This window comes from Theobroma cacao, chromosome 9 (genome assembly GCF_053813885.1).
Source record: "Theobroma cacao isolate CCN51 chromosome 9, ASM5381388v1, whole genome shotgun sequence".
NCBI lineage: Eukaryota > Viridiplantae > Streptophyta > Magnoliopsida > Malvales > Malvaceae > Theobroma > Theobroma cacao.
Window position 1 is genome coordinate 6,857,509 of NC_142647.1, and position 119,693 is coordinate 6,977,201.

A 119,693-nucleotide genomic window follows, 5' to 3' on the forward strand; every position below is an offset into this window, starting at 1 on the left:
TCACTCACATATAAATTAAATTTTTTATATTTTATAAATAAGATGTAAAAAATAAACAAAAAGATCAAATAAATCAAACTAAATACGTAGTAAATAGGATATATATAATTTTTATATATAAATATAATATATAATATAAAAAATATTAATTTGACTTTTTAGTCGATTCAATCTAAAAATTTTAAGATAAAAAACTAATCAAATAAATCGATTGGATCAAACTTTTTAGAACGATGAACCAAATGTACTAATAGAACAAAATTGTTTTCCTCAAATTGTATTCGATACAATTAAATCATTGATTCAATCAAATTTCACTCTCCTTTAATCTAGTCGTCTTAATGCTTAAACACAGCCCTATGAATACAGTGTTTGGCCTCTTGCCAAAGATACCAATGGATACAAGTTGTCAAACGCCAATTTCACTCCATTGGTAAACATTATTGTTTTGTTTTTTGACATGTCTTGTCTATAACCACATGATAAACCATCACAACCCAAATCAGAGAGCCATGACTGGCACGAACGAACCTAATTGGCAAGTTAGCGAGACCCGAGGAAGCCTCCATATATTAGTCCTAATTTAACACATTTCATTCATAACAAGACACATCATACTCATTATGCTTAAAACTTAAAATTTCATAAATCCAAATACAACCTTGTGGCTTATAATTACATAAGTCTTAACATCACTATTTACATAGCCATACGTGGGCTAACTCATTAAATCATCTAACCATTCCATTACATAAACATAGGGAAATGTAGTGCCCACATAATTCTTTAAGGACATAACCTAACAACACAGTGCAAAAGCGTAAAACTCGACTATGACTTAGCGAAGTGGACTCATAAGAGGAAAACCTACCAGATGCTACAATGTGTTTGTCTAGATGACAACTTATGCCACTCGAACCTAAGTGTTTATTTATCTGCATAATAAAATTGAATGGGTGAGTCATACAAATACTTAGTAAGTGAGAGCATAAAATCAAAAGTAAAGTGCAGTGATATTTGCTACACATGTTCTCTAAAATGCATACATTACAATAAGCTATACATGTACATAGTGGGACAGACCAGTCATCACCTGTCATATGTACTTAATAATTATCATGTTAGCCGTACTACGCTGCTCACACATAAACATTGAACATACAAGGGTAGGATAATTGTTGTTCAATTTTCTACTCACGCAAGTGCACATATCGCAAAGATAATATAGAGATGATTAGAGTGTCGATCCAATAGAGAATTGAATTAATCTTTATTGCTAACTACTGAAATTAACACACCTTAATTTTATCTAGACAATTAAAATTAAAAAGAAAGATTTGAAACTATTAAACTAATAACTAAAACTAAAACTAATCTAAAATCTATTAGCAAATTTACTTTATTAACTTCTAGTGATTACCAGACCTAAGATTATGATATCTCTCAATACTTCATTTGATTATAATCTCTCTTTCTTAACTTAGTTTAATAGATTAAGTTGCTAACCTAAAGTCTTAAATTATTTATAAGTCTTTGTCGAATTTCTCATAAAAATACCTCTCCCAATTAATTTACTATATGTTTATGCAAATTATATTGAACAAAGATTCATTAAATTTGTGCTCTAATTTTGGCTACTTATGGCTTATAGGTGTATGTAGACCCTATATGCAAATCAAACCACCTAATCAACTAAGTGTATTCGATCATACGCTATTCTATTCAAGGTTTATCTAAATCTCCTTCGTCAATGTTTAACCTAGGTTTCCAATTCAATCTAATTGGTGGCCAGTCAACTAGAAGCATTAAGAATAGAATAAAATAAACAATTTAAATCTATCAAATATAAGTAAAAGAGAAATAAATAATTCAGACTATATATTGAGTTTAATCATAATCTTATATTAAAAACTTAGGTCCCCATCAAGTCACACATTATCATCGAATAAAATCTAAACATTAAAAACAAAACCAACAAAATAAGAAAATAAAAGAAAATATAAAAAAAACTCAAGAATTGTATTCTTGATCCCCAAATCTCCTCGAATCCTGCAAATTCTTTTTAGTTTCAATGACTCCGTGGCTTGACTCTTAGCTGTTAATCTGGTGTTTTTTCGTTTTTTCTTTTTAAGTTCTCCGAAAGGTTATTTTTATAAGCTTTAAAGTTAGGCCAAGTTGGGTGAAGAAAGAATTCAATTCCAACTGGAATTTCCTCATCAAACTATGTGAGTCGCAGCCTTACCCAATTAATTAATAGAAATCGTAATTGCTCTACGACTGTTGTAGTGTTTTAACTTCGACAAGATTTTTGACCATCTTTCAAGCCGAACTAGGTGAAGTAGTAAAACATAAAAATTGTAGCTTTTTCTCTTATCTTTCCAATGGTTTAAGAATTGCTTCATTTGAAGCTCTATAGAGAAAGTTACGATTGAAATACCAAAACATATGCAATAAAAGTCTGTATCTTAAAATTGCTCTCCTTCTTAGATTAAAATTTTTCTTTCATCAAATACCTACAAAAGTACAAATAAACCCGTAACAACCTATCTTAATCACATCAACACCAATTTAAGCATAAAATTAACTAAAATTAGATTGACTCACTTAAAATAACTAATTTAAAATAATTAAATAAAATTTACTAATTTTTTTGTATTACTACAAGAACTAAGCTAAATTACTATCAAAATTAAGCTCAAATAACTCTATATCATAGAGTTATCAGTAATCTATCCTCATTGTACCTACCAAACTCATTATCATTGTCATTTATTGGCTTCATCTATTGTATGGACTGGCCCACCATATGGACATCTGCATATGTGATTAACATACTTACCTCATAAGCGTTTACATCGACATTAATCCTTAGACTCTATAAGCTTGCATTGCGTCATTTGGCATTTAACATACAAGTACGGCTCTTACCTCAAGCCTCTTTGTCATCATATATCATAAGCATAACATAGCATAATTCACATTTTCACATCTTAAGGCATGCCACTATGTAATCACAACATTATATCATAAAATGGTCCTCCTTGGACGTAACATAGTTACGTGCGGTGGCCAACTGGTGGATAATATATCATATCATCACCTAATATCATAGTCACCAATAGAAATCATATCATGCCCAGTGCCGAAGCAACTGACGAAGTATCACAATCATCATTCGAAACATCTCAACGGATGACATCATAACACTACAGGCGAGAATCACGAGCAAGACAAAAACCACCATCCCTATAAGCGAAACATAACATCAATGCATAGTAAATGGGAATTACAGACAAGACAGTACCACCATTCCTGCTTAACACCATCCTTGCCGGCAACATACATAGTCACAAGGATACGAACTCTCTCAACCTCGTATCATTTTATCATCCAGAATAATCCACGGACGGATTACACTTTACTCATATCATAACGAACATAACTCCTCATAATTTTATATAATACATACATATATTTGGTTTTCTCCATAACCATATACAATTCATAGTAACTCATTTATTCAATTGCAAATAAGGCATCAACAAATCTCAAGTACGAGGATCCATCATAATTCACATTGACATCATACTATCATACGTTCATTTCCTAAAGTCATCATAAGTCACACATCATTTCTTATAACATAAGTTCATGTACACATAAACAACATCTAGCCTAGGCACGGTACCTCTAGGCAATGTACACAGATCATAGTCATTTACTAGTTTAGACACAATGTTTCTAAACACACATAGCACATGTAGATCACACATAGCATCATAATTGTCATAGGGAGCATACATGCACACGTAGTCATTATGCTCCTAATTCATAGGAATTCTCAATCACCTTGACAATCCAAGTGGTTCTCTATCAACACTTGCACATACAATTCACTAATGCCTTGGCTTTAATCCATACAATCTTAGCATTTGGGTAGCATTCTTACTCCAATAGAGATCTAATATTCAATAAATGCATAATCATCATTATTTATACAATTATTTTCTACTTCATAGCTAAACTTTAGCTTTCAAATTATTTCTAACTTTCAAAAATAGCTTAATCTCTAGCTAATCAACATTTGAGCTCAAATTTCTTTAAATTCTTCAACAATGGGCTACCTCATTATCTTAGTTGCTAATTTTGGCTCACTTAAACTCCAAATCTCCAGTAACACTCAAACACCCTTAATCACCATAATTGAAACATAAGATTTTCAACTAATAACTGTTCAAATTGAAAATGAATAGGTCAAAGGTTTTAATCTTACCTCTAAATTGATTTTCTAGCCTCAAAATGCCTTCTCCCAGCTTCAAATTTCCACTTGTGGGGTGTGGCTTCAAAGGGCAGCAAAAGGGTTATTTTCTTCCTTTTGTTTTTTAAATGGGTGGACTGCCCAAAGCCTTTTATTTTTACAAATTTACATGCATGTATTGATAGATCCTTCACGGATGGTAACTTTTTGCCTTTCATCTATCCATAGATTTCTTGAATCTATTGATAGATAGTATTCTGCGCACTTCACCTCATTCTTGTAATGCAATCTATCAATAGTTTCCATGCATCTATTGATAGATTGTGCCTTAGCGTCTTCATCATCATTCATGAGCATTCATCTATCGATAGTTTCCACGAATTTATCGATAGATCATGTCTTTGTTACCTTCAAGTCATTCTCGAGCAGCTATTTATTAATAGTTATTGTGAATTTATCTATAGATATCCTTTAACTACCTCCCTTTTATTCCCGTATAGACATCTATCGATAGTTACCATCAATCTATCGATAGATGTTCTTCGTTTGTTGCTATCTTTTGCTTTTAACTTTCATCTATCAATAAACCATGAACATTTATCGATAAATTATACTTACATTTTTTTTCTTTACGAGTTTAACCTTTCAAATTCATTCTTCTAAGTTCTCAATGCCTTCATTTTCTAGTAATCATTTTAATCTATCTCACTTACTTATCATCAAAGAATGTATTCAACATATAACTTCAAATTCTCATTCATGCTCTATGTCACATAGTACATCCATCATACTTAGCATAATTTACTCACATGTTATACTCATCTAAGTGCCAAACATTGCATTATATCATTTATGTGTCAAATATATGCATAATATTATTTTAGGCCTTTACATACCCCGTATATTTCATAGTCATTTCTGTATAGACATAGGCACATCTTTAAGCTCATATGCATAAACATCAAAATTTAATTTAGCTCATCCAAATGGTTTAGCTTACATTAAATATGTTCAACATAAAAAAATGGGGTGTTTATGTGTTACATAAACGTTTATTTCAAAGTTGTGCATTGAAATCATTTGGCCAAAGCAAAATAAAATACGTAATTGTATTCACAACCATGCGAGTGCTGTGGCTCATTTAATGAGGTCTACTAGGCTACTAGCATACCATTTTACCCTTGTCCACTTGCTCAATTAATTAGGTCTTAGATGGAGTTATTAACTTCACTAAAAAGCTGGTTCTACTTCTTTTATTTCTTTGGCAAGTTTATCGCAGAAAAAAAAAATAAAAGTTAAAATATTTGGCTTCAAATCTGTCTAAATAAAGTTGTACTGTTTTTTTTAATTAGATAGTTGGAATCATAGTCATTCCAAATTTATGGGTTAATTTTGTTTAAAACAAATATAAATGTATATATGGAGTTGATGGGCCAAGGTATGTTTTACAGGTACTGTGGACTGTGGGTGAATAACATGGCCTTTAACTGAGATAAATGGAGTATTAATAATCCAACCCATTCACACAGAGCCCAGACCCACATATACCCACTTTCTGTGCTTCTCTTTTCTTACTTCTTGTTCCTTCTTGTTTGAATTCGCTACCACATAAAACAGCCATTATCTTCAAAATCCTAATACGGGAACATTTCATTGTTACTAAACATAAAACAGCCATTATCTTCAAAATCCTAATGAATTATAATTTTATAATTAGAAATCTCGTAAAGATTTTACTTTTTATTTGAATTTATGTCTCAAAATCTTAATCACTACTAGTATTTGTAAAAGGAATTATCTAATTATCTTTACGTTAAACCTTAGTCTATATCATCTCCAATTTCATAACAACTTTGCTAATTTTAATCTGGGAATGTCGTTGCTAAATATAGATAATTGATTTTCACTACAAACTTATTATTTTTTTAAGAATTGTTTTACAACAATGTAATACTATATAAAAAATACTAAAAACAAATTGAACAAATAAAATACTATTTCACGTAGAATAATTAGCGTAAGCAAAACACTACTTCACGTGAACCTAAAAAAAATAGTAAAGTTTATAGGTTATTGTCACTTTAGGATGTTCTGAAGAATTTGATTAACTTAGTTATAGAGATAATTAAGAAACTCACTTAATTGTTACTCATTGTGTATATTAAAGACCTTTTTAATAATATTATTAATGTCTATTCTTGATTAACAATCTTTTGTGGCATTATATGTAGCTTTCACAATTCATTTTAGGGAGAGATTTTCAAAGCTACTACAAATACATTTTCCGTTATAGTTTATACTCACTAATTCTCTATTTACTCTTTTCCACATGTTATAACATTCGATACTTCAATAATTGTTTTAATATTCCTCTTTCCCACCTTTGATATATCTTTTTATTTATTTGTAATACTTTTTTTCTTCCTATCACAAAGAACCCTTCTACATCACCAATTATGCATTGTTAATTGAAGATCATTTAACAAATACAAGCATATATTATTAACCGTAACTTAAAATGTCAAAGTAAATTATATCAAAGTATTTTATTCAATTATTGGTACATGATTTTTTATTTAAATAATAAAATTTAAATTATTTTTTCTCAAATAAAAAAATCAAACTAAGCTCCTAATTCTTAAACTTAAATTGTACAATATATAGCTTATGTATAATTAATTAAATTCATTCAATCTACACCTTCTAATTTTTTTTAATGTTGATTTTACCTTTAACTAGTGGATTTCATCTTCTAAATTTTTGTTACGATAGTACTTAGATGGGATAATATATGCGGAACATATTGAAATTGTGTTATGCTGATATTAACACGAGATATAAAGTTGAACAATTTGATGATTTGAAAATAAAAAAAACATAACAACTTAATTGAAAGAAATTTTCTTGGGGAAAAAATCATACTCTAATTAAAGAAAATATCATCAAATAACGAGTAAAATGTGAAAGTGTATATTATAAAAGTTTAGACTTTGCAAATTTCTTTTTGGGATAATTGATTTTTATTACCCAAGAAAAAAGGGGTAAGCGAACCTGTTACAAAGTCAACATCTACCTTGATAGCACACTAAGGAAACCCATAACATCAACAAAGTAATTACATAGCAAAAATTTTATCACTTAAAGGTTTGGAGGAAAATAAATTGATATTTGACCGTTGATGTATGCTTTTAAGAATAAGAAGAGAAAATAAAACGACGCGTCGTTTCATCGCCGTTCCCTCTTTACTAATTTTGTAAACTTTCTTTCTCGCTCCTTTTGATTAAACCGACTGAAAATATAAAATTTGACCCGTTGTAATTTTTAGGGCTTAGAGAGGGTTTTTTAAGTTTAACACTCTCTTCCTCTGCTTCTTCTTCTCTTCTGTCGTACTATTTCTCCTTGGTCTCCTACATCCATTTCCGGCCTAGTTTTTTTTTTTTTTTTGTTTCCTTTCATTTTTTTGGCTCTTTATGCTACTCATTTCCAAGATCTCCCTCTCTCTCTCCTAGGGTTTCACTAGAAAGTATGGTATCGCCAAAGCAACTTCTTTCCACCATCGAATCCTCCCTCCTCGGCCCTTCCCCTCCGACGCCGGCGCAGCGAGTCGAGCTCCTTCACGCCATTCGCAGCTCTCTTTCCTCTCTCCAATCTCTCCTCTCCTATCCGGTATCTCTCTCTCTCCCCTTCGCTTCTTCAACAGTTTATGCAAATGCTTTTTGTTGCTACTATTGTTTATTGATGTATGAACTTTTTACCATTTTGCGGTTTTGTAGCCACCGAAACCCTCTGACAGGGCGCAGGTTCAGTCTAGAGAAGTTCGGCTTCCTGATTCTCCACCAATTTCGCTTGACGATCAAGATGTCCAGATTGTGAGTTGAATTTCGCTTTGATAATTTGCCTTTTGTTTTGTGCAAATGTTTTGATTGCTTTTTCTTTTTTTCTTTTTCCTTTTTTTTTTTGGCTAAGAAAATGAGGTGTTGATTTAGTGTTTTATTGACATTTTATTAGAAATTGACTCTAAAAGTAGGTGAAATACTTCTAAGTCATTATGGTTTAACCTGGATGGAGAGGGACTTAGGATGTGCAGCGTTCGTGTTTGTTTGTTTTTATGAGTCTGTTTATCAACCTTGATATGGTCCCATTTGGTTCAGTTTTACTAATTGCTTCACTACTGAATAATTTTGGCCACAATTTGACGCCATTGTTAGAACTTAGAACCAAGAACCAATTTGATTATGCTATTTTGTCTTTATCATTTGCAATGTTAGTCTTCTTTGGTCATATATGTATGACTTTAGTCCTAACTTTATTGATTCACTTTCTCGTGGACATATTTGTTCTTTCTTTTTTGACATTTTGTGCTATGTTGGATTATAGGCATTAAAATTGAGTGACGACCTCCATCTAAATGAAATCGATTGTGTTCGTTTGCTGGTTTCTGCCAACCAAGAGGTAAATTTCTGTCCGGTTTGCTTGTGTCAATTTTTAATTTCTGTTTTTTCCATGTTTATACACAAATGTTTTTTTCTGGTATTTATGTTTTCTTATGATTTTCCTTTTCCAGTGGGGTTTAATGGGACGGGGACCACTAGAGATTTTACGCCTTGCTGCAGGACTTTGGTATACTGAGAGACGAGATCTAATAATGGCTCTCTATACACTTTTGAGGGTAGTTCCCTCTCTAATGCACATTCAGCATCTTGCATCATTTGGTTGCAGCTTTATTCTTACAGTTTTTTTTTGTTCTAAAGAACTGTTAATTGCTTTTTTTAGGCTGTTGTGCTTGATCAGGGACTGGAAGCTGATCTTGTCGCTGATATTCAGAAGTATCTGGAAGATCTAATCAGTGCTGGACTTAGACAGCGATTGATTTCTCTAATAAAGGTGTGAAACTGTGTAAAATGTTTAGTTTCATGTTATGCGTTTATAGAGGGGGTCAATCGTTTTGCAATAATCTTGTACTTGTTCTTCTATGAGTCATGGGCACATTCAAACTCTTTTTGATTGTTAAATTTTGTTTACTTGTGGGAGAACTGATGAATCATTAGAATGCAAATGTTTAGATGTCAACTAAAAATCACTATTTTTCTGAATCGTTCAACTTTTGATCTGATCTTCATTTGAGTAGTTCATCGCAATATTTTTTTTATAAGATTGGAACAACTGACAAAATATCTATGTCTAGCAAATACATGGTTTATTTGTGAATTATATAGCTTTATAGGCAATCTGTAATATGTGTTTTTTTCTTTCGTTTTAACTGCTAAACCCCAATTGTTAACTATTTGAGGTAGAGCAGTGAAACTGTATGGAGCATGCACATTGATGGATATAAGCATGAATATGATTAGTTTGTTAGTGGACTTGATGGACTGATCTCTTTTCTACCCTGAATCTAATGTACTTTTTTCAGTGAGCATTTAAATGGTAGTGCACCAATTGCATTATATTGGAATGTTTCCTAAGTGGAGTCCTTTGTAAACAAGTTGTGGAGAAACATGAAGTGACCTACTGGTTTGGTTTAATGTACTTTAAATACATTGTTTTGAATGGATTAGCCTTTATTGTTGAAGTTAATCTTATTAAGAATTAGTAGCCTGATTGTTGATCTATCAACTTTAATTTTAATTTCAGGAAGAGAATTGAACTTGAATCCAACCTTTACTTTCTATTTCTTGTTACATTTTGATTTATTTGTGAAGTAGTAGCAAGTAGTATCAACTTTTGTGTTATGAAATTGGATTTTCGAGAACATCAGTGATTTCTTCAAGATGCATTAGTTTTTGCTTTAGGGAGGATCCTGTGCAATTGATTTTTAGGATGAGAATTTGCCTTTCCTTTTGGCCTTATGTGTTAGCTTTCTTCTAATCTTTTCTGTATGTTCTTTTGAATGCAATTGATGTCTTTTCCACTTTAGGAACTCAATCGGGAAGAATCAGCTGGTTTAGGTGGGCCTCTCTCTGAACGCTATCTTCTTGATTCTAGAGGTGCTCTTGTTGAGCGGCGAGCTGTGGTCTGTAGGGAACGTCTTATAATTGGACATTGCCTGGTCCTTTCTGTTCTAGTTGTGCGGACAAGTAAGCAGACAATATGTTGTGCTTTTCTTTCCTTTATGATGAAAAGCTATCATGTAGTTCTTTTTAATGAAAGAGGTGGACAATTCTGCATTTGAAAATGTGAAAGATGGCAATAACCCATATTTGATTGAAAGGTAGAATGTGCATTTGGTATTTTTTTTTTCTGATTTCTGAATTTCAGCATCATAGCTCATATTTGATTAAATTTTAGCATATTTCTCAGTTTTTAATGCAATATTATTCCAGTTTGTTGGCTAAAAAACTAATATTATCAAATAGTGTTTCGGCATGTAATGAGGGGACCTCTAAATGCCATCAGGAGAAGATATGATTGGATATAGCATTCACATCAAGGGGAGTGGAGGAGCAAAGATGTAGAAAGGATCTTATGTTTATTGATCTTACAGAGCATATGGTTTTGAATAGAGCATGCAATGGTGCAACATGATCCATAAAATCTCCTACAGTGGGAAATGTTGGTTTATTGTGGTTGATTTATCTACCTTATAGAGGTTTATTGCTTTGATGATTAAATTTAGCCTGGTTCAATTATCAAAAACTGAGAAAAAACTAGTAAGAAGGTTAAGCTATCTAGACTTAACAAGTTTTGTATCCAATTCTTGTTGAAGTTGATTTCCTCATATATTACTATTTTATGCAAACAGCAGTTTATTGTCTAGGGTTTACACTATCTTGCAATATTTGTTGTCAAAATGGGTAATGCACAATATAGGAGGAATTGGGCAACACTTCCAAGATGGAAGTAGGTATCAATCAAGATATATGAGGTTCTTTTTGAAGGATTTGAAGTCTGCTGATCTTGAATAGAAAACTTTTTTGTTAGAAACTTTTCATATGAGATGTTTTTTTTGAGGGTATCTGTTGGCCTTTTCCACATGCAATTGTTCTTGGGTTGAAGATTTGAAACTTTAAATCGCGAAGGGTCTAGGTTATTTAGATATATGTGCTGTTTTTTCAAGGGATTTGAATGTTGTGGTTGAAGCATTCTCTGAAAAGATCCGAAAGTCATATATATTGACTCTTGAGAGTTCTGACATTAATATTCTCTTGTATAGGAAACCGAACTTCAGGATCTTTTAACTTCAATTCTCAAATGTTATGATACTTTGAGCTATGAAGTAATGCAATGGTGGTTGCTAAACATGGTGTTTGTGAGATTAAATACATTTACTATGATGATGTATTTACCAAAATTGGACATGAATCATGTCTGCTAGGCTTATGTTTTTTTTTTTTTCAGTGGAACTGTGATGGGCAACCTAAACCAAAAGTAAAAGTTCTCTATGAACCTATTTGCTATGCTTGACGTGCTATTAATGACATAGAGAATAGAGATAATGAACTAATTATTAGAAAATGCTATGCCCCATCCACCATATTCTCATTTTGACTCAGGTTTCTTTAAGTTCAGTCTTCTGATTCACTTACTATTGTGGGCTTCCGTTCAGGCTTCAGTTGTATCTCCAAAATCTTTGATTCTTCAATACATTTTTCTTTTTGGGTGGTTATTTAAAGTTTTTCGAAATGGGAAGATTGACAACATAAGCTATCTCTTACTTACGAATATTCTTGCATGGTATAATGTAGAAGTAACATTGAGATTCGCTTTGATCTCATTGTAGAAGACTATACCTATCTCTTCTGCTGTTAAGCATCCTTTCTTGTCACAAAGTTCTTGCTTAAAGTTTGAAGCCTTAATTTGTAACTGTGATGGTAGAAAAAACTAAGCTATGTTGAATAGAAATGTTGTAGGTTTCTGAACACTCGTAATTCATGTAGAGGTTGAGTTGCCACTTTTAAAACTACACTGCATGAAGTAAGAAAAGTTTCCCATGGTTGCATGAGGTTCTATGTTTCATTGAGTGACCTCTTTCCTGTCATAGTTCAGATTATGGAGCTGATTTGAGTTTGTTTGATAAACTTTTGGCCGTTTATGGGGTCATCTATATCGCTTGTTTTTGATAGAAAAGGAGTAAGATTAATTATAGTCATACTTTAACAATGTTTTATGCAGGTCCAAAAGATGTTAAAGATGTTTTTTCTGCTTTAAAAGATAGTGCTGCTGAACTTAGTGAGAGCAATGACACCTTAAAACATCAGGCATGTCTTTTTGTTGTAATTCTGTGCAAAAGATTTTCCTTTTATGTGTCTTGGCATGTCACAGCAACATGCAGACAGATGATACATGTATAAGCTTTTGTGTATGCTCCCTGCACTTATTATTTTTTTTTGTTTTTCATCCCTGTGTGCAGATTACATATAGTCTTCTTTTTTCTCTCATCATTGCTTTCCTATCAGATGCTCTAAGTGCAGTATCTGATAACTCATCCATCCTCTCTCATGATGCTTCTTTTAGAAAGGAATTCCATGAAATTGTAAGATGAACAACAATCTCTCTCTCTCGTTTTTTACCTAGTTTACTTTTCTTGAAATTCTGGTGATAGTCTTTGAATTACTGAACAGTTCTGAAACACTTGGAACACTTTAGGTGATGGCTGTGGCAAATGATCCAATTGTTGAGGGCTTTGTTGGTGGTGTAAGGCTTGCTTGGGTTGTACATTTGATGTTAATACATGATGAGATTGGCCTTAGTGAGACAGTTTCAACTGCTTCTTCAAATGAATTGGGTTACATGAATTTGTGCTTGGAATCAGTTTTTGCACACAATGTGTTCCACTTTTTGCTGGATAAAGTTCTTCGAGGTGCAGCATACCAGGTGGATAATGCTCTTTCAGAAAGATGTTTCTCTATATCTTGGTTCTTGCATTTATTGTTTCGGAGTAGCCCTCCCCCCCTCCCCCATTTACTTGGTGGAATGTCATATTGATTTTCCTTTTTTTCATTGTTCTGATCTTTCTGAAAGATGTTTTGACATTACTCGCAATTGATTTTTCTTTTTATTGATGTTGAGATATGCTTTTATGTTTTGTTGCTTATAGCATATTCTTAAGGCAGTTGGCCTTGTTGTTTGTAACTTTTTGCAGAATGATGATGAGGATATGGTGTATATGTATAATGCTTATCTGCACAAGTTAATTACTTGCCTTCTATCTCACCCAGTTGCCAGAGACAAGGTTGGTTGAGTTCTTCAATGTCCTAATTTTGTTAACAATTTACATGTTGAAAGAAACTTGTACAGAGCACAATGCACATTTGATAGATTCTGTTGTCAGTCCTTTTTGATATTAAATTAAGCTAATTTAAATATTTGTGTCAGCATGACATCTTTATTCCTTTCTTTTCCTTGTACTTCCTCTTTAGGGCAGGGGTGGGGGGGCTTATGACTCTGTTTTTACTTACATGCAATTGTTTTGCACCCATTTTTTTTTATCAAGGTTTGTGTTTAGTAGCCCGAGGTTTATTTTCTTCATTGGCATGCAACATGTTGCTTTGCTGTTAGCTGTGTGTATGCAAAATGTCATATCTATAAGAAACATTTGCCTGTCTTATGTCATGTGTTCTAGGCCAGATGTGATGATCCTTAACTCATTTAATGATGTTGACTTTTATGCATGCATGATAAATCGTCAGTACACTTTTTATATGAGTATCCTTGGACCTAATTTATATAACACCAATCCTTGGGTTTTGTCATCTGCCTCATTCTTATCTGCCCATTCGTACAGCTCCATCACTCTGTGACGTTTGTGATATATTTGAGGAGATACTTTGGGAAATTCAAAGTGGAGAAAATTGTGTAATACTTAGCATCTCATATAATTAATTGCTGTAGAGCATTTAGGAAACAGCCCATTTGTTTCAAGCCATCTTTGGCTTTTACAATATATTTGTCTTAGATGTATTCTCATTTTACATTGAAAAGTTCATATTATTCTCAGTGGTGTCACCTTGAACTTTGAATTGAAACACTTTGACGTAGGTGAAAGAATCGAAGGAGAAGACTATGATCACCCTTAATACATATCGCACTGCAGGAGATTTTGTGCATGATAGCAGCTTGCAAGGTGAACAAGCTGCTGAAGGTGTCCCTTTACCTTTTGTGTCTCTCTTGGAGTTTGTGAGTGAAATTTATCAGGTTGGTTCATCAGTTTATGAATGACCTAGTGAATTCAAATACAAAAAACTTTGTATGTATACTAGGTGAGGCATTAACAGTCCAGTGTAATGTTTAGAAACCTGAAAGTTAAAGAATTTTGTTCTTTATTGAAAAACTAACCAATTGAGAGTTATTTCTTTTGGTAAATCTGATTTTAAAATTATTAATCAGATTAAGCTATTACTTTCTTTTGCTTGTATAAGAAAAGCCATTTCCATTTAATGAATGGATATACTTTGTCTTTCCTTTGTACCGCTGTTCTGCACCTCCCTATAATGAGAATGAGTCATTCTGTTGATGTGCAAAATATAAAATACGCTCTCTTTTTTTTTTTTAACAAAAAGATCTGTTGTTGTTAGTTGAGACATTCATCGTATCAGAATCTGAAAATGTTGCCTAACATCTCATTTATTGTGGAACAGATTCTGCACATGCAATAGTCTTTCTCCTTTAACATGTTGCTTCACGTGTTTGTTTTATTTTGTGGATTATTTTAGCCCACAATGACATTTGCTATATCTTTCAGAAGGAACCAGAGCTCTTGTCTGGCAATGATGTCTTGTGGACATTTGTGAATTTTGCTGGAGAGGACCACACTAATTTTCAAACTCTTGTGGCTTTCTTAAACATGCTGAGTACCCTGGTATGCAAGTGTATTATTTGCTTTATAAAGCAAGCTTTGTTATATTATTGCGGTTTATGACACTATGGTTTTTCTTGATTCGATGTTCTTTGCAGGCTTCTAGTCCAGAAGGTGCTTCAAAGGTTTATGAGTTACTCCAGGGTCAAGCATTCCGCTCTATCGGGTGGAGTACATTGTTTGATTGCCTTTCAATTTATGATGAGAAGTTTAAACAGTCTCTTCAAACTGCTGGGGCCATTTTACCTGAGTTTCAGGAGGGGGATGCAAAAGCGCTTGTTGCATATTTGAATGTTCTTCAGAAGGTTTTGACCTTTTCTTGTTTTAGCAATATTTATGACTATAAATCCCTTTTTTCCCTGGACATTTGATGTTTTCACAGAATGCTTTATTCTAGTTGTTTACAAAGAATGTGGTGATCTTTCCTGTTTCTTGTGATTTTCCAAAATTGTAAACTACTTTAGGCATCACATCATGGTGCTCATGATTTTGAGACCTTAGTTATTGAATGTAGCATGTCTCCTTTTTCATGTGTCTTTGTCATCATTGTTAACTGCCTTAGATGTCATATGGTGATAAGTATGTTGATTAATGATTGTTGGTTCCTTTTTTGTGGTGAAATTTCAGATTTGGTTGGCAGTTGCTCCCTCTATTATATGCTTCTAGTTGCTGCCATTCTTTTCATCTTCTTTCTTTTGTAACATTTCTTCTCCTAGCCTCCTTCCCTCTGCCCTCTTCTCTCCGACTTATCTCAAGGACCTTCTTTAGGATATTTTTGCAAACACTTGAGCATCGAGAAATAAAAGCATCTGATCTCAATAAGATTCCATCCACACATGATTTTCCAATAGCAGAGTTGCTCTTGGGGTAAAGTTTTCTACATGACCTATGGTTTCTTCCTCTCTCTCTCTCTCTATATGTATGTATATATATATATATATATATATATATATATATATATATATATATAAGTATATGTATATACTTTTTTTCATGAAAATTCATTAAATTGCATGTCTTGGAAATTTGCACTTGTTTGTCTCTTTTAAGATTTTGCAAATGATCAATGTTCATGGAGAAAATGTCAAAACAAATACAATCCAAATTCTTGGGGTTGGCTGCATGAATTCTCTTTAGACATCATTCAGTCCTATGTGCAACTTTGTTGGATTTTATTTCTTTGGTTACTGGCAGGCGAAAAGTATACAATTCAAATTTTGTTTTAGCAGCTTCAAATGTATGAGAAATGGTTTCTCCCTTGATTTGATTTCGAGACCTTCTCTATGGAAGATGTATGGAAAAGGAGGTGCAGAGCTCATGTTACACATATTTATTTATTTTTTATAATCTCCATCTTCCTTCATCAAACTATGAAACAAGGAGAATCAATATATCTGGAAGCAAAAGCTGCTTATGTCAGTTACAAACTTTTTTCATGTTAATATTGGTGAATTTGGATTATAAATATCTAATCCCTATGTTTGTTGTGTATTTTCCATTTTCAGTTGTTTGTAGCCTACAATCACAAAGTTTTGAGGTTTATATTTTATTTTTCTATGTATATCCCTGTTTGTGTATGCATGTCTATAAATCTATGTATGTTTATAATTGTAAAAGCATATGCATGTTTGTGGTTACTTATTCTAGGTTGGATATCTATGTCTTTTTATTTACTAAATTGTACATTCTCTTTTTCTTTGTCCTTCCTGTTGATGAAATCGTGGTTTTCAGTCTTTACTTGCCATCTGCTACAGGTTGTGCAAAATGGAAATCCTATTGAAAGAAAGAACTGGTTTCCAGATATTGAACCATTATTTAAGCTCCTTAGTTATGAGAATGTGCCACCATATCTCAAGGTTGATTGTTCTCTCTCTCACTCTATTCCTTGTCTTTTCTTCTCCCAATTTAACTCTTTTATAATGTCTCACTCTGAAGTGATTGATGGCATTATGTCTTCTAGATGAAAATCTTCTGATGAGCTTAACGTCTTCAAGAATTTCTTTTAAATATTTAGTTTTATGCTTTCACAGGGTGCTTTGCGGAACACAATTGCTACTTTTGTGCGTGTCTCTCCAGTCCTAAAAGATACTATTTGGACTTATCTTGAGCAATATGATCTACCAGTAGTTGTTGGCTCACATATTGGGATTGGTGGCCAGCCAATGGCAGCCCAGGTTAATTTTTCTATTCAGTATCAAATCTATTAATGGTTGATGTCAAGGTGTAAGTTTTGGGTACCTCTTGCCATATGGTTTTCAAGCTTTGTTTTTATTGGTTAGGTTATTGATGAATTGCATCAGATATGGATATCTACGACTTATTTACTATATTACAGACAAAATCAATATTAGAAGGGAAACTTGCTGATTTAAACCAGACTTTTAGGAGGAAGAGGCTGATTCAGAGGAGTCTAAGTTTGAGAATTGGGAGCTTATCAACCTGAAGGATTCTTTAAGCAAATATCTGTTAATGATTTTCTTGTTATTATTATTTTAGAGTGTTTCAGGTGATATATAAGACTATATTGGGGAAATCGTTAGATGTTGAATCTGAAATGGAGAAAATTAGCTGTGTTAAATAAACTGGATGGACTTGATAAATGAGCTCCAACTGAGATTGTACTGTGCAATCTCATTTTGGTGAAGGAGATAAAAAATTTGTTGAGACTGTTAATGGATTATGTGTAAAATGAGGGTGAACCAAGCAAAGAATTTCCAGAAGCAACTTGCTTGTTATACACGGGGATTGATTGCATTTTCTTTTACAGGAAGGCAGGCAAATAAATTTGATAATGACCATTAGTTTTTGGAAAGAAAAGTGTGTTGTGCTTATTCAAAAATATAGTGTTCATGTTGGCTTTTGTGTTGACAGGTTTATGATATGCAATTTGAGTTGAATGAGATTGAAGCAAGAAGAGAACAATATCCTTCGACTATATCTTTCCTTAATCTGCTAAATGCTCTTATTGCTGAAGAAAAAGATGTAAGCGATAGAGGGCGTAGGTACGGATTGATCCTTTGCAATTTCAGTTTCATTTTTCCTTCTGTGGTTATTCTGAGTAGAGTGTCTTTCTTGCAGATTTTTTGGCATCTTCAGGTTTGTATATGATCATGTGTTTGGGCCATTCCCTCAAAGAGCCTATGCTGATCCTTGTGAGAAATGGCAATTGGTTGTTGCTTGTCTTCAACATTTTCATATGTAAGTATATATTATAGTTTTAATCTGGAAATCTTTTATAGTGATTTTGGTACTTTTATGCAGGGTGAATTATACCAGTTATTGTTTTGTTCAAATTTATGATTATTTAATTGACACTTGCTCTCCTTTTTTTCTTTCTTTTACAAGCTGCATTACGTTGTTATTTATGATTACACTGAAGCTTGATATATATTTTTTTGTGTAGACTGTTATTTATGTGTAATTTATGTTTGATTAACCTTATAACCATACTATACCATTAACAATTGCATTACCTATAATCTATCTTGCAGGATTCTGAGCATGTATGATATTCAACAGGAGGATATTGATAGTGTTGTTGATCAATCACAACTTTCAGCAGCAACACAACCACCTTCACTTCAGACGCAGATGCCTGTCTTAGAGTTGCTGAAAGTATGTTGTATGGTTTTGCTTGTTTTTTACTTCCTATACGGTGGACAATCATTTTTGAAGCAAGTTGAAGCATGTTAAATATGCACAGTTTTTGATCCATTGGCATAAATTTCTTGCATTCTTATTACCTAATGCAACCGTTAATTACTTTGTGGTCAAGCAATAATTTTCTGCATGGAAATTATGCTTTAGAACTAGATTATTCTAATTATTCATTATTGCTTTGACTCTGTTCTGTTGTAATTTTGTTTCTCCCTAAGACACCATCCTTTGGGTAGTACTTGTAACATCAATGTTGGAAACAAACTGCATTTAAAGTAGTGGTTCAACAATTTGAGCTTTTTCTGAGTTTGATGTCAAAATGTTTTTTCCTATGCCTTTTTGAGACTTGGTTAGAACTTTCATGAGTAAATAAGTTTTGTTTCCGGCTGAACGTTGTGCCTCTCGGAATCTTGAACAAATACGAAGATAAATGCTATGGGCGTGAATATTAATGTAGATTTTTTGTTCCAAGTTTTTAACAATATAAGTTGCACTGAACTTTAAGAAATATTTTCCTTACATTAAAATATTGCAACATTTCCCCTCCTTTTTCTTAATATGAAAAAACAGATTTTTTACACCTGCTTAATGTTAAATAATTTATAGCTCACTCAGAATTGCATCATCAATCTTGCTTTCTTATTAATGACTGTTTCTCTTGGCAGGATTTTATGAGTGGTAAAACTGTTTTCCGGAATGTTATGAGTATCCTTCTGCCAGGGGTGAATTCAATCATTACTGCAAGGAATAGTCAAGTATATGGACCACTTTTAGAGAAGGTTGTGCAGCTCTCATTGGAGATTATAATCCTTGTTTTGGAAAAGGATATGCTTTTAGCTGATTTCTGGCGTCCTCTATACCAGGTAATTGTTTCAACTGTGCAGCATCTTTTTATATTTTTTCTCTATAGACTATGATAAACTTCGAAGCAACCTTGGTGATTGCCAAAAGAATAAGTTGGGATCTGAAATTTCTTTTCTTACTTTTTAAGTGAAGTTTGGATGCGAAGCAAGTTTTCTGATGATAATCAAGTTAGTCTGAAATGAATATCTGAATCGGGCTTTTTAATCCGTATATTTGTTGATGAGCCATAGTCATGTTCACAGTTTGTTTGGGAAACAATGAGGTGCTTTGCTGCATGCAAGGGTGCCTGTGTGCTAAAGGAAATTTTTAACAAGACTGATTACCACATTTGATACTGGTGTTTTAAGTAATTTTTTTTTTATATTTTTCTATGAGGATTGGCTTTTAACATATCTTGGGCTATTGGTTCATGAGCTTCAGTTGTCTTTGTACTCTCTCTCTCTCTCACGTGCGCTTGCCTGTAGTAAACATTTGCATAGACATTCAAACATGTGCTAGCCTGTAGAAAACATGCATGGAGAAGTTTTTGAAGAGTATAATTATGAAATGATGTGACTATTTTTTCTTGTGCGAATATCTAGGTCCATGTAAATGTAAACTCCGTCTTGCATATATTTCAATTTGGCTGATGAACTTATATTTCATCCCTGATCATGTTGCATGCAGCTAATTCTCAGCCAAGTTATGTTCCATGACTTGTATGGTAACATCGAACCCTAAGTAGTATATTTTTTGTTGCATGTACTGGATTTATGATGTCAACAGATAATTCCTGATAAAAGCTTCCATGTTTTAATTTTTATGTGCATGACTAGATCGAGGAGAGGAAAAGAATCTTAGTTTTTGCTTGTTTTCCTTGCAGCCTCTGGATGTTATACTCTCCCAAGATCATAATCAAATTGTTGCTTTATTGGAGTATGTTAGATATGATTTTCTACCACAAATTCAGCAATGCTCTATCAAAATCATGAGCATTCTAAGGTTGCCTCTTTTGGACTACTTTGGTTTTATATTTCTTTCTGTTTATCTGGAATCTGATTTGGTTTCTAATATTACCTTGGATGAAGTTCTCGAATGGTTGGGCTGGTGCAGCTGCTGCTGAAATCCAATGCTGCAACTTCATTGGTCGAGGACTATGCAGCCTGCCTTGAGTTGCGATCACAAGAATGTCAGGTTATAGAGAACAGTGGTGATGATCCAGGGGTTCTAATAATGCAGGTTAATCTGAGTTTGTTGTGTGCGTGTGTGTGTGTGTTTTGGCCTCCAAATAATTCAAATGCTTTGAGCAGTGTCTAGAACTTTGCAGTAATTTCTCTCTACTTTCAGCTTCTGGTCGATAATGTTGGTCGGCCTGCACCAAATATTACACATCTACTGCTTAAGTTTGACCTTGACACCTCTATTGAGCAGACGCTTTTACAGCCAAAATTCCATTACAGGTTTTGTTGCTAGTTATTCAAATATATTCATGTTTATTTGTGCCAATGTTTGCTTCGACCCTCTTACAGTACACATGATTATTATACAGCTGTTTGAAGGTTATTCTTGAAATTTTGGAGAACCTTTCAAAGCCAGATGTAAATGCATTGCTTCATGAATTTGGGTTTCAGGTTAGAACTACTCTATCTTGCTTATTGGATTTCTTAAAAAGAAAGCTACTAGCATTTAAATCCGTTTCTTTTCTCTTTCATAGTTTCCCAAGTTTCTATTGGAGTGGGACTATTTCTTAGAAAAATTTCAATTGTTCCCTGTATGCAGCTTCTTTACGAGTTGTGTCTGGATCCATTAACATGTGGACCTACCATGGATCTTTTGAGTAGCAAAAAGTATCATTTCTTTGTAAAGGTATAGCATGATTTAAGGATTTAAGGATTTAATGATCTTAATTGGTCTCTTTCTTTTGTTATGTGGTTTGCTTTGTTTGAAGGAACAAAATCTTATGATACTGTTTTGTGGCAGCATCTTGATACTATTGGTGTTGCTCCACTTCCTAAACGTAACAACAACCAGGCACTTCGCATCAGTTCTCTGCATCAGGTTTTTTTCTTAATAATTTTTTCCTTTTTTATTTAGTTCTAAGTTTTTGCTGTTGCATCATTTAACCAAGTTGGTTGCTTCACATAGTTCTTTACTTAACAGTGTCCATTTCTTTTTAGTTGTGAGACACATCAGAGGCAAATTTGAAGGTGCTTTGTTTCTGGATTACAATTGGGTTGGCAACTTCCCTCAAATTTGGCTATCTTCTCATTTGCATTTCTAGTTATACTGAGCTTGACACTTCATTGATAGTTGATTCTACTCATTTCAGTAAAAACCATGTTATGTTTTACTCCAAACGAGTCTGGATAAGTTTTCTCCATTTATCTATTTTGCTTAAAGCACCCTACTCTTACGCCAGAACTTTTTGATTCAGTATTTAATCAATTTTTTATTGTCTTGTTTGTGAAGTCTTGATACCTCAGTGATGGATCTCTGCACAGAAATGTAGTCTAAAACCAATTGCATGGTTTAGTTTACTTAAATTAATTGTCATCATGGTGCATGCTTCCTGCCTAAGGAATTCAGAATTAAGTTCTATTCTTTGAGAACGTCTTGTAAGTTGTAAAGTTCTATCTTGTGGAACTTTCACTCATGCTGATTTCTTGCTCCTTGTCTTCTGCAGAGAGCATGGCTATTGAAACTTTTAGCTATTGAGTTACATGCGGCTTATGTGAGTAGTCCCCATCATAGAGAGGCTTGTCAGAGGATCCTAGCTCATCTTTTTGGCCAGGGTGTTGTTGAAACTGGCACTGACATTATTTCGCAGTCCTTAATTCTTCAAATTAGCAAGGAACATGCTGCCACCAGAACCATCAGTAAGACCAAGGTATTATGAATTAGTTACATCTATTATAATTTGAAATAACAATTTTATCACATGGTTGCTGATTTGCAAATAATAAGTATGTGGATGGTTATTGGAAAGTGAATTTAATTTCAATTTCTAAATTTTCTTTCCACTGCTGTTGCTACCGAGGTATTTTTTCCTCTTTGCCAATTTTTTTCTGAGGTACAAGTTTCTGTATTGAGGCAAAGTGGTGGTTCCCTGTTATTTCTGCTTTTGTTTTTAGGTTGTATTGACAGTTGTAAGCCACTTGGACAAGAATATTGAAAACTTTTTGAAAGTTTGAGATATGTTTTATGCTTACTTGCTGAGGCATGTTGCATTGTTCCTTTTCTTCTTTCATTAGTGGTGGGGTCCTTAGTTCTCTTTAGTGCATCAAATCCTTTTGACAATTGTTTCCATGCTATATAGTCCTAATGTTATAATTTGCATTGAATGTATTTTCTGGTGTGTATTAAGAGTGCTGTTTGCCTTTATGAAGATAATGAAGTGGATCTGCTGTCTCATTTGTGGCTCTTTGTATTTGATCAATTTCAGGTGTTAGAGTTGCTTGAAGTTGTCCAATTTAGATCACCAGACACCACTACGAAGCTTTCTCAAATTATTTCTAATGTGAAATATGATTTGATGGTAAGGTTCTAGCTACAGACAGTAGCTCTCATACTGTTACCTGTCATCTGGACTTGCTCATTTCTGCTTTACAGGCAGAGGACATACTAGGAAATCCAACAACTACTGGAAAGGGTGGCATCTATTACTACTCTGAACGTGGAGATCGTCTAATTGATCTTGCTTCACTTCGTGATAAACTTTGGCAGGTCATTTCCATTTTCTTTAAAAAACATTGCCTGAGAATGATAGTTTTTGTTTCTGTAGTGTTGTATATACAAGGCTGATGTTGATCTGGCTTTTCTTTTCAGAAGTTCAACTCTGTTTATCCTCAGTTGAGTAACTTTGGCAGTGAAGCTGAGCTGAATGAGGTTAGAGAGACAATTCAGCAGTTGTTGAGATGGGGATGGAGGTACAACAAAAACCTTGAGGAACAGGCTGCCCAACTTCATATGTTAACTGGCTGGTCACATATTGTTGAGGTCTAACCACTTTTTAATTGGGCTTGTCCGAACTTGATTTTTTTTCTTTAAAAAAAATTTTCAATTTTCTTATGCCCTTTACCTGTGCTACATGCTCTGGCAGGTTTCTGTATCGAGAAGAATCTCATCGCTTGAAAATCGATCTGAAATTTTATATCAGTAGGCTTCCCTATTATCACTAGCATGTTTCTTTCTTGTTCTTGGGTTGCTTTATCACTTATATCTCTGGTAATTGTCAGGATTCTTGATGCCTCTCTTAGTGCTTCTGCCTCTCCAGACTGCTCATTGAAAATGGCATTTATATTGAGCCAGGTAACCTGGCTGCACTCGTCAACTTACTGCTTATCTTTCCATTTCATGGCATTGGTTTTTGATAACTTGCCTTTTGCATGAAATGTTGCTAGGTGGCTCTTACATGCATGGCGAAACTACGAGATGATATATTCTTATGCCCTGTTGGTTTAAGTTCAGATAGTATTACATGTCTTGATATTATCATGGTGAAACAATTATCAAATGGTGCTTGTCACTCAATACTGTTTAAGCTTATCATGGCAATTTTGAGAAATGAATCATCAGAGGCTTTGAGGAGGCGGTATGGTCCTAACTAGAATGCTTTTCTTTGCTTGTTAAACTTTTTCACTTGTTATCTGACCTTTTTATATGTACCAATCTTCAGTCAGTATGCGTTGCTTCTGAGCTATTTCCAGTATTGTCAGCATATGCTTGCTCCTAATGTGCCAACAACAGTTCTTCAGCAGTTGCTGCTTGATGAGCAAGATGGCGAAGAGTTAGATCTCCGAAAGGCATGTAACTCTCTGAAACCTTTTCGAGTTATTTTTTGACTATGTTGCAATTTTTATATGTTAATTGAAGAAAAGCTTCATTACCACTGATCCATTGCAGATTGACAAAGAACAGGCAGAACTAGCTCGTGCCAACTTTTCCATCTTAAGGAAAGAGGCTCAAGCCATCTTGGATTTGGTGGGTGCACTCTCCACTCAGCCCCTTTCGACCTCCTTTTTTCTTCAGTTGGTATCGTGTATAAAGATTGGTGTTAACTTTGAAGTTTTTGACTATATTTTCTTCAATATGGAACTGGAATTGAGATTGTTTTTCTTATCTAGCATTTTCAGTCAAATAGATGTTTTCTTCCAGAGTTTGGACATGTAAGGTTTGACTGGATTGGACTACTATAGATGCTTGTATGTATCTATGTGCAATCCTGTGAATTCATATAGACATACAACTAAATCTTGTCCACAAATCTCTCCAGTTTTTGAACTGCAATGAACCTGAAAAATTGGTGATGTATTTTTCAATGTATTGCATAGACTATGCTTCTTTTATGGGGCAATCAGAATTCCTTTTTTCTGGTCAATCTTCTTATTTTGAAAAGTTTGCTTGACTGTCTAAATTTATTTTGTGCAAGATATTCTAACTGCTGTATAGATTGTTGTTCCATTGTGGTTGATGTACGTCATAAGATAGACTTTTTGTAGTTTTGATGCTGCTTTCTTTCTCATTCTGTTCAATTTCAATCTGCAGGTAATAAAGGATGCTACTCAAGGCAGTGAGCCTGGCAAGACAATATCTCTTTATGTTCTGGATGCAGTAGTTTGTATTGATCATGAGAGATATTTTTTAAATCAACTTCAAAGTAGAGGGTTTTTAAGGTCTTGCTTAATGAGCATCCGTAACTTTTCGTGTCAGGTTTGTCTATCTTTCCTCCATATATTAGCTGCTGAATCAAGGAAAATTTGTACTATATCATGTTTAATAGCAAGCAAAATGTTATTGTTCTAGAATTATGTATACTAATTTGGGAAATCTGGTTATATAGATGATGAAGTTGGAAATAAAGATGCATTTTGTAATAGCTGGCTAAAATGCACTGGACATGCTGCCATGCTGCTTTTCATCCATAATTAATATAATCAATCGTTGAAACCTCCAAAACCTCTTTATCTTTTTCTTCAGCACGGGCTGTTTACTCAGTTATGTTCCCTGGAGCTAGGGTCATTAATATTTTCAAACTTTTGTAATGCCTTCCATCCCATTTTCTTCTGGTATTGTTTGACTTGCACGTGTAAAACTTTTTGTATGTGATATAGATTTATCCCTACCTCCTCAAACTGTCTTCCAACTGCTTAATGCTTCCCCTTCCTGAACCCTCCCCACCAACCCAATAAAAATGAAAAAAAGGAAGAAAAACCTAAGAGAAAGTATTATAGGAGATTTAATACCTCTAGAACCCCTCTTTTGTTTATGGAATCTGGCACATATCATTGCTTATAGAACTGTATAATTGATTCAGGATGGTGGCCATTCACTTGACTCATTGCAACGTGCTTGTACTCTTGAAGCTGAACTTGCTTTGCTTCTGAGAATTAGTCACAAATATGGGAAATCTGGGGCTCAGGTTTTATTTTCCATGGGTGCTTTGGACCATATTGCTTCATGCAGGGCAGTTAACTTGCAGGTGATATTGCAATCTTTGTGCCCATTATCCTATTTGTATTGCCATGTTTCTGATTTGATTGAAATTAAACTATCCACCAGGGAAGTTTGAGAAGGGTTGACACAAAGCTAAGAAAAGATGTGGCTGTGGACATTGACAAACAGCGGATGATCGTGACTCCTATGTTGAGATTGGTGTTTTCTTTGACATTGTTGGTTGATACATCTGAGTTTTTTGAGGTCAGTTGTTTCTTTTACTTTTTTCCTATGATAGTCTGGTCATTTCATGCTTGTAATGGAAGGAAGAGAGAGAAATTAATTCCTATCTATGCTTTGAGTCAGGTTTAGCTGCAGAACTCAAGAAAATGTTCCACCTCTTCCTAACCTATCTTACTTGGACTCGTTATTTTTTCTCCCTTACATACCCATGTTTGACTCATGTCAGAGACTTTTAAGTAGATATGAGTATGAGGCTATGCCTCTGTAAATATAAGCTGAAACTCGCAAAGTTGAACATGCTAATGTTTGGCAGTGCAACCCAAGTTTGAGCAACATAGCTACAAACCATAACCAATAGCATCTTCCCACTAATTACTTAACAATTTTGAGATGGTTCAAATTGAAAAATGAACTGAGCTCAAGCTTGGTATTCTATTTATTGGGGGCTCCATTTGGTTGTTACTTTTGATATTCACATTTTGCTTTCAAAAACCTAAAGTTAGAGAAGTGCATTTGGTTACAGATGTAACAAATAGTTTTTAAGGATTGAAAGTTAATAGTTTGACTAAAATGGATGGCAAGAACCATAATTTTGCTTCTATATTGAATCGTGATGATGGAATTGGTGCCAAACTAATTAAACATGTTGAGCTCATTTAATGTTCTTTCCATTGTTTTCATCATCATTATTGTATTAAGTTGTTATTTTTAGTTTTATTAAAGTCATATTGCATGCTCAAGTTGATTTCAAAGCTTGAGCTTAAGAGATGAGATCAAGCTTCAACTTTTCTCTTTTGCTGAGCCATGCTGGTTGCTGCTGTTTTTTTTATGATTACCATTTGTAATAATAGGTGTTATTGTTGTTGTTCTCAAGCTTGAGTTGGTTGCAAACTAAGAGCTCAAGTTGAACTTGAAACTTGAGCTCAAGCTTCTTTAATGTTTGGATTGAGTTGGACTGATAGCTTCTCTGTGACTTACCCTTGTTGGACTTCTGGAATGATTTATATTCACCAGAACATAAAGCAAATAGTTGAGACATATGGCAGACCAGAACATATTCTGCTGCTAAGTATTTATCTGGTTATCCTTGTGTTTTAATTTGAGTCTCGTTGCCATCTTTTAATTCTTTAGGTCATGTTAGCTTTTATCTAGCTGACATAGGCATATTGCAAGCCGTTACAGTGGGTATCCTTACCTGAAAGTCCTGATTCTGTTTGGAACCTACTGACTAATGTCTAATCAGAGGGACAATGGGTTCAGCCAACCAGTTCTTGATGAGAAGACTCAGTTGGGCTTTACAAGTAGAAGTATCAAATACTTTTATTTTTTTTTTCAATATTGGAGAAACTACATTCTTTTATATACTTCTCAATCTTCTTCTCTTTCAACCATACTCGAGCAAGCTTGTTTTGACGTGATTCATAATAAGCCACCATTTTTTTTAATTTGAAGTAGTGGGCATTGTTTCTTAGGTTCTATGTCAGTCCTTTTCCTGCCTTTCCTCAACTCATTTCATCTTCTTTGATTTTTGTGCCTGATGCAAATTTCCTCCTTTTCCATGTATTTTATTTTATAGGTTAAGAATAAAATTGTCCGTGAAGTCATAGATTTTGTGAAAGGACATCAATTGCTCTTTGATCAAGTTCTTCGGGAAGATGTTTCTGGAGCTGATGAATTGATGATGGAGCAGATCAATCTTGTTGTTGGTATACTTAGCAAGGTGAGAACCTTTTAAGATGTGTTCTGGCTTAATACTATCTGACTCCAAATTGACTTGATACTTGCAATCAGGCAGTGGCATCATCTACTTGATTGGTGCTTTGACACTTTGAGAAATAGAATATGGTTGTAAAAGATTAAAAACTTGACTATTTTCTTTTTAAGGGGTTTTCCCGTGGTTCTCTTCTTAATGTTGTAGATTATCTTTTTTATCTTTATTGTTAGGTAGTCTTCTTTTTTCGTATAAATTAAACGAAGTTTGATTTGATTACATGGAGACGCTTATTTCTTTTTTTTTTTTTTTTTCTAATTTATAGGTTTGGCCTTATGAAGAAAGTGACGAGTATGGTTTTGTTCAAGGGCTTTTTAGTATGATGCATATTCTTTTCTCTAGTGATTCAGAGACAGCTACTTTTTCACACTCAGTGCGATCTCCCAAGGTGTGGCAATGTTTCTTCTGAATGTTGCTGCAGAAGCTATCGGCTTTTTCACACTCATTTATTGTTCATCTGTTTTTTTTTTTTTTGAATGATCAGAATTTGAGTTAGTCAGAACTGAATGCTTTTCAATTATGCTATCACACTCATGTATTGTTCTTCTTTCTTTTTACTTTTTTCTTTCCAATGAATGGTCAGAATCAGAGGAGGTCAGAACTCAATGCTTTTCGATTATGTTTTAGTCTGAGTTCTTATCTATACTTTTTGGTCACAAAGAAATCCCTTAGGCTGCAGGTATGTGTTCAAACATCAAAGGTTGAGGCTTGCACATTCTTCCATTTATTTATATCGTTTGGTTTGGTGATAGACAAAGAAATGGGTATCATCTATCAACTTGTCACAGGTGTCAGACGACTCTCCTGACTATCATTCTCCTGCTGGCCCGCAGCAGCCAACACTTAATTTACTTTGTTCTCTTTTGAATGCTGTGACAAATTCTCTTGAAAGAGCATCTGAGGAAAAATCAATACTGCTTAATAAGGTATTATGGGATTGTATAAACATTGTGAAAGATCATAATGTTTTATGATTTTGCATTTCTGGTGTCATTTGTTCTTTGTGTTTGCGTTGCCTTTTATCTGTCCTTTCTTCATTTGTATTGCTTTTTTTTTTCCTTGGAGGTAAAAGTTTGTGTGTGGCATGTGCACTAATTACATTTTTGAGTTTGCAGATTCAAGACATAAATGAACTATCAAGACAGGAGGTGGATGAAGTTATCAATTTATGTGTTAGGCAAGATTTGGTTTCAGCCTCGGATGACATTCAGAAAAGGTATGTTTCAGTGTTGCATTGCTTTTCTGTTTGGTTTAATTTGAAAGTACACATGCAAGAAGTTTTTCTTGTAGCCATACTTTATTAATATAATGTTTGAAATTAAAGAAACTTCTCTCAATTGAAGATAAAATATCTATTATGGTTTTGAAAAATTTTTCCCAGTTTGCACTCTTCATGTATTTGTGGTATTGATGGATTGTTGGTGCATTCTTGTATATTTAACACTATGGCTTTCCTGTTTTACAGGCGGTATATAGCAATGGTTGAAATGTGCCAAGTAGCTGGTAATAGGGATCAGCTAATATCTTTATTACTTCCTCTTGCGGAGCACATGTTGAATGTCATCCTAATCCATTTTCAGGATAGGTGCTTCATTTTTTGCCCTATGGTTTTGAAATAATTCTTAACTTGTTGCATTGCTCATGGGTGAAATTAGTTACTATGATACTCCTTGATTCTTGGTGTGTGTACATGTTTCTGGTCCTTCAGGGATTAATGAACCCATGTAGATTAGTTCTCTAGTTCTGAATTTATCTTTTTTTTGTTTGATGGTTTGGGCATTGAAAATTAATGAGCAGAAAATTTATTTGGGCTATTTCTTTTGATGCTTAGTTTGATAAGCCATAAGAAATGAGACGTTTAAGACTATTGGATATAAGAGGAGCAGATTGGATAGGGTGGAGACTTTAAGGTCTAAGCGGTTCTAGGAAATACTATTATATTTTTAAATGAATGTGATCTAGATTGGAATGTATTAAGGTTTAGCTGTAAATCATTTGCCCCGTGCCCCCCACATATTCCCCCTCTTTTTATTTTAATTGGATTTTAGGGTGATTTGTCCTCATTGGCCAGCTGATATTAGAATGTGAAACATAAAGTAGATTGAATTTTATGCTTTTTCTGTTTTAAAATCCTTGTCCAATATTTGTGTTGTATGTATATGAAGTTACCTTATTCTTAATTCCTGGCTTTTATGGCAGCTCTGGTGTATTTGATACCAGCAGAAGTATGAAAACCATTACATATGGTGCCAAACCTGACTCAGGGCAAGAAATTTCTTTGTTGTCTGGAAAGTTAATTCCACTTTTAGAGCGACTTGAGCTATTAAGTGAGGTATGCTGCTTCCCTGATCTCTGTTTAGACCTTTTGGGATATGATCATTCCAACTCTATCATGCCCAATTGTCCTCCTGGGAGCTCAAGCTCTGTTTTTTATCAGAAAATATCAACAAGTCATGGGAGAATTAGAGTATCAGACATGGTACAATGTGTTTTTAGTTTATCTACTCTAGTGGTGGTTGAAATTCTGAAAAAACAGCATCACAAATGAAAGATCACTTTTATTCGATACCAAGTATGCTACTGACAAACTGTCAATTCTTTGCATACAAAATATTCATTAAAGAAGTTATGACTTGTGTCATAGATTTATTCCCTTATTCAGCCCTTGTGCAGAGTAGGCTTGTTGCTTTAGTTGTTTGGAATGATGATGGTGTTTTTTAATTCTCTCAATTTTGGGTTTGGTATAAGCTTTTAACAAACTCGAAAATTGTGCTGGGTTTAGCTTATCTGGAAATCAGAAATAAATTGAAAATACACTTGGTCTTGACATTTGTGGCCTTGAAATTCTCCAAGGCAAGGATGTCTTGGTTCCATGGTCAACTGCTTTGAGTCTGCCCTTAGTTTTCTTTGTTGGAATATATATTGATATTTTTTTTGTTGGTACTTGTCTTCCCAGGATAAAGTAGGCCACAACCTTAAAGTCTTCCGCAGATTAGTGACTTCGCTTAAAGAAATGGTAATCCAAAAATTGGCTTTATGATGTTGGTTTAAGGAGTGAGAATTTTTTTTATATTGATGTTAAAAAATATTTGCGCATTAATGTGTTTTTTTTTTTTTTTGGGGTTTCTGAAATCCTGTAATTGCTGTCATGTCTGTAATCTAGAATGTATTAAATGTAATGTAATTATCCATAGATTTTGTTCAATGAATAAAAATTTAGTTGCTTAATATTGTTAGAAAATTTATTATTTTCTAATTTTTTGCGTCGACTTCTCTTTTTATTAGGGTTCTATGAGCAATACAATTTGAATATGAGACCTCTACTCAAATCCTGTTTTACCTAAGCCCAAGTTGCCATTTAGTTTGCTTGGTTTTTTTTGGAATTTTGATGGGATTTACTTTGTGGAGTTTGCGTAAATTTATAAGGGCGTGCAGTAACCCTTGAACTTCCTGCAAACACAAGATGCATCCCTCTGCTTATGTTGCCCATCCAGATGAATTGGCATAATTCAATTTGTGAATGTAGCCTATAATAAATATATATATATATATATTTAAGCAGAAGTGTTGGATGAGGTACTCTAGTGTTGGAACATAACAATCTTCTTACTCGCTGGCATAAATGCTTTAATGTTTGGTAGGGTGGAAAGGAAAGTGAGGTTCTTGGAAAATTTGTCCCATCCATTACTAGCCTACGATGTACCAAATCTGTAGTTGTAACTTCATCAGATCAAATGTATTTCAATTCCAATCTAATGCAATGCTGATGATTGGTTTATATTTGTCTTGTGATTTCATTTGTCGTCATCCCGATAAATGTTTGAAGGAGCATTGGGCTCATGCACCTTTTCACTTAAAAACTAAGATTCGAATCTCAATTCTTCCATTTAAAAAAACAAAAAAAAACTTTCTACGTCATTTGCAGACAAGTTGAAACACTCCCTAATACTAAGATGTGTATTTAATTTAAAATTCATTTGTACGATTAGAATCACGTGAATGTAATGAGAGGAAAGATAAGCCATTAAGATTACGTAAGGTGTACAACATCCTGAAACCAGAATGTACAACAAAAAAAAAAATAGCTTCTCAAGTTTCTTTGAATGGAAAAACTGGCTTCAATAATCAATCTTGGAAACAGGGAGCAGGTTGAACAACTCCGATAGCTGCACCATGAGCATTAATGCAACTAGAAATAACCCTCTTCCCAGCCATGGCAGACTTAAGCCATATGGATTGCAATAATAATCCAGTGCATGAAACTGACTGGCTGCAGTTCATAGTAATGCCCACATGGGTGCTTGATGTTCCCCATAGATTTCTGTAAGTCACGTCCCTTATGTGAACTCCTGTTGGCTATACCCAACAAAGTAACAAAAAATGTTCTTTTTGGTTAGTTTTCCACTTTTAATTATTCAACACAATGCAATTCTAAAAACCAAGGGCTTGTTCGGATTACCAATTCCTTGCAAGCACCCCTGACATTGCAGTAATTTTGATCTATGATTATTGGGTTTTTCACCGAATTGAAGAATAGATTCTCAAATGTTACTCCTCGAACATAACCTCTCCCTACCTTCATTTAGTCAGGAAAAGAAAAAAGGACAAAATGAGAAAAGAAGAGGCAACATTGCAGTCAAATATGAACTTTGGAAGGATAGCAAGACATGTTAAGCAACTTTCACCTGCCAAGTCTTGATTCGAGCTCCATTGGCAGTTCCCTTGAAGGCAACTCTACTTACACGAATGTTCTGCACTTGTACAAAGTTTCCTGCCCTCCCTAAGCTTCCAATGCTGTCTCGAACCAAGAGATAGAGACAAGTGTATATCAGTAGACAGTACTCACAAGTGCTTTAAAACTACATTGCCTGCATAAGTCCCCGTGACCACAGGAAAAGCTGCAAAGATTGATCATAAGCTTTAGAAAGAGAGGACGAGCTAAAGCCAGTAGATAGCTAGGCACGTGGCTTGGAAGTTGGAACCAGGACAAACACTCATATCGCAAGAAGAAAAACAAGAAAGCTTAGCCTAGCATTGAAAGGCATTGATTAAAGACTGTCATGTTCTTCCATAGAAATAACCATGAAAGCAAGTCATTCGGGAATCTTTTACAGGGTGAATTTGGAGGAACTTGTCAATCTACCTTTTCTTTTAATAGTAAAAAGCCTTTATTTGCATAGGTGAGCAGAAAAGCAGATGTTTTTTCATGTCTTTTCTAGTAGTAGAATAAAAAAGAAGTGAAAAAAAGAAAAAGCCTAACCTTATTCCATGACCAGGTCCACACTTAACACGAGAGATGTCTATATTAGTAGTGTGATCTCCAATGGAAACACAATCATCACCTGTTTCATTCACAAGCTCAGAAAGGGTATTCAACTTTATCTAACATAAATTACTGAAAGGAAATGGAAAGAAAAACTATACCAGTTCCAATTCTACTGTTTCTAATAACTATATTGCTAGCTGAACTGATATGAATTCCATCTGTATTTGGGCTGGTTTCAGGAGCTGTTATTATCACATCCTTAACGATGAAATGGTCACTCCCCTCTATTAGCACATGTGTCTGGGAGCTGTTTATTATTCGAAGCTCGCTGAGACTGCTGGTTTTACAGGATTGGAAAGTGATAGCCTGCAGTTCACGCAATCACCAGACGCATTAAAATAAGAATTTCAGGAACAAATCCGGGAGGGTAATCATTTCATTGCTTCAATGATATCAAGCGGCGCATGGAAATTGAAAATACTTAACTGTTGGTGCCAATGAAGTGCAACCTTCCTAGCGAAGTTGAAGGTCAAAAAGATATATAGATAATGTAAGAAAATTAAAATTATAAAGCTCTTTGAGGAGAGCAGACAATTTTAAGTAGTTGCTAATACTACCAGGCCTGGATGATTCCTGCATGATTGGTTCCACCAACCCCAGCCCCGTCCATTAATTTCGCCGGTACCTTTGACTTTGAGCCCCGAAACTCCGTAAAACGTCAGCCATTTGCCCTGGTCGAGTCCCTCCCATGCTTTAGGTGAAACCGGTGACACTATTGTCCCATGTATCTGTTGAATATCGAAAGAACAACCATGATAAGAAACAGGTTGCCTTGTACCGGAAAAAAAAAAGGAAATTCCCATACCAGAAATTCTTCCAGGGTTCCCTGGTTTTCCTCATACCAGAAATTTGATCTCTCTGGCCTTGCATTGGCCGCTAAAAGTGACTGGATGCAACAAAAACGTATGCTTTCCTGGAACAATCAATCTAACACTTTCGGTTTCTCTGCTACATACGAAATTCCAAGCCTTCAAAAAGGCCTGCAAGATTGAATATGTTGTTGGGCTTTCACTTGAAGGAAAAGGATAAAAAAGAACACAAAAAATTGAATTAGAATGAATTAAATGTACCTCAGAACTATCTGCTTTGCCATTACCAACAGCACCAAAATCTAAGACATCAACAAGCTCTGATTTCATGCCGACGGCATTGCAAAATATATTAGAACAAAATAGCCACAATACTAAAATAATGCAGGCAAAGATATCCTGCACAGAGAGAAGAACATCAGAGCATTTTATTGCAGCACCAAACATATATGCAGAATAAATAAATGAATGTAAACTATACTTCATTACGGTTATGCTAATTAGAAAGCTGATGTTCTCTGCTCTCGGCGTTATATTTTAAGTTACTAAAGATGAAAAACAAAAACCGACCATGGCATTAAATGACCTTGGAATGATCTAAATACACTGTAAAGTGAAGTTTAATCACATGAAGACGAGAAACAGAATTTAAGCAAGTTGATTCCAGGTTGCTTTAAGGAAGTCTTAAAGGCAGGGGACCTCGCCCTCTATTTGCTGCTAAACATAATCAAAGAATTACTCGTCTGCTCCTTAATATAAGCAACAAATCATGAGAGAAATAGAGCTTTTCGGCATCAAATCAAGGGATAATAGAATGTCTAGTGTATTATAATGCAGAGAGGCAAGTAACGTTCAACTGTCTCCCTCTCTTCCTCCCTTATCTTTTGAGCATAAACACCTACTCTTTGCCTTCCAATGTACCAGATGTCAGTGCGAATTGGTCCAGTCACTATACCGACGCATCAATTAACAAGTTTCTTTGTTCGGCCGATACTCATTACGTTTTACTTTAATTTGATTTCATTGTCCTTATTTTGTATTTATGAGTCTATCCGTATGATTTTAAATTTTAATTTAATAAAAAAAAATATCTCAAATTCGTTTAACTCGAACTCAAATTATTATATTTGAATTGACTCTAATTTATATCAATTTAAATTTGAAATGATTTAAACATAAAATCATTTAAATACAAATTCATCTTAATTTCAAATGATTTAAACTTAAAATTAGTATAACTATATTTTTTGTTTTTAAACTAGTTATTACTCTGTTAGTAACTTAAGAGAAACTATAAAAATTTCTTTCATATTTAGCTTTATAAATGTTAATTTAATTAAAAATAGTAAATATAACATTAGATTGAGTGCTTTTTATAAATGGACTTAAGGCACAAGGCGTTTTATGAATGGTTCTCCCAATAATTTTATCTATTTTTAGTCAAGAGAAAAAAAAAATTAGACAAAATTGTCATTAATGAAACCGACCCATTCGTTAGGCTCCGCGCCTCAACCCAAAACCTATTAACGGATCAAGTATGTTTAGGTTTACGCCTCAAACTGACTCATATTTTTTAAGCTTTCCTCATCAGTCTATTCATCTCTGGAGTATTCCTTATCAAAAAGAAAAACGTTTAAGCATTTTGAGCATTTTAAAGTAGTTTTTAGTATACGAAGAAAACCTGTGAACGTTTTGAGTATTTTTAAACATTTTAGAGTGATTTTTGATATATGAAGAAAAACTTTTGAACATTTTGAGCATTCATATTTGTTAATTATGTTGTTAAATGAAATATGGTGTATCGTTTGAAATTGTTGATCTTGTTATATGGAATTCAGTAGTTTTGGTAATTTTTGGGAATTATGTGGCTAGTTTTTAAGCATTGCGTGACTGACTTTAGGTATTACGTGACTGATTTTTAATAAAACATTGCGTGACTAGTTTCTGATAAGGTATTGTGTGACTAGTTAATAGGCATTGGGTGACTGACTTTGGGCATTGCGTAACTAGTTTTTTATAAGGCATTACTTGACTAGTTTCTGATAAAGTATTGTGTGACTAACTTTGGGCATTGCGTGACTAGTTTCTGATAAGGCATTGCATGACTAGTTGATAGGCATTGCATGACTTGTTAGTAAGGCATTGCGTGACTAGTTCATAAGGCATTGTGTGACTTAGGCATTGCTTAAAAATCAATCATGCAATGTATAAAAACTAGTCACGTAATGCGTAAAACCAATCACGTAATGACTAAAAATTAATCACACGGTGATTAAGTCATGCAATACTTAAAAACTAATAAACTCAATTTTGGGGTTTTATGAATAAACTAATAAACTCAAGAACCTAAAATACATATTTTTTTTTGCTAAGCCATGAAATTGTGTATTTCATAAAAGATAGGTTACAAAACTCCATAACCCTCCAAAGCAAGAGAAAATATATCCCTATCGGGAGGTCTTGCTCACTTCCCTTATACAAAAACAAAATATATCCTCTTTACAAAATATTTTCTGAACAATTTCAACTCAAAATCTTATAAAAAAAATCAAAATCCCTAGCAAACATGCTTAACAATCATCGTAATCCCAGACACAATAAAAACGTGAACCACCATAAAACCCATCAAACATGCTTTAGCTGTTCTTTCTCCCTAAGCAAAATCGTTGCCTACAAAGAGCAAAATTGCTGTTCATCGTCCTTAAGAACCCCAAGATCCACCATCCAAAAAAATAAAATAAAATAAGAAAGAGCTTGGTGTCATATCTGCGAATTGGGCGACGAAATAGACATATTTGAGTAGAGAAAGAAATCGAGATTTAATTTTAAAATTTTTATCTGGATGGCAGGAGAGAGAAAACTGAAACCATTTTAATTTGTCTGAAATTGTTTAAAGGGTATTATTGTCAAGTCATACAAAAAACTAACTAAAAACAGTTAAAATTATAGAGATGGTCATTTTTGAAGTCACCTTTCTATGAATGTCATTTCCCACAATTTCCTCAATTAGATTCATATCAGTTTACTAGTAAGTTAAATAGGTAATAGACAATATAAAATCTTTTCTTCTTTTTTTCACTCTTGTATATTAATTTTTATATAATTTAATTTATTTTGATATCTTAGTTATGATTACAAAAGATTAAAAAAATAAATATATTGTGTACATTTATACATCAAACATAAAATATTTTACTTGTATTTATTCTTTATTTTTCATTATTACTAAATGATAGAAAGATAATTGAAACATATTTTAAAAAAGAAAATCCATAAATTAGAAAATTAAGTAACCCAAAGCCTAATTAAATACTTACATATTATTTTATTTTATCATCGTGGATTTTCATATACGACTTTGTAAACTATAATCGTAATTCATGATAAATCACTAATAATTTTTAATATAAAAAAATAAAAATTAAATATCAATTAATCATGTCCTTAAAAGTTTCTTAAAATTAGTAAATAATTGTTATTTAACTTATTTTTGTCTTTTTTTTGTTAGATATTTTTGTATTTTTATATCAATTGGTTTTTTAAGGCATCATTTTTATGATATTAAAAATCAAAATTGATAATATATCACAATGTGAATATATAACCTTAAATAATTTAGGTCAAAAGACCCTTCCAGTCCCTGTACTCTTCAAATTTGTTCAATTTAGTCCCTATTCTCAAAATCGAACCAATTTAGCCTTTTAATTTTGAGAATTGCGTCAATTTAGTCCTTCCTCCTAACAGCATTCAATTTTACCGTTAAAAATGACGTCAGTGCTAACTTCAATGATGATGTGACGTTGAGATGATGAAGTGGCATGCCACGTGATACCGAGTTGATGGCGTGGCATGCCATGTGGTACTATACGATGATGTGGCAGTGTTGACATGACACTGACATGTTGACATGTTAGTACCACATGGCAAATAAAAAAAATTTTAAAAAAAAATTCTACCACGTCATAGGGATTAAATTGAACAAAAATATATAATACAGGAACTAAATTGAACAAAATTGAGATGTTGAGAGACTAAATTAAAAAAAATATTTGAAAAGTATAAATTTTTAAGTAGATTATTAATATGCTTATCAATAAGTCAAATATTTAAGTGTAAAAGATTTATACTGTTAAAAAATATATATAAATATTTTCTTACTTGATTGTTTGATTATAGAATATGTAAATTAATTGCTCTTTTTTTAAAAAATTAAGTTTAAATTCTCCTTCTATAAAAAAATTTTAGAAAAAATTTCATATCTAAAGTCAAATTTAGATGAATAACTTACATTACGTTAAAATAAAATAATATAAAAAGACTAAATATGTTGATTTATTTACAACTTTTACAATTTAAAAATACACATTCTTTTGAAATTAATTATTCAAGTCTTACCCAATTAACTTTTTATTTAAATTTACTCAAATTAGCAAAATATGTTGATTTAGTTATAACTTTCACAATTTACAAATACACATTCTTTTACAATTATTCAACTCTTACTTAATTTACCTTTTATTTAAATTTACTCAAAATTTCTTATAAAACGATTTTATTTAAATTCAAATACCACAATCAAATTCTGTTAAATTTAAATTATTAATTTGGATCTACAAAAAAATTTTTAATAAAATAAAATGGTACAAATATTTACATTTATATTTAACTTTATCAACCATAAATGCAGTCTTTAATCTAAAAACTTTAACTTAAAAAATATAAATTGAAATATTAAACAAAATAAAAACATAAAAAATAAATAAAAAATTAAAAGGGTGGAACTCAGATTCTATAGTTGTGATAAGAGGTTTGTCATATCTAAATTAAGTAAGTCAAAACGAAAAATTATTTTTATAATCATCGCTAACTCCATATCTCCATTCTTTATTTTTTAAAAAGAAAAAACTAAATCAACATATTTTGCTAATTTAACTTTAGTTCAAGTTAAAAACTAAGTTAAATAAATTTTAAATTTTTATACTATTATAAATAGAAGAAAAAAATTTTATTTAGTCATTTTATATTATTTTATGTTAATATAATATAAGTTATTCATATAAATTTGACTTCAAGTACGAAATTTTTTTCAAAATTTTTTTAATAGAAAGAGTATTCAAACTTAATTTTTGTAAAAAATATAAATTAATTTACATATTTTAAAATAAAATAATTAAGTAAGAAAAATATATATATATTTTAACATTATAAATCTTTTACACTTAAATATTTAGCTTATTAATAAGTATACTAATAATCTACTTAAAGATTTGTATTTTTTAAATATTTTTTTAATTTAGTTTCTTAATATATCAATTTTATTCAATTTAGTCCTTATATTATAAATTTTTGTTCAATTTAATTCCTATGACGTGACAAAACTTTTTTTTTTTTTAAATTTTTTATCTGTCATGTGATACTGCCATGTTGGCATGTCAATGCCACCTCAAACTGTCACATGGCATTACCATGTCATCACTCTTGTGTCATTTGACATGTCACGTCATTAAAATATAACACGTCAGTGCTAACGTTATAACGGTAAAATTAAATGTTGTTAGAAAGAGGGATTAAATTGACATAATTTTTAAAATTAAGATACTAAATTACTTTAATTTTGAGTATAGAGATTAAATTAAATAAAATTGAAGAGTATAAACACGAGAGGATTCTTTTAACCAATAATTTAATAATCGAATCCATGGAACTCAACACGACATAAATCATAGCATAAAACGACGCGATCCAACCCGCCCATAATTGGCAACAACCAAAATACACTGTCCCAGAGCACTCCAAGACACCAACTCATTCCACACAAAAAACTCCAAACGCTTACCGAGAGATCCAGTCTATCGAGCTCCACATCTTTCCCGGAAAACCTCTGTTCTTCCCAAAAATCCATTTCAAAAGGAAAAAAAAAAGCCTCTCATTTCCATGGCAAATGCATGGAAAAGAGATAACAGCAAAACCCAAAAGCTCCTCTCACCCAAATCCCTCCTTTACCTCCTCCTCCTCTCCCTCCTCCTATACCTCTCCGTCTCTTTTCTTTCCCCTAAAAACCCCACCTTTATTCCCACAACTCCCTCTTATAAGACCCAAAGAACAGTCCAAAATTTCCCACTTCCTCCTTATAACTGCCACAACTCCCCACAATCCCACCCCATTGTTGCAAACAAAGTAGAACATCTCAAATACCCTTTCATTTACTCCCTAGCTGACTTAGGTTCCCTCCCAGACAAGCCTCACAAGAACATTGTGAGACTTCTTAAAGGTAAGCCCTTTCGTCGACCTGACATCTCGGCTACCATTCAGGATGTCCTAGAAGGCAAAAACAGAGATGGGTTTGTCGTGGATGTCGGTGCCAATGTCGGGATGGCGAGTTTCGCGGCGGCGGTTATGGGGTTCAAGGTGTTGGCTTTTGAGCCGGTTTTGGAGAATTTGCAAAGGATTTGTGATGGGGTTTGGTTTAATAGGATTGAGGAGTTGATCACTGTTTTTGAAGCCGCTGCATCTGATCGGAATGGAAATATTACATTCCATAAGGTATGGCTCTTTTAATTTATGGTTATTTTGGCTGATTTTGATTTGTTATAATCTTAGTAGTCTTAACATTTTGTGAAGTTAGGGAGTTAATTTTTAGTGTTAGTTGTATTTGCTAAATTTATGTTTGATAACTAAGGCCAGATTTAGCTTAAAATAGAAGCATATAGGCTTAGCATGTATGCGGTTTATGAGATGTTAAAAATTTTGATGGAACTGTGGATTTTGCACCCTTTGTCTTGTACGTTCATGCATCAGCGGTTGAGTGACTTTTTGAAAGGTTGATAACTGTGGAAACATTTTTATTTACTGCTGTTTTTGGGTTCTGAAGGCTCTGTGAGTATGGAGGCAGCTCTATTTTGTTCCTTGTGATATTTGGGATGGAGAACAGGTCCATTTTGGTTATTTAATAATGCAGTCATCAGATTCAGTTATAAAATAGCCCTCCCCTCCTTTGTCTTAGGTGTATCAGTTGCATCAAGGAATCCAGTCTGACCGATAAAACTTGTATGTGTTTAATTAATGGCAAATTTAATGTCAACTAGATCCAATAGGAGCACCAGTAACTATATACATGATCAGAAGGCCTGTTAGGACCTGTTGAACTCTCTTGTGTTGGCTGTCAATAACCAATGTTCATGAATTTAATTTAGAATGGAGTTTTGGGAAGCTCGAAGCTGGATTTTTCTTGGAGTAGAGGGCCCTGACTTTCATTTATGTAGATGTTACTCTGCTCTCTGCTTGAACCAGTTTGAGAATGTGATACTAATTTTGCAAGTCCACATGACAAGAGATCTTGGTTTATGCTACTTGGAAGAAGGAGAGAGCTGGTAACTTTTGTGAATCACATGATAGGTTGTGGGGAGTTTGGGTTGCAGAGAATTATGTAACTATTATGATTTTGCTGTATATACTATCTGTGGTCTTCTATTTTTGGCATTCACATTTCTATCTTGTGCGTTTTTCCTATTGAGGTCTTACTAGCTTATGTTATTAGTTGATGTACAATAGTTCTCATTAAGAGAAGCCCGCAGTTTTGTTTATCCATTCTTATAGATTCCTTTCCATCCATTACAATATTATTCCATTTTGTGCTTCTCATGTAAAATCCTTCTATGTTTTCACCAGTTGGTTGGCCGGCTGGACAACAGTGCTGTTTCTGTCATTGGTGCAAAGTTGGCATTCAAATCCAATGAAGAAATAGCTGTTCAAGTGAGGTCTATCCCTCTTGATGAAGTTATCCCAGAGTTGGAGCCAGTGCTTCTGCTTAAAATAGACGTTCAGGGATGGGAATATCATGTATTGAAGGGAGCCAAAAAGTTATTATCCAGGAAGAAAGGTGAAGCCCCATATCTAATCTACGAGGAAGATGAACGACTGTTGCAAGCAAGTAACAGTACTGCCAAAGAGATACGGGACTTTCTAAGTAGTCTGGGTTATACTCATTGCACCCAGCATGGTACAGATGCCCACTGCACCAAGAATTAGTGCAAGTACCATGAATGTGCCACAGATGAGAACCTAACTGCAACTCTGTTGTTTACATACAATTTCTCTCAGCCCTCAGGCAGTGCACGCAGTTATCCCAATACAAATTTCTTAATTTTTTTGATAGAGAAGATACCACAATCCTTTGAGTTGGTAATTTGATGGTTAAGGTTAATGGAAGCTTTTTAATGCTCAACGCAGTAAGTGGTGACGGGTTGGATGAAACTGTCACTGAGCTCTCATCTCGTGCTGGTAGATATTTACTTTCTGGTTTTGTCAGATGGATGAAACTGTTGTTGAGCTCTCATCTCATGCTGATAGATTTTTGCTTTCTGGTTATTGTCAGATGTGTACTCACTGGCTTTTAAATGTATAATTCTTCTTTTCCCAATTTCCCTTTACAAATCTATTTTTTTATTAAATTTGTAGAGAACAAATTAAGGCAAAAGTTACAATATTTGAGCTAGCAAAGGACTGTTTTACTTGTTTCTGACTTTCCTGAAGTTTTTAGATTCAAACCAAGTTGGCTCTCGGCCTCCCGGCAAAACTGTTTCAGACTGATCAGAATAATGTATTACAATTGGCCAAATATAGACCACTGAAAAAACCTAAAGCTACAACATATAAAGTGTTAACCCTTGAGTCTTACATCTTGCATGGTTGAATGTCTGCAATTGCAGGACAGTTGAGTCTTACATCTTGCATAGTTGAATGTCTGCCATTGCAGGACAGTACAAATTTTGAACCAGAGATGATTGGTCTGATGACGATAGGTTGCAGTCTAGAGTAAAATATGTACTTCATGAAGCTTCAAATAAAATGATAGGCAACAAGTCTTCACCTGTACAGCAGGAGTTTAAGACATGACAAAAGTTCAAAGATCATTTATAAATTTCGTGTACGAGTTGGAGCTATTTCATACCTTATGCTTTTAAAGTTTGATATTGAGAATATGTCATCGTGAAAGTCCAAGTCTTCAGGATTATTTTGGACCACTAGTTTTTGAAGGACCAGCTCTTTCTACCATAACATCGTAGAGTTGCTTTCCATTCTATTTGTAAAAAAAAAAAAAGAAATCATAAATCAGGGATTCAATTGGCACTGAGGTATTTCATTCCTGAAGTTTAAATATGAACCAAGGGCCAAGTAGGATAGATAGCTATAATATTCAATTATGTGAGGGGTTTTCCTAGAACCTCCAATATTTGTCAAAACCAAATACGCTAATCCAGTAAACCTGGTTAAGCCAGGTAAGATGCCAGAAGCATTCCAAGAGATTATCTGATTAATAACCAGAAAAGGAGCCAGAGAAGCAATTACAAAAGTAGAAAACACAAAACAGTCTGTTTTTGCTCCTAACGTAAACTTACAAAAATTACTGGGAAGAAGTGAACTTGTCCTTCAGGCTTTGTTTGTGTTTCCTTAAAATACACCAGAACGGGGAAACTTGGCCACCAAAGTTCCCAATTCACAAATGTTGAGTATCTGTTGTTAAGTACCTAGGTCAGCTGCTTACTCTTTTGAAATTTGGATAGAAGTTCAAAAGAACACTTACTTCCAACGGTTTTTTCCACCCACAAAGACATTTTCACCTGAATCATCAAGCTGGTCTCCTACTTTCACCTCCTAAAACCACAAATGTCACATATGTATCAGTGAAGAATTCAAGTGCCGTATCTGTAATAATTGAAAAAATATAAAATACTCCAAAATTATTATTCTCCAATGCTCTTGAAGTTCAGAATTAAATTTTATGAGGACCCCTTGCGGAAACTAACTCAAAATGATGTTTTGGCACCAATAATTGTTAGCCAAGAAAGAAATTAGAAAGCATATTGTAGAGGGTTCTTTTGGTTAAGGAGAGAGGACGTGTTGCAATGAGTGAATCGAAATGCGCTAGAGACAGTAGAGAGGAAGACTGAAGCAGTCCTTGAAGCGTAAGTGCTTTGGATGATAGGTGGTGAGGGATAAGAAAAGGTGGAAGAGTGAATTGGGATGCGCTAGAGGCAGCAGAGAGGAAGACTGGAGCAGTCCATGAAGCGTAAGTGTTTTGGGTGGCAGGTGGTGAGGGATGAGAAAAGGTGGAAAAGGTGACGGATAACGGCAAATGAGAAAGGCTGAAGAGAAAGAATGCTTGGAGGAATCTAGAGAGAACTTTTAGAGTAATCTTAGCTGGGTGTCCAATGATCTCCCCCTCTCCTTACCTTCCAACCTGCTATTTACACTTAATAAGAGCACTTTCTTAGGAGTAATTAGGAAAACACATTTAATCATGGGAGAACATGCTTATCATGGAAGAGCAGTTTAATAACGTTTTATGAGATATTAAAAGAATAACAATGTAGTTGAGTATTGGGCATAAGTTTTGAGTAAATGAAATAGTGGTATTTGATAGTACGTCACATGTATTTTTAAGGAGTAAGGAAAGAAAAAGGAGTAAAGCACATGTACTTCAAGGAAAGGTTAAAAAGAAGTCCTCTTAATTATTTTCATATCTGAACCACCAAGCCAAACTCTCTAAAACATCCCAATTGTAAAGGTAACCTATGAACTCTGCCACTTGTTCTGAGTTACTTTCACTTCCTCGCACAAATAGCTGTTCTATGCTTGTTCCTGGATGTTTTTGTGCCTGGAATGCCCCTGGACGCTTCCACGCTTGGAACACCCCTGGACGTTTATGCCCTTAGAACGTCCCTGATGTAATTTTTCTGTATAACTAGAATTGAGCATCTACATTTTACCCCCTACATAAAACTTCTTATAAAAAGTTTTATGCATAAGAAGATGTTGATACTAATAAGAAAGACAATGCTTATATATTGAGTTGGTAATTATTGAGCAGTGTCGTTATTATTATTATTTTTATTTATTATATATATTTTTAACAGTCAAACAAAAACTTTAAAAGAGCAAAAGAGTATTACTCTCAAACCATCCTAACATATCCCAAAGTTGGTGAAGCTTGAATTTCTTTGGCTATTCCAGCCATGTTCATACACTAGTTCCTTATAAAAAGATATGCTGCTCTTAGCGTTATCAATTCTATGCCCCACAATTTCATGAAGCAAATTGTACACGTATTGGATAAATGCAAGTTTTTTTTTTTTTTTTTTGCTTTTACACTTGATAAGGAACATAGGAACTTTGCTTCCTACGGTGGATTGTTGTCTCAATTTCTAATATATGTTAATAGCTTATAGATTAACACAATTATTTACCAAGCACACTGAATATATATATATATATATATTACAATTTATGTGTTATATCTATATACCTCCACCAATTTTCTTCAAACTTTCTTTTTGTTTTTCAAATGTATTTGAAAACAGCTAATTAAATCTTTCTTATAATTAATTATGAAATAAATTGGTATATATAAGGAAAAGCAATTAAAGATAGAAAAGGATTTGATAAGAAAATTTAAAGAGTTAGATTCCTACTTGGAAAATAATTTCTGAAATCTATAAATACAAGAGAATAGTTCTGTAGAAATTCACAATCAATTCTCAAAGGCTCTCTTTAATTCTCAAAGATTCTTCCTTAAAATTTTGAACAAGTAAGTTTTCTTTACATCAATATTGTACTTGTTTCTCTCTTCTTCTTCTTTTTATTTATATGTTTTTTTTTGTTTAATATATACATATATATTTATTCGTTTTGTTTGGCATAAAGGAATAATAAAAAAAATGATGCACAAATAATAACAAATAAATAAACACGAAATATTAATGCATAAGTAGGAATGGTAATGCATGAGTACTTATCTGGTTGTTTTTGTATCGTTTGTATTTGTAGAAATTTTGTTGCCTCTTCTTATGGCCAGAACTCGTTTTACCCCAAAAGTTCACTATAGAAAGCCTGGTAAGGCTGTTCTGGGGAAGAAAAGGAAGAATACTGTTGCAATCCTTCTTTCTAAGAAAATGCGAGTAGGGGGAACTGGTGAAGTACCTCTTATGCAAAAAAATTGAGATGATAGTATCATCAGGGAAGGAGAACAAGATTGCTTTTGGGAAGCAGTGCGTGCAAACAGGTAGATAGGCATTCATGTGCATCTGCTGGCTATCATTGGGATCGTATTTGTAACGAAGCCGCTCCAGATAGAAGGTGTTCCATCTCAGGAACGTTAGTACTGAAGTTCAGATTTGAACGTGGTGAATTCCCTCTTTCAGTCACTAAATTTGGATCTAATTCATTATGGGTATAAGGTTGAGATGAATGGATAGAGAAAGTCTTGAAGAATTTCACTTATGTGACTGCTCTCAACAATGCTGGAGTCTTTGACGTTGTAAGAGTCATCACAAAACTCCACATTCGCAGGGAATCCAAAATTGAAGTATGTCGCGCTATTTTTACACAGTGGAGTATCTTTTCACATACCATGGTTACTGCTTGGGGAGAGTTTACTTTCACTTTTAAAGATATGCGTATTCTTTTGGAACTTCCTTGTGTTGGTAGAGACGACCTTTGTTCCATTATACTTTTTAAAGAGGAAGAAAAAGTTAAGGAGTTCTTTATCGACTTGTTTAAAAGCCAAGTTAAGGGTTTCAAAGTGGCACACTTCTCCAAATGAGTAGGACTCTTTTATAAGAAGTTTAACATTAAAGGTGAAAAGTAGTTCTCCTAAGTATCCAGATCACATTCATGAGTTCATAGTTTTGTTGATTATGTGGTTGGCTCGATATGTCTCAATCATCTGGACAACCTAGAAAGACATACCGAGCCAACCACATAATCAACAAAGCTATTAACTCATGAATGTGATCTGGATATTTAGGAAGACTACTTTCATCTTTAATGTTGAACTTCTTATAAAAGAGTCATACCCATTTGGAGAAACGTGCCACTTTAAAAGCCTTAACTTGGTTTTAGAAAGTATAATGGAATGAAGGTCGTCTCTACCAACACAAGGAAGTTCCAAAAGAATGCGTACATCTTCAAGAATGAAAGTAAACTCTCCCCAAGCAGTAACCATGGTATATGAAAAAGTACTCCACCGTGCAAGAATAGCATGCCATACTTCAATTCTGGATTCCCTGCGAATGCGGAGTTTGTGGTGACTCTTACAGCGTCAATGACTCTAGCATTGTTGAGAACAATCACATAAGTGGAATTCTTCAAAACTTTCTCTACCCATTCATCTCAACCTTGGACCTATAATGAATTAGATCCAAATTTAATGATTGAAAGAAGGAATTCACCACGTTCAAATCTAAACTTCAGTATTTATGTTCTTGGGATGGAACACCTTCTATTTAAAGCAGCTTCGTTACAAAAACGATTCCAATGATAGCCGGCAGATGCACATGGATGCCTATCTACTTGTTTTAGACATACTGCTTCTCAAAAGCAATCTTCTCCTCTTTCCCTGATGATACTATCATCTCAATTTTCTGATACAAGAGGTATTTCACCAGGTCTCCCTACTCACATTCTCTTAAAAAGAGAATTTGCAACAATATTCTTCTTTTTTTTTCCAAGAGCAGCCCTACCAAGCTCACCATAGCGAACTTTTGGGGTAAAACGAGTTCTGACCATAAAAAGAGGCAACAAAATTCCTACAAGCACAAATGACACAAAGACAACCAGATAAGTACTCACATATTACTATTCCTACTAATGCATTAATATCTCGTGTTTATTTATTTGTTCTTATTTGTGCATCATATTTGTTTGATTACTCCTTTATGCTAAACAAAACAAATAAAGATATATGTATATCAATTACTAAACAAAAAAAAAACCTTAAAGAGAACAAGCAATAATAAATAAATAATCCTTCTACGATAAAATAAAATAAAATAACAAGTTAGTATTCATTCTAACTTTCAAGTCTTTCTTAACATTGAAGGTGTTCATTTTTTGTGCAATTTTTCTTTATATATAAGTATCTTTATAGTCTATAATCCATAAATATATATAAATATATACCCAAAAAAATTTTTAAGGAAAAGCCTTATAAGTTCATTGTGAGTTTCTACACAATCAATCTCCCTAGAGAAATTTATAAAATCCTTAATCTCAAGGTTTGTCACTCATTTAAATATTTTCACTATGCATGAAATTTTTAATAATAAAATTTTCCTGCAATGGGTAAACTATTCTAAGTGGTTTAGGTGTTCCAAGTAGGAAAGCGTCCAGAGTTATTATAAATGCAAAAGCATGCCTAAACATATACATAAAAAAAAAAAGAGAAATAAACACAATATTGATGTAAAGAAAACTTACTTGTTTAAAATTTTAAAAAAGAACCTTTGAGAATTAAAGAGAGCCTTCGAGAATTTATTGTGAATTTCTACAGAGTTATTCTCTCGTATTTATAGATTTCAAAAATTATTTTCCTAGTAGGAATCTAACTCTTTAAATTTTTTTATCAAATCCTTTTCTTCCTCTAATTGCTTTTCCTCATATGTCTCTACTTATTTCATAATTAAGTATAAGAAAGATTTAATTAGCGAGCTTCAAATACAATTGAAAAACGAAAAGAAAGTTTGAACAAATTTAATGGAGGCAGATAGACATGATACAGAAATTGTAAAAAAAATATATACATATATATATATATCCAATGTGCTTGGCAAACAATTGTGTTAATCTACAAGCTATTAATATATATTAGAAATCGAGACAATAATCTATCATATGAAATAAAGTTCCTATGTTCTTTATCAAGTGTAAAAGTAATAAAAAAAACACTTGCATTTATCCAGTACATGCACAATTTGCTTCATGAAATTGTGGGGCATGAAATTGATAATGCTAGGAGCAGCACATCTTTCTATAAGAAACTAGCGTATGAACATGACTGAAATAGCCAAAAATATTCAAACTTCACCAACTTTGGGATTTGCTATGATGGTTTGAAAGTAACACTCTCCTTTCCCTTAAAGTCTTTCTTTGATTGTAAAAAACATATATATATATATATATATATATATATATATATAACAAATAAGAAAAATAATAATAACGATACTATGCTCAATAATTACCAGCTAAAAAAAAAGAGAATATATATATATATATATATAAGCATTGTCTTTCTTATTAGTGTGTGCATCTCCTTATGCATAAAATTTCTTATAAGAATTTTATGTAAGAGGCAAAATGTAGATGCCTAATTCTGGTTAACTATTATTTTTAAAATACTGTTTACAGGAAAATTACATCAAGGATGTTCCAAGCGTAGAAGAGCCCAGGGGCATTCCCACTTGGGGTATTCAAAGCATGAAAGTGCTCGACGTATTCCAAGCTAGAAGCACCTAGGGTGTTCCAAGCGTAGCAGCGCCCAGGGGCATTCCAAGAGCAGAGGCGCCTAAGGGCGTTCCAAGCGCAGAAGTGCCCAAAAAAAGTTACGCGCTCAGGGTGTTCCAAACGCAGAAGTGCCCAAAGAACGTTACAAGCACAGAAACACGCAGAAACAAGCATAGAACAATTATTTGTATGGGAAAGTGAAAGTAACTCATAACAAGTGGCAGAGTTCATGAGTTATCTGTACATTTAGAATGTTCTAGAGAGTTTGACCTGGTGGCTCAGATATGGAGATAGTTAAGAGGACTTCCTCTTAACCTTTCCTTGAAGTACATGTACTTTACCCCTTTTTCTTTCCTTACTCCTTAAAAATACACGTGACGCACTATCAAATGCCACTATTTCATTTACTCAAAACTTATGCCACTATTTCAATTGTTATTCCATGATAAGCACGTTCTCCCATGATTAAACGTGCTCTCCTAACTACTCTTAAGAAAGTGCTCCTATTCAATATAAATAAGAGGTTGGGAGGTCAAGAGAGGAGGAGATCATTGGACACCCAGCAAAGATTACTCTAAAAGCTCTCTCTAGATTCCTCCAAGTATTCTTTCTCTTCAGCCTTTCCCATTTGCCATTATCCGTCACCTCTTCCACCTTTTCTCATCCCTCACCACCTACCACCCAAAGCACTTATGCTTCAAAGACTGCTCCAATCTTTCTCTCTGCCGCCTTTGGCGCATCCCGATTCACTCTTCCACCCTTTCTCGTCCCTCACCATCTGCCACCTAAAGTACTTACGGTTCAATGACTGCTCCAGTTTTCCTCTCTACCACCCCTAGTGCATCCCGATTCACTCATTGCAACACGTCCTCTCTCCCTAATTAAAAAAACCCTCTACACATATCTAAGGAATGGAACTAGGTATCATCTTAGCAACATGAATTTCATAAGATGTCACTATATTATGTTTGCAAGCACCTCACTTAAGAAATAGCATAGTCACGAGAAAAATTGACTAACCAATGCATCCCCATCAAACACAAATCTCACTCTGGTTGTCTGGAAGAAGAACAAACTGTCAGCTGATTTCAGTTGAAAAAGTGAAATATAAAAAACAAACCACATGATAGGAAATAGAAACTAAAAATAAGGTCAGTCTTGACAAAGGAGGAGGGGATTCGTATCGAAGATCTCATCATAATGGTATCTTATGAACTGTTTCACATTTAATAAAGGGAACAAAGCTCTTTAGATGGTGACAATTTGGATTCTTCTCTATTTCTACTTATTGGTACCTGGAACAATAGGAGCAATCCAAGTAGACCAACAGGTGCAGCTGGTAATAGGTTATTTGAATAAGCCAATCCACCAGCTAGACCTGTTTCAATTTACAATTTACAAAACATATATTATGAAATGCAATCTTGTTTAAAAAGAAAGGAAGAGAATTGACTGATAACAGTAAGACAATGGTGCCCATTCAGTTTTATAAAGATCAAAATCAATCAAAAGATTATTATAAGGCTAGTCATCACAAGATTAATACACTAAATATGCATGTTCTAAAGAACCAAACACAGATATAGGTAGCAATAAGAGATTGCTCACAGACCGGTGCAAAACCATATCTAAGCTGATGCAGCTCAAAACCCAACCTTGTTCACACCGGAATGCAGCTTGGATCTAGATATTTGGAAAGGGCCTAGCCTCAGACCATCAACACTAACAGGTAGACATAAACTACCGATTATCGAAGAACTATTATGGTCCTAGTTTTGACAATAAATTCATCCTTTAGACAAAATAGGCAAATTTGCTTAAGCAAGCTAATAAGTTCATTTGAATACACCATTCAGGACCACCAAACGGCAAGTTCTTCATCACTCAAATGGGCCAAGATACCAAAAAAATAAGGGATGTATTAAAGAATAGAAAATACAGAGTACCCACCAAGTAGGACAATTGGTATGCGATAATCTGGGTCAGGAATCACAGTTTCTTTCTTCTGGACCTTCCTTCCAAGCTGCCAAGCATCAAATGAGAATCTCAAACCCTGAGTGACAACTAATGAAACTGGAATCATAACCCAAAATCATTACAATTAAAATTCATACTTCCTGACACCCAACTGGGTATAATTCAAACTTTCAAAGTCTTTTACCTTCATCTACCATTTACTTCTAAGAATTCAAAGGAGGAAACAGATTAAAAAAATGAGCAACAAATGTCAAAGTTTATTCAGGAGAAACGACACAAACCACTGACGCAACAACAATTCTGCCTCCACGAGGACTGTTGAATTCTCTTCTTAGAAAACTTTGTTTATATCGTACTTTGCCATGGAATGAGCTCCTCAACTGTCCCAAAAGACCACTCACTTCATTCTCTGTTTGAAATAAGCATGTAATTAGTTCTTTTAAATCTTACTTCTCCTCAATGAAAACATAAAAAGTTATACTGCATATTTCACTACCCACAAATACTTTTCACAGAATTCTCAAAGTTTCTTTACGTATAAAACACTGAATTTTATACGAAAAGAAAAGTAATATAAAGCATATTAAATAAGAGCCTGAGAGTGCTTACCTTGGGAAGGCAGAAATGGAGCAGCAGTCAACAGGAAAGCGCTAGCCATTTTCTGGTCACTGTTTTTGCCAACGCAATCTTTTGTTTTTGACAAAAAAATAAAAAAGGGCCAGGTTCTGGTTTGTTTGTAGAATAAATTGACCTCATTGCCCCGCTTCCAGATAGCAAGTGACTTCCATACCGCAGCGGGTATGCCAAGGGCATTAAAGTAATTGAATTAACTAAATGACTTCGCTTCCGTTTTGCCTTATCTAGTGGTAGCACAGCAACCGAAGGATAACTTTTTCTCTGTTTCTAACTGGAAGTTCAAAGCTTTATAACACAAAAAGCGCTTCAAAAAAGTGAAAAAGTCTCTTAAAAATAAAAAAGAATGGCAAACTCTCTTTGTTTCTCTTCTGTTTGTTCCTTCAACTCTCCCAGTAAACCAGGTACTCTAGAAGTGGATGTTTCTTTGATATTAGTTTAATTCTAGGAGACAGATTTTTTACTTTATTGTTTATTGCATTGGTTTTAGGAATAATTATTGATAATTCCTATCCGAGGAAGGTTCTTCGGGTAAGTGAAGTGTTTAAGAGCTCCAGGAGTGCCAGAATTCAATCTTTAGAGGCTAAGGTGAGAGGGTTTTTTTTTTTTAACTATCCCATTTGATAGATAGTCTGAGTTTTGCATTTTATTAGTGAAGTTGGGGAACTTTAAGTTTGGTAATTTGAACATTTCTTGCCAATGGGCTCATGCCCATTGGTAAATTCGCAAGGTGGGAATTGTGAAGGAATGATTTGGATGCTAATGGTTTGTATGTTGGATTTTTAGATTGTAATTTATATTTATTTTGTGGGGAACATATAGTAAAACGAAGGAAATAGTGGTCAAGACTCAAGGCATGAATTAGAATGATTGTGTTTGTTATCTAAGTTAGAATGATTTCTGGAAATGGCTAAGGAATTTGCCTATTCTTGAGGAGGATGAATAATATGGAGAACTGGGAAAACCAATGCAGCATTCCATTTTATGATTCCTAGACCAAAAAGTGTACAGTTAAGTACCTAGATTGTCAATGTATTAGTATTCAGCTATGAGCTACCTTAAAGAATCAATTCATGGGATAGTGAGAGTAAGCGGGTTATGAATTCATACACTAGAACCCATGATTCTGATGGTAAGGATAGGCATTTTCGTGTTTAAATGCTGAATAATACAAGCTGAGGCCTATGTGAAAGAATTGTTGTGGCTGATGGCATGCATATAAACTTAAAACAATGAGGCACAGATCTTTGTATAGAAATGAAAATGGGAAAGGTGGAACATGGTTAAGGGGGAAGGTCAGTTTTTTTAAAATATCTTTTCTTAATTTTTTCTTATCCTTCTGTAATTTTCTGCCTGCGTATTTACGTAGCTTTTTTTAACAGGTTGCAAATAACAATCAAAGTGCTAAACCAAATAGTATTGTCTGCGCTGATTGTGATGGAAATGGTAAGCAAAACTGTGGCCACTTACATTATTGTTGGTCCGGTCTTTTTGTCAGAGATTGGGTTTCTTCTTTCTTTTTTCATATAACTAAAAATTTTGGTACAGTCTCTGGCTTGAAATGAAGCAGTATTGTTCTCTTGAAATCTACCGATATTAATTTAAGTGTTGAACTTAAGACCTTCTGCTGTTGATATATATGGTATTGTAAACATTGACCTAGAAGGATGCCTTAAACTGCCAATTGTAAGAGTTTTTAGTGATGAAATTCCATTTTCTGTATATTCCATCTGAAGAAAGATGTATGATTAGTTGATTGTTATATGTGAAGAGCAAGCAAATAAAAGCATCCAGCACTTTTTTGTCTCTATGTAAGCAATGTGACAACAACTATTCAATGCTATATAAGCATCATGAAGTTGGTTAAACATAGAAAAGCTTAGATGCTGTGTACTTCATAACAGTTCATTACATGGAGCAGATAACAGCAGAGCTATATGTTTTCCTTTTTCATTTCTTTTTTAATTCACTGCCCTTCATCCTTTCCTACTTAGTATTTTGTGTTTTTTTTTTTTTTGTGAGAATTTCAACTTTATAATTGATGAAAGTGAATAACAGTTTTATTTCTTCTCAAGTGTGTAAGAAGGCTTCTTAGCTAAACGGTGACCTTAACACTTGCTTGTTTAGCTTGACCAACTCTCGAGTGAAACTCTTCCTATCGGCTAACTTGTTTCTTCCACATCATAAGTATGTTTGTCAGGTGTGAAGGTTTTGTACTGATTGTCTTCTCTGAGCTAATCGTTCACTCTTCCAGACGACTTCCTTTATTAACCAATGTTCAAGTCACTATTTAGGCATTTTAGTTTTTATTTGTCTTTTATTATGGTACTTGAGCTTTTCATGAGCATCACTTCCAAGATCCTTGTCTGAGTTTTCTTATTCTAATACAACCAACAAACAATTATAACTTGCATAATTTCTATATCCAACTGCCAGGTGCTAAACAGTGTACTCAATGCAAAGGTACTGGAGTTAATTCTGTTGATCACTTCAATGGACAATTTAAAGCTGGTGGGCTGTGTTGGCTTTGCAGGTGCTCATTTCCTCTCCGTCCTCCTCCTCCTTCCCCACTCCCCCAGCCCAGTTGTTATAGCTTGCATTAATATCATATCTGTCATTATCAGTTTTTGATCACCTTCAAGTTAATTATTCACCCTTCCTTATCTTCGTTATTCTGATGTCCCCCGTTAGAGGATAAATCAAGGATTAAAAGTTTTATTTTTGATTCTGATTATTACTGAGAGCAAGATGGAATCGTGAATTTTGCAATTCTTGTTGGAAAAGAAAATGAACTCTTATCTATGAGCAGGTCAACTGGCCAATATTCATAGAATTCTTCTGTGAGTTTTATGTGTAGGGCAGACCAGATTCTATAAGTGTCTTAAAAGAACTGACTTCACCTTTTTTATTGGCTAAAAAAGGTAATTGATAGCGATAGTTAGTATTGGGACTTCACTACCAAGAAATTCATTATTTCTGATTGTAGAAATTGACACATTCTTGGTTCAATAGCCAGGAGTTCATCACATTCCTTCTTTTCCTCACGTGAGGAATCCTAAAGTTGATGAATAAGGAACATAGATTTGAAAACAGAGGCACAGGTGATGCTCTAATCTTCTTTCAACCATGTATTTTACTACATGGCATCACAATTCTTGGAAGCGGTTTTTTCAGTGCGTCAGTAGCTTTCTATTCCACAATTCCGTGGCTAGATTAAACACTACAATTGTTAGCAAGCAGTGTTTGATCCTATTGATGTATGTTTTGTTGCAGGGGGAAAAGGGAGATTTTATGTGGGAATTGCAATGGAGCTGGCTTTATTGGGGGATTTATGAGCACATTTGATGAATGATGTAAAAGCCCAATTTTGGTTTGTGTTTGTCTTCAAGGATATGCACTATAGACCATCTTTTGTAATTTTGTTTTGTTTCTTAGATAAAAGAAATACCTTTGTTTCAGTTATAAGGTCGTTCTTTCGGAAATGGTTCAAGTACCTGTGGCCATACCTAAACTGTAGCACCTGCTGTATGGCATGCAGAACTTTAATATTTTCCTTACCAATAGTTTTCTGTTACTTGTCAATCTCAGTATAGTTTGTTCTGTTTCAAGTCAGTAAATGATTCAAGCAAAAACGGAAGTCACTAAAAAATTCAAGGATTCTGGTTTCAAACTTGTTTGAAAATTGAAAGCCATCAGCAACGTGGGTCTTCATCACCTAAATGCAAGGATATATTTGAACCTTTCTGATATAGTGGCAAAAAGAAAACAATACCACAACGCGCCAGGTAGAGGTCGAACCGACGACTTTCTGCTTAAAAAACAGACGCTCTATCCACTGAGCCACAGCCGCGTCGGCACAAAGATAACTGTACTTGTAAAGTTTTCTCAATAGAGTCAGATTGGCAACAAATTTTGGATTTCAAACTTCGATCTAACGTTTAGTAACAGGGATGAACAATAAAGGAAAAACACAACGCGATAGCCAAGAAATTGGTTCAGCACATGTTGCCTGTTATGGCAATGACGCTTTGGAGAATGTTGCCATTAAATTAAACTATCATCTTTCTTGATCTCCACCGAAGGTCAAGTACTCGTCTCACGATTTACAAAGACTTTATAACCTAAAATAGGGACAAAAAAATAGGAGTATGAGATAATATTGTTGGTGTCTGAAGTTATTAATATTGTATTGTAAACCATATCAAAATTTGTAAAATATTGTACTATCTTTACTTATATTGATAATATAAAAAAATTTTGCAAATAGTTTAATATTTAAAAACATACTCGAGAATTACTTTGATTTTAACAAAACCATTGGGAGGTTATTTTGAGAAATATTTTGAAGTCCATCTCTGCCATTGCCATCAATTATTTGACAGCAACCCACATACACCCCTTTTGAGAACTCCTTTTACAGTTGATCCTAGAAAATTGGTTATCTCTAGGAGCACAAACAAGACAAATTACTTAAATTAATTACCAATGCTTAGCACCTCGAATTTGAATATTTAACAAGTGTGTGGAACATGCACGCTTGATTATAACATAATAAAGCTAAATTATCGAGAAGTATAATGAACCCCATACAATCAGGTCAAGAACATCAAGCACTTCCATCAGATGATTTACACAAATTTCATACTTCTTAGTTTATTCAAATTGTGATACGGACAATGAAGGTAATTTCATATCTTAGGAATATAGTTGCTCCATATAAAATGAAAAAAAGAAGGAAAAAAAACATATATATAAGACAGGTTCTGATACATGTCACAGACATCTTTTGGCTTGCGCCATTACTTGCACAAGATCACAACAACAACAACAACAACAACAACAACAAAGCATGCTATGCACACTATGACAATATTAGCCGAAGGATCTTCCCGGAATGCTTGAATGATTTCTCAGTTTCTTCCAAACAATGGTTCTTCTCATCTCTAGTCCAGCTCTGAATTACCAGATAATTACATGTATGTTAGTCATAAATTTACCGTTAACTTATTGATTAGCGTCTTCAGGGGAAAAATAGCAAAAGAAGGTCAGAAAGAACCATTGGTAAGTTTACAGGAGAATTCTGCATTAATACAAAGAAAATTTACCTCAGCAACTTTATTCAGCTTATCCCTCACGTTTTGTAACAGCTGGGAAAGGTCACCATCCCATTTATAAAATTCCAACTCCTTGTTGTCAAGTATCTTCTCAGCTACCTAATACAAAGGAAAAATGGAGCTTGATTACTGGACATAGGTCAAGATAAATGAATTTAACAAAGGACTTTCCAGGGAAAGAGGGAAGAAGGGGGGAGGAAGGACCACATGGATCATGGCAAGTGCATGCATTTAACATGTTACAAGATAAGTATGCCTATGGGGTATCCACTAGATAGAAACTTAACAGATAAATGAGCTGACCCAATTGGAAATGAGAGAGACAGAGAGCAAAACACCACGTGTTTGCTTATACACAGTGTAGATCAGGACTGAGTAACACAGTCTTGAACACACACTTGAAGCTAGTATTTCTTATACCTTCTTTCCAATCATGCGACCACCAGCAGAGTGGGCAAAATATATATTGTAGAAGTGGCATATGAATGCCTGAGGATCCTTCTCTGATAATTCTTTAAGATACTCAGCATAGGTAACACCAGGCGAAGATGGTTCTGGAATGGCATAGACTTGCTCCTTGAACCACTGTAAATCCTTTGACAATTTTTCAGACCTTTCCAATCCAGTGTTTCTGAATTCAGCATCTGCAGCAGACCCAGGAATATCACTTCAGTTTTCTAGCAGTTTAGAAACAATAAAAAACCACCTCAAGAAAGATTGCAAGCACATACATGACATGAGTAAGCTATGAATAGAGTGATGCATGGTAAACCATCTGAAACTTCAGATTTAACCCAAAGTTAGCAGCACTGATGCTTTTAAAGGCATTCATTTCAAGGATTAAACAGCTATAATTCAATCATCTAGGTTAGATGGTTAAAGTCCTTTGGTGGTTCTGTGAAAAACCATCAAATCTGCCTTTATCAAGGATGGAGGTTTAGAGGTAAAGATGTATCTAGGATCTATTCCTCTTCTTGGCACAGAATAATTGGCACATTACACAACTCAATACACTACCTCTGCCCTGTCATAGCAAAGTGTTGCTTGGGAATTTAAACTCCCCACTGGCCATTCTGGTCAGTCAAGACTCTCCAAGCCAGTTGACACCATGAAACCATCGATTCATAACAAAAAAATTATTATAAATATTTATAATTCTTAAAATTCCCCAGTACATGGGGTAATTCTTCAACAAGTTTCAAATATGCATAATTTCATCCAACATGATCATGAAATAAAGTGCAAGGGAAGTCAAGAGTTTGAGCTACACACAGACATCAGAAGCAGTATATAGTAGACTTCATGGGGGTGACTGTCAAAACATGCGAAAAATATCACAGCATGATGCCCACCATTTCCAAGATTCTTAACAAAATTTAAGGTGTATATTAGTGATCATATCATTGTTTAGGCGAAACATACCAAGAAGTTTATCATGGAAAGCTGATCTGCATGATCATGGGAAAAATGAAAAACACTGAACATAGAACCTGTTAGAAGAAAGAATAGAATGAGACTAACCCAAAAAGTTGTTCAAGTGGGTAAAATCCAGAAGCCTAGACAAACTAAAACTACTTACCAAGTTCCTTTAACAATTTGAAAAATACAATCACCCTTAAAGCCATATACTTCTATTTGAAGGCTCGGAGACATATAGAATCCTTGTTCAGCAATGATTAGTATTAGAAACTAATTATCAATCTTCAAACTCAAGTACACACTACATACTAAAGTCCCAATACCCATACAGAAGAAGAGATCACTGATTTCATGAAAAAAGACGCATTCCATCTTATTCTTGTAGACTTTTAGTCAAAATTGAGCTATGTTACTCCAAGTTCGCTCTTTGGTGCCATCTAACAACACCTAACTACCATCATGAAAAACACCTTCGACTCCCTTCTTCTCTTATTTTCTCTTTCTAACCCCCTCTTTTCGTGCATATTCCAACTCTGAAAATCAATCACGATACTACTAATAACATAGCATTGATGAAACTCCATGACATTAATCCACTCCGATAGATAATGTATTGACGTTGAGCCCCCCACCTCAAATCAAATAAGCAACCCTTCACCTAAACAAAAATACTACTTTTAAGAGGTAGGTTCACAATAGTAAAACATAAACAACTATAGTAAAATAAATTAAACAAACACATATAAGAAACAGAAACATTAACCAAGTCTAGTAAAAAAGCTCTTCAAATCACAAAAAAAAAATCCAAAAAGACTGACGAAAATAACTAAAAGAGCAAAGGTTACCCAGAAAAAAAAAAAACTTACAGAAAGGAAAAGCAGCCTTTTCAATAATCCCTTCAAGCGTATCATACACCAACTTGCTATCCACAAGGAACTTCAAGTAACCGTCAACGCTGGGCTCCCATTTCACCACGGGCCTTTCTTCGGGCTCTTTCACTTCCTTTTCTCCTTCCTTTGCTTGCTCTCTTGTATGCAACTTCATAGCCACGAACCTCATCTCCTCCACGAACCCTTTAGCCTCGCCAGGGTACCTCTTCCTGCGCTTCTCTGCCGTAGTGGCCGATACGACGCCATTCCTAGTAGCCATCCTTGGGGGAAGTTTAAAAGACTGAGTTTTGAAATATGGGTAATCCTTGGCAATAAAACTGGAAGAGAAATTGGGAGGCGGAGGGGTTAAAGTTAAGTTTGGTTTTTTTAAAAGGGCGTGCGATTGGGAAATTGGGGTCAGAGACGCCATTGAAAGAGAGGTTTCTTGCTGGGTTATATATGGGATTTTTTTTTTTTTTTTGGTTGTTGCTAAGAAGAAGAAAACGAGAGAGTTTTCAACAGAAAAGAATGAGATTTGAGGCTTGAATTGGCGGTTCAAGTACTCTTGAAGCTAAAGCGATAGAAACAAATTGTCTATAAATTAAAGGGTAAATAATTTTAAAGGAAAAAGAAATTTTGGGGGTTGCTTAAAAAATGGTGAGTGTGATGGGCAAGGGTATTGGTTGCTTCTTGGTTGTGTCTATTATCTGGGAGGCATCTGCCATTGCTGTGTTATTGGACCATGGTTTTGTTCTTTAAATAATTAGTACTTGAGAGATAAAGAAAGGGCGTGGCTGAAAATAGAATTGTATTTTCCTGATATGGAAAAAAATAAATGTCAAAGCTGTATTATTTTAAAATACTATACCATTTATGGAATATCATATTTATTGTTTTATTTCAATCATAAATTACTAATCTTATTTTTTTTATAGGATCTATCAGTAGACATTTTAACTACAATTATTTTAACAACAAAAAGTTAAACTATTAAGGGATCTATATAAAGAGAAGTTTTACCAATATTTAATTTTTAAAACACTCCTTAGTACCAGTGATAACTGCTCCATAGACTATAATCGAGTACTATTGTTTAGTATGCCAAAATTCCTACCTATTTTGGTTGATCCTTTTCTCTCTAGCTAATAATTATTTTTGAGCAAATAACCCAAAAAAAAGTCAACGATTTAAAAACTAAATAAATTTACTCTTTTGAGATTTAAAATTAGCTTATTTTTACTCAATTTCATCCATTCCAACCAACTCGAATAGTGAATAAAACTGTTATTGTAAAAAAATGAGGAATTACAAATATTCAAATTAGCTTTCTAAAATAACAACATAAATATATATATATATAAAAAGTGGAGCAACGATTACACGAGCACCGTTGGCTCAAAACGACGTCGGCATGAGCAGAATAGATGGTTCAATACGTGAGCGGACTGCCAGTTATATTGGTGGTTGGGCAAACAAAAAAAAAACCAAGTATTTTACGGATTTATTTGTGGTGTTGGTTAATTGTGTGCCGTGGAGAATAGAGAAGTGGGATAAATTTTTTGGGGATTTGTTTTTTGCTGGCTTTCTTCTCCAGGTACTTGACGTGTCTTCATGGAAAACATAGAAAGTTACGTAAAACTCCGACGATTGAGTTCCTATAAATGATTTCAGGAATTTGTTCACCGTTATTTATAAAATTACGTATATAAATATTTTATGAGTAAAATATTTTTATTTTTTAAAATTTTAATCAAAATTTTAAATGAATCTATTAGTTTCAAAATATACACTCTATCATAAAAAAAGATATTCGCTGAACACATAAATCTAATTGTTAGTGTTTTCGTTAATTTAATAATATAATAATATTAAAAAATTATTTTTTATTAATTTTAAAAATTATTATTATATAATTTTTTTATTAAAAAAATTAGAAAGGAAGCTGAATTTTTTTTGAATTTTGTTAAAATTAATAAAAAAGAAATGACATTTTAATTTTTTTCATATTTTATATTAATGATCTTTACACTTTTAAGACGTACTATCTATTTTTTATACTAATGAACTCATGAAAAATTATGCCTAAAAGTTAAGAGACGAAAATATTTTACCTTAATTTATATCTATAAGTACTAATAACTTTATATTCTTGAGTATTATTTTTCAAGTCTAAATTTATTTATACATTTTTATTCAATATAAATATTAATTGCTTTCAAGCATGGTTGATTAATTCACATTATATACTTACACATACAAATATCAAATAACAATTTTGTTCACGTGTTGATAAAATAGCAAGCATTATTGATTATCATCATCTTAATTTTTATTGAAAAAAAATTCTCATCATTATTGTATAGATGGGGACAACATAATTTGTTTTTGTAATTTTATTAATATAAAATAGATGGAGTTAAATCTTTAATATGCAATAAGAATTAAGAAAGTAAAGCATAAAGAAGAAATTTTCTATTATTTTCCAATTAAAACTCCTTAATCTCGCATTCTCCTCTCCATAAATTTGTTTCTTTTTTTTTTTTTAAACTCTCCATTGAGGGCTTTGTTTCATAGTATTTTTTTTTTAGGAAATTATGAGAAATAACCTTTATTGATTAAGGCATTTAAAAAATAACTATAAAAATAAATTTAACTAGTTTTAGTCATATTTAACCATAACTTGATAAAAATACCCTTAAAACTATTCCAAATAAATTAAACAATTTCTCGTAATTTCTCTCCATTTATACTTTCGATTTCTCTCTCTCACCATCTCACTCTCTTTAATTTTATCAATTTCTCTCTTCGATATTCATCTACTATACTCCTATTTCTCTCTCGTGTGTTTTTAGATTTTTTTTTCTACTCTTTTAAGACATCAAGTAATGGTTTTGATGTACTTGAGTGGATGACTATTTGAGGAATTTGATATTTAGGTATTTTGGATAAAACTAAAATGATAAAAATGATCACAGATGTTTGAAATAGCTTTTAGTTAGATCAATTTAGGACCTAGACACCAATAAACTCAAACTTTTAAAATTTATAAATCTAGGTTTTTAAAAAAAAATTTGTCAAGTTGTAGTTGAAATAGGTGTTTTAGATAAAAAAATTTGTGTTTTGATTTATAAAAACATGTTAAAAACACTTTAATCGATACCAAATTGTCAAAAAGACAAAAAGAAATGGAGAGAGTTGAGAATATTTGAAGTTTTTGTTCGTAAGTAACAACAACATTTTTAAGTATTAAAATGTAACAAAATATTTTTGAATATGACGTATAATAACAATATTTTTTCAATATGGTGTGTAACAATAACATTTTTTTTTCAATATGGTGTGTAACAACTTAACCATGATATGTCATGTTTTTGTACATGATATGTAATAACGTGTCACATGTTTTTATACATAGCGTGTAACAATCTAACTATGGTGTGTCACATGTTTTGTACATGACGTGTAACAATCTAACCATGCCGTGTCACATGTTTTTGTATACGGCGTGTAACATGTTTTTGTACATGACATGTGATAACCTAACCATAGTGTGTCACATGTTTTTGTATATGACGTGTAACAACCTAATTATAACGTGTAACATGTTTTTGTATATGGGGTGTAATATCATGGCATGTAATTTTATTAAGGATAATTTTGTCTAAATTGATTAAAAATAATTAAATTTATAAAGAGAGTTATTTTTTAAAAATATCTTATGTTATTTTTTAAAATGTTCCTATTTTTTTGGGCTTTCTAGGGGGATTTGTTGATAGCCAATTGTTGAAAGCTGGTTTCTCTTGATGTTAGGGCTGGTGGGTTGCCATTGCCTTGCTGGGCTTTGCTTAGAAGGAATACTTAGTTAGTTAGTTACTTAGTCAGTTCCGATAGCCATGAAAGAATAAAAGAATGCATAATATACTTGTTTAATATATATATATATATATAAATTATAAACTTTAACAATTAAAATGTTCCCCAAAAACCCATATGCAATTTAAAAGAACAAAAAATCATTCATAATTATGCTTAATGGACCATTTTTTGTTTGGCATGGCTTGCTTATATTTGCAAAATAGTTTTACTTTTGGCAAAGTTAATGTGGATGTAAAGGTAAAGGAATGAATTGCTCAAAATTATAAATGAGGGTAAGCTCCTAATATTTGCTTTCTCCTTATGATTCATTGATTCATAACGGAGTTATGTTATTGTGTTTCATCGTTATCAATTAAGTCGCTTTGGCCGAGTGGTTAAGGCGTGTGCCTGCTAAGTACATGGGTTCATCCCGCGAGAGTTCGAATCTCTCAGGCGACGACTGTTTCCCTTTTTCCTTTTTTTAATTTTTTGTCAACTTGATGCAAAAATACAACTCTTCAATCAGATTTGAGAGTGCACAAAACAAATCTTTATAATTTTTTTGCTTAATTTTATATAGATTGATTCATGACGATTCTGTTGCTGTTACGCTTTCTATCGGCAATCAGTTAAATCTTAGAACATAACTTCCTAATCTCTCCTTCTGAACCAGTTTTGACCTCAATGCTGCTCATCTTGATCATTGCTTTCCGAAACTCAAAATCAAACCTTAACCCCAACAATCCTCTTATGTTCCCAGCATAGTTGTCTACTATGCTACGTGTAGCAGCATCCCCCCAAAGCCTCTGATCTGATTCCAAGACTCCTTTACCATCACGTACATTTTTGAAGAAGCTCACATCAAATTTAGTCTGGCTATCTATATCTAATGCAACCCTTTTCGAGCCATCACCATTTTTGGGACAAAGAGTTTGAAGTTGAGCTAAGAAAGATTGGTTAATGGTCGGGTCTGCACTTCCAGTAGTTGTGAAGTTGTATAGGCGGTATTTGAAGAATAAGCAATCCGTTTGGCCGATTGTATGTGCCCCTGCCATAGAAACATGTATACGGTTGGAAAGTTGTTGCTTTAGTTATTGTTTTCTGGCAAAGAAATTAAAGGGAGACAGGGTATATACCAACTAAAGTTACAAGATCACGATCGTCGAGGCCTTTGGCAGCAAATTTTTGCCTTTGAGCAGCGATGGACTCAAGTGGAGAAGGTAAACTTGAGGTTTGAGATGATGAAGACACCCTGCCATCTCTTCTTCCGGTTGGTACTGTCCAACTTGGACCATCACTCTGACATATGGAAACGAATGAAAACCCTTGAGTTGTACTTTGAACTAAAATCGTGTCTATTTATATATATATATATATATATATATATATATATATATCTATATGTGTGCGTGCATGTATAGGTTACAAGGCAAAAACGATTACTACCAAGTCAACAGCATCACGAGCTGCCAGCGCTAGTATATCAGCACATGAGACCACTCCGGGGCATAGAGCTTCTAGCTGTGCTTTTGCATCATCAATTACATCAAATCCTCTTAGACCAAGGTTTGGCAACGCACTTCTCTCAGCAGAAGAGCCAGAGATCAACACCGAACCGTCACAGCCCTGAAAAAAGTCATGTCAGTTTGGTAAATTAGATTTTATTTATGCAATAGAGAAGAACACAGAAAAATGAGTAAGCAAAGCAACCTGTACAAAGCAGTCATGGAAATGAAGCCTGAGCAAGCCAGCAGCAATTGTAGGATCTTTATTGAAGTGTGATTCAACTGTAGACCTTACTGTTGCCTCAGCCTTTGGACATGAAGAAGAATAAAATCCATTCTGCAAACCTCCCTGTCCCTGAACTAACAGGACCATCATCAAGTTCACTATAGAAACTAACCAAAAAGCTCCCATTTTCACAAATGGTAAACAATACCAAATCAAAATTAAGCAACCGGGTTCTGTATTTCACTACTAGGGCAGGGCAGCAGCATTTATATATGGATTTGCTTAAGTTGCTTTATTGGCCTGTCTTTTCGTCGAATTTTGGAGCTGCTCTTGAGCTTCTTTTAGTGGAACGCGTGGGACCATTTAAAATAGTGCTCTCCCTTTTAAAGATTTGTCTGGCTATAGCGAAAGGTTGTGAAGGTGGAATCACTGTGCATGACTGCATATTATTGTGCTTCAAGAAATGGCAATTGATAACGTAAGACGCCTCTTGACTAATTGTATATCTTCTGATTCTTTAACTTTATTCCTCAACGCGTTTTTTTTCTTTTTCATACTGAATTAACAATATGTCTCTTTCATTTTCCTTTTTTTGAAATGTTTTTCACCGCGTTCATATTGATCAAATACCATTAAGGAAAAGGAAAAAGGAATTGATCAAGGATGTTAATTAAATCTATAGGTTGGTTTCGAATTTTTCATGTAAATTCAGGAAAAAGGAATGGTTCTCTAATGATTAAGTATTCTTTTTCAAGAGGTAGCTAAGTAATAATTAGTCCTTGGAGCACTTGTTAGGTGAGGGAAGTAATAAATAATTATATTCTTAAAAAATATTTTAAAAAATTACAATTATTTGAAAATACTAATATTTATAATTTATTGCACATGAATGTTTATTTTTTATTTTTAAATAATTAAACATGTTAAATCTAAGGAAACGAAAAATGTGTGTCTATATCCATGAAATGAAATTGGGCCATAACAAGACTTATATAGCTCTACCTTGGATCGCAATTCCCAACCCAGTGCACCTGCATTTACTCAAAATATTATTAGGTACGATTACAAACTAGAAAGTTTCCCTTTCACCACAAAGTTTTTCCTTTTCCATTAAATAGTTATGTATGGAGATCGGATTGCATATTTATGGTTTGTAATAAGACATTAATAGCCTCTCAGCCAATCCGTTGTAGTCTAGTTGGTTAGGATACTCGGCTCTCACCCGAGAGACCCGGGTTCAAGTCCCGGCAACGGAAAACTTCTTTTTCCTAAATAAATTTTCGATCATGTATTTCTGATAAGTAAATTCCAAATCTAATTACACCATAGATAAGTTGAAATAAGTGATTTTCTATTAGCCAAACCTGAAAACTGAACCTTGCCATCAAAATTAGAAAATGGCTCTCTTCTTTCTAGAAAGTATTATGCCAATAGCGTCCTTTTTGCCTCCATTGTGTTCTTCTTTAATTATTTCTCAGCAAAATAATAATAATAATACCAATAAATTGCTCTTGATTTAATTATTAAGCAAAGGGACTAGGGACGGCACACAAGAAGCAAAATGAGGGAATATTTTCTTTTGGCAACTTGATTAAAAATGCAGAAGCATTTGGAGTGTACCACAAGATTCTTTGAAAACGATACCAAAAAATGCAATTATTGCATTACCTGTTTGTTAGGAAACTTCGTCTGAATCGTATTGTTTTCTGTTGTTTCCTTGGTGGTGATTCCTCAGAAAGACCCTTTATTTTCAAGATGAAAAAAAAAAAAAATAATTATCGCGCTCTCTCTCTCATTTACCCTTTCCCTTTTCTTTGAGGGTTCTTTATGTATCTCTTGTAAGAAACCATCTCCATCACAAGCTTTTTTCTTTTTTTTTTTATCTCAATCACAACCTTAACATCGAAGTAGCATGAATGAAAACAGAGGTGTCAGTCTCAGGGGTTAGGAGATTTGTCTTTCTTGTTTTTTTTTTTTAAATAAAGATTAAATTTTATTTATGCTAAAAACTGGTATAGGTTACCACTTATAAACAGTGAAATTTCAGTCTACTTATTACAAGTTGATTAGTTGTTTGATAAGTAGAAAAATTAAGAGTTTAATTAGGAATAGAGACATTGTACGAGGAAATGAATTTGAGCATTTCATATTTATAGAAGATTAAGTGCATCCCGTTGAAGAAGTTCATACCGTTTGAGGTCAATTAATTATGATAATAATGAGCTTGATCCAAAAAGACCCATCCATGGAGAGATTACTCGCATCGATCGTGGATGGCAATCTTGATTTCACCCTTGACAATTTCGTTGCGAAATGTGAGAGGATTTGATACTTACAATACTCATATACTTCGTATACTTGTACAAGAACCAATCATTCCTTGATCTCAACACAACTGCTACACCTACATGTCAAGACAAAGCGCCCATTGATATTAATAAACAAAAATTTATGCTTATACTAATTCGCTGTATCTTCAATATAGCATTTACAGGTGTTAGTATCTGAGATTTGCATTATCGTACCTGAGATGTAAATGTCAAAAAACGAAACAAAATAACAAAGGGCAGACTAGTTCAATTCCCCTATTACAAAATTCAATCTATTTAGCTGCTTGTTCAAGAACAGGAATCTTTTTCCACGTCTTGTCCAACCCGCTTATTTGCAATGGAGGCAATGAAAAAACGCTAACAGTTGAGCTTCTGCTCCGAATTTCCTTCAAAACACGCAATGCTGATATAGTGCTTTTCATATATAGGCTCTCCATGTACTCGATCTCTGCCAGCTCTTTGGGCATTCTGAGCAGATCTTCACTCTTAGAGGTAGACGACGTTGAAGGATCACACCCATCATCCTCTCCATCCCTGCTAGCATCCCCGTTCTTTGCTTCAGTTGAAGCTGGCTTTTCATTCTTGGGGAATAGATGATCTAGCATTGCCTCGCACTCCTTTACAAGCTTATAAAGCAAGTCTGTAGTGAAGAAGGGCTGTTGCAAGACCCTTTGGATGAAAGGCAAGCGGATCAAAGCACCAGTTCTTTTGTCATACTTCTTCAGTATTTTCACCAATCCTGTTCAGAGCATTGTGTTAATGATATCCACTTGATATGGTAGGCACCATTGTTAAACTATTGTTAATTCCAAAATACCAGGAAAAATTTCCCTTAATTTCTATTAGTTACTACTACTTAAATAATAAACCACCGGAAAAAGCAAATTTTTTCAATACAGAATGATCTTCCTAATAAGCCAAGTGTAAACCATTGGATCCCCCTATGTGTGTTCTTCTTTTCTCAAAATTATCTCAGCTTTTCAGTTCTCATAGTAGGGAGGTAAAGCTCTACAGATAATGGACCAATTTCCAAGGAAAATAAAGTGCAGGCCTGCTCTGCACTAGGCGGATAAAAGGTCCATTTAGGACAAACTCATACTATTATCTTAGGGAAGAACAAAGAAATAATTCATATGCAGCCCACATAACATCCTAATAGTTTATAGAGAGAATTATACGTCAGACAAGACTCGCATAAAATTCATAATACACTAATTGTATAACGTTATGATGCCTGTACCATAAGTACTCAATATAATGGCTGCATATGCTGAAGCAAATGCGCTGAACACATTCGTATGGGACCATCTAAAGAAAGATTGAATATTTAATGTTTAATTAAAGAATGGATGTGGATAAGTCGTCTGGGAGAATATTGATGTCAAAAGGAAGTATGCTGCAGATAAAGGAATAAAGTAATTCTGACTTCAACAGAAATGTATCTAGCAGGCTGTTCTACAGGAATTGCAAGTTGCTGCAAACCTAATCATTCCCTAAACAACTCATTCGGCCGGCTAAAACAAAGCAAATGGCAATAACTTGGATTAAACAAACAGTAGAAAGGAATAAGAAAAGCTGAACTACCTGTGTAGTTAAGGGCGCTATAATTCTCTAACAAAACCATCTCTCCATGGAAGTCCACTATCTCTTTCCTAATGTTCGTCAACTCTTCATTAGAAGCCTTCGCCTCCGCCACACTGTCTTGTAATTCCTGCATCCCAACCCAAAATAAGTCACCAAATGAGCATAAAATTTACAGAAACGAAAAACCCACATAGCTAAACTTTAAGCATTAAGAACTAAGAATCTTTACCCACCAATTCGCATAATCAAAACTTTTCTACATATAATAATTTTTACCGTAACCATTTTAATAATAATTCCTGAAATCTTCTATTCATTAATCCAAGCTTACTCTTATGTTTTCAATTTCAACTTTCAAGCATGTAATTTTTTTTTCTTTTTAATCGAACGCCCATAGTCTTGAAGGTAAGAAAAAGTTACTTGGCAGCAACATTAACATGCAAACTCAAGATTGTGACTCAAGGACAACCCTTTACTTTATGTGCGCCAGTTATCCAAGGAATTTTCCCGTAAGTTGCCAAAAAAGTTTCAACGGTTTAACGGAACCGTTACGGACAAACAAAAAATTTCAAAAACTAAGAAAAAAGAAACAAAAAGTACTTTCTTTAATTAAACAAAACGACAACGTGTATGGCTTGTTAATTTAGTTTACATCCATGTTTGTTTACCGGGAAAGCAGGAGAAAGAACCGAAACGAAAAATAAAAATTTTCTCCCCGACCATACAGATCGAAATCAAACCAGTGTTGGAATTACCTTCAATCTAATGATGTATTCTTCCTCTTTCTCAACAAAAAACGTGTTGAATTTCTCGAGCTCATCTTCCAAAAGCTTAATGAAATCGCTCTCCTCTCTCGAAATGCCGTCACCGACCTTATCTCCGGCATCGACAACATCACCAAAATTTTCATCCAATCTAGGCCGTTTATTCTGCCTCTCACCGGACTTCGGCTCAATAAGCTTCAGTTTCTTTTTAAGCCCCTTGTAAGAAAGAAACTTGTCCCGCCATTCAGGCAACGTCTCCTCGATCTGGTTACTGAGGCTCTTTCCAAATTTCATCGCAAAACTCTTTGTTTTTTAATCTAAAGGGGGTGTTTGGTTGGTCAGAAAATGAGAAAGAAAGCGAGGCAAAAAGAGAGAAACGGAGGGGGTAAGTGTGAGAGTGGGGAGGAAGGAGGTGGGCGAGGGAGAAGAGGAGAATATAACGGGAAGCGGAGAATATTCGGAGGGTAGGGGTGAGAATATCCGTTGGGTTTTATTCCTTTCGGAAGAGAGAGGTGTAATTTTCTTATTTGTTTGTTTAATTGTTTATTTATTTTATTATTATTTCTTTTTGGGGCTATTTTATTTTCAGGGCAGTTAAGAATGGGCACGTGGCAATGGTATTTTCTTTTTGGACTGTGGGTGTTTTCGTAGCGGCTCGAAGGCGTGGTCCAGGGGGACGTTTGTTTGGGTCGGAATTGCTGAGTCGAGTGAGCTGACAGTGACGGTGATTGTGATTGTGATTGTGATTGTGATTAGCAAAGATATTTTAAGTTTAACGTATTTGGTCAAATGACGAATGTTTGACTACTCAAATTCAATTTGATGTTTGCACCAAATTTATTATTTATTCCTGCTTCCATCATTTCTTCACATTTGCGGGTAAAAATAGACGGCTTAAATTTAATTTTTTTCATATTTTAATTGTGTTAATTTATGTATAATTCTCTAAACGTAATTTATTTGATTTCTCTACCTACTTGCAAAAATTATTAATTCAACATTTTATTCAATAATATGTATATGTATTTTAAAAAAAAAACAAAGTTAAGCTATGTTATTCAAATGATAAAAAAATATATCAACATTATATGAATTGTTAATAAGTACTCACAATGTTATTATTTTATTAAGAAACTTAGTTTCAAAAATAAAATTTTAAAAAATTCATAAAATCGAAAAAACATGTTGATGTACAAAAAAGAAGAGATTTTATCTCACATTATTGAGTTATTTACTTTCATGTGGTTGCATCAAGCAATAACATTAAACAAAATAATCCAAAACCAAGACAATCTACAACACCAACATCTTTATTACTATGTTTAAGAAATCTCAAAAGGCTTCCTTGCTTGACACTGGGCTTACTACCATCTCTACTCTAGCAGGTTATTAGCAAGCTTGACACTGGGCTTACTACCATCTCTACTCTAGCAGGTTATTAGCAAGCTTCCCAAAGCAATGAAACATGCTTAGAATTCTTGGGAGTTTTACAGATCCAATCTTCATATTTTATGCTTAAATAGAAAACCAAACATTAATTTTTTTTATTTTTTATTTAATTAGTTATGATTTTCAACATCTGTAACTATATTTAAAGGAGGCTTGACACTTGGTAATGATATTGCCTAAAAGAGAAAATCAACTATAAAGCCCAAATTCAACAATTAATTACTTTGTGAGAGATTCAATTATAGGTGAAATGACATTTATACTTATTTAACAAGGCCAATTGTTATATTAATCTCATTTCATAAATTTATTAAAATTCCTTACTACTAAGTAAATGAAAATCAATTAAATTTAAAATATTAGCTTGCTTACTTACATGTCAGTATTTTTATTCTGATAGCTATATAAAGGTAGACGAATCTCATAAAACTTTCAAACTGAGTGTTTTCAAATTTTTTTACTTCATTCAATAACTAAAAAATATGTTTCCTCTTAAACACAGGTAAATTTTGACATTATAAGAATATCCTGTTTCAAGTCTAGTTTATCATCTAAAATTTATGAACATAAACAAGAGAAAAAAAGTTAAGAGAAAAATGAGTAGTGAAAAGACGTACTTTGTACAATTATACTCTTTTGTTTCATCATTAATAAACAAGCACATAACTGATTATACAACTTCAGATCTTTAAATCAATTTGAATATGAAAAAAAAAACACTAACATGCATTTTAGATCACTAAATCAACTTGACTATGAAAAAAAAGAAAACGCTTACATGCATGTGAACACCCTGTTTAAGCTAATAAATAATCTTATATAAGCTTTTTATAGTATATTGGATTTTGAAAATTATGAATAATCAAAAAGAGTTTGACTTAACACTTGGCAGGATTCTTGCTTTGACAAGTGATTGTTGGGGCGTGAGCTTAAGGTTTAATGGGATGGGTTTGTGGTTGGGTTTTTGGGCATGAGCTTAAGGTCTGAGACTGAGTTTGGATTATATTTTTTTTTCTCACGATTGATATTATAGATTTTTCTTTGACTTTTTATATGTACGTATTTATCTTTATTCCATTACTTATTATTCCCATATCATTTTTCTGTGTTAAATGTAACTAATGTAAAAGGTATATATAAAGATAGGGTTTTTAGAGAAATTGAGTTACTATATATTCTATTTTTCAAATGTTAAATGTAACTAAGGTAAAGTGTGTTATCTAAAGATAGGGTTTTGAAAGAGATTGGATTACTATATATTCTATTTTTTAGTGTTAAATGCAATTAATAAAATTTTGTGAGTATTAAATGTAATTAATGAAAAGTGATGCAGATCAACTAGTTAAAGATAAAATTTTAAAAGAGATTGAGTAGATAGGGTTTTCAAAGAGATTGAGTTACTATATATTCTATTTTTCAAGTGTTACATGTAACTAAGGTAAAGTGTGTTACGGTTTTTGGAGAGATTGGGTTACTATACATTCTATTTTTGAGTGTTAAATATAATTAATGAAAATTTTTTAGTATTAAATGTAATTAATGAAAAGTGATGCAGATCAACTACTTAAAGATAAAATTTTAAAAGAAATTGAGTTACTACATATTCTAATGTAAGTTTGAAGATTTTATTTAAAGTTTTGTTTTTTTGTGAGATTGTTTATAAGTGTGTTTTTGTATGAAAGCACCATCACAAATATCACAATAATAGTTATAATATCAACAATTATATATTTTATAAAATAATATTTATAATAATATAATTACTATTACATATCTATTTTATAAAGTATTCTCACTTCAATTAAGAAAAAAAAAATTATCGTTCCAAAAGTATCGCATGAACAGTATTTTAGTAAAAGATTAAAAAATCCTAAATATTGACTACATTGTTCCATCTTATTTGAAAACTATTTTCCCATCAAAAGAAAGGACTGTTTTCTAACCCTCTCTTATCCAAAAGCTTCCACGTCGGTGACAGAGCCAAGAAAGTTGGCTAAGCCAAGCTTCAAAAGGCACAGCCACGAAGCCGGGCCGAAGTGGGGACCGTTGCACATTTACGACGCTCGGTATAATTCCAAAGCATTTGGAATATCCATATCTCTTTCACCTACAAAAACTTTATATGTAAAATTCAATATTAAATAAATAGTACTACTCTATAGATTACGAAATCAAATTATTCGTGGCCCTTTCACCGCCAGCCTGTCACCTCTCTTTCCTCCAATCTGGCACAGGGTTTGGGAAAAGTCAAAGAAAAGGGTAAAATTCGGAATTTAGCCATTGATATCAAGGTTAAAGGTGGAATTTCATTTCCACTGTTTGGTGTTTCTTTGTTTCTTTTCATTATTGTTGTTTTAATAATTTTTGTTAAGAGAAGATTCGGATCTATGGCTTGGATATTCTTGGCTTATACTTGGAATCTTCCCTTAATAATTAATAATATATATATCCTGTCGACATCTCCCCGACTTCCCTCTCTAATCTTTTTATTATTATTATTATTATTATTATATGCCTTTCTCCACCTTTGAATTAAGATCAAGGTCTCTTGCTATCTATATTTATTGCTCTTTTTTTTTCATTTTATTAATGAGTTTTCTTTGCTAAATTAATAAGTTTTAAGATCAACTTTTATTAGTTATTACAAAATTAAAATGCACGGTCTTGAAATTTTTTTTTCAGAAAAAAGATGGGAAACTCTTATTATAAGCTTTCAAAGTTAGTTAAATTGCTTTAAGAAATAGTTTATTTATAAATTTGAAGAAATAATGTAAAATATTCCCATGTATAATATTCTAATTTCGAGTCTATTTGATTTGTATACACAATCATTGGGAATAATAAAAGATGGTATCGAAAATACGTCTCAATACAAAAATGAAATTTTAACTGTCAATTTTAAACGTTAAATATGCTTTAAATGCATGTGCGATGTCAATTTATAAATAAATAGTTTTCAAGTTAAAATATATATTTTTTGAAAAAAAAAATTGAAGTAAACTTCAGGATTCGAACTATTCATAAGTCCTAATATTTTCACTCCATCTTAGAAAATTGAGTTCATTCAAGAATTATAAGATGCAATTTTAGTTCTATATTAGTCGATTACTCTGTTTTAAATTGATTATTCAAACTAATTTATACTTTTAAAAGAATGCAATAAAGAGTAAAGAGTAAATTAAAATTGTGTAATATTGGTGATAGAATTTTGAATTTTGTAAAGAATTTAAGAAAAGATATTATCCTATACGTATATTTTCTACGAAGTTGTTGATCAAGTAGTATAAATGCTTAATGTTGAATACTTAGGTGAACTTGTTTATGAGCTTTTTATATATTTTATAGTTAGGCGAAGAAAGAGCGTTTAGAGATCAAATTTGGCATGGAAGTTATATAGACGGCCCCTACATATCCAAATTAATCGAATTTGAAGATATTCTAACTTAATTATACCCTTTGGCTCATGGTTTACGTGTAATATATATCACGCACATTTTAATATTCTACTCAACTTTTTTGTCCATACTCTACTCTGATTTCCCCCCCGCCCTCCCCCTTTTTATACTACTCTTTTCTGTCTGTTTTCCCACCGGGTAGCTTCACTTTGAGTCAAGAATATAATAATAATAATAGCCGATATATTGTAAAATTAATCTATTCTTGTATCCAAAAGGAAATTCCATTTTTAAGTTACGTGATAAGAGTAATTTTTTTTCGAAATACATCTCAAAAAAATTGTATTTCATTAAAAAATATGAAAGTACATAGATACCCTTAACATTTTATTTTTATTGTTACTTTAGTTTGGTTTTTACATAATTTCATTAACTAAGTTAATATCATGTGACTCATGACACTATACTCAATTAGAAGTTTTAATTATAGTAAATATAGACAATAAGGATTACTTTTATTCAATATATATGATCTTATTTAAAAGCTAGGGACACCAATATATGGATGTCTACATCTTAATTATGCAATAAAAAGATTGTGTGTTAATTTCTCTTTCATACCAACTTTTCATTTTTTTAATAAATATATGTAAAAGAACAAATATTGATAATATTTTTTATATTATAAAAATGGACATCATTGTTCATTATATCTAAATTGTCATCTTAAATATTTATTATTAAACATATTAATAAAATTTATCCAATTTTTTTTTTAAATAATTAGATGAAAATTTTTTCATTAAATAGATTTTTCAATAAATAAAAAAGAATTAAAATTTACATTGAATTGCTTTATTTTGGGAATTTTAATTAATTTTACATTAATGGGAAAAGTAATAAACTCTATGTTAACTGTGATATTTTTTGCACATTGGACAAACTTTACATGTTAATGAAAATTAGGGATGACAATGGGTATCTTTTAATAGGGTGTAAGGTATGGGTACTCTATATTCAGGTTTGGAATGAGTTCTGATAGCAAGTTTAATGAAAATTTTGGATAATATGCACTGTATTAGTTTCAGTTATTTGTGCAAATGTAACTCTATATTAAAGATATTATTATTATTATTATAAAAATAGATTAAAAAAGCAATGTAACTTTATGTTCCACATATAATTATTATTTAATATTAATATAAAAAGACAAATTGTCAAGGAAGAAATGAGGTGTACGTTGAGTTTTCAAATAAGGACTTTTCCCTACCTATCAAACATGTTATTTGGATTAAAAACATATAATAGTGAGATTAATTTATAGAATGGAGAAAGTGATTGCTAGATTTCTAAAGATTATCTTATACAAGGACACATATAAGTAATTTGTTGAAAGTTCAAGTTTGATAAGTTTGTCCTCACACATGAAATGCGTAATTAAGTAAAAAATTAATAATTTTTTTAAAGGAGAATTTGAATTTTTAGATATTGACTTTCATCAGAATGGCATTATGGCATACGAGTTGTTGCATATTAACTTCTGTTTATCTGTCAATGGGAATATCCTCTAGGTAAGGAAAACGGCATACCTATGTATATATATCTCATAATGGAAGATCTTATCCCAAAAAGAAATTATTTATAGAACTACCAAACATGTGAACTTGTTTTTGGTAAGACAGAGACGAAGAAATTGAGGAAATAACAAAAATGCAGCATATTCCGTTTTGGGTTCCTTTCTGCTTACAACCAAGAGCTTTTTCCCTGTTCAAGAACTCGCCATCCATCCTTTTCACAATCTTAATTCGTCTTAACCACAAAGTTATAACATATTAATCGCCAATTAATTTCTATGATCTCTTTCACGCACGAATACGCTGCTTTGGCTGATGGATTCCTCAATCAAATTCAAAACTTATATAAATTAGGACAATGAAATCAGTTTTTGTTTTGTTAGATATGATATGGGGCTAATGCTTTCGCAATGTCGGTGCAATGCTAAGCATATACCTTAAAAGAATGTTAAATTGACAAATCCGCGGTGTTTCAAGAATTTGTTTCCATTCTCTGCTTTGGTGGCATGCGAATCTGGGTCACCTGATGACAAATCATTTATAGTTAAAGCAATATCAAACTCGAGAAAAGAAGAAGCATATGCTTTAGCCTTGACCTACAGATAATATTATTTGATCAGTAGATGTGGATGGTTTTGATTGTTTGGACTTTTGGAAGAGGAGAAATTATGTCTTTGATTTTTGCTTGGACAAGTGTGAATATGCATATGCCTAGTCCAAATGCAAAAACCTAGAAAATACATCTTTCATTGGGAGGGAGGGATTACAATATTGGTGTTTTACCTATAATATATGAACAAAGAACTCCCTCATTTTCTAAAACAATACTCCCATCTCTTTTAAGAAGAAACAATTTTGAGTTTAAATTCTGCAAAAGAAAAGTTCTTGTCAGGATTATTGCTCAAGTTGTTTACATGCAAAGAAGGGTTACAGATGATCTTGTTTGGTTGGTCACTGGGCAGGGGCTTGGGCCAATCAATTAAGTTGAGAGAGTGAGGCATGCATCATTGGGTTAGATATCAACAGACACAAACAAGGCTCTTGCGATCATATATTGGGGGGTTCAATACTAAGCTAAAGTCCATTGGAATAAATAAACAGAAATAGGCAGGATCGGAGTCCATGCGCTAGCCTAGCCCATTGTTTGTCAATTAAAGAAGGGCATATTCAACTTGCTAACGTTGCTCTCAATTACCCTTGAAATAAACAAAAGGTTTATATAAACAATATAGGCATACTACATTTTCTTAAACAAAATTTAGGATGAGCAAAGCTTCGGATTTTGATGCAAATGACATGTATTAATTTTACCATTTGTTAAAATTCCTCACTCTGGCATAACCTTTTTAGATACTTGAGTTATTATATTTCCAATTATGTTGCCAAATACATTTGTTGCATATTAAAGATATCAATTTTAAAATTATAAGATTTTAGTTATTAAGTTATATTCTATAAATTTAGTTGAGTATAAATAAAATATATAAATATCTAAGGAGAGTATGTTTTATCATTAAACTAAAAAATATACGTATTATTTTTCTATTACACATTTTCAGGAAATACCTCGTCAAAATATCAAAATAATCAATTAAACGTACAAAATAAATAAATAAAAACTGAACATGCACAATTTTTTTTTTAAAAAAATAGCACAAATAGGTCTCATAAAGAGAGTGGAGAAAATTGCTGAAATAAAAAAATTGAAAAACTCGACACGTGTGCTGGACGCTCTGCACGTGTGCGTGGGATTGACCCACGTGCATTGTTCATCTTCATTTTTCCCAGCTCGTGAACAGTTTGATCCGCCGTTAGAGCCCCGATTTAAGCTCTGAAATGCTTTTGGCCTATATTAACAGCATATAATCAATCCCAAACGATTTTGGCCATTTTACTTTATGTTAATTCAAATCAAAACACATAAATTGAGTCGATTTCAAGCCTAATTTAAAGGCAAACACGTGAGTTATGAACCTTAGAATTGCAACACCTAATTTGATGAAGTTGTTGGGTTTAAACTAGTTTTTTTTTTTTTTGTCTCAATAACAACCTTTAGTCATCAAGAAATATAACTTTAAGGTAATTTTACAAAAATTACATAAATTCATAATGTTCCTAATTTCAAATTCTTAAAACCTATGACTCTTAGAAAAACCAAGTTTTTAAACACTTTCAACCAATTGCACCTACATAATTTAACCAAGCTACTATATTATTGGTAGTATATCATCAATTAAGCATGTTTAAAATTCAAATTGCACTATACATAAAGGTTTACGAATTTCAATGATATAATTACACAAATTCGAAAATCACACAAAACCTTCCACGTAGTTACGATTAATTCATGTAATCAACATATATTAGTAGTTAATTAGTATAATAGTGATTTACTCCCTCTCCAAAGCCATCTATTCGTGTTTTGCATATAAAATTAGAGATTGAAGTTAGAGTTTTTAAGGTTTTTAGTCCAAATTAGGGTAACTTTGATATCTATTGATAATATTGTGTATAATAAATTATACTTAATTTAAAATCCACCATAGTAGACATTTAGAACACATAAAATGTACTTAATTTTTGATACATGACTTTGGTACGGAAAAAAACAAGCACCAAAATAATTGTCGGTACTCGCTACATTAGAATCTTATCTTTTTTTACAACTCTTTAATGAGTGAGAAATTAAGCGTGCAAAGCAAGAAATAAGACTTAACCTTTTTCTGATATAGTGAATGAATCTCATCCATTATAAGATTTAAGGTTTTCTTACTCAAGGTTATTCCATTAAATGACATAATAGAGCTTAACCAACTCTATTAGATTGCATTTTGAATTATAATATTATCTCATTATCTAGACTTAATTATTTTGAATTTAATTTTTATAAAATATAAAAATTAAATAATATAAGTTTATACTTTAATTATTTGGAAAATCTAAAAACAAATAGCTATAAATGATATTAAGTGAAGAATATATAAATTAAGTAGCCAATAGTAATTGTACTGAATTTTACGACATATTATCTTTTCCTTTCCTTTTCGTTATTTACTTTTGCTTTTTGTCACGTATACATGGGCACACTCAAAGACTCTGTTATAGCAAATATGAGAAGTTTGTTTCTTCTAAAGACTCTGTTATAGCAAGTTGTTAAAAATGGTACGAAAATGTTGTCATACTAATAATAATAATAATAATAATTATTATTATTATATTGAATTTTAATTTTGAAACCTAGAGAGTGTAAGAAGCATTCTTGGTAACTGTCGCTTTTGTTTAGATTGGACATGTATTAGTATAAAGGGATCAGTTGTTATGAGAGATCGGGGACCCTTTCTTTGTTGCCTTAGCACTTAATTGGAGTGTCAAATCAAGGTACAAGAGTTGGGTGTTAGGCCTGGGACCATTTGCAAAAGCTCTTACACCGACAGCTTACTACATATCCAACAAAGAAAGACAACATTCAAGACCAACCAACCACCTTGTCTGGACCTCAAATTTTCACGTTTATTACAAACTGGTTTTCTCGCAAATCAAACCATTTTTGGCTTCATTTTCTTCTTCTTCATGCTATCAGCGAACCTAGATTGCTTTACTGATACATTGGGATTGACGACATCAATTAAGAGATACTTTTTTCTTTCTTTCTGAGTTTCATTTTCTTTTTTTTTTTATTTAAATCTAATAATCTTTTGAGAATATATATATATATATATATATATATATGTATGTATCATTTTTTTCTAGGTCCTGGTACGTAGGAGCTACCTATATACCAAAATTTTCTGTGTTAAAATACCTAAATCTAATTTCAAGTGGATATTGATATGTAATGATGAATAATGGTTGCAATGCAATTGTCAAGGAAGCATTCCTGATGTGATATAGCATTAATGAACTTGATGTGAAGCTTTTCTTCACAGAAAATATGGATGCAAGTATATTAATCCTACATAACTAAGGTTTCTACTCACAACACCAAATAATAATAATAAAAAATAAATAATATGAGATGTAAGATTATTATGAAATGCAAAAAAAAAAAAAAAAAAAAAAAAAAACCAATCCTTTCATGTAATCCACAAGATAGTAGAATTTTATATGCACACACAAAAAAAAAGGGATGGGTTCATGAATGCAATAATCATATGTTTCATTTTCGTATATACCTGTACATGAAAATTCTTATTTCGGCCCTTTGGGTCAAAATGTCATGACCTGAAACAGCATATACTATTTTTTAAAAAAATTCTGAAATTGTATATACTTGATTTGCTTTCTTATAATGTATTTCAGTTTATAGTTGATGTGCCAATACTCCTAACTTTTAATTAGAGGCATTGGTAATGATGTTTAGATGTCGTAATTTTGATATTACCTATCAAACCCATTGCTTTCTTTTAATCACATTCATTAGTCCGTCGGAAAACCCTCTGTTACATTAATTGATGTTAATCAAACCTTGGACCTAGACATGATTAGACATCAACTTTAATGAACAAAGTACAATGCTAGGAACCTGGAATTATGGCTTAATTTGGCTGGTTTGTGGTTAAATATCAATCACATCTTTTCCTTTGAAAATTGTGTTAAGGGAAAATGATATATATCAGGAAAAATATAGATTTGTTTCCATATAATCCTTCATTATCTAATCTGAATTCATTATCATGAAGAAAATATAGATATAGTCTTATTAATGCTATTTCTTTTAGTTTAATTAAGGTTTTTTTTTTAATTGAGAGAATGAGACTTTGACTTTTATTTTTTTAAGTAAAAAATCATGTACTAACCAATAAACGAAATGATCGGATCTTTTTTTTATTTTAATTAAATTGTACGTTCATTCAGTCTATTTTTGATCTTTCAATTTTATTGATAATAGAGGTTTACACCTGAGGCTAAGGTAGTTATCAACTTAATTATTGCCTTCCTTAAGCTTAGAAATTGATGTGTGATCTAGAAAGGGAAGAAAAAGACTATCATCAACTTAAAAAAAAGAAAGTTGAAGGAATCAGTTTTATTGAGATCATATCCTCAACATTAGACTTATCAGTTGGTATAATATTTCTCTACTCAAAAAATTTGATTGGAATCTTTTCATCACAATATAAAAAGGAAAAATCAAATTCGGATGTTAGGACACAAGGCCTTTTCTTTAAGGACAAATAATCAAATATTTTCTTCATTGAGAGGATTAAATACTCATTCATATCTCAAATGAAACGATTGAGTGATTCTATCAAGTTCTATGGGTTAGAAACAAAATAGTTTTGCTCCTGCTTACTTATTGTCAACTTTTTTGGTGTGACCCCTTTCCTTTCCTATTGCTACAACTCTTGGAAAGGCATATTATCATTTATCTTGTTTCTTTATTCCTTTCGTCTAACACAATACTCGAGAATACTAAAGAAAAGATTTTCCAATCTTGTTCTCTTTCATGTCTACTTTCTGCTTACTCAATTGCAATGTTGCCTCAACTTTCACTAGAGCCACCTTCTTTACAACATCCATACATGTTTCTAGATCCTTATTAGTCTCTTGCATTAGTCAAAATAATAATAATGACTTGCCTCTTAGCTTGGCTCAGGTCATATACGTCATCAAAGTTATGTAAGTAATAATAAGATTATTCAAGTTTTTTTTTTTTGTTTTGAGAAGCAGGTAATGTGTGGTTATATTCCATGAAAAAGAAGGGATGAATTATCCCATAACAAACCAAGTCAAAAAACCGCAGCAACACCAAAAAACGACCTGCGGTGGAAGAACCATACAGACGACATATATCTTACCCTGAAGATAAACAAAAGAGACCTTACAAAGAGCCTATACATCATTCCTATACAGGTGAGAAACCTGTACAAGAAAATACCCCAGCAGCACACAGGAGGCAACGGCCTTCAACGACTTCAAAAAGGACCTTGGCATGTCAGCAGCCTCAACAAGGCCTCAAGATTTAAGGTTTTCTTAATAGTAAAAAAAAAAGAATTATTCTCTGTTAATGTGTAGCAAAAATCCGAACAAGTAATTAATTTCTGTAAGAATATATATATATATATATATAAAATCAACCAGCTTGGAGCAATATACAGCTCCCTAGAAAGAAAAAGGCGAGAAAGGAAAGATCAGCCGATTAGCCATCCGGTGAAGCATGCATGTCTTGATCTCCTCTAGTCACGAGGAACTGAAGGAAAAGGGTAATGGGGGACAAACCTAACAAGAGGAAATATCCCCTCCCATAAAGCCCCCAACAATTTGCCAGGTTGTGCCTCATGGGGAGCCCTAGTGGCAAATTATTTAATCTACCCTTTTAACTTTAATCCCACGGTGGAAGCAATGAATGTATAGAAACAGCACATATAGGTTGTCGGGAGTTGGATGCAGACCTCTGAAATGAAGTACTTTTATCATCTAAAAACTAACAAGACGTCTATACATGGATATATAGTATATATTTCATGGTGAGAACTGAGAATTACATACCCATTTTGGCATTTTCCATAATTCCATCTTTCTCAGTCAGATGTAATTAATGATCAATCTAGCTAGCTAGCCATGGAATAATTCCATATGCATGCCGTAAAATGGACTTGAGAGATTAACAAGGAAGAAGAAGAAAAAAATAATTCCATACTGTTTGGATCAGTCGTTGCTTCAAAAAAAAGAAGAAAAAAAAATGCAACACCAAAATTAACTGATAGTATATATAAAATGATAAACTACAAAAATAATCCATATTTATGAGAAATTATAATCACTTGATTCTTTCTCACGAAACAACAATAATTGCTTGTAATTATTCTAGACACCTTCTATAGCTGTAACTATAATTATGATACGTCATAGAATTCAAATGCTTAATATAAAGTATCCTTCCCCTTTCTGCACATATATACACATATACACAGATAATATATGTATATGTATATGTATATATATATATTCACCAATGAATGGACATGATATATATAATCCTATACAACACACATGACTTTTCAAATCACACAGCACAAGAAATTAAAGATTACAGGAACAAGTTACCCTCCCCTTCTTGCACACCAATGGAAGAACAGTTCCTATGAAGCAGCTCATCTATCATTTGCAGTGCAAGTCTCTCCTCTTCATCCATCTCCCCTCTCAGTTCAGGCCCTGCTAACCCTGGGGACTTGGAAGGCAATGTATTGGCAGACATTTCAGCATTTCCTTTTTCAAGTTGGACAGTCATGACCCAATTGGCATCTGAGCTCTCTCCTGCCCGCTTTTGCCACACTCCTATATGAGAATTCTCAGTGTCAAGCCTCAGACAAGTCATGGAAGGAGAAGGTGCCTTGCTACATTTTCTAAGCTTGGCATGGAGGAGTTCAGATAACTCATTTGGAGGAGATGAATGGGAATTTTCAGTGCCTGCTTTTGGGTCCCCACTTGGTGTTTGTGAGATGGGGAAGTTCGTTTTCGCATTCCTGCCACTCATTAAGATGGCTGCTTGATCATAAGCTCGAGCTGCCTCTTCAGCTGTTTCAAATGTACCTAGCCACACCCTCCTCTTTCTGCAACAAAAATACATCAAAGTTAAAGAGAATAAAAAAGATTCAATGCGAGAATTTTGAACATTTAATTGTATGTTTTTGCCACTGCTGTTTCTTCTTTCCAATAATCTTCCCCAACCAAAAAGGAAAAAAAAAAAAAACAAAACTCAGAAAAGCTTGTAGGTTTTGACTTACAGTAATGGGTGGCGAATTTCAGATACCCAGGAGCCCCAGTGTCGCTGCCTGACACCTCTAAACTTCTTTGATTGCACCATAATTAGGAAACAGATGGAGGTTTTTTTTTCCTTTCTCTTTTCGCCTAACTCAAACAGATGGAGAGTTGAAATTGGAATAGGTACGGACAAAGGGTCAGAGAAGATGCATCATATATGGAGACGGATGAAGTACATAAGAGCTCAGAGAATTAGATATATGGGGGAGATGGATAATCAGTGGAAGGTTTAACTGAAAAGATGCATTGTCGGCGAACAAAAAGTCATGTACTAAGAAACTTTCATTTAACATCGTCACCTACGCCTTCATTAAAATTATATTAACCTACCAAATAAATGACTGGGGCTTACCTTGCGGAATACTCTGTCATCAGCTGCGTCTCATGCAATATAATTCCATGTGACTGAAAATAATGTAAAAGTGACAGTGATGGGACAAATTCTTCATCAATTATACTCAACCTATGACTCCTTGTTTAAGACCATCCGTAATACTGCAGAATCAAGTGTTAAGACAGGTTATTATCGAAGAAAATTAATGGTTTGGACAATGATAAATGGTATATGGTTTTAGCTAATTAATCTTGTTTGGTTCTTTTTGGAGAAGTTTATGAACTTCACATGGAGGAACTATTCATGTGGGCCCAGGGATTAAAAGGAAGTTCCAAGGAACCAATGAGCTGATTGGAAGATGTTGCTAGACTACCAGATAAGGCTGGGGGATTTGGCTTATTGATCGTCAGCATCAACTGCTAGGAAGAATGCCGACTGATCAGCTTTGTTCCACTAAGGACTCTGAGTTTCGCAGCTCAGATCAAAAGTGCAACCTCTTTGCAAATATGATGACCTAAGTTATATCTCTTTTAAGAGAAACTGACTACTCACCAGGCAAGAGAAAAATAATATAATAATCCTTGCACACGAGTGTAGGAACGATGGGGTACAACATCAGATCTTATGACTCTCACCAAATTCTATAGTAGTCTCCCACATCTGCTTTGAATTGGCAACTCTTTATATAGATTTTTTGAACTCACTGTTCTGTCCATTAATTTTATCAATTAATCAGTTGAATCAATCGGCATGGTTTTTGTTCAGTCAAGGAACTTTTTTAATTTCCCCTACAAGCCTTGCTTAATGCTATAATTCAGAGTTTTTTTTTTCATATAAGTAAAGACTATAACCTATAAAAACTAAATTTGCGGTTCAAGGAGCTATGGATAACATAGAGAGACTTAACTGGAAGCACTTGGATCTGCAACCAGTTAATTAACTCTCACAAACAAATCACATGCTTGATGATTTTGGACAGCTTTTAAACTTTTTCCTTAGAAAGAGCCGATGGCACTTATATGTATGGGAAGGCTAGAGTGTCCTACCATGATGAAGTCTAATGTGTTGAGCTTTCATATATGACTCAAAGTCTTACAACCAATGCATGCCAGTACATAAGGTTATTGCTGTTGTCGTGGCTGAATCAGAATCACTCAATTACACCCAAATTAAAGCACATAGAAAGAGGTTAGCAATTAATCTTTGATTTTACCTGATCTGCCTTCTGAGATCAGTAATGTTCTAACACGACTTCATATCCCGACACAAGTTCATTTGATCTGCATATTCTACAAGTTGCTTATAGATTAGTTTAAACTACCTAATTAAGCCAGGTCTAACAGATAAGTTTCTCAACACCCCCCTCCCTCCAAAATAAAAAATAAAAAAATAAAGAGAGAAGAATAAATGCTCATTTCTGTGTCGTGATGCAGACTCCTGAAATTTCAGACTTTTACATACAATCCAGCGGAAAATCTGTTCGATCAAAATTAATGAAACGCTAATGTTTAACCGAAATGAGAAGGTATGGCAGAGGAAGTATGTACTGAATATAGATTTGATCTTTCCTTGCAGTTAGAGAAACGCCCTGCCTCTACCTCACTCACCATCAGCTCATAATTCCTGTGACCAGTCCAACAAAGCTCACCCAAGAAGTTGAGAAGATAACAATGTACTACCTTGATTTGCTTGGCTAACAACGAAACAGGAATTGATGCGCCTAATTACCATATTGATGATGAGGAAACAATTGGACCCCATTACAGCTGGATGGTGAAATGTCAAAGAATAGAGCAGGGCCATCAACCTCAGCTTCCATACGCCAAGGTACTGAAAGATCCCTTCCAAATAAATTGTAACTAGCACATCGCATGTGCAACCTCTAGTCCTTTTTCTTTTTTTTTTTTTCCTGGTTGGCGCCTTGTGGTTTACCAACCATTTCTGTCATCGAGTCATCGCTCTAGCTAGCATTTCCCATTGTATGGCTGGTGAGTGGTGAGACTCATGTGATCTAAATTTAGTTACTTGGTATAAACTACATAATAATTACCCAGGACTTGGAATTCAGTTAAATTTTATGGTGTACCAGCATTACATTCATGGGATTTTGTAACCTTCCTGGGTAGGAAAGTGAGAAGAGAAGTAAAAGCTCTTGTTCCATAAAGAAGTCATTTAATAATGGACAATATTATTGTCTTCAAGAATTTCCAAGAGTGCTAGAAACAGGAGGTACAGTTAAGGCCACAGCCAATAATGACTTTCACTGCATCTCCATTTAAAGGTAGCCAACATGTCTCTCTTCGGATGGGAAATCCCCACCATTACTGAAGAGATCTCTTTCTCTTGCCATTTTCGTGACCCCTTCTCTTGCAACTTTCGGATCTACAAAGGTTGAATGTTAAAATACGAAGTCATTCTGCTGTTTCTGTATGATCTGTCACACGATTGAAATTAGCTCTAAATTGCATGGTTGCATCTCCTATGGCTGCGTTGAACCCTGGGCTAGTGGGGATGCGTAGGTGGTGAACCACTAGGCACGTGGCTCGGCTCTGATCTAGAGTTACAGCTTCACTCTCCATTCATCATCATCTAACTGGTTAAGACAAACCATGTAGGCTGTAGCCATGCTTTTTTCTTTTGAAAAGCGATTTTTTTAGCCCCACCACCGGTATGCCATTACAAGTTTGTAGCCATGCTTAAGCAAAGAAAATAATATCTAGTCATCTTGGCCTGTGTATTTACTAGGTTTGTGAATTTAGCATACGCCACGAATCCGAAAGCAAAATCCACATGCATGACATGGATGTGTAGCCATTGAATGAATTTCGTTCGCAAATGGGATCCCCATTCTTTGATCGTTCAAAATACAAACTAGTGGCTGAACAATGTGGTCCAAATGACCCAGGAATAGTTTTCAGCATTATTATAGCACCAATCTCCTAATGTGAATCGTCCTTTTCTCCTTCTTCCCTTTCTCTTTCTTAAAGAGTTAAGTCCCCTGCAAAGGGAATCAACCGCAACCAGGTCCTCAGAAAAATGCCTGCTTCTTTTTCTTTTGGGCTTTGGCTTATCATAATGTCATGTCCCTCATTTGGTTCAGTATACTTTCGGAAAAAAACTTGTAGAAAGATTGAACTACTGTTACAATGTTTTATAAGCCATCTAAATATAAAAAGACTTTGAATAAATTATGTAAAAGGAAAATGTTGAGTTTTAGGTTGATTAGAAATTTAGATCTCATTTGATTAGGATTCTTGTTTGTGTACAATATTAAGTAGTTATATAGTTTTAAACTTTTTGTTCCACATCGAATTCTAATCACATTTTACTTTGGACTTTTTTATTATAAAAGTGGATATCTAAGCTTTAGAATATTGATGTATTTTTAAAATTAAAGGTTATGTCACATAATGAAAAGTTATCTTAACTCAAAGGTTATGTCACATAAAGTGACATAATGTGACTATTGGATTGTAAGAAGGTTAATTTTCATATGAATGGTTATGTCTCTTGGTCAAATGACTTCCAAAAGTATGAGATAAATTGAAAAAACATGATAGCTTAAAAGTTTAAATATGAAAAGTTATTGTTTTAAATTATAACTCAAAAATTATGTTTTATGGAATGACTAGTTATCCTTTCATAAAATGATTATTGAAACAATACTTTTATCCAAAAGTTGTGTACAACAAAATATAAAAATGTCTTTTAGACAAAATTGTACCTTAATGAAAGGATTGTGTCCTTGAAGAAGAGACACTTGCAAGCCTATATAAAGGGCTTGTTGCCAACCATTTTGATACATCAAATTAAAAACAAAACAAGAGCAGAAAAATCAAAAGTAAGAAAAGTGTTGTGTTCTATTAACATAAACACTTAAGTTCCCATCAATACAAAAGCATCCAAATTCCTTATAAACTACTTGCTGTAAAAAGTAAGCTCTAAGGCTGAATAACTTTGCAAACTTTTAGGTGTATCTAGCGGTCTACTCTCATAAAGTGCAAGACGAAGTTAGATGTTGGCTTCTATATCTCTAAGGCTATTCGCATTATTCCCTTTTGCATACCGAGTGGTAGAAGTGAAATAAGTCTTCAAGATAGCGTCTATTGAAAGGCCTGCCTGAAAATCAATTTTGCCAGTTCCTTGAATTCCATCTAAGCCTTATTTGCACAAACAATTTTAAGACTTAATTTTTTGTGGTGTTGGAATTTAATGGCTTTCTTAAAAGTGATACACCAACATTGTCAAGCTAAACCGCCTTGAAGGAGGAAACTTTATTCATTGGCAAAAGATTGATTGATTTGATGGTGAAAAAGAATGTGACAAAATGGTTCCTTATCAGATTATAAGATAAATTTTCTTTCCTTACTTGATATGGATGATATTGTATTTAATATGCATCGAAAACGTATATTAGTTGGAAAGAAGGATTTTGTTATATTCATATATGATCTTGATATGAATAAGGTTATTGTTGTATCTTCTATAATTGACATACTTCTCCCATCATGGAAAGACACTAAGAAAACTCTAAAGTGTAAGAAAGAAAAGATGTCGCTCGAGGACCTTGGTAATCATATTCAAATAAAAGAAGAAAGTTGCAACCAAGATGAAGTTACAAATAAAATGAGAAAGATAAATATCCCAACATAAACCATCTTGAGTTGATGAAGATCCATGTGATGGAAGACACAAGGCATGGGCATGTGACATTCCTATTATACATTAAGGTATAATGATGTCACTATATAAATATTATTAAAGTCGTTGTGATAAGTGGACATGTGGCATTCCTATTATACATTAAGATATAATGATGCTAATATATAAATACCATCAAAGTCACTGTGATAAGTGGACATATGGCCTTCCTATTATACATTAAGGTATAATGATGCCAATATATAAATATCATCAAGATCCATGTCATAGGTGGGCATATGACATTCCTATTATACATGAAGGTATAATGATACCAATATGTAAATTTAAGGTCTTGATATATGGTGCATTCTCATTTCATCATCGAAGGCATAATAACGTAATATAAATATTTAATATCGTTGATATGACATTCCTATTATGCAATAAAAATACAATGATGCTTGTGTGAACATATACTTTGATGTGTTAATTTGACATTTCGATTGAACATAAAGGTACAATGATGTCAATTGAGAAAAAATGGAATGTATGTAAGCTGATAAAGTCCTTGTATGGATTAGAATAAGCACTTAAACAATGGCATCAAAGTTTGATAAGATTGCGCTAACTAATGGCTACAAGATCTAGCAATCTGATAAATGTGTTTGTAGTAGGTTCTAAGTGTCATCATTTGTGTATATGTGGATGACATGTTAATCTTTGGTAGCAATTTTGGAACTAATGGAAGACACAAAAAGGTTCTTGTCAAATAATTTTGACATGAAAGGTATAGGTGTGGCGGATGTTATTTTTGGTATAAGAATAATGAAAAACAATAATGGCATAATATTGTCTCAATCTCATTACATTAAAAAGATTGTAATGAAGTATGGTAAGTCAGATTGTATGCCAATGACTACGCTTTATGATTCTAATATAAAGCTAATACCTAACCAAGACAAGCCAATAGTACAAAATAAATATGCAAAGGTAATTAGATACCTAATGTATGCCATGGTTTGTACAAGACCAGATATTGCTTTTGTGATTGGGATGCTAAGTCGGTTTATAAGCAATCCAAGTAAAAAGTATTGGTATGTTGTTCATAGAGTGCTAAGATACTTAAAGAGTACAAAGAATTATGAAATTTGTTATTCAGGTTTTCCTTTAGTTTTAGAAGGGTATACAAATGCTAGTTGGAACTCAAATAGAACGGATCATACTTCTACGACTGGTTGAAATTTTACAATTAATGGGGTACTATCTCTTGGGGTTGTAAGAAACAATCTTGTCAAGTCAACTCCACTATGCAAAACCTAAATTTATAGCTTTAGCATCTGCCACCCAAGAAGTAGAATAGTTGAGAGATTTACTCTATGAAATTTCATTGTGGCCTAAACCAATGGTACCAATTTTGATACATTGCGACAATGAAGTAACTGTATCAAAGGTATATAATCAAGCATATAATGCAAAGAGTCAATATATTGGACTTCGATATAGCATTGTAAGACAAAAAATTAGTGATAGTATAGTCACTATAAGTTATGTGAGGTTTTGTGAACATTTAGCGAATCCGTTTACTAGAAGTATGAAAAAGGACTTGGTAATAAAGACCTTAAAAGGGATGGGTTTTAAGCCTATCAACTAAATCTCCAATGGTGGGAGCTCACCTCGATACTTGTGGCTGACCTGTAAGTCTTGGGTACTGACCATTCTACCACATAGATGATTGTAAGTATTAATTTATATTTTTCATCCCAAGGTGTATAGTGCTTGGTTCTATTAATATGTAAGGTAAGGTTGAACAAAAGTTCTTAATAGACCCATAACATCTATATATTGAAGTATTATAATTTCGGAGTATTTCGATGGGAGTTACCTATATGAGTGGAAGTATGGCCGCTTCTAGGAGCTAAAGGCTTGACTCTAACAGCACTCATAAATGGATGCAAAACACAAGGCCATAAAATGTGTTGCCAAAACTAGATACAAAGTGAGCAAAAAAGCTTGGGTGTGTTTAGTAGCTCGACTAGTCAAATGAAGAATTGATGGTTCAATGCTTGGTCAACCACTTAATTCAGACTAGAACCAATCACACTCATTAAGTGATGGTTCAAATCTACGAATACTTTCATTTATGCACAAGGCCCAAAATTGTTGGTATTTGAAAATTTTGAAAATGGTGGGAGATTGTTGGTGTATTTTCAAAATTAAAGATTAAGTCACATAATGAAAAGTTATTTTAGCTCAAAGGTTATGTAACATAAAGTGATATAGTGTGACTATTGGCTTATAGGTAGGTTTTCATGTGAATGGTTATATCTCTTGGTAAAATGACATCTAAAAGTTATGAGACAAATTGAAAAAATACTATAACTCAAAAGTTTAAATATGAAAAGTTATTGTTTCAAATTATAACTCAAAGATTATGTTTTATGGAATGAATAATTATTCTTTTATAAGATAATTATTGAAACAATACCTTTATCCAAAAATTATGTCTGGTAAGATGTAAAGATGTCTTTTAGAGAAAATGATGCCTTAATGAAAAGATTGTGTCCTTGAAAAATAAATACTTGCAAACCTATATAAAGGGCTTGTTGCCAACCATTTTAATAAATCAAATCAAAAATAAAACAAGAGCAAAAATATCAAGGGTAAGAAAAGTGTTGTGTTCTATTAACATAAACACTTAAGTTTCCATCAACTATAAAAGCATCCAAATTTCTTATAATCTACTTGCTGTAAAAAGTAGGTTCTAAGGCCGAATAAATTTGTTAACCCTCGGGTGTATCTAGCGGTTTACTCTTGTAAAGTACAAGACGAAGTTAGACGTTGGCTTCATTGTATCCCTAAGGCTATTCACATTATTCTCCTTTGCATGCCAAGTGATAGGAACGAAATAAGTCTTAAAGATAACGTCTATTGAAAGACTTACCTTAAAGTCAATTTTGTCGGTTTCTTAAATTCCATCTAAACCCCAAGTGGATCTTTAGGTTTTAGAATTGCAAGTAGTGATTTGAAAACTCTAGAGAACGGACACCTTGTAACTCTATCTTTTGCTCTAAGTGGAGCTAAAGTGATTTGGGTGAGTGTTCTTGCTAGGTTATTGAGAAAGAGTGTGCAAATGATATTGGGTTGGTTTGGGGAACCATACATGTCAATTTATTGTACGTTAATTTCTCAATAATAGAAAAACAGTTTCACTCCATGAACGTAGGTAAGAGGCCAAACCACGTAAATTTTTTTATTTTTTTATTTACTTGATTTATTTGGGTTTTATCTTTATTGTTTCTTAAGTAATTTTCATAGCAAAAAAGAACCACAAAAAAAAAAAAAAAAAAAACCAAAGAAGAAAACAGTGGATAAGATAAATGCAAGTCTCTGCCTCAAAATTTTTGAAGCTAAAATTGCTACTTGCAATATTAACAGCAGCTGTGACGGAACTACTAGAGAAACCATGCTAGCATATTTTTAGAACCTAAAATTAATACTCAGAAGCTGACAACTTTATATAGGAGTGGAAGCCATGCGCTGAGCAAAAAAAAAGTATAGCTATGCGGTGGAAGTGCAAAAGAGAGGAGAAATATCCTGTATGATACGGCAAATCTATACTGTGATGTATCCATTTCTTCAGCCTAATAAGCTATGGAGCATGACAGTATGTAAAAGCAAATGAGTTCATACAAGACAGAAATATGTTGGGGCAGTACACCCCAAAAGCATATTCCTACACCCCGTGAAATGTAACATGACTGACGATGATATGGTGCTATTACAAAAACATAAGCTTGAGGCACAAAAGGACCATGAATTGAGAGTTGAAGAAAACAATTAAAACCTCAAGAAAGTACCTCTATCATAACAAGGACCTTGGATACAATTCATGTCATTATTATAGTTTTACATCCGAGAGCAACCTGCATAATTTTTCAGAGTAGAATTCTCCCACAATTTCATAGCAAAGAATAGGAAGTACCTGTTTCAGAATTTTTGTAAGATGCCTAAAATTGGAGGGTTAGAGGTTCAGATTTGAAACTTCAGAGGAAAAGCATTCATCAAAAATATGCTAACGTAACTTAGACTTAAATTGAGGTCTCTCGTAACAAAAAGATCTACACCTGGAGCTATATTGTTGCCTGTTGAGTTGGGTTGGGTTGAGGAAGTCGAGGATACTTTAGAAATTGCAATATTGAAACATACCCAAAAACACAGAGATCTAGTCAAGTGATTCGTATCAAGCTTTTCCTCCGTAAGACAATTAAGTATTGAGGCATGTTTACAAAGTACAAAGCAAGGGTTTTTCCTTTCTTTTTTTTTTTCTCAGCCAAAATAAGATTTCTGTTAATAATCTGAATTGGATACAATTCTGGTGAGAACCAGAAAGATTGAAAGTACAGGTCTAAGGACCTGTTATTGAGAAGTGGCTTTCGGGGGGAGATTCCCCACAAAAACTGTGACGTTTTCTTCCTATGGTATTGTTTTGGGTGCCACCAATCGTTAGTCACGATGGATTCCTTCTGGAGCCGATTCTCTTTTGGGGTGCTGCCTCACCTAATGGTGGAAGATGCGAATCCCTAATCGTTTCGAGTTTTTGATTCATGGTGGGCACAAAGGTAACTTACTTGAAGCACGAGATGATGCCTGTTTTTTCTTTCCGTTGGGTCATACGAAAGCAGAAGTAAGCATGTAAGCATGTAAGCAACTAAATGTTGCAGTATAAACAGAGTCCTAAACCTCTCATAGACCAACAAAAGAAGAACAGAAGGCGGTAGGCGTTTCATTACATAGCAAGGATTTAAATCAAGAGAGAAGCAGACAACTCAGCTGTTGAACTGCAGCTGATAGCCTTTTTCACATGCCTTACTCTTTTAGCTTGGAACCTGCTTGAGGAGAGCTCTGCAATTTTAACAAAGGGTAGCAGAAATTATTACTTTGGAGACGAAGTGAAAATAGAAAATACAAACAGGCATTTGCACATGGCCAATCTGGCATGGTAAGAGACATTATAAATAGGAACAGATAACAATTTCTTGGTACGGACAAAATCACAATCCTAATTTAAAAGCCTCTTCTCATTCATGCTGGTCTTCAAAGGCAAATTATAATTCTTCAATTAATCAGTCAGAAAATTAACATAGTGATAACCAGAGAGCTTTATTCTCAATGATGCGACAAATCTTCTGTTACAATGACAGCAGCAGAAGTGTGTGTTCTTCATGGCTAAAAGTCCAAAGTAACAATAAATGTCGACAACAGTATGTAGGTGAAAGTTCTAATTGCTGGGCTCCATGGTCATCATGAACATGAAGCATAGAGAATAAAAAACCAGATGAGCTAAGTTCAAAGAAGTTTGCATGGACATCCACATGATCAAGCTGGTTTCACTGCAATGGAATCTGACAGATAGAGAAGCACCACTACTGATACCTGCATGTGCACCATGCGATCAAACCATCTCCCGGTTGCCAAATAAGTAAGCAAACAAGTCGCATTTCAACCAAACAATTAAAATCCAAACTAACTACTTACAGGCATCAAATAAGGTATGCCCACTATATATTACTATCAATCTAATCGGTCAAATTAAACTGCATATTTTTCTACAAAATTAAGTTTCTAATCCCCCCCAAACCCTAAATTTCTGATCAAATAACTCGTAACTAGGACGCCCCAGTTTGCTTAATCCTCGATTGCAGTCTGTCTCCCTTGACTGGAACCCCTTAAAACTTGAAAGACTTCAATTGTAAGGAAATATTAAGAACTGGGCTTCTTTTCAACAAAGAAAGCAATTGACTTGTCGCAAATATAATTACTACTAATAATTAAAAGCATCAAATTGTAAAATATTATTGGAGTGGTGATAAAGAAATTTTATGTATGTTAAGTTTGGGTATTTTAAATATATAAATATAACAAAGAACTCTTTATTTATTGTCAATTGATTTTTTATTAAATATTCATCTTACAATTTAAACATAATAGAAAACAGATGTTATACTCCTGCTATATATGTTTCTCTTTATGGTAAATTTATTATCTTTATACTTAAATAAGAGTATTAAAATAATAATAAAAACATATCTCATTTATTAAATTAAACATATTTTAAAAAATAAAAATATATTAAATTTAAATCACATCCCATTTTAAAAATTTAACAAATATAAAAGCTAAAAAGTATGTTTAGTGTCAAGAGGATGAAACGGGCCAGTATGGAAAGAAGTCACTCGCCCAAGGGAAAGCTTAAAGCGGGATGCATTCGGACATAGTACCGGCGATGGGCCCTAAATCACCGCTCGCATTATTTACGGCATCAGGGCATCAGCCCACCTCCAACTGATTATATAAATATTTAGATTAGGAGATAAAAAGTACTCCAAAATAAAGACATTGTTTGTACGAAGGAAGAGTCTTCGTCTTCGAAGGTTGACGTTTCTCTTTCTTCATTACCAGTGTCCAAAGACTGACGTTTCGCTTTCGTCGGTATCAGTATGCATGCTTCTTTTTCTTCTTCTTTTTTTTTTGACCAAATCTTTCTTCTTCTTCTGGAAGAGTGTGGAAACGGGTGCTGCAAGAAATGCGGGAGAAAGATTCTTTTTTTGTTTTTTCTGCTATTCTCCTCTGTCAAGCGACGTCGTTTATTTCTCCTTAACAATTCCGTTGAAATTTGGAAAGTTCTCCTTTTACCCTCTTCTTTTATCTAATCTTTCAAAAGTCGCTTTTCTTTTATATTTTTGTATTTCAATCTATATTTTGGATGTTTTGGGTGACTTTTAAAATGGGCTAAATGAAATTTATGAAAAAAAAAAATAGCTGTCTCTTGTTGTGTGTTTCAAAGTATAAAAAGAAAATAGAAACCTGAAAGTATAAAAGAAAGAAAAATAAAAAATAATTCAATATTAGTTTTCCAAAGAGAGAGAAAAAGTATAAAAATGTGTTTAAAAAAACCTATGGAGTGTATAACTTATTTATTGTCAAGAAAAACTAAAACATTATTATACTCCTATTCATACATTTTTTATTACATATGATTTGACCTTTTATTTAATTTTACCATTTTAACTATTGAAATTAGTATTATTACTAGTATGAGTATCTGAAAATTTTACTACTTAGTACTGTGACCAAAATAAAGGCAATATATATTCAAAAAATTAACAAAATGGAAAAGAGAAAATATTCCAAAATCAACAGGAGTCTTGTTCAGTAAAGTAGGAGTATGGCAGAATGGAGCTGTGATGACCGAATTTCTCCTGTAGTCAAATCCACTTTAGGGATTATTAATTATTTATAGGATTTAAGATCAATTTTAATTTTAAGGTTTGGTGAATCAATTTTAAGATTTTGTGAATTAATTTTACAGTTTGATGAATTGATTTTAAGATTTTGTTAATCGATTTTAAAATTTAATAAATTGATTTTAAAATTTTATGAATCGATTTTAAAATTTAATAAATTCAAACTCTAGATAACAAGTAATAACATTTACATCAAAGCTCTATCTTGACAATCCTTCGAAACAATTTTGCAACAAACTTGGTCTATGTACTTCACCCATGCTCAGTTTCAGCTCGAGGGAGTATAAAAACAGCACCCACACCCATAAGCACATCAGAAGCTGCGACACCAAGAAGTACAACACAGAAAACAAACGACAACAAAACAGGAACTGCGTTACCAGCTAGGATAGCAGAACACAACCAGTTGACTTTAACAGCAAAACAAGGGTTGCAATAGAAGAAACACGACATGTCCATGAAAGCATCGAAACACAAATTGAGAATACCAGAAGTCTGAGAGTAGCAGAGCCTATAGATAGTAACGTTAAGAATAAGCAACAGGTCACATGTGCAACAGTTCAGGAGTAAATCAAGCCAAGTACCGCTGGAAGCTTTGGTTTAGAGATTGGATTGTATTTATATTACCTTTATTACATATTGTACCATTAGGAGAGTTCCCTTATACAGAACTCTTCATCAAATGTACTGCCTACAGATGCAAAAGAGAAGAACTCACTCTTCACTCAATCCTCAATAAGGTACATTACTTTCATATCTCTTGTTTCTTCTTCCTCTCTTCTCTTTCTCATATTTTCATCAATTAATTGGTGACATGACCAGAGGTGGTTGTCAAGGTCTTCTTCCATGGATGGATTACAAATAGATCATTACAAGTCAATCGATTCCTTTCTTTTCTTTTTTTTTTACTTCATTTCAAATCTACTCTATTTTCTTTTCCTTTCCTTTTGGGTTTAACTCATGAAGAATTGGAGGATTCCCAAGGGAAAGAAGAAGTTGAGTACTTTTGTTTAAATATAATCTCATATGTGGATTTTTTATTATTTTTTAAACAAAAAATATTACTAAATCTCTCAAATATTTTATGATGGTAAGGAGTTTGAATTTCTTTGTGCTTGGTTTTTCTTTTATTAATTTATTATAATTTTTTTGAAAGGTATTAATTTACTATAATTAAGTTTAATTAAGTTTTACATTTTGTTTATTTAAAAATTATTACATCATTATATTTGAGTATTTTATTCATTAATTAGTGTATGATCTTTTTATTTAAAAAATAAAATTTAAATCTTCTTTCACCAAATCTCAAAAACAAAAATATCACACTGTCTATTTTGTACATGTAAACACTACCTTATTATAAAAATTGCCATGGTAAGTTAACGCAATGGAGTTAACTAAGTCATTAATAATGTCAATATTTTCCATCTAATTTAAAAAAAAAACTTATTTAACTCAAATTAAAAAAATAGGAACTTAAACGAAATTTTTGGTATAGTTTGATGGATTTTTTTCAACATTATGCCTTACATAATTAACGTGGCATTTTTCTATTGGTTCCAAAAATAGTGATGGACCCACCTACCAGTCAAACCGTTTAAAACTACCAGTCTTCCGCTTGGAGGGAAATCCCCTGAATCACAACCCAAGCTGAGTTTTTCGCTTTCCGAGCCATGAGATCTCGTCCAAAACCACTCAAAGAAAACCTTCCATGGAACCAAACCACAACCCAACTTGCCCCTGACTCAGTCCCATCTAGCCCACCACCACCAAAACTCGCCACGCCACCATGCTTAAAGGCAAAAAGCTCAAGCTACCCGATCGGCTCGGCAGCTTAGTCGTCGGATTTGACGACAAGGATGAAGATAGCGGAGGTTCCGGTTCGGTTTTCGAGTCTGGAGAAGAGCTCGAGATCATTCAACCGAACGGATTTGGGTCGGGTCGTGAAAGTGAGACTGATGATGATGGTGAAATTGAAGAGGACGCAATGGTGAAGAGGAAGGTGAAAGTGGATGGCGAATTGGAGCAAAAAGGGAGGCAGAGACACGAAAAAGACGGGTCGGGTCATGTTTTGGTAATGAAAATTATTCAAACGGATGAGAAAAGGTCTGATATTGAGTATGAGGTGAGAGATTTAATAGGTTATAAATAATTTGCTTCCTTTAATTTCAGTTTTTGTTCTTAATTTTTTAATCCAATATTTTCTTATAATTCAGATATCTCAGAAGGAGGTAAATTTGGAAAAATTGCAAAGAATTGCTAGCACAGGGCTTCCTGATGGAGGAGGTCTGCGTGCAACAGTTTGGAAGGTAATTTTTTCAGTCATTACCTAATTATTTTCTGCATATGAAAGCAAAACTATTCTGTTTTTGATATTTTAAATTAACAGAGACTTCACATTAGTATTCAGAGAGCTTGCATTGCATCTATTTCATTGATCTATTTGATGTTTGAACGGTTGGGAAATAGCAGTGCAATGCATATGGATAAGTAATCAAGTAGGGTATTTTAATTAACATCGAAGAGAACACAACCAATTTTTGCCTGAATCATGCCCTTTTCGCACTGTGTGATTAATTTAACCACGGAACTGTCGTTGCATTGGCTAGCAAGACACTCTGCAGAGTTTCAAAACAGAAGGATTATATTCATAAGAATCATAACTAGAACCTAACTTGTAGGCTCTATGATGTATGGTTTATACTGTTACCTGAATGTTTCAAAGGCATAATGACAGAGTTTGAATTGTTCATGCTTTATATTCAGCACAAGTGTTTATTGTCTTTCAATGTTTAATTCTCGCAGCTGCTCCTGGGTTACTTACCTCCATCTCGGGACTTATGGGAAAAAGAGCTGACTGGAAATCGACAAAAATATTCTAAGCTGAAAGAGGAGCTTCTGTTAACTCCTGTAAGATACTGATTGCCGTGCAGTATATGCCTAGTCAAGACATCTTTTTATATACTTTGCGGAGAATTCCTTACATGTTAATATCAGTACCTGTCGTTAGTACCTTAGAAGTTTCCCTCGCACTAATCGTGATATTGAATCTAGTCAGAGCTTGCAAGGATTAAAGAAGAAGCTTTGCACTCTACTGAGCATAATGCTGATAGTGATACTGATGGACCACTTACACGACAAAAAATTTCTCATGAAGATCACCCTTTGAGCCTTGGTAAGTCTAGTGTCTGGCATCAATACTTTGAGGTAAATCTCTTCTCATAAGGCATCACTTGATTTTTATACGCTATGCTTTAGCTGATGTTTATTATAATGGATACATTGGTTTCCAGCATACAGAGATTGCAGAACAGATTGACCGTGATTTGCAACGCACACATCCTGAAATGAAATTCTTCTCTGGAGAGTCCTCGTTCAGCAGGAAACACAGGGTACATGACTTCTCACCTTTTCCTCCCTCCTTCTATGGTGTTTTTTTCTTGTCATGACACTTTGTTCAATCTATAAGCACACCAAATTTCGAGAATATAGGGTATTGCTTTTCTAACCAATAGATTATCTAGCATCTATGGTAGCAGTCCTTGGGGTTTAACTTTTCACTCAGTGCTGCGATGCGTTTCCATTGACAGGAAGCAATGAGGAATATTCTTCTCCTATTTTCAAAACTCAATCCTGCTATTCGTTATGTCCAAGGCATGAATGAGGTCTTGGCACCATTATACTACATATTTAGCACTGATATAGATGAGCAGAATGCAGTAAGAATCATACTTTATTCTTTTTTACTTTGACTTAAGAACATTTATGGATCCTTGTGTCTTTTGATCCTTGGTCATTGATGGTACTATAATTGTATGATTCTCTGTATAACAACATCTGAGTTGTAAAATATTTATTTGCTGGGTTGGATCAAACCTATGACAACAAATCTCTTCCCTGAGTTTACTTGTGACTACTTTTTGAAATCAGGCATAAGTTCTATAAAAGTTAGTTTCTCTTAAAGTATCTAAAGTTGCTCAATCAACAGTTTTTCTTACCTGGCATGGTTTTAATTGACTGAAGAAAGGTGCTAAGTTAGAATTTCTGAACATTAGAAAGGGATCTCTATTTTTGCATGAGTTTAAATACATATTCTCTCAGTTACAATGCCTCACCCATATCTTCACTCCCACTTCATCCATGAACACTTCCCTTTTCTGTTAGTCTTTTATTTTGTTTACCTGAACTTTACTTTTATTTTTCCTTAAGGAACAAAAACGAGGGTTGGGGATTGTTTAATAGTCAAATTTTCTTTTATTTGGCCAAAGTATTTTTTCTGTCAGGGGTTGAACATCATGAGAAATTAGTAGAGCAAAAGAAAATGCAGTGTCTGAAAACTCAAGCAAATAATTAATAGCTTGGTTGCTAATGATAATTAGTTTTATGTGTTCATTCAATTCCATTGTGCAGTCTAATGCAGAAGCAGATAGTTTTTCTTGTTTTGTCCGCCTCATGAGCGACTCAGTGGATCACTTCTGTCAGCAATTGGATAATAGTTCTGTGGGCATACTTTCTACTCTTTCCCGCTTGGCAGAGTTATTGAAAGCCAATGATGAGGAACTGTGGCGGCATCTTGAATTCACATCTAAGGCAAGTTTAATGGAATTTTAAGATGTGTTTTATTACGCGTTCAAATGTTCAACACATGCCATATATATCAATTTTTGATAAGATGCATAACATGTTTCTTTATTTCTTAATCCCCTGTCATTTTAATTTCTGCTTGGTGTCAAGCTGCATGAAGCTATCCCTCACAAGTTACTATCATTAACTATGTAATCTTGTTCTACTCTGCGGACTCTCTGTACAACGTCCATGTATCTCAATGAGCAGGTTAAGCCTCAGTACTACGCGTTCAGGTGGATCACTTTGCTACTTACTCAAGAATTCAATCTCCAATCTATCTTAAGAATCTGGGATTCTCTTCTGAGTAACCCTTTTGGTGTGCAGGTCTCTCTCTGTCCAGCTGCCTTTGCTAATAGTCCTTCTACTGAGTTTTCTAGGGGTTGATTCCTCTTTCTATATCATCTTCTCAAATTTAAACAAGTACTTAACAGCGAACTGTCCCTTTTGTAGGATATGCTTCTACGTGTTTGCTGTGCCATGCTGTTGTGTGTGAAAAGCAGGCTTTTGAGTGGTGATTTCGCAGCTAACTTAAAGCTATTACAACACTACCCTGATATTAATACAGAACACCTTCTACAAGTAGCCCGAGATCTTAGTCCGGACACCTCTTCCTATCGTTTGTCTTTGTAAATTCACATTACATGCACTTTTGTAGACAAAAGGTATCTCTTTACATGATTTGCAATCCTGAATGATGTTTCAGCTGTTGTACAAGTTGTTATCCAGAACATTTTCATCATATTTTTGAAGGATGGAAATTATTCAGTAATTAGACTGAATTTACCGCCAATTCTCTTTTCTTCTCTCTCTGCCTTTTTAATTTTTTCTTTGTGGTAAATGAATAAAAATGTTATTGAATTTCCAGTATAAAATCTCATAAGAAAACTAAGAAAGAAATATTTGAAGAAAAAGAGTACAACAGTAAATGAGCTTTACTGGAAAATAAATATTTCCTCTCACAGTTTCAAATTTCATTCCAGTATTTATACAAGGGTTTTCAAATCAAAGATTAACCGAGCTTAGATCTAGCCTCTGTAAAATAACACTAGAAAATAGGATCTGAAATCTAACAAGAAAATGAACCAGCATTGATTCTTGAGAGAGTCTCAACAGTAACTAAAACAGAAACTTGAAACATATAACAGACTCCTTACCAAAACGACTTCCTATAGTGCATTTCAAGCACCTAACACTAACAATAAACTAAAACACAAACTACATCGTTTTGACATCTGCCACAATCTTCTTCAATCTTCAAATATCGTCGACTCCAGCCACATAACAGATACTCAGCTACTCAACTACTAGAAAGAAGATTACTCTTTCAACACTCCAACATAATCTTTGATATGAAAACTCCTAGAAGTGCTCTTAAGTACTCAAACCTTTCTCTACTCAAATTCTTTGCAAAGACGTCAGCTAGTTGCTCATCAGTATGGCAATACTGAAAATCAATCTCATTATCTTTGACAGCCTCCCTTAACGAATGATACTTGACCTTAATATGCTTGGTCCTTCCATGTTGAATCGGATTCCTTGCATTAGCCACTGCAGACAGATTGTCAACACAAATCACTGTCCCTGTAGTTTGCTTAAACCCCAAATCATCCATTAGCTTCCTTAGCCAAATGGCTTGATTAAAAGCAACTGCACAAGCAATATATTCTACTTTAACAGAAGATTGTGCAACAACCTCGTGCTTCTTTGAATTCCAAGTGAATATAGCACTCCTAAAAGAAAAACAAAACCCACTTGTGCTTTTTGAGTCATCTAAAAGAACCAGCCCAGTCGCTGTCACAATACCCTATCAACTGATTGCTTTCTTTCTTCTTATACACCAGGCCAAAGTTCAAAGTACCTTGAATATACCTCAAGATTCTTTTTACACCAGTAAAATGGAAAACATAAGGGTCTTGCATAAATCTAGACATCAAACAGGTAGCAAACATTATGTCAGGTCAAGTAGCAGATAGGTAAAGTAATGAACCTATAATGCTCATGTAGATCTGACCATTAGCTTTTGAAAAACCATCTTCTTTGCTAAACTTAGCACCAAATGACAGAGAAGTGCCTACTAACTTGCAAAGACTCATTTGAAACCTTTTAAGCAAATCCTTTGCATACTTAGTTTGATGCAAAGACACCTGATCCTTGGCTTGTACAACTTCCATCCCAAAAATTAACTCATCAATCCTAAATCAGTCATTTCAAACTCACATATCATTTGAGACTTAAACTCTGCTAGGTGATGGTTATCAGGACTAGTTATTAGAAGATCATCCATATAAAGTGCCACAATAAGTAACACAGATCCTTCAATACTTTCACATACAAGGTTGACTCACTAACACTCCTTTAAAAACCTTGTTTCTTGAAATGTTCATCCACCCTTTCATACCAAGCCCTCGATGCCTGCTTAAGGCCATACAGAGCTTTAACAAGCTTACAAACCTTATCCTCTGATCCTTTCTCCACATAACCTTCTGGTTGCTCAACATAAATGTCTTCTGTTAGGACTCCGTTCAAGAATGTAGACTTGACATCTAGATGATAAATTCTCCATCCCTCCCTAGCTACCAAGGCTGCAATCATTCTGATTGTATCGTGTCGAGCCACAGGTGAAAATATCTCATTGTAATCCACTCCATATATTTGTGCATACCCTTTTACTACTAATCTTGCTTTATACTTATTAATTGACCCATCTGGTTTCAGCTTAGTTTTGAAAATCAACTTTAGCCCAATAACATGCTGGTTATCTAGTCTATCAACAAGAACCCAGTTATTGTTTTTCTCTATCATCTTCATTTCTGTATTCATAGCTTTCCTCCAATTTTGATCAGTATTTGCTTCAACAAAACTTGATGGTTCACTCACAGCTAAGTTGCATCTGCTATAGATATCTTGCAAAGTCCCGGTACCCCTGACAACATTTCTTTCATCTTCTATATCAAAAGAACTATCAATCTCAGCTTCAAACTGATCTCCATTACCAGTAGTGACCTTATCAGAACTTTCTATGTCAAAAACTTCCCAATGCCAGTTGTAACCTTCATCAAACACAACATCTCTACTAATAAAAACCTTCTTTGTTTCAACATCATACAACCTGTAGCCTTTGGATCTTTCACTGTAACCAATAAAAACAGCTAAAACTGATTTTGCATCCAATTTTGATCTCTTTTCATCTGGTGCCTTTGCATAACAAACACAACCAAAGATTTTCAGATGAGCTACAGATGGTTTACATTCAAACCACATTCATAAGGAGTTTTGAAATTCAATACCCTGGTATAAGTTCTATTGAGCAGATAATTTGCAGTGTTAACTTCTTCTGCCCAAAATACCCTTGGTAGCCTTTTCTGAAACAGTAAACACCTTGCCATCTCAACCACTATTCTATTCTTCCTTTCTGACACACCATTTTGTTGTGGAGAATAGGTAATTGTCAACTGATGCTCAACACCAAACTGAGCCAAAAATGATTCAAAATCAGCAACAGTGAATTCAGATCCATTATCACTCCTTAAAGTTTTGATCTTCATCTCAGCTTGGTTTTTAGTTATTGCCTTAAACTTGAAGAAGTGCTTTAAGGTTTTAGACTTCTGCTTCATGAAAAAAAATCCAACAATACCTTGACCAATCATTAATAAACAAAATATAGTATCTGCTATTGTTCAATGACAAAGTTTTCATAAGACCACACACATTTGAACGAACCAACTCGAGCTTCTTTTTAGCCTTCCAACTCCTCTCCTTTGGAAAATGCTTTCTGCATTGTTTATCATACTGACAAACTTTGCACAGCATGTCTGGTTTAACTATTTCAGGCAAACCATTAACCATCATTTCTGAAGACATTTTTATCAGTGAACCAAAGTTCACATGCCCCATATGTTTGTGCCAAACATCAAACAAATCCTGCTCAGTATACATAGCACAGTGTTCTGCATCCTTTAAATTCAAAGGATAACAATTGTTTTTCATTTCTACATTTAATATCTCCCAACCAGCTGAGTCAAACACTATGCAGAACCTATCTTTGAATAGTAAAGCATAGTTACACTATGCTAGCTATCCAACACTAAACAAGTTTTGATCTACATCCGGTACATATCTCACATTAGCTATATGCCTTATATCTGACACAGTCTCAACTGCTATAGTACCAATACCAGCAATCAACAATAACTCACCATTTCCAATTTTAACTCTAGCTCTAAAGCTAGTATCCAGATCAGTAAACAAACTCTTATTGTCAGTCATATGATGAGAGCAAGCACTATCCAAAAACCATACATCATTGTTACTTGACTCTACAACTGAATTGGCAACAAACAGTAGTTCTGCTACTTCCTCAGTCTTTTCAGCTACAGCAGCCTGACCTTGAGCATCAGACTTTTTGGCTTGACAAACCTTTTCTACATGTCCTAATTGCTGACAAGCTCTGCATTTCACATTAAGACGGTACCAACAATACTTGCCGGTATGATTCTTTTCTTGCAGTAGGGACAAGGATCAAACCTATCTCCCTGTTTCTTCTGCTTATCGTTCCCAGTCTTACTCCCTTTACTTTCATTCTTCTTTGAACTACTAGCTTTCACCTTCAAGTTTTTAGTCTTAGCTATAAGAGCATTTTCAACAATATTCTCATTTCTTAAAGCTCTTTTCTGTTCTTAAACTGACAAAACATTTATCAACTCAATCACAGAAATCTTAGTAAGATTTCTTGAATCTTCCAGAGAAGATATCTTGGCTTCAAATTTTTCTGGAAGACTAATCAAGAATTTATTTACGACTCTTCTCTTTGTAACCTCTTCCACCAATAATCTTAATTCATTAACCACCTTCAACACTCTATCTGAGTACTCAAGAATACTTTCACTCTTCTTCATCTTAAGCAGCTCAAATTCTCTAGACAGATTTAAGACCTGAATCATTTTAGTCCTATCATTCCCTTGGAACTCCTTTTTCAATGCATCACAAATAGATTTTGGATCATCAAAATTAATTATTCTAGCAAAAATAGAATCTGAAACAGCAGATTGAAAGCATGATAGAGCTTTATACCTCTTAGCTACCTCCTCACTATGCTGTTTGATTTGCGCCAAGGTTGGATTTGCATGCCGTTGAACTGGTGCCTCACCTAATTCAAAAACTTCCCACAGATCAAAAGTTTTCAAATAGGCCCTCATCTTTACTGCCCAAATCTGATAATTTGAGCCAGTAAACACTGGAGGAGTTGAAGTGGAAAAACCTGCAGTAGCCATCAATTGAAGAAGAATCAAAGATCTAACACTTTCAAGAGAAGAAGTTTTAACTCACAGATCCCTCAAGAAGAAACGCTCTGATATCATATTGAATGTTCAGTATAAAATCTCAGAGGAAAAGTAAAAAAGAAATATTTGAAGAAGAAGAGCACAACAGTAAACGAGCTTTACTAGAAAATGAATATTTTCTTTCACCATTTCAAATTTCATTCCAGTATTTATACAAGGGTTTTCAAATCAAAGATTAACCGAGCTTAGATCTAGCGTCGGTAAAATAACAATAGAAAAAAATATCTGAAATCTAACAAAAAAATGAACTAGCATCGATTCTTGAGAGAGATTCAACAGTAACTAAAACAGAAACTCGAAACATATAACAGACCCCTTACCAAAACGACTTCCTATAGTGCGTTTCAAGCACCTAACATTAACAATCAACTAAAACACAAACTACATCGTTTTGACATTTGCCACAATCTTCTTCTATCTTCAAATACCATTGACTCCAGCCACATAATAGCTCTACTCAGCTACCAGATGCTACTTAACTACCAAAGAGAAGATTACTCTTTCAACAAATGCCATTGATCAAGAAGTAAAAGATATAGCTCTAAACAACTTTTTTGATGATCTCATCCGGTTCTGAAGTTTCCTACGAGCATTGTCATAGACTCCATTAAATACAGATTTGCCAATCCTACTTTTAATTCCTAAAACTATAATGCTTGTTCCATTTTTGTTAGCTTTGTACTATTTAGTGAGTTGACCAGCTGAATAACTAAGGAGGTTAGTTAAATAAATCAAGTTTCACGAATCACAACAATGAAAATATAGCTCTTCCTCATGCGGGCTGAAAAACAAAATGTCTCAAAATAATTGAATCAGAAAAATCCTTATCAAAATAATAGAACTAAGGAAAGTTTTGTTCGGTTTTATAATGAAATATAAAGGAATTATTTATAGAGATAGTCTATTTTAAACTTACTAATAACGTAAGTAAATTAAATAAGAAACTAATTTAATATTAGATTTTTTTAGAGTGTAAGTAAAATAAATAATATAAAAATTAACTATTCTGAAAATTAAGTTTACCTGTTGTGTAAGTAAAACAATCAATAAGTAAAAAAAAACTTAAATAAAAAAAATATTTTAATTGCTTTAAAATATTTTACTTGACTGTTATTTTTCTTGGCAGCTATCGGACCACGTTCATGCGGACTGTCCCATGCGCGTTTATCTGTGAGGACCCTGTACGTACCGCTTTTTTACTTGTGTGGTTCATATCCTAAGCTAATTCTTCTTCGGCCTGTCCGGAAACTTGGAAAAAGTTTCCATATCCCCAAAGAAGAAGATAAGAAGCTCATCGGAAAAATACCAAATGGCTACTCTTGTTAGCTGTCATTGCATCGAGAATGAAATTTGAAATCTTTATCTGAAGCAGCACGTTTAGGCCCTGGATCCTATAGACTCTGGACCATAATTCAACTCAAAAGATAGGCTTAGAAAGATGCATCCTCTGGGGATGGTCCATGTTGCAACCTCGCAAATGGTCATGATTAAAATTAGCAAGGCCCATTGCACTTGGATTTCTGACCGTATCTTATATTTACGCTCACAACTGAAAATAGTTGCCAGGTAAGAAAGTAGTAGTGAGACTCGTTGGAAAAGAAAATTCTTGCTGCCACGTCATCCGTTCAAGTCATTTGCTGGATGTTATTAAAAACTCAATTAAGAAAAGAACAGCAAGGAAAAAATCGCAAAGACTTTTCAGTTAAAGTATCATCTGCATTGTCAAATTAGTGCGTTAGTGGTGCAGAGATTGACTGGCCGTTAGGCAGTGAAACGCGGTTGCTTCTACGTGTGACGCAATTTTGAATTTTCAAGCATGAGTTGTTTATGCTGACCCTGTTTTGTTAGCACTAATTAATGGATTCGGTTAAGGAAATGACGCAAGTTGTAACATGCCTAGACAAGGACAAGGAGTTAAAATAATTTCAAGTGCTCTCGTTTCAGCCATTTCCTCCTTCCTTTCTTAGCGGCCGCAAATAAGCAGAATGTAGGAAGGAAACAGAGACATTTAACCTTGGATGCACATTTCCATTGCAAGTTGAATTGAATAAACACAGGAGGAAAGGAAAATTGGGACAAAAATAATTCACCTTAGCAGTTGTAGAAATACATGAAAAGAATGGAGAAGGATCCAAATTGTTGAGGTTGAGAGCTTGCATGCAAGATGGACCTACCACACTTGCAGGTGCTGGTAGCTTGTGAAGATGGTTCTGCTGAAATGTCAGTCAGTGCCATGCAATGCAGCCAATGCATACATGGGTCAGATTTCCACCCTCTGCACCTTGTTAGTGTATATAGCAGAAGGGATTTAATGTGTTTGGCAGTGTATTAAGTTCTTTCGAATGAATGAAGATGAAGAAGCTCTCTTAGTTCACTTTTCTCCGTTTTTTCAGATTAAGCTTCAGTTCTTTAATGCTCTTACTCTCCCTTCTGAAATTGCATGTTGTCATGTTTTGTTTGCTTAATTACAACACAAATAAAGAAAACTACAATAATGCGTGTTGACCTATCATCTCATAGGCAAAACAGCCAGCAATGATTCGCATCCAAACGAACAAGTTTGCAGGGAATAAGAAGTATATGAACCAGTCTACTCTTACTCTCTTGGTAAGCCAGAGAGTTATTCATGGCTCTGTTCCTTGTAACTTCCCAGAACTAAGGCCAATTTATCTTTTTCATCTCTCTTGGTCTGTTCTTTCAAAATTCAGCCTGGGACAAAATACTGTTTGTCCCAATCACCGCCTTCCCCCCAAAAGAAAAATCACAGCCTAGTTGTTAAGAAGGGCATATTTTATTTCCATTCTATACAACCAAGCCACCACTACCCTTGCTGCCGTGCTAACTTCAGCAGATATATAATAAAATCAATTTTGCTGGCATAACTAGCTAGAATCCATACCATATAAGTTTTACGTGCTAAAGCTTAGCGGTCAATATTTTAAACCTGTTCAACTCATTCTACGTGCTTGCATTGCTCTATGCAAATTTTTAAGCAATTTCTACGAAACACAACTGTCTCTGACCCGTGATTTCTTCATCCAGTCCGGAATCTTGTTCTAGGGCTTTTATTACTTTACCCTGTTTTCCTGACTTGGTTTGTACGTTCAAGTTTTCTTAAAGCCTTACGCTTACAGTTCATTTATCAGCGGTGTTTGTGTTTGTCTATGCCTTCTCTTCTCAAGGATAGATTGCTATATAGGTCCTTAAGTTTTTTGCAAGAGATAGGGAAAAGCAATGGCACCTTTTCTGCTCCATGGGAAACTTAATGTGACGATTTACGAGGTTGATGGGCTTTTTGGAGCAAGTTGCTGCAATGTTTTCTGCAAGGTATACTCCTTTTGAATGGTTGATTAATATTATCAGTTGGTGAATCTGTTGTACAAACTACAAAAAATGAATGGTTACCAGCTTGTTTAGTATAGCACTTTAGTATGTTTTTCTTATTAATTTCCTGTTCTGAAATATATATATATATATATATATATATATATATATATATAGTGTAAACATTTTGAGAAGTGCAAAATGTCGTTTCTTCTGTTCTTTTTTGGTACAAAAAGACTTCTTGAGTTTTCTCTTGCACGATCTGATTAAGGTGACCCTTGTCCATCCTTTAAATCTACTCCTCCACAAAGTTTTGAACTTGAGGCTTTCATAATTAAAGTCTCAAGTTCAAACCGTTAGAGTTCTCCCACAGGACCAAAACATCAACTTATCAGTATACAGGCAAAGCCTATCACCAATATGGCATCCTGCTAAAGAAGATTGTACAAGCTTAGAACTGTATAACATTCATGTTTACATGTAAAGACCAGAAGTTATTGTCTAAGAAGGCGCCTGATATCTACTAGATGAATGAGCTGCTATCATACTTCAGTTATACCAACTACCAAGTACTTAGAAATAAGTTTCTTCTTCACTAGGCATTTAGAGGCTTAAAAGGAGGAAGACTAACTGCTGTTGGCAGAAATTCTCACATCCTAGCCCAAGAAGCAAAAACGAGTCGAGAGAAAATACCTAGCTATTTATCATATCTTACATACAAAGCTTAATTATGTTTGAATACCAAAAAAAAAATACCGTAGGCAGATCAGTACAGTATGCTTCATTTACTCTACAAAAGCCTTCTGTCAATACCTTGTGGCAGAGTGCAGGAGCAAACACTATTTCGCAAGAGCACTCAAGTCTTCTTCCTCCCAAGGGACATTTCTCTACAACTCTCCCCAGTTGTCTAGCCAGCAACTAGACCTAGAAAAAGGTTCATGGTCCAAGAATCAAGACAATATTTTATTCATTAATCTTTAAAACCAAAAAGAATAATGAATTGTCTAAATTTGGTCTTCCCTGTCCCTGATATTACTGATACGATTTCAGGATTTCGGTCGCTTCCAGAACGGCAAATACTGGTTTTCCCAAGTTTTCGGACATGTAGGAATCTCTATAGTATATATGTTCTGATAAAACGCAGTTGTCGCTCTGTTTCTTCAACACGTCCCTAGATTTTTGGTCATCTTTCTACTCTTTAATATTTCATTTTTCTTCTTATGGACTTGTGAAGAAAGTAAATGTAAAAATTTGGACAAATTCTGCACCGACTTGAACCTAGGACTATATTTTATATTTTTTCAGCTGTTTAACTTGAAGTGCAAGTTTTGATGCGAAGTCAACTAATCATTTACAAGTTCGCTATTTATCTGACTTTTAAAAGTTAATGTTAAAAGAATGTTGTTCTTCCTTGCAGCTAGTGCAAAACATTGAAGAAAGTGTAGGAGTTGGGAAAGCATTTTCCAAACTGTATGTGACCATTGATTTAGAAGAAACAAGAGTCGGTCGGTCTAGGCTATTAGAAAACGAAGGCTCTAATCTACAATGGCATGAGTCATTTCACATATATTGTGCCCATAAGGCTTCCAATGTTGTTTTTTCTATCAAAGAAAATGATCCTATAGGGGCATCCCTGATTGGAAGAGCTTACCTGCCTGTTGAAGAACTACTAAATGGAGAAGAAGTAGATAGATGGCTTAAGGTTGTGGATAAAGAGTACAAACCTCTTTGTAGAGGGTCCAGGATCCATGTCAAATTACAGTTTTTTGATACAACTCGGCACCCTAATTGGTCTCAGGGAATTAAAAGTCCTAAATTTCCAGGAGTTCCATATACATTCTTCAGTCAAAGAGAAGGTTGCAGGGTTACCCTTTACCAAGATGCTCATGTTCCTGACAAATTCATTTCTGGAATCATCCCTCTTGCTGGGCGCAAGTATTATGAACCACACCGATGCTGGGAGGACATCTTTACTGCAATTTCTAATGCAAAACATTTTATTTACATAGCCGGGTGGTCTGTGTATGCTAAAATAACCATGATAAGAGACTTGAAGAGGCCAAAGCCAGATGGAGATTTGACACTTGGTGAGCTTCTTATAAAGAAAGCCAATGAAGGCGTCAGTGTTTTGATGCTTGTTTGGGATGACAGAACTTCTGTTGAGTTTCTTAAGGAAGATGGAGTGATGGCTACTCACGATGAGGATACCAGACATTATTTCCATAACACTAAAGTCCATTGTGTTTTATGTCCACGCAATCCCGATCATTTGCATAGCATTGTTCAAGACATGGAGGTTTCTACCATGTTCACTCATCACCAGAAGATTGTGGTCGTGGACAGTGAATTGCCCAACGAAGAATCAAAAAGGAGGGTTGTGAGCTTCATTGGTGGCATTGACCTTTGTGATGGGAGATATGACACTCCCTCTCATCCAATTTTCCGGACATTAGGCACCGTCCATCGGCATGATTTTCATCAACCTTGTTTCCATGATGCCTCAATTGCTAAAGGAGGGCCAAGGGAGCCTTGGCATGATATGCACTGCCGATTGGAAGGGCCTGTGGCCTGGGATGTATTGTTCAATTTTGAGCAGAGGTGGAGGAAGCAAGGAGAAAAGGACTTGCTAGTTCATTTACGAGAACATGATGACATATTCATACCTCCATCTCCAGTGACATTCCCTGAAGATCACGAAACATGGAATGTTCAACTGTTCCGGTCCATTGATGGTGGAGCTGCCTTCGGCTTTCCTCACAACCCCGAGGATGCAGCTAGATTGGGTCTTGTCAGTGTGAAGGATCATGTTATTGACCGAAGCATTCAGGATGCATATATCAATGCCATTCGTCGAGCAAAGAATTTTATTTACATTGAAAATCAATATTTTCTTGGAAGCTCTTTCAGCTGGAATTCAAAAGATCTTAAGGTTCAGGAGATTGGTTCTTTGCATCTTATTCCGAAGGAACTGTCTCTAAAGATCGTTAGTAAGATCGAAGCTGGTGAGAGGTTTACTGTCTACATTGTCATTCCAATGTGGCCAGAGGGTGTCCCACACAGCCAATCTGTTCAGGTAATATTGAATTGGCAGAAGAGAACCATGGAGATGATGTACACAGATGTAGTTCAGGCCCTGCAAGCCAAGGGACTCGAGGCAAACCCCAAGGACTACTTGACATTTTTTTGCCTTGGCAACCGAGAGAGAATAACTTCTGGGGAGTATGAACCTTCGGAAAGACCTGAACATGATACTGATTACAGTAGATCTCAGCAATCTAGGCGCTTCATGATCTATGTCCATGCCAAGATGATGATTGGTAAGTTAATTCGACACATTTTTGCTTGGATAGCTGAAGTATCTTAAATTTTTTATACCCTTTGCCAACTGTATCTTTTATTTTCTCCATTAGCTAGAGATGCACATGCTAAACTTGGGACCATATGCCTTTTGCAGTTGATGATGAATACATTATAATTGGGTCTGCCAACATTAATCAAAGATCAATGGATGGTGCCAGGGATACTGAAATTGCCATGGGGGCCTACCAACCGTATCACCTAGCGACCAGAGAGCCAGCCAGGGGCCAGATTCATGGGTTGCGTATGGCATTGTGGTATGAGCACTTAGGCAAGCTTGATAACTGCTTTCTCCAACCAGAGAGCTTGGAATGCGTCCGGAAGGTGAACCAGACTGCTGACGACTACTGGGATCTCTACTCATGTGACACGTCAGATCATGAGTTGCCAGGCCATTTGTTAAGTTATCCGATTCGAGTTACCCATAATGGAGAGGTGACAGAGATTCCAGGGTTGGAACATTTCCCAGACACCAAGGCTCGAGTTCTTGGATCCAAAAATGAGATGCTTCCTTCCATTCTAACTAGTTAAACTCAGTTGTCTAATAGTCAAAATGATGTATATTCTTTCATTCTGTCATTTAAGCAGCAGTGATATTCTGTTTGGTGGAAGTAAATATAGTAAATATTAGTACTTTACATTTCCTCTAGCTCAAAGCCAAATCAACTGAAGAGAGAGGAATAATGCAGCTATGACACTAAGCCGTTTGGCCAACAGAAAATGACGCGTAGATATGAATGATCCGAGCATCTAAATTGTTTTCCTCAGCAAAATTCCCAGAGAACCCTTTGCTGGTCAACTATATATGATTCAGAAAAGAACAGAAATGAAAGTGATCTATTACAGGATGAGTTAAAGAAATTCACAAAATTTGGAAGGGCCAGGTCTTCTTCCAACCATGAACTTACCTATGCCCCTCATTGCCTTATCCAAAATTCCCTATTCATGCATTACAAAATTGGTGCACTCATGAAAGCAAGAGGTACAATTTCAGTTCCTCTTTTAGGGAACAGACCAAAAAGCTCCAATTTGCTGGTAGATTGTCAAGGCTGGTTCAATATTGACAAACAAGTGCGGTGAACATCCCAATCGCAACTTCTTCCATGTATAGCACAGTTGAAGATATTTTAATAATATGCTTTTGGATATTCCTTCAGTATGCGAAATTAATGCTAATATTTAATTTCCGATAGCTAAATGATAATCTGCCTAGCCATTATTACTCCTAACCTGTTGACATCCAAGTTGTAATAGCATTTATTCCAAGACCAAATTATGTTTTCTAAGGAAACCCATTTTCTACATCCACAAAACCTCATTATCCTAATATAATATTGTTGCTTGCAGGCTACTTCTAACACCAAATTTTCGTTGTGTAGGCTTCTTTAGTTTTGATTTCATTGGTAGATATCTTTAGCCTTTGCTGAAAATTATAGCTAGTGGATTCCATCAGTAAGACTGATGAAGCTTGTGGTCCATATAGGCTAAATTCTACCAAAACTTTGTTTTCTTTTAGAAAATTTTGACTTTGGTCCATTTAGGCTGAGCGGTTTTCGTCCATACAGTCAAAAAAATTAATTACTTTGTGGGAAAACATTCTTCTTTCTTCAGTCTGTTTCCTTCTTGCCTTGCCTCTAGATCAATCCACCTACAGTTTTCCAACATAGCATTCATTGCAGTCTCAAAGAATAGAAATGTGCATGCACACTTAAGTCGTTGGCTACAAATTAAGTTTCAGAACCAGGGAAGAAGTTCACATCACAACTATTTCTTGACTTTGTGTTTGGAATTAGTAGGTTTATGGGAAAATTGTTGAACATGACATGATTCACGTTTTGTGATAAGAAGTTTGATATCCGACATAAACCATTTTTTCCATGTAGATTTCACGAGTTAATGATTTGATTTGATGCAAATGTGCTTTTACGTATATGAAACTTGTGCCGAAAGTAAGGGCTGTAATTACTAGAAGTTTGAGAGGCAGGATGACTTTCAACGGCTATATTCATGTGTTCTGAGATCATCGCTGGATGCAGGTAGCCCCACTTAGTTTTAAAGCCAAAGAGAAACCGAGAAAAAACCTTCCCTTATCCGATTTCAATCTCATCCTAGTTAGTTTCTGACAAGAAAAGAATCTTCTCCAAATGATCCTCAAAAGCGCATCACACCCACTTCTCCGAACGTTGTTCATCATTTTCCTGTTTCCTCCAAACTATACGCAACATCGCGTGATGTTGAATTTATGTCTCCTTAATTAGGCAGTGCTTATCTATAGAATTCACTCATTTTATGGTTTTAAAATCACGAGTTGATATCTAAAACAGAAATGATCTCCAGCGTCAAAACGTTTCTTGCTACCATTGATTTGGTCTGATTAAAAAAATGTAACAACTGCCATATTTTTCTGCATTCTTGGACCATGACTCTTTGGTACAAAACAAAGCAATCTGGTGGCTTACTGCTAAAGGACATTAAACACAACCATGTGCCCATCAGCCCAAGAGCACTTTATTTATTTCGTCTCTCTGGTGATCAAATTCAAGCTCTTAGCCCATTGGTGGCACTGTCATTTTCCTATCTCGAACCAGATCTAAGCATCTTCAAACTCCATTCTTTGGGCATGGGAGAGTCTGCCACATCATGGATGATACAGAACACTGTATATTCAAAGGTAAATTAACCAAAATTATTGAGCGAAAAATGTATTCTAGGTACGCTCTTTTCCAAAGCGTGAACGCCACTCTCCATATCTTCGTATGGTATATATAGAATTTTCTTTTTCCTTTTGGATGCTTAGCAAAACAAATTCGCGGAGTTCGTAAGAGTTATGCAGACAAAAGGTCGCACATCTTTTTCTGTCTTCTGCATACTCTTTTGTCTGTTTATTGCAAGTCTTTATCCTCTTTCATGTCTTTGGTCATTTCCTCAATTAGAGTGACCTTCTCGTGAGATTCTATCGAAAACAGAAATAGATTTGGCCGGTGAACTATCAATGCCCTGCCCCATACACAGAAAATATCATCCCTGTCTCAGGGTTTTGATGGAAATCGAGAAAACAGATGAAAGTGGAGTGAGGAAGAAAAAAAGTCCTCCTGGAAATGATTTTTGTACAGATAAAGAAGGATCCAAACAATGTAAGAAAAGCTTAAGAGAAAAACTAGAAGCATGAAAGCACCCTTATCCTCAACATCTTATCACTTTCTAAATTCTGCGAAAAAAATCAGACAATTAAGGAAATTAACAATAGCAACCAATGACATGAGGCGGCAGTTTTCCCAAAGAATCTGGAAATTATAAAAAAAGAGAAGGAAAAAAGAAAAAACATCCACCTAAAAGTGAAGCGTCCTGATCGTCACGCGCTGCCAAAATGCTGTACAAAAATTTGAGCTGACAATAAGATACTGCCCATCTAGTCCCTTCCTAAGAAGCAATTGACGTCACCCAGAAGATTTCTCTCCTCCGCCTTGCCGTGTAGTGCACGAGCATAGCCTATTTGCCTAACCATATAGTCCCCTCCAAATGCCCAAACACATGCCTTTCGGCCTTTTTTTAGTTTTTACAGAAAAATTCTCTAGCATTCAAATAACAGTACAAAAGAAAACAGAGCCACCAATCGGGCTATCCTCTCCTTTCTACATATTATAATACTAATATTTTATAAAAATATTGCCCATTTGATTCCAATATTTTATTCAGCATTCAGACTTGTTTATGCACCACCATCACACTATTTATCCTCTGTAAAGACCAAAACTAACCCCCTCCTTCCTCCCCTTCCCCTGGCAAAACCAGAACCAAAGCATCTTTTTTTTCACCCATTTCAGCTACAATTTTGGGTTTGAGATTTTGGTCTTGTTCCGACAAAAACATGGCTTCAATATTGAGCTCGCAAGGAGTGGTATTAGCCACAGCTATGGCAGTCTCTGGCACTGTAATTCTCCTTGCTTTTCGTCTGCAGAAATCTTTACCTCTTGATCAAATCCCCCAGCCTTCTCAACAAGTCCTCCGCTCTTGCATATCTTCTGGTAAATATACATAAACAACTAGCCGTCTAGCTCTACTTGCATGCATATATATATATATATATATATATATATATATATATATATATATTAACTGCTAATTAACTTTCTTGTTCTTGGGTTTATTTTTATTTAAAGAAGGGAGGAAGAGGGAGAAGAAAAAGAAGAAGAAAGTGCACTTTGCGGAAGATGTGATGGATCCGAGAGGAGATGGGGAAGAGTTCAGGAGACAGCTGATGCAGAATCCTGTTAGAATAGGTAGCAACAATAACTCTCCGGCAGCTTTAAACTCATCAACAAAGTTCAAGAAAATTGGTGGTGGTAAAGATAGAGGAATGCCCGCTAACAGAGTTGCTCTTTACAATGGAATTCTAAAGGATCGTGTTGTCCAGCGACTGGCTTATTCTTACTGAGAACTAGGAAAACAGATTTTTATTTTTATTTTTATTTTTGTACAGTCAAATTTGTGCGTATTTTTCGCTACACTTTGTGTAGTTTGTAATTATGTAAATACTATATAGTATATATTGTTTTTTTTTTAATTTCAGTTCTCATTTTTTGTAAGAAGTTTTACACTTGTACTGGTTGGGGATGACTGGCTAGTAAGACTCATTTGGTAGTTTTCTTTTTTTTTTTTCTTAATTTTCCCTTAATAGTTATTTTTTCTTAATATTTTGATTTTATTATTTCTATATGACAATCTTCTTGTTCGATTTTTATCTCAATAAAAATAAACGAGTGTTACGTATAATCTTATATAAAACTTTCGCATGACAAGGGATGTGCGTTGTTAATTTGACAAAAGTACCTTTTGCAAGTAAGATATATATATATACACACAAACAAGTATATATGTATATTTTTTGAAAGTAAATTTGCAAATCAAACGATTATTTATTTCTCAATTGTCAACATAACATTTCATATATGTGACGACATTTTAAATTGCACGGTGGCACATTAATGAATAAATTAGAGTAAGGATGAAGGGGTGCAGTTTGGTTAAGTTTTGAGTGTAAACACAATCCAAACAAAAAAAAAAGGATTCTACTTTTTTTTCCTTTTTTTTTTGTTTGAAACCAATCCTAATGTGATTTGGCTTGGTTTCTTATTCAGTTTGAGCATTTTAACAAACCAAAAAAAATTCTACAATTTTAATGCTGCTCCAATTCTTAATTTTTACTAAAATTAAAACAAAAATTTTGATTTTAATGTATTTTATATGAATATTCTAAATTAAAGATTTGAAATATAAATATAATTATATACCTCTTATGGCCCCTCCCCCGCTCAAAGGACAAGGCAGAAAGGAAAGGTTAGGCTTCGTAGTGTGTAAGCATGATGGCTAACACAGACAACTTTTCCCCCTTACCAAGATCGTGGCAATGGCAAACAATTTAAGCTTTTGTTTACCGGAATGACAATGTGGCCTTACCTTCGACTTTATGTAGTAGTTCCTTTCCGACATGGAAGCCCCATTCACATGGACATGTAAACATCTTAAACTGATATGCATGCGTGAGTGGGAAGGCAGCCATGTGCTAGGATGCTTCCTCTCTCACATCTCAGCCAACAACCATATATATATATATAATCTCCTCAAATTTATTATCACATGACCAATTCATTGACTTGACTCCACTCTGTTTTTTCCTTTCTCTTCTGCGAGTGATGTGCGTCGTATTCATGCCGTCATTCAATTGATTGCCTGACTGCTATTATTGGTGTTTTTATAAAGAAAAAAGGAATATATAAGAGTTTAATTCTCAATTTATCCAAGTAATTAAATGCAAAAAACAAAAAAGAAAACCCCAAAACCAAGGCTAGGCCGAAGTTATATCATCTAGCAAACCAAGTCTAACATACAAATACTTACCACCTAGTTAATGGAAAGCAAATGTTGGATACCGTTTGGGGTTCACAGCATTCATGAAGCCCAAAAATTAGATAATTGAAGTAAGAGGCCACTCACATCATTTTTTTATTATTTGAAATTTTAAAAATTTAATAAATTAATTAAATATTTATTAATGTTCCACGAGAAACACAATGACTATTTTCTATTTGATACATTCTGAACTGGTTACACGGCTTATTCTATATTCAATTCATTAAAATTATGAGAATTTTTTGATATATTTATGTTACCATATTTTTTTAAATTTGATGGCCCACTTGTCTCACTGTTTTTTTTTTTTGGCCCTTTCGGCAGTTTCGGGGGACCTATAGAAGAAAATGCTTGTGGGAGACACTTGGCTGGTAAGTGTGGGAGACAAGTAAAGGAAGGAAAGCCTCAAAAGAGCAGCATGGGGCATGGGTAACTGAATATTGAGTTGGAGTTGCATTGAAATTGGAACAGAATCTTTATACTCATCACCCACCTTGTCTTTTTATATAATTTTATATATTTTTTTTTTCTTTTGATTTTGGAAGTGCTAGTGTGTTTCTTGTGAGGGCTGTTTGTGCTTCTCACATTTCTCCCCCCTTTTTTAATAATTTAATTGCATCCCATTTAATTGAATAATACACTTGTCATTGAATTTTCCAAATGTCGTAATTATGCACCCAAAATGCACTGAAGGCCATGTTCTAAATATTCCAGAAGGTTTTCAGTGTTTGACCAATCAGCCTAACCAATGGAAAAGAGAGGTGGTTATAAAGAAGATAACATTATTATCCCCGCAGCGCACTGCACCCAACATGTTTGAGCTTTGATTGGACAAGCCATGTGGACATTTTCAAGCATGGACCAATCACATTTCTCCTTGCGGTAGCCTTCCTTGTGGGAAAAGATTTGTATATAGAGATAGAACATAGTCCTCCATTTCATTTTTTGAAAACAAAAAATGGTGGCCGGCATTTTTCTTTATTT

The 119,693-nt window shown here is 33.9% G+C and overlaps 12 protein-coding genes, 2 long non-coding RNA genes and 3 other non-coding genes across 26 annotated transcripts; 8 read left to right on the forward strand and 9 right to left on the reverse strand.

Moving 5' to 3' along the window:
* The first annotated feature begins 7,643 nt into the window (after window positions 1–7,643).
* EMB3142 (nuclear pore complex protein (DUF3414)) lies at window positions 7,644–31,240 on the forward strand. 2 transcript variants are annotated; one of them, XM_088810209.1, is made up of 45 exons: window positions 7,644–7,924; window positions 8,032–8,127; window positions 8,636–8,710; window positions 8,823–8,927; window positions 9,032–9,142; window positions 10,176–10,335; window positions 12,371–12,456; window positions 12,609–12,731; window positions 12,845–13,072; window positions 13,341–13,430; window positions 14,237–14,392; window positions 14,940–15,056; window positions 15,152–15,358; window positions 16,808–16,909; window positions 17,084–17,227; window positions 17,925–18,055; window positions 18,132–18,251; window positions 18,545–18,668; window positions 19,376–19,573; window positions 20,437–20,555; window positions 20,642–20,792; window positions 20,901–21,013; window positions 21,103–21,184; window positions 21,333–21,419; window positions 21,534–21,611; window positions 22,237–22,440; window positions 22,996–23,088; window positions 23,163–23,276; window positions 23,379–23,549; window positions 23,653–23,708; window positions 23,789–23,861; window positions 23,954–24,144; window positions 24,229–24,355; window positions 24,456–24,533; window positions 25,098–25,262; window positions 25,867–26,031; window positions 26,112–26,249; window positions 27,805–27,948; window positions 28,265–28,387; window positions 28,589–28,678; window positions 28,788–28,925; window positions 29,115–29,215; window positions 29,465–29,584; window positions 30,199–30,331; window positions 30,956–31,240. In XM_088810209.1, exons 1-45 carry the CDS (start codon window positions 7,784–7,786, stop codon window positions 31,037–31,039), a joined length of 5,652 nt encoding a protein of 1,883 aa, XP_088666335.1. In that variant the 5' UTR covers window positions 7,644–7,783; the 3' UTR covers window positions 31,040–31,240. The 2 variants fall into 2 exon arrangements, with proteins under 2 accessions (XP_088666335.1, XP_007013432.3); XM_007013370.3 differs by having other exon boundaries at window positions 7,646–7,924; window positions 28,583–28,678.
* Window positions 31,241–32,095: 855 nt separating this feature from the next.
* On the reverse strand, window positions 32,096–34,511 carry LOC18588755 (putative polygalacturonase At1g80170). The gene is made up of 8 exons (XM_018127101.2): window positions 34,396–34,511; window positions 34,168–34,305; window positions 33,883–34,053; window positions 33,424–33,631; window positions 33,260–33,341; window positions 32,685–32,793; window positions 32,459–32,575; window positions 32,096–32,355 (listed from the first exon to the last, which is right to left on the reverse strand). The coding sequence occupies exons 1-8, from the start codon at window positions 34,462–34,464 to the stop codon at window positions 32,125–32,127; spliced, it is 1,125 nt and encodes a 374-aa protein (XP_017982590.2). The 5' UTR covers window positions 34,465–34,511; the 3' UTR covers window positions 32,096–32,124.
* A 4,400-nt stretch (window positions 34,512–38,911) lies between these two features.
* On the reverse strand, window positions 38,912–39,004 carry LOC148760659 (small nucleolar RNA snoR8a). The gene has a single exon (XR_016028728.1). It is a non-coding gene; the product is annotated as a small nucleolar RNA snoR8a (small nucleolar RNA).
* An 881-nt stretch (window positions 39,005–39,885) lies between these two features.
* LOC18588756 (FkbM family methyltransferase) lies at window positions 39,886–42,553 on the forward strand. Its single transcript, XM_007013378.3, has 2 exons — window positions 39,886–40,677; window positions 41,803–42,553. The coding sequence occupies exons 1-2, from the start codon at window positions 40,069–40,071 to the stop codon at window positions 42,160–42,162; spliced, it is 969 nt and encodes a 322-aa protein (XP_007013440.3). The 5' UTR covers window positions 39,886–40,068; the 3' UTR covers window positions 42,163–42,553.
* A 66-nt stretch (window positions 42,554–42,619) lies between these two features.
* Window positions 42,620–52,160, reverse strand: LOC18588757 (uncharacterized). Of its 2 annotated transcripts, XM_007013379.3 has the most exons (9): window positions 52,003–52,160; window positions 51,675–51,802; window positions 51,367–51,439; window positions 50,712–50,794; window positions 50,437–50,475; window positions 43,718–43,788; window positions 43,533–43,647; window positions 43,085–43,213; window positions 42,620–43,003 (listed from the first exon to the last, which is right to left on the reverse strand). In XM_007013379.3, the coding sequence occupies exons 1-8, from the start codon at window positions 52,049–52,051 to the stop codon at window positions 43,145–43,147; spliced, it is 627 nt and encodes a 208-aa protein (XP_007013441.3). In that variant the 5' UTR covers window positions 52,052–52,160; the 3' UTR covers window positions 42,620–43,003; window positions 43,085–43,144. The 2 variants fall into 2 exon arrangements, with proteins under 2 accessions (XP_007013441.3, XP_007013442.3); XM_007013380.3 differs by lacking the exon at window positions 50,437–50,475.
* Window positions 52,161–52,273: 113 nt separating this feature from the next.
* LOC18588758 (DnaJ/Hsp40 cysteine-rich domain superfamily protein) lies at window positions 52,274–55,600 on the forward strand. 2 transcript variants are annotated; one of them, XM_007013381.3, is made up of 5 exons: window positions 52,274–52,430; window positions 52,517–52,614; window positions 53,409–53,472; window positions 54,463–54,559; window positions 55,300–55,600. In XM_007013381.3, exons 1-5 carry the CDS (start codon window positions 52,373–52,375, stop codon window positions 55,376–55,378), a joined length of 396 nt encoding a protein of 131 aa, XP_007013443.3. In that variant the 5' UTR covers window positions 52,274–52,372; the 3' UTR covers window positions 55,379–55,600. The 2 variants fall into 2 exon arrangements, with proteins under 2 accessions (XP_007013443.3, XP_088665716.1); XM_088809590.1 differs by having other exon boundaries at window positions 54,490–54,559.
* Window positions 55,601–56,653: 1,053 nt separating this feature from the next.
* On the reverse strand, window positions 56,654–60,169 carry TED4 (Plant heme oxygenase (decyclizing) family protein). Its single transcript, XM_007013383.3, has 4 exons — window positions 59,426–60,169; window positions 57,561–57,784; window positions 57,132–57,239; window positions 56,654–56,980 (listed from the first exon to the last, which is right to left on the reverse strand). The coding sequence occupies exons 1-4, from the start codon at window positions 59,856–59,858 to the stop codon at window positions 56,888–56,890; spliced, it is 858 nt and encodes a 285-aa protein (XP_007013445.2). The 5' UTR covers window positions 59,859–60,169; the 3' UTR covers window positions 56,654–56,887.
* A 3,491-nt stretch (window positions 60,170–63,660) lies between these two features.
* On the forward strand, window positions 63,661–63,742 carry TRNAS-GCU (transfer RNA serine (anticodon GCU)). Its single transcript has one exon. It is a non-coding gene; the product is annotated as a tRNA-Ser (tRNA).
* A 76-nt stretch (window positions 63,743–63,818) lies between these two features.
* Window positions 63,819–65,239, reverse strand: LOC18588760 (peroxidase superfamily protein). Its single transcript, XM_018128366.2, has 4 exons — window positions 64,994–65,239; window positions 64,730–64,909; window positions 64,420–64,582; window positions 63,819–64,331 (listed from the first exon to the last, which is right to left on the reverse strand). The coding sequence occupies exons 1-4, from the start codon at window positions 65,198–65,200 to the stop codon at window positions 63,913–63,915; spliced, it is 969 nt and encodes a 322-aa protein (XP_017983855.2). The 5' UTR covers window positions 65,201–65,239; the 3' UTR covers window positions 63,819–63,912.
* A 958-nt stretch (window positions 65,240–66,197) lies between these two features.
* Window positions 66,198–66,270, forward strand: TRNAE-CUC (transfer RNA glutamic acid (anticodon CUC)). Its single transcript has one exon. It is a non-coding gene; the product is annotated as a tRNA-Glu (tRNA).
* Window positions 66,271–67,131: 861 nt separating this feature from the next.
* SPX2 (SPX domain-containing protein 2 (SPX2)) lies at window positions 67,132–70,117 on the reverse strand. Of its 2 annotated transcripts, XR_001929614.2 has the most exons (4): window positions 69,684–70,117; window positions 68,929–69,055; window positions 67,540–68,083; window positions 67,132–67,418 (listed from the first exon to the last, which is right to left on the reverse strand). XR_001929614.2 is itself a non-coding variant. In XM_018128385.2 (3 exons), the coding sequence occupies exons 1-3, from the start codon at window positions 69,984–69,986 to the stop codon at window positions 67,617–67,619; spliced, it is 897 nt and encodes a 298-aa protein (XP_017983874.2). In that variant the 5' UTR covers window positions 69,987–70,117; the 3' UTR covers window positions 67,426–67,616. The 2 variants fall into 2 exon arrangements, 1 of the variants encoding a protein (XP_017983874.2); XM_018128385.2 differs by lacking the exon at window positions 67,132–67,418 and having other exon boundaries at window positions 67,426–68,083.
* Window positions 70,118–82,790: 12,673 nt separating this feature from the next.
* On the reverse strand, window positions 82,791–84,362 carry LOC18588762 (ethylene-responsive transcription factor WIN1-like). Its single transcript, XM_018126673.2, has 2 exons — window positions 83,835–84,362; window positions 82,791–83,660 (listed from the first exon to the last, which is right to left on the reverse strand). The coding sequence occupies exons 1-2, from the start codon at window positions 83,912–83,914 to the stop codon at window positions 83,138–83,140; spliced, it is 603 nt and encodes a 200-aa protein (XP_017982162.2). The 5' UTR covers window positions 83,915–84,362; the 3' UTR covers window positions 82,791–83,137.
* An 8,963-nt stretch (window positions 84,363–93,325) lies between these two features.
* LOC148760660 (uncharacterized) lies at window positions 93,326–94,331 on the reverse strand. Its single transcript, XR_016028502.1, has 2 exons — window positions 93,897–94,331; window positions 93,326–93,751 (listed from the first exon to the last, which is right to left on the reverse strand). It is a non-coding gene; the product is annotated as an uncharacterized LOC148760660 (long non-coding RNA).
* Window positions 94,332–97,786: 3,455 nt separating this feature from the next.
* On the forward strand, window positions 97,787–101,569 carry LOC18588764 (uncharacterized). Of its 5 annotated transcripts, none has more exons than XM_088809783.1 (9): window positions 97,787–98,278; window positions 98,370–98,462; window positions 98,959–99,063; window positions 99,208–99,360; window positions 99,447–99,545; window positions 99,744–99,872; window positions 100,564–100,743; window positions 100,987–101,012; window positions 101,104–101,569. In XM_088809783.1, the coding sequence occupies exons 1-9, from the start codon at window positions 97,943–97,945 to the stop codon at window positions 101,270–101,272; spliced, it is 1,290 nt and encodes a 429-aa protein (XP_088665909.1). In that variant the 5' UTR covers window positions 97,787–97,942; the 3' UTR covers window positions 101,273–101,569. The 5 variants fall into 5 exon arrangements, with proteins under 5 accessions (XP_088665909.1, XP_007013453.2, XP_007013456.1 ...); XM_007013391.3 differs by having other exon boundaries at window positions 97,788–98,278; window positions 101,230–101,569; XM_007013390.3 differs by having other exon boundaries at window positions 97,789–98,278; window positions 100,987–101,103; window positions 101,230–101,569.
* A 109-nt stretch (window positions 101,570–101,678) lies between these two features.
* Window positions 101,679–106,372, reverse strand: LOC148760661 (uncharacterized). The gene is made up of 2 exons (XR_016028348.1): window positions 105,850–106,372; window positions 101,679–102,327 (listed from the first exon to the last, which is right to left on the reverse strand). It is a non-coding gene; the product is annotated as an uncharacterized LOC148760661 (long non-coding RNA).
* Window positions 106,373–109,086: 2,714 nt separating this feature from the next.
* On the forward strand, window positions 109,087–113,437 carry LOC18588766 (phospholipase D alpha 1-like). The gene is made up of 3 exons (XM_018128533.2): window positions 109,087–109,445; window positions 110,860–112,759; window positions 112,897–113,437. Exons 1-3 carry the CDS (start codon window positions 109,353–109,355, stop codon window positions 113,328–113,330), a joined length of 2,427 nt encoding a protein of 808 aa, XP_017984022.2. The 5' UTR covers window positions 109,087–109,352; the 3' UTR covers window positions 113,331–113,437.
* Window positions 113,438–116,234: 2,797 nt separating this feature from the next.
* Window positions 116,235–117,572, forward strand: LOC18588767 (uncharacterized). 2 transcript variants are annotated; one of them, XM_007013399.3, is made up of 2 exons: window positions 116,235–116,824; window positions 116,963–117,572. In XM_007013399.3, exons 1-2 carry the CDS (start codon window positions 116,668–116,670, stop codon window positions 117,232–117,234), a joined length of 429 nt encoding a protein of 142 aa, XP_007013461.3. In that variant the 5' UTR covers window positions 116,235–116,667; the 3' UTR covers window positions 117,235–117,572. The 2 variants fall into 2 exon arrangements, with proteins under 2 accessions (XP_007013461.3, XP_007013460.3); XM_007013398.3 differs by having other exon boundaries at window positions 116,243–116,824; window positions 116,960–117,572.
* The last annotated feature ends 2,121 nt before the right edge of the window (window positions 117,573–119,693 follow it).

Coding starts and splice junctions, on each gene's coding strand:
- LOC18588755 (XM_018127101.2), bottom strand. CDS start 34,464: ATGAAATCAGAGCTTGTTGATGTCTTAGATTTTGGTGCTGTTGGTAAT. Junction 34,306..34,395: donor GCAAAGCAGATAGTTCTGAG/GTACATTTAATT, acceptor TCAATCTTGCAG/GCCTTTTTGAAGGCTTGGAA. Junction 33,632..33,882: donor GCAGGAATCATCCAGGCCTG/GTAGTATTAGCA, acceptor CGTGAACTGCAG/GCTATCACTTTCCAATCCTG.
- LOC18588757 (XM_007013379.3), bottom strand. CDS start 52,051: ATGGCTAGCGCTTTCCTGTTGACTGCTGCTCCATTTCTGCCTTCCCAA. Junction 51,803..52,002: donor TCCATTTCTGCCTTCCCAAG/GTAAGCACTCTC, acceptor TATTTCAAACAG/AGAATGAAGTGAGTGGTCTT. Junction 50,476..50,711: donor GATTGCTCCTATTGTTCCAG/GTACCAATAAGT, acceptor TTCTTCTTCCAG/ACAACCAGAGTGAGATTTGT.
- TED4 (XM_007013383.3), bottom strand. CDS start 59,858: ATGGCGTCTCTGACCCCAATTTCCCAATCGCACGCCCTTTTAAAAAAA. Junction 57,240..57,560: donor GTCGCATGATTGGAAAGAAG/GTATAAGAAATA, acceptor CCTTTGTATTAG/GTAGCTGAGAAGATACTTGA. Junction 56,981..57,131: donor AGCTGAATAAAGTTGCTGAG/GTAAATTTTCTT, acceptor CTGGTAATTCAG/AGCTGGACTAGAGATGAGAA.
- LOC18588766 (XM_018128533.2), top strand. CDS start 109,353: ATGGCACCTTTTCTGCTCCATGGGAAACTTAATGTGACGATTTACGAG. Junction 109,446..110,859: donor GCTGCAATGTTTTCTGCAAG/GTATACTCCTTT, acceptor TCTTCCTTGCAG/CTAGTGCAAAACATTGAAGA. Junction 112,760..112,896: donor CCATGCCAAGATGATGATTG/GTAAGTTAATTC, acceptor TGCCTTTTGCAG/TTGATGATGAATACATTATA.
- LOC18588762 (XM_018126673.2), bottom strand. CDS start 83,914: ATGGTGCAATCAAAGAAGTTTAGAGGTGTCAGGCAGCGACACTGGGGC. Junction 83,661..83,834: donor GAAATTCGCCACCCATTACT/GTAAGTCAAAAC, acceptor TTTTTGTTGCAG/AAAGAGGAGGGTGTGGCTAG.
- LOC18588760 (XM_018128366.2), bottom strand. CDS start 65,200: ATGGGAGCTTTTTGGTTAGTTTCTATAGTGAACTTGATGATGGTCCTG. Junction 64,910..64,993: donor TCCATGACTGCTTTGTACAG/GTTGCTTTGCTT, acceptor GACTTTTTTCAG/GGCTGTGACGGTTCGGTGTT. Junction 64,332..64,419: donor TGATCTTGTAACTTTAGTTG/GTATATACCCTG, acceptor TTTCTATGGCAG/GGGCACATACAATCGGCCAA.
- LOC18588758 (XM_007013381.3), top strand. CDS start 52,373: ATGGCAAACTCTCTTTGTTTCTCTTCTGTTTGTTCCTTCAACTCTCCC. Junction 52,431..52,516: donor CAACTCTCCCAGTAAACCAG/GTACTCTAGAAG, acceptor CATTGGTTTTAG/GAATAATTATTGATAATTCC. Junction 54,560..55,299: donor GGGCTGTGTTGGCTTTGCAG/GTGCTCATTTCC, acceptor GTTTTGTTGCAG/GGGGAAAAGGGAGATTTTAT.
- LOC18588767 (XM_007013398.3), top strand. CDS start 116,668: ATGGCTTCAATATTGAGCTCGCAAGGAGTGGTATTAGCCACAGCTATG. Junction 116,825..116,959: donor CCGCTCTTGCATATCTTCTG/GTAAATATACAT, acceptor TTTTATTTAAAG/AAGGGAGGAAGAGGGAGAAG.
- EMB3142 (XM_007013370.3), top strand. CDS start 7,784: ATGGTATCGCCAAAGCAACTTCTTTCCACCATCGAATCCTCCCTCCTC. Junction 25,263..25,866: donor TCCGTAACTTTTCGTGTCAG/GTTTGTCTATCT, acceptor TAATTGATTCAG/GATGGTGGCCATTCACTTGA. Junction 28,388..28,582: donor ACTCAGTGCGATCTCCCAAG/GTGTGGCAATGT, acceptor ATGAATGGTCAG/AATCAGAGGAGGTCAGAACT.
- SPX2 (XM_018128385.2), bottom strand. CDS start 69,986: ATGAAATTTGGAAAGAGCCTCAGTAACCAGATCGAGGAGACGTTGCCT. Junction 69,056..69,683: donor AATACATCATTAGATTGAAG/GTAATTCCAACA, acceptor GTTGGGATGCAG/GAATTACAAGACAGTGTGGC. Junction 68,084..68,928: donor TAGCGCCCTTAACTACACAG/GTAGTTCAGCTT, acceptor TGCTCTGAACAG/GATTGGTGAAAATACTGAAG.
- LOC18588756 (XM_007013378.3), top strand. CDS start 40,069: ATGGCAAATGCATGGAAAAGAGATAACAGCAAAACCCAAAAGCTCCTC. Junction 40,678..41,802: donor GAAATATTACATTCCATAAG/GTATGGCTCTTT, acceptor TGTTTTCACCAG/TTGGTTGGCCGGCTGGACAA.
- LOC18588764 (XM_007013390.3), top strand. CDS start 97,943: ATGCTTAAAGGCAAAAAGCTCAAGCTACCCGATCGGCTCGGCAGCTTA. Junction 99,064..99,207: donor AGGAGCTTCTGTTAACTCCT/GTAAGATACTGA, acceptor TATTGAATCTAG/TCAGAGCTTGCAAGGATTAA. Junction 99,361..99,446: donor TCTGGCATCAATACTTTGAG/GTAAATCTCTTC, acceptor ATTGGTTTCCAG/CATACAGAGATTGCAGAACA.